General features: G+C 42.5%; 1 pseudogene; it reads left to right on the top strand.

The window, feature by feature from the left end:
• The first annotated feature begins 142,574 nt into the window (after positions 1-142,574).
• On the top strand, positions 142,575-142,680 carry LOC134399828 (U2 spliceosomal RNA; annotated as a pseudogene).
• Positions 142,681-144,179: the final 1,499 nt, after the last annotated feature.

Genomic DNA, 144,179 nt, shown 5'->3' with positions numbered 1-144,179 from the left:
TGGGGAGGGGCCCACACCTGCAATGGCGGATGGGCGAACGAGTGAAGTTTAAGAGGATTCTTTGAACGTTGGCTCACTGCTCATCTCATGCCCAATTCCTGTCCATAATCGTTGATCACTCTGCACAAATGGGAAAGTTGCGCAAATTGAATGCCAGCATATGTTTGGCAATTTGCTAACATTTTCAGCGGACGCATGCTCACGCTCACAATCGCATTCAGGGTTTTAGGCAAGGCATGCGTGCATGTTTTGCGAACAAAAATGAAATCCCCATACGTACATCCCTACCAGCAATTTACATTGCTAAAAAGTGATCCTACCAGTGACCAGCTGCTGAACATCTAGACTGCTCCTATCTGCGTAGCCTTATCTTAGGTTATGTTTCTTGATCACACTACAGTTTGATATCATATCCTGTCAGTTTCATCTCATTTCAGTTTGCATCACATTATTATCCTGGTACCAGTCTCCATATTTTCCAGACGTTTGAGTTTCCTAGTGGGGATCATGAGCTCAGGACTTTTTCTCCCTTCTTAAAATGAATGCACCTATGAACTCTAAGTATCTGGGCCATGAAAGGTCCCTTAATCATCCATTTTAAAGAACTATTAAAAATTATGTCCAAAACTAAATTAATAGAAACAAATAGAAAAGTGCCTATGCTAAACAGGTGTAGACCCGTCAGCGATGAAAGAGGTTGCCAGAGTTTATAGAGTATATAATTGTACAACCAATTCACACTGTCATTATTCTGCATGTTCATATATATTGGAGAGAGTGTGTGAAGAAAGAAAGCATTTGGCTTAAATGTTTTCCAGCCTGATTCTTCATGTGTAAAGAAAAGAAAAAAGAACACTCCAGAGGAAATGTCAGAGCCAATATCAGCAATAACAAAATGGTGCTGATGTGAGTGCATAGTTCTAGATATGGAGATTTCCTAAGCACTGTTCCACAGTGTTCAGCCCCTCCACACAGTCATGATCTCAGTGGGGCAGGGCAGCAGGGGGTGCGGTTAGCATGATTCAGGCTGCGTACAGGGTGAACCAGCTGCCATTCCCATGGTTGAAGCTGTAGGTGGACACGTCAACGTAATGCTAACCATCCCTGCTTGGGTTAGCAGCTATTTCTTTGAAGTGCTGGTCTGACATTATTAATAAAGTATGCTAGGGATACCGAACAAGCTCCTTGCTTGTGACCCAAGAAAGCCGCATTGTCAAATTCAGGAAATGATAAGCTGTTCAGGAAGAGCTCTTGGACTGACAAATTCTTACGAGGAACAGCAGTGACCAAAAAGTAAAAAGACCAAGGAGGCTACAGGATGTGGAGGCATTTCCCTTTGTCTATAGCCTCCTAATTGAACTGGTACTTTATCTTGTTTGTCATGGTGTCCTGTATTCTATCACTCTTTGAAAGCAAGAGTGGTACCTTGACTTCTTTCTGCAAGATCCTTCATGGTAGTTTCCCATTAAATCATGTTTGTGATTAGTCTGCAGCAGCACTAGAGATTTGTTTCCTGGTAGTTAAACTTCATTATTCCTCCTCCACTGCCCCCACCCCACCCCTGAGAAGGCCTCATCGATGGGGCCTCTGTCCAGCACATATGCTGTGACACTCTATTGAAACTGGTGGGACCTGAGTTCACCTAACTATGCACTAGATGTTAGCATAGTTCGTGGGTGAATAATACCTTGGCTTAGGAGTACAGGGTTCTGTCACTGATGGGTGAAGTTCCTGGAGCAATAATCAATTAAACAAGATGAGAGGTAGACAAACTCACCTGTGCTTGTCTCAGCAGGCACTCATCTTGCGGCTGCTGCCACTCACCAGGCTGCATGAGCCTCTTCTGAGTCTTGGGGCTCATCTACACCAAGCAGTATATTCCACTATGAAAGTGGTATGAAAGCAGTATATAAAAGGCAAGAGCCACACTACTGCTTTATAGTGGTATTGAAGTGCACTGCAGGGTCTACACTACTGCTTTATAGTGGTACTGACAACTGTTGGGGCCCATGACACATCTACACAAAGCAGGATATAATAAGGAAGTGGTATGAAAGCGGTATATGGAGAGCTCCGGCTATTGGGTGGTATAGAAATAAATAAATAAATAAATAAATAAATAAATAAATAATCAATGGGCCCCAACAGTTGTCAGTGCACTTCAATACCGCTATAAAGCAGTAGTGTGGCTCCTGCCTTTCATATACCCCTTTTATACCGCTTTCATAGTTGAACATCCTGCTTGGTGTAGATGAGCCCTTGGTTTGGTTTGGGAGCTGCCCACCCTCACACCAAAATCACGCATTTTCCTCCATCAAGGTGACCTTAAAGGCTCCATTGACAGAAGGGTAAAGGCTGCCGAGTGCTTGCCAAGACCTTGCGAGCACTTGCCTGGGGATCCACACTTGTGTTGGGACTGCCCAACTGGATCTGGGGGTGTCTGCCGGACTCCTGGACCCAGTCAGGTACTTGTGACATCCCTAAACATGACAGCCACTGCCCCACAGGCTTACACTGAAAAAGACACGACACACAAGGAAAAAGGAACGGGGAAGGAAGAGGGTTAAACAAGTCTTTCAGAAAGGGCAGAAGGAAGAGTTCCTCTCCTTTAGCACTGCTTTCTGGAATGGCTGCTGGTGGTGACAGCTGAGGGACGAGGAACTTCCACGAGGGAGGCCTTTCAGCCGGCCTGGTTCTCATCAACAGTTGGCACCTAGACAGCAGACTAAGCAGGCCCACAGCTGACATGGTCACAATGGTGAGATCTTTTGTATTTCTACTTCAATAATAATTATTTCTAATTTTTTGCCTATACAAATGCATTTGAATAAGCAAATTCATGCAAATTGCCCCCCCCCCCCCCCGGTGTCATCTTTTCTTGTGATGCGGGACAGATATTCTGTGCACACAATCATCCAGATCTGGCCTCAGCTCAAATATTTCTACTGCAGACAGTTATGGAAAACCATATTCTGGTATGCTTTAAGGTGCCCTACAAAGTAACCATGACATCCTGATGGCACTTTGGGGAGGATGTATTATTTTATTTATAAGACTCCATTGTCAGCTACATCTGGGCCTGTATCAGAGTGAAAGCAATGAGATTTCTGAAGCATCCAGAAAAGGTGGTGGGGTGTAGGAATGAGTTGGATGAACAATGAACATAATGAGTACAAGATAAGATGTCATTGCAAGACACAACTTAAGTAATAATTGCAGCGAGATCTTAGTACATCAGATTGTTGCATATTCCGAGAAACTAGGTGGTGGCAGAAGTAACTTCTTCCAATTACTGGCTTGCTGTTTCCAGATCAATGATCTTAAGGGGATGTGAGGTTAATTAAGCCTTAATTCACTCAAGATAAATTGACAGTTCTTTGTACAGCTGTAATTGCCTGAACATAAAAATTACTAGTAGGTACAGGCAGATAATCATTTTATTTTCCGTATCATTTACTAAACATTTCTTTGCACATTAACATGCATAGATCCTCGTGCAATAATGCCAGATTTTTTAAAAGAAAAAAGAAAAAAAAAAGAAACACCAAATAATTTTGGCTTTTAATTGATGGCCTGCCACTATGCCTGGAAAGTTAATTTCCATTGTTTCATTTGTACACGAGCAGCTTGAAGCCTGTCTTACTCTTTTCATCTCCACAGGAATAGTACCCTTTCCCCTTCCAAGCAACTGTTTTACCAAGATATAGAGCTGTACGGTGTACAGATCGCAGTTAGCAAAACTTCAAATAGTTTTCATGCTGCCAACACCCCTTATAAGCATTTGGTGGGGGGTTAAAATGAAGGCATGGGGAGAAAGGGCGTTTCTGCCGCGCCTGGCAAGGCCTGAACGCAGGGAAGCTTTTGTGGGTGGGGGGGGGGATGAGCACGAGACGTGCCCATCTCTCATTGGATGGACACATCCGGGCCTAGGTGGGAGGGTGTGTTGTGGCTATATGGTTTAGCCTTACCCCTCCCACCTCCTCTTTTGCTGCGTGGCTCCCTCCCTCCCTCCCTGTAAATAGTGTGGGCTTGCCGGTTGCCTTGTTGGGGGCCAAGTAGGAATTTTTTACTCATATACTGAATTGTACGTGAGTTTTTTCGCCTACTTCACACTATAAGACAGTTTGGGAGCTTAAATAGGTTGATTTGCTAATTTGGTCACATTTATTTGGCACTAGGTACGGGCATCCATAGGGATTCTGAATTGGTGAGCATTTACGGTCGCTATTTAAAGCGATTGGTAGGTCCGAGGTTCCCAGTTTTGAGCCCAGCGGCCTAGCTAGGGAGATAAGACCTACCTTTGGGGCCAACCCTACTCACCCACTCTGAACTGGGCAGTCTGAGTTGGGGGTGACAAAGGAAGGCTCCCCTACCCCGACAGGGGAGGCCCGTGGGGAGGCGCATGGCGTAGCGCCTCTCCACGGGTCAGGAATGACTCGCCCGATTGAAGCAGCCTGAAACAGGCTAAAATGGATGCCCGATAGGTTGCAACCCCCTCTTGCAGATCGATCAATAAATAAGTGGCCCTGTTTAAACCCAGCTACATTGTCTGTCTCGTTATTTATCCACCTTCACTCCACAATGGCTCTTTCTCCCATCCACACTGTTTCATTTGAACATCTATAGAGAGACTTCCCGCATGTATACAGCTGTCCTTATGCAGGGGACCTCTCTAAGTGACTAGGAGCACTTTAAGAGCAGAAAACCACAAATATTCACTGCAACCCTCTGTGATGCCACTATTGGAATAAAGAAATGTAGGGGTGCTGCCCTACACGGAGGCACACGATTGGTCCATCTAGACCACTGTTGTTGATAGGGGCTGGCTGTGACTGTCCAGGGTTACAGGCAAGGGTTTTCCAAAGCCCTATCTAGAGATTCTGGGGGTTGAACCTGGCACCTTCTACATGCATACTAAAGCATGTGCTTTGCCAATAAGCCACACACACCCCAACTTGAAATTACAACCACATTATGGCCCCGTTCCGAAGGCACCTTAAACCATGGTTTTAACCATGGTGATTAAGCCAGAAAGCTGGGCTATGTTCAGAAGACACCTTAAACCATGACTTTAACCATGGTGACTAAGGCAAAATAAAAGTAAATGAAACAAAAATAATTTTGTTTTTGATTTTCAGTTTTTAAAACCTTGATAAATTAGCCCAGTATACGTTTTGGTAAGGCCTCTTTTGTTATTTTTGATCTCCAAATATATGAATTACCTGAGTTTATACTGATGAGATTTTAAAATGACAAATTAGATGATGCACCTAAGGGACGGATGGATTCATCCGCGTCCAACTCTGTTGGGTGCCTGGCAGGCTGCTGCCACCAGCCATCCCAGCGAGCACTTTTAATGTTGCATAAATGGTCCCTTTATGGCAGCCATTTTACACAACTTTGGAAATATGCAGTTTACAGAGCCGTTGTTGTTGCATGCAATGGCGGGTCCTAACAAGGGTAGGCAATTGCCAGGCGGTTGCCAAACCACTGGGTGCTTGAAGAGCAGGCTGGTGAACGCACTGCGGCTCAGTGAGCTGGGGCAAGAGGCCGGACAGTCCTCCAGACTCCTGGACCCAGTCGGGCACTCGTGACTTCCCTAAAAGTAGGGCAGGTCTCCAGGGCAACAGTGCCAAATGAAGGCAAAGGCTCACTAACCAAGGAAATATTATGAGTATGATTAGTTCTATGGGCTCCCTTCCTTAATTTCAAGGGCTATACACAGGAGTTGCATGTAGCATCCACAGGTAGAAAAAAATACAAGTAGTTTCCCCTCCCGCTACCTCACCCCTATGACTGGTTAACTGTAAATGTTGCAAAACATTTTCAAGTTACAGCTCTTATTTGAGAAACACACAGCCTGTTCCACAGTGACCATAAATACATTTTGAAACACTCTTAAGGTGGTGTTTCTTTGTTGTCATTTTTTAAGAGTATTATTATGGTCAGGTTGCCCACTTCAGAATCCACTACAAGGCAGGTTATATTTCAAAGGAAACAAATACAGTCTCTAGTTACCCGGTTATTTGATTGTGTCCATGTAACTCCTGTACACTGGTTGGTTTGGTCCTGTAGGGGAACAGTCGTTTAGGGGAGAGCTGGATCGGGGCGGAAGGGGAGTCAGCTTGATCTCATGGGGTGCTGAATAATAATTGTGGGCTCTTATCACCTTGCATAAGGCAAGTTGAATTGATATATATGCATGGCTGATCAGCAAGGGATTAGGAAATCAATTTTTGTACCTCTGGTATTTGTTATAATTGCATTGTAATTGCAAGGCCATAACCTTCAAGCTGCAGTTTGCAAGTTGCCATTTTCTGTTGTTGTCCTGTAGCTTTGGACTTAAAGTGGCCTGCAAAGGAGTGACGGAGATGACCAACCCTTTGGTAAACCAGAGAAACATTTTGACTGGCTGTCTACAAAGCTTTACAAGCAAGAATAGGTATTTCTCTTTGGACTAAGAGGCTTGCATTATTCTTATATTAAATTGACCACTTGTGCCTTTAGCTCTATGTGAGCTATTGCTGTATTGTTTTGTATGGTTAAATATTTGTTGTTGCCATTCCATTCAAATACGTGCAAGTTTTATCCTGATTTAGCCCATAGGGCCCACTTAGGTAGAGGTTGTAAGAGCACAGAGCTGGTGTAAATACACTGTTTGTAAGTGTCTTCTTTGCCTGTATGTCTGAGTGCACTTTCAGACATGCAACTTTGACACTTGAAAGGATCTTTTAACATTGAGCACTTCTCCTTAAGCTAAACACCTTAAGGAGAATTTTAGCGATTGAAGACACAGTTGCTTAACCCAGGAGTAATCTATATATATAAAACACTTAGGTATGTTTCCGTAAAGGCTTCAGCTGATACAGGTTGCTAAGCATCTTCTCTCTATATAAAACGCTTAGCTATGTTTCCGTAAAGGCATCAGCTGATACAGGTTGCTAAGCAACAGTAACAACGTGTAACGTCAGCTGATACAGGTTGCTAAGCCCCTCGCCCAACTCCTCTGGGCTTTCCAAGGTAATCCTACCCCCTTTCTGCCTCTTCACTCCCCCCTCCCCAACGAAGGGGGCAGCGCCACGGTCCGGAGCATGAGCGAGGCACAGCTGGGGCCCCTGCTGCGAGCTGAGGCCCTGGCCTAATCTCATGTGAGCTGGGCGGCCGGCCCAAGGCTGACAGGAACCCCGGGGAGAGGGTCTGGATCATGAGCGAGGCACAGCCAGGGCCCTTGGTGGCTGGGTGGGAGGCCGCTCAGTAGGGGGTTGGTTACCTCTCCATATCTGTGCAGCCTGGGGTGTGATGACGATGGAGGCCGTGGAGTGCCCCTTCAGCAATAAGGAAAGAAAGAAAGAGGTTGAGGGGGTTAGAAGGGGGAATTCCACAAGATTCTTCTTGTGAGAAAGAGTGAGGCTTCTCTTGGTTCAAAGAGACCCCTACTACTTTGGGGGCTGTTCAGGAGCTGGTTATATGCCTCCAAACTGAGTTAAATCTTTAAAACCTAAACAACAGCTATAATCCTTAAACAATGGCTTATCAACATGCTATTTGGAAATCAAACTTTTCCTTCCTCTGAGCTCAGACAAACAGGTAAACATTAACACCTGATGAGTGGATTTCCTGTTGACTCTCTTGGGATGATATTTTGGAGACCTGGGGCGTTACTAGACGAGGCTGTAGCGCGCGTTACCTTCCGCAGCCACGTCGAGGCTTCCAGATGACGTTCACGAGGATCCGCCGTTATCCCGCGGTGAAGCCTCTTTCTCCCGACTTTAAAAAAGTGAGTTGTAGTGCGCCTTTTCCTGCTGTCCCGCGGTAATTCGGAGTACGTGTGGGAGGATGTGAGGTCACTGCGGTCCGCACTGGTCAGGAAAAGGCGTGCTAAGGGGGAGTGGTCAGCGGCTTCGGTCAAGCCGCCTCCGCCATTTGCGCGCAGTCCGCCAGCTGGGGCAGCGCGGCGGAGCGGCTTTTTTTTTTTATTTCCCCAGTGACAGTTTGCGCAGGAACGGAGGACCGCAAAAGTGGCTGGTGACTCCTTGCGGTGGGCAGCTACCGTGGCCGCATAATGGCGGTGCTGTACGCTGCCTGTTAGTGTGGGTACCAGGCTGGCAGAGGGCAGAGCTGTTTGTGGGCTGCTGCCATGGCTACGGCCAGATGTGGGTTGGCTCCTTGGGATGGGGCACAGGGCACAGAGGCGGTCATCGCCGCCGACACCTCAGAGGCATGATGGGAGATGTAGGCACAGAGTGGCCATGCAGACGATTGACCTCGGGTCATATGACACCCGCCACGACCCCCATCAGGAAGTGAGCGCATCAATGTTGACCCTCAACAGCACCAGCAGCACTTCAGCTGGCACTGGCACTGCCGCCGCTGCCGCCGCCAGGGCCGGCGGCGGCATCGCTGACGGCTGCGCAAGTTTGCGGTCTTTCGGACGTGCGCAAACCGTGCAGCGAGCGAAAAAAAAAGCCGCGGCAATCAGGCCGGTGTGGCTGCGCAACCGTGCTCGCGGCGGCAGCAGCACAACCGGCGCAAACTTCCGCCATAAATCGAAGGCAGGTGTGGATCATGAGGCGTCACGGCTGAACGGGAAAAGCCGCTTTCACCGCTCCTCAACGACGGAACACCCGGTACGTCTAGCAACGCCCCTGATATAAATTAAAGATAGGATTAAAGGAGGGTAAGAGGTCAAGGAGTCAAATCCAAAGAGTCATGATCATGCCAGGGGGATTGATGGCTTTGCATCACGTACACCATTCTGCTTTGAGGGTCAGTCCTGGCCCTTAGAATGGTAGATTTATCCTATGCTTTCTCAAGCTGGAATGAAACTGTCCTTTCAAAATCAGCAGAAGATTGGCTTGTCTGGCAACACAGCAGCATCTCTGTTTCCAGTTTCCACCTGTGAAATGTTGAGAGGGAATAGATGACCAGACCTAAGGTGGCAGTTTTGAAGCTGGTTCACACTGTTTCCTTTGGGCGGGCCCTGCTTTCGATTTGGGCCTGACTTGTTGCCTATATCTCCAAGACAACCTCTTCTTGCAAGCAAGATATTACTGGTTCTTCCTGTATCCAATTTACAGCATTTGTGATAGGATGCCTTGTCTCCAGCCTTGAAGAGAGACAAATGGTTTCTTAATTTAACCACTGTGAAATCTGCTGCATAAATTGCATAGCAGGTGGCATTGCAAAGTTACAAGACTTACAGCCTGTTTCTGCAGCTTTGAGACACCCTTTCAGTGCTTAGATACTTACAGGCATAGGAATGTAGTCCCTGGAGCATATTTGCTTTTATATCTCTTACATTTGTACATGACATTTTACCCTTTGAACCAGCCTGTAAGGGGGAAATTAAACACTCAGCACAGGGCTTGAGTAAAAGCTTCTGGATTATTTAGCTTCCTTTAAGTAGCATTTTAAGATTCCAATAGTGTAGAGGTTTTTGATATCTTTATTTTCCGCAGGACATAGTGCCTCTGTGCCACAGACGGGCAAATGCACTCTAAATATGAAGAATAAAGGAAGGTGGAGTGTCCTGGAGATGCATTTTAAGAAGCAGCCCTCAGTTTCTTGCTCCTCTCCAGTGGTATTCCAATGTTTGCAAATACTATGCAGTGGAAGCTGCTGTTGCTGCTGCTGCTGCTGCTGCTTTTAAATGCAGGTTGATGGCTCTAAAAATACATGCAGGCTATGGTTGCTGTTGCTAGACATAGAGCCAGGATTGAGCGCCCTCAGTGTAACGCCTTCTGGAGGGCCCTCTCCTATTTTGGAGTGCTCCCTTGTGAGCCATGGCAGGCTCAACTAGTATGGCAGCAGCAGTATTACTCTGTGTTGGCCTGGAGTTGCCTTTTAAATTTCCCGCAAGGCCCTGGAGTGATGCTACATCAGGGGTATTCTCCAAACTCCGGGGATCCTCAGACTGCTGGAAAAGGGGGCTCTAAGGCAGGCATCAGCAGTTCAGGGGGTGCGTAGGGCCTTGGCAGTAGCCCAACGGTTACTGGGTGCTGACCCCAGTCCTGGCCTGGCATCTAATCCTCTGCCTTCTCCTGTCTCATGTTGTCAGTGCTGGGATCTCCAGGTCTTGAACCAGAAAACTTGCAGCCTGAGGCTGGTGTTGGGGGAGCTCAGGCACCAGAGTTCACTTCAGGCATAGGTATATGCTAAATAATGCCCTGTGATTTTCCTGGCCTGGTATAATTATCATGAAGCTGGTCAAAAGAATGCTGCTTTCTCCCTGCTGTTTTTCTGGCAACCGCTAGGGATGTATGGATTGTATTTAATGAGTTCAGGAGGTGACTCTCTGAAAGCCACAGATGCTCTAACAGACAGGCCTGTAGCAATGCTAGGGATACCGCAAGAGCCCGACTGGGTCCGGGAGTCCGGCAGACCCTCCCCACACATTCGTGCCCCTGGACCCCCTCAGGGGCTCCTGGCACAAGTGTGGACCCCCACCTGAGTGCTCGTGAGGCCCTGGTGAGCACTCAGCAACTGCCTGCTCACGCAATGAAATGGTGAACTTCCTCCTCCTGTGTCAAAGTCAAAAAGTGAATCACTTCCTCAGACTATCTAGAATAGTCTTCTGGAGTTCTGTCACATATCTTTACTTTCATTTCAGCTTTCCCCAAGATAGAATCTCAAGATAAATGAATAACACTAATTACAATTCATTGGTATATTGGAATCCTATTTTCAATCACAGCCAGAGCTTGCTTTAAAACAAGTACCATTAAGAAGATGAGATGGAAAGTACTGTTTAGATCACTCATACAGCCTTGTGGCTTCTCTTTGTCTCTCTTTCTGTGTCTTTAAAGAATTATTTACAGGAAGTCCAAAAGCTAGGCCTCTTCATGGACCTATGATTTGACTGGAGTTCACTTGGAGGAGAGCCTTTGGTGTGGTGGCTCCTTTCCTATGGAAGTCCCTGCTTCTGGAGGTCAGGCAGGCGCCAAAACGGCATTGGTTTTGGCGCCTCCTGAAAACAGCTCTTTTCCAGGAAGCCTTCCTTGGTTGACTAGCCTTGGATTTATTGGTACTCTATTTTTTTTAAAAAAAGAATCATTTTAATATCATGTTTCATTCTTTTTATCTTAAGTTCCTTTTTAACTGTTGTGGTTCGCCACTTGAATCTGTCGAGATGTGGAGCAGTATACAAATGTTGTAAATAAATAAATAAATAATAAATAACAATTGCTTTGGCAAAATTGAAGTTATGATAAGAACAAAGTTAAGGACAATGAAATGTACAAAATTTAATACAAAACATAAATTAAAAATAACAGTGTTTTTTACATAGGACCACTTGTGGTTCCAAATTTTGCATCCAATGAATGACTAAAGAAGTGCTCTCTTTCAAGTGGCCAGATGCGTTTTGACCAGAAAGTCTTCTTCAGTGGCCAAACATCTGGCATATAAAGATATGGAAATACAAACAGTATTCATTACTGCCTTAGAAGAAGAAAGGGAAGGGTTTTTTTTTGTATATACATCACAAAATCTTTACACCTACTTAGGCTTGTATGCACAGGAAAATTTTATCAAATGGGGCTGACTGCTTTATATCATTCTCAAGTAAAATCATCAATATACACACTGAAATACATAATGAAAATCCAATTATAACATTACTATTTTAGTGTGTATACACATATAGATAATTACGTAAAAAATACTTACAGTAACATGTAAGTTATCACATCAGGTTTGTGACATTTTCAAGGTGTTTGTCACCAGGGTATGTAACAGCAGCTATTTATTCCTAAACATTTCCTTTGAGAAGTTCCCTGCCTGAGACCTGATCAGGTAATAGTGGTGTATGTCATGTCCCATGTCAGTTGTGAATCTGTAGCATTGTGATGGACCTACATTCCTTTGTAGGAGACCATTATGAATAGATGAAAAGCTGTAGCACAGTAATTACATAGAAGCTCACTGGCCACCTGAGAGGGGCGGGAATAATTTGAAAACAAAAACTGGGTTTGTTGAAATCAAAGGGGGAAAGTTGGCGAAGGGTAAAAATCACCCTGGATGAGGTGAAAAGCTAATGGCAAACTCTACTATATATTTGTGTTGATGATAGACCATTTTAATAAATGCACATTCAAGTAACCCTTCTTCTTTGCCCAAGAATGAATCACTCCCATTAAAAAGAAAAGAAGAAAGAAATCTAAATATAATATTATTTTGCAGACTGAGCCAGAAAGAGGTGAGATAAAAGTACTAGATTGAACAAGGGCCAAATTTATTTAATCTTAGCACATGGGCTGCAGAAGAAAGCACATGCAGAGGATAATTGATCCAGGTTGCTGCTGGCATCTAGCCTGAGATGTATCCGGCTGTACCCTACCCAGAGTGAAGACTGGGAATTTATTCCTACCCCACCTCTTAGGTCATACCCATCCTGGTGCGGAGACTTACTTGTCTCCCCTGGTTGCCCACAGTTCCAGGTAGATGAGCCAGGTTAGTTTCAAATGCCATCCATATCTCCCCCACAGGTCCCACAGCCCTGAGTGGCATGTCTGAGGAATGGCGCCCTCCATAAAGGAACCCCATAAAGGTGCCTCAGGAGGCTCACTTAATCATTTCCCTTCTTGTCAAGACCCACACATCCCTGCCAGATGTGACTGAACTGACCTACCTACCTGAATACAAGAAATTCCCAGAATCATGAATATCCATGCAGAGGAGATGAACAACAACAAAGCACACAACAAAAACCCACACACACCTGTTGCGGCTGCTAGAGCAGTGTCCCTGATGCTACCCCTTTGCTACCCCTACACTCTCCCAAACTAGTTTTTCTGGGATCACTTCTCCTGAAACATTTCCAGTATATTATCTTCTACAAAATAATCACTATACATCTGACTCTAGCAATGTACAAATGGTTTCCAAATTACATAATGGGATCTCTTTTGTGGAACCCCTTCCTTCCACAAATAATAGATATTGATTTAAACATATCCATCACCTACAACCATTTTTCCCAGCCAGCCAGAAACGTCACCAACTGCTTAATTCTCCATTTCATGCTAATAATGGCTTACCTATGTTAAATAAGTTACCCACGGATATTAATCCTACAAAATATTAGTCTGCGTTCCAAAGGTGACATTCAGCCACTTATTGTTAGTATAACATCTGCAACCTCTCTCCATCATAATACATCATAATACAATATAGTGTATTTCCCCCCTGCAGCTCCATTATATATATTTTCCCTACCGCTGCTCAGGTATGCTGAAGAAGACGTTACATATTGTCCAAACTTAACATTACTCTAAAGATTCTAAAGCAGTCACACAATTGTTCTGAGATTCAGAAGGGGAGGAACATCTTTTTAAAATATATTTGAATACGAGAGAAAATGCAGGGGAATTAAATGACCTACCTTCCATACCTATTTTATTTATTTATTTACAATATTTATAAGAACATAAGAAGTGCCCTGATGCTGGATCAGACCAAGGGTCCATCTAGTCCAGCACTCTGCTCACACAGTGGCCAACCAGCCATCGGCCAGGGATGAACAAGCAGGACATGGTGCAACAGCACCCTCCCACCCATGTTCCCCAGCAACTGGTGCACACAGCCTGAATGGAGATAGCACACAACTATCAGGGCTAGTAGCTATTGAAGGCCTTTGCCTCCAGGAATTTATCCAACCCCCTTTTAAAGTCATCCAAATTGGTGGCCATCACTACAACTTGTGGTAGTGAGTTACATAATTTAACTATGTGCTGTGTGAAGAAGTAACTCTTTTTATCTGTCCTGAATCTCCCACCAATCAGCTTCATGGGATGACCCCGGGTTCTAGTATTTTGAGAGGGGGGGGAATGTCTCCCTGTCCACATTCTCCATACCATGCATAATTTTGTACACCTCTATCATGTCTCCCCTTAGCCTCCTTTTTCCAAGCTAAACAATCCCAGTTGTTGTAACCTTCCATCATAGGGGAGATGCTCCAGCCCCTTAATCATTTTAGTTGCCCTTTTCTGCACTTTTTCCAGCTCTATGATATCCTTTTTTAGGTGTGGTGACCAGAACCATACACAGTATTCTAAGTGTGGTCGCACCATCGATTTGTATAAAGGCAGTATGATACTGGCAGTTTTATTCTCAATTATTTATTTATTTATTACATTTGTATCCCACCTTTTTTCCAACAAGGAACCCAAAGCAGCATACATAATCCTCCTCCTCTCCACGTTATCCTCACAACAACAACCCTGTGAGGTAGGTTGGGCTGAGAGTCTGTGACTGGCCCAAAGTCACCCAGTGGGTTTCCATGGCTGAGTGGGGACTAGAACCCAAATCTCCTGACTCCCAGTCCAACACTTTAGTCATTACACCACACTGGCTCTCAATTTTACTTTCTTTATAATGCCTAACATTTGCCAGATCTACACCAAGCAGGATATAACACTTTGAAAACGATATATGGAATGTATCCTGGGCCCGAACAGTTGTCAAAACCTTTATAAACCATTATAAAGCAGTAGTATAGATCCTGCCATGGAGTTTGCCTTCTTTACAGCAGCCACATACTGGGTGGACATTTCCATCTCAAAGCTTGTCCCGAACTCATCCCCTATCAGATTGTAAACTGTATTTTTTTTTCACATGAGAATCCCTGTGTGATTTTGAATATATTTTTACAAATGTACTCATCAGTTGTATGCCCAAATGTATGTTTTGTGCTCCCACTCACTGAAACATATTTATGTGCATTTTTCAAAAGGATGCATGTTTTTCGTGCACATTTTTCAAATGCACACATGCTGTTGAACACATTTTGCTTTGGTGGGGGGATCTGCAAATCACATTGCAAGCTCAGAAATGTACGGACTTTGACCTAGGCCCAAGTCTGTGTTCAGTTCAGAAGGTGCAAACTTTGTAAATCCTGATCAAATTTAAACTGACACGAATTCCTCATACATCCCTACTAAATTTTGTGTTGTGCAGCAGCTGCTGCAAAAAGGCTACATTTCTGCTGGAAAACAAGGGGTGTGATGATCGTGTACCATGTTTTAAAGGCAAGGCAGAGTCCTGGAAGAACTGGAAGGCAGTGATTCGCTGTAACGGAGGGCAGGTAACCACAGCATGGGTTGTTGGAAAGGGGAAATGCATCGTTTTGCCACGGTGTTGGCACATGGTGGGGTGGCAGGGGGCACAAAACTGGGTTTGGAGTTGCCATGTGGGACATGTGACACCTTTGGTTGGAGAATCTTTGAAAGCTGATCACTATGGAGCCAATGTGGTGTAGTGGCTAGAGTGTTGGAGTGGGAGTCGGGTTCTAGTTCCCACTTGGCCATGGAAGCTCAGTGGGTGACTTTGGGCCAGTCACAGTCTCTCAGCCCAACCTACCTCAGAAGGTTGTTGTTGTGAGGATAAAAATGGAGTGGAGGAGGATTATGTATGCCACTTTGGGTTCCTTAAGGAGGAAAAAAAGTGGGATATTAATTTAATAATAAACAAATTTATTTATTTATTTATTTATTACATTTTTATACTGCCCATCAGCCAAAGCTCTCTGGGCAGTGCACAATTAAAAACCATAAAATACAGAGTATAAATTTAAACATTAAAAAGTTAAAAAGGCAGTAAAACCAGCTACATTAAAGCCTATGCAAAGAGGTATGTCTTCAGGAGACATTTAAAAGATAGTATGTTTTCTGCCTCCTGAACCGCTTGAGGGAGGGTCCTCCAGAGGGTGGGGGCCACCACAGAGAAGGCCTGCCACTGAGGTTCTTCATGGCAGCATTCCGTTCATCTTGGAATGCCAATAGGACCTCCTCTGAGGATCGTAGTTGTTGTCTGAGTACAATCCCAAGAAAGGCAGGCATTTTCAGGGTCCCTGAAATTCAAGGCATTTCCCATGAAAAGAGATAGGACTTGAAAGGGCTTTACTTTGGCAGGATTGCTTTCCATAACAGGGCCAGGATTTTAAAATAAACATTAGCTGAACTTCTTATGAGCCCAGTTTGCACTTGACTAAGGCCGTAGCTAGACCTAAGGTTTATCCCAGGATTGTCCTGGGGCCAAACCTGTTCATCTAAGGCCACAGCTAACCGTAAGGTTTATCCTGGGATCGTCCAGGGTTTGCCCCTGCCTGAGCACTGGATCCCCTGTGTGTCACCTGGGCCACAGCTAGACTTAAGGTTTATCCTGGGATCATCCAGGGTTTGCCCCTGCCTGAGCACTGGATCAGGTGTGTCACCTAGATGAACAGGTTTGACCCCTGGACGATCCAGGGATAAACCTTAGGTCTAGCTGTGGCCCTAGATGAACAGGTTTGACCCCTGGACGATCCAGGGATAAACCTTAGGTCTAGCTATGGCCTAAGTGCCACACAGAGCATCCAGCGCTCAGGCAGGGACGAACCAGGGATGATCCTGGGATAAACCTTAGGTTTAGCTACGGCCTAAGGCTACAATCCTATGCATATTTACAGCAGGAATATAGGATTGTAAAAGAGACCTTGGAGAATATTTGTTAGATGAAAAGACCAGGAGCTAAATTCTAGGTGTCAGGAACACAGCCTGGAGAGGACTCTCACCCGCCCCACCCCAGCTGCACTATTACCGTAAGCTTTGACACTTCAACACATTCAGTAGCCAGTAATTCCCTCCTTGCCCTTTCCAATCCAGTCTCCAACTCTCCGTTCAATAAACGCTATATACTTAACCTGCTGTGAAATAAACATACCCCTTAGCCTCACTACCATTTAACACCTTGCACAGCACCACGGTGTGGGATCATAGTGTTTTAGTGACAAGGTCCGAGGGGGATATCACTTCCGAAGAAATCAAACAGCTGGATTGCCCATTGCCATTTTAAATTATCATGTCCAAGAGCTGCACAGGTAGATGGATGCCTGGGTCTGTATGAGACACAAGAAGCAACATCCCTGAGTGGTTTTGGTTTCTTAAAGGTGATTTTCCCCTTTCGTCACTTTTGCTCCCAGATGACGCTTACAGCATAAAAGATGTGTTACCACGTTTTCCGATTGCATGCACATAAGCCTGATGTAGAATATGTGTTCATTAAAGAATGGACAGTTGGGGAAGAGGGACTGTAGCTCAGTAGTAGACTACATGCCTGGCAGGTTATGTCCGTGGCACCTCCAGTTAAGTGGATCAACTTGTTTGCTGCCAATCAGATTAAATGAAACTGGCCTAGATAGGCAAAGAGCCTGATCTAGTATTAAGCAGCTACCTATGCCTCAATTAGTGCGACCTGCCTGTGCTTTAAGATCTTTCAATGAGACCATATGCTGAGTGCCTTCCTTGCTTGAGAAACAATGGGCCTGTTCAGAAGTCACCTTGAACCCTGCTGGTTAAGGCTTTTGGTTAAGCAACAGGGTTTAAGGTGTCTTGTGCAATGTGTTTTGCTAAACTCTGCTCTAACTGTGGTTTAAAGTGTTGTGTGTGCGACAGCATGGCTTGCAGTTAGTGCCAACCCCAGATAACCACAGTTTCACTAACCACAGAGCCTGAAGTGTCATCTGAGCAGGCTCAATGACATAGGCACTAAGGAAAGGGCCTTACTGTGGTGGTACCCTGACTCTGGAATGCCTCCCAGGCCATTGCTAGACCATGGGTTAGTGCGGTGCAAGGCCTGTGCTCGTCCCTGTGCGTACAGATGATGCACAGGGGATCCCAGCCTCAGCCAGGACTCAAGCCGCCCTGGCACCGTGCTAACCTGAACCGCTTGTAGCGCAGTTCTTCTATTTGCCCTGGCAGGTCTATTTGCCCTGGCAGGTTGGGCTGAGGCTGGGACCGCGGGCATGTGGACCGGTCTGCTGGTTTTTCTGGCTACCACACTTGCGCGTGAGTAGCCAGGAAAAGCAGCGGAGGGAGGGAGATGGGGGCCGGGAGGGAAAGAGCAGACCCGGTGGGAGAGATGGGGGGAAGGAGAAGGGGGACAGGGCAATGAGATCGGAGACGGGGGGGGGGGAAGAATTTTTTTAAAAAAATAAAAAACCCTACTTACTTTTTCTGGCTGCTGCCGCTTTAAAAAAAAAATGGTGGCCGCGACGGCTCTCCTTCAGAGCTCGTCGCGGCTCACGTGTGTATAATGGCAAGATCTTGCTTTAGTCATAACGCGAGTTCTCCCCTCCTCTCCCCCGGATTTCCGACTGGGTCTAGCAAGGCCCCCAGCCTAAGGAGTCTGACTGGTGCTATCATTACAATCATTCCAGTAGCAGGTTAAAGGTCTATTTGCCCTGGCATTTCAAAGGGTTCTGTTGCTTCCGACTTTGTAGCCGTTTTCCACCTTTTAGACTGCAATTCTGATGATCATAAAGACTGATCTCTTCCAGCAGGCCTACCCAGTTGAATGTTAAGATGCCTTTTAATAACGTGCTGCCTTTTAATATTGTATTAATTTTAAATGTTTTAATCAATTATATGTATTTCATGGTGTTTGCATTTGTGTTGTACCCCGCCTTGATCCAGAGGGAGAGGCAGGTAACAAATAAATATATTATTATTTATTATTATTATAGATACTGTTTTGCAGTAGCAGTATTTTGTTTAAATAATGTTCATATATATTACACACCACCCAGGAATCCATTGGATGAAGGGTGATTTAGAAATACATCCATCTATGCCTACATAAGTATCCCGACAACAACTAAATCAAGGCGTTTTCATACATGCACATGCATCAGTTGATTTCTCTGTACTCAGTTACACTACACTTGATGGCTAGCAGCTCAGTGATCCAGCTACGAATACTGACTCTTCTAAAAAACATTGTTATGGGGCGGGGGGCAATACAAAAGGTCTATCCATTCTGTTAGTTCTGCAATAGGTCATTCTCACACATCAATCATCTCTTGATATTGCAGTCACCAGGTGATGAAAATGCATGTGTGAACCAGCTCCAAGGCTATTGCTTAGCCATCCGTCATATGGACATGCTCATGGGAAAAGACCAGGCTAGTCTATCGCCTTTCCTTCCATGGGCAAAAGAAGGAACCTGGCTACTGTGCATTCTTTCCCATTTGAAAGGATGGCACAGTGAACGATAACACCAAAATTATTTTTTTTTTAAAAAAAGTTAGCAAAATAGTTTAAAAAAAACCACATATGTGGAAGTGAACATTTCGGGCTAACATACACATTGAACTAGAATCCTACACATTCATCCTTCTTAATCAACATGACAGATATTTGGTATTGCTGGCATTTGATAGCTGGCTTTGCTAGTTTTGTAGGACACGAAGGTGAAGGCCAAGTAATTTTAACTGCTTAAAAATAATGATTACAATTAGGCCTAAAGCGCACTGCTTGGTAGGACTGTGTGATTAGACCATTATTCATAATCAAAGTTCTTATTTTGAAGTCCAAACAGAGCCTGTGCCCTTTCAGACTTGTCACTTGGCTTTGTGTTTGATAGCTGTGATTTTTGCATTAGGCCTTCTACGTAAAGTGAGAAATCGTCACTACAATTAAGGTTGTGTGGTTTTCTGAGTGCATTCAAAGCTCCCAGAACTTTGCCCTCACACCCCAACATGAACACACTTTGAATTAAAGTTGTGGTTTTATTCTTGGGTGCAGAATGGAAGCTAGGCTTAAAACAACAGCAGCAGCAGCAATAACAACACTGAGTTATCGAGATCTAGATAAGAAAAGGTTACCTTCAAAAATGTCAAGGTGCTCCGTAGTCTTGTACGATCAGCTATCCTATGGGAGTCACACATTACTCAGGCAGCTGACCTCCAGAAGCATCATGTGGGTATCACTTTGGATGTGCTTAGAGGGCTGAGCTGAATAAAGAACATAAAAGCTATATCGTGCCTGGGAGGAGTTCAACAAGCTGCCATTTTGCAAACAATGGTGGCTTGGTGGGGTTTTTTTTGGTAAACAATCTGTTATGTAAATGGTGGCTGTAAAGGGACTGTTTAGGCAAGACTACAGGTATGAATGGCTGCTTTACAAATGGCAGCTTCCTGAGCAGTTGGGTGGCCACATGCCAATCGCCAGGTGCATGCAAACCCACAGCGGCACATCTAGAGAGCTGAACAGGGTCCGGTAGGTGTAGCAGTCCATGGACTGGAGTCCAGGAAGCCAGGTGGTGGTGGGGGGAGTGGAGTACACAAGACTCCGCCCCCTTGGACTCCTCGACATAGCTAGATTAGCTCTGTTCAGATAGGGTCATAATTGGTATATCAGCCTATGCAGGTAAAAGGGGCTCTGTGCAACCAAGTCAATCTGTGCCTCCAGAGACACTACTGGATCTAAGAGCACTCCAAAATTATGAACCTGATCCTTTAGTGGAAGCGCAAGCCTCTTCAGAACATGCTCTATATCACTTAGTCGGGCATACAAACTACCCACTATGAATACCTTCATCTTTGTCGGGATTGAGCCCTCATGTATTGGCCCTTATCCAGACCATTACTGTACCCAGGTACTGATTCTGAACACCCACTGCCTCATCTGGATGTGATGAAAAGGAGAGCTAGAGCTGGGTGTCATTCACATATTGGTGACACCTCAGTCCATATGTCCGGATAACCTCCTCTAGCGGTGTCATGTAGATATTGAACAGCATGGGGGATAAAATAGAGCCCTGTGACTGTAAGGAAGGGGTTAATTCATACATGGAATAGCTGCTTTTAAAAAAGGGAAGAATTGTTAAAGTCTCCTATTGTTATGATTTTAGGTAAGAACTGATAAGCCGCCAGCTAGTCGCCAGCTGTGAGTGGGTGGATGGGTACAGCCCGGAACCGCTTGGGGCCCAGGCTGGCTGGCCTTGGAGAAATTAACATCTCAGAGAAGTGCGAAATACCTCATCCAAGGAGGACCGGAGGGTCGGAGGGAAGTTGGAGGGGAAAAAAGGGTTATAAAAAAGGCCTCTTTGGAATGGGGCTTTTGTCCTGAGCTGGCGGAACCTATGGCTGTGGAAGTATGATACTGTATAGAGTTTTTTAGTTTGCTGGTTGTGGGGTTCAATATATATCTGCATGTGTTGTTTTACTTGCTAATCCTGTTTGCTTGCCTCTTCTCAATAAATTTAAGTTTGCTTAACCCTCACTTCGATGAGCTGTGTGCGTTATTCCTGGGATCTGTGCAAAATCCAGTGGTTAAGCCTGTTGGATAAGTCTGGTCTCCCTTACAGTGACATCCCATGGCATAACTGCCAAGGGATAGGGCAATAATTTGCAGAGCCAACTTCTGTAATTGGCCATCCAATTAGGAGTGGAACCACTGCAGCACAGTACCTCCAACTCCCAGCTCAGATAGTATATCCATGGTCGATGGTGTCAAAAAAGCGCTGAGAGGTGCTAGAGAAACAACAGGGAAGCATACACTCCCCCGTCCCTCTCTCAACAAAGGTCATCCCACAAGGCAGTTTCAGTTCCAAAACCAGGCCTGAAGCCTAACTGAAATGGATCTAGAACATCATTTTCTTTCAAGAGTGGCTGGCATTGGCTCACTCAAGGAAAGGGATATTAGCAATTGGCCTGTAGTTGTTGAAGTCGTCTAGGTCTACACTAGGCTTTTTCAGGTGTGGCCTAATAATTGTCACCTTTAAAGCGGACGGCACCAATCACTCTTTCAAGGAGGAGCAGACAACCTTCTGGATCCAGCTGGACATCCCCGCCCTATGAGATGTAATGAACCATGAAGAACAAGGGTCAAACACACAGGTGGTTGACTGAACTTGGCCAAGCACCTTATCTGCATCCTCAGGCATCAACAACCAAAACTCTTCCAATAAAACTGAACCAGTATTGCTCTGGATACCTCAACTTTACTAACAGAATTCCATTTGAGAGGAAGATGCCAGTGAGGTAATGGGATTCTTTTTTCCATGTTCTTTGCTGCACAGCTGTAGGTACGCTTGAGAAACTTGTGAGTTCCTATATGAAGTTCCTATAAAATAATTTCCTATAAAGTCCCTGTAAAGTAAAATTAAGGAAGTAGGACAAATTTGTTTCAATTCATTCTTACAAGGATTTACCCAGTTTGTACCTCCCGGACCAAACACTGACGTGAACATAATCTGCAGTCAATGTCTATACATTTCCAAGTTTGTTTTGTGGAACTTCCAAAAACGTGTTCAACAGCATACTTAATCAATGGAAGAAGTTTGTGTACCTTTCATCAATATGCATGAAAACACGAGATTTTTCAGATGCATAGGGGGGGAAAAGACTGAGATCTGATACAGACATGAATTAGAATGAACTTCACGGTGGAAATTGGAGAATTTTGCCTGAAGTCTCTGCGAGTAATCAGAACAACTAAGCTATCCACCAGATTTTGTATTTATTTGTTTTATTCATTAAATGTATATCATGCCTTTCTGCCAAAAATGATGCTCAAGGCAACTTTGTCTCTGAATGCTGTGGTGCCGTTTTTCAAAGTTTAAATGTATCAAAATGAGCATTTAAATATTTTGAGAGAAATGCATATTGAAATACCTGTTTTGAAAAGAAATATGCATCTAAATATGAAGTTAAAATTAAATGTCATTTGAGAGGATTTTTTTAAAAACAAAAAAATCACAGATTCCTGTGGGAACAGAATGAAACTGGTGGGGGGATCAGAATGGGGTAAAAACATGTGAAAGTGGCACTGGCCGAAAACAGACAAGTTTGCTCATCCTTACAGAGCTGTCAAAGAAGGAGGTGAAGCTTTAGTTTGAAAAATCTGGGCAAACTTCACAAGGTGTGCACAAAAGGCTTGGGCGGGGTACGATTTTTGCGGGGGGGGAGGGAGACAGAAATAAAGAGAAGACGTGTGGAACAGCCTCATAAGGTGTGGGCGGAGCCAAGGCTCTCCCCACGCAGCTCCGGCCTCTTCGCTCGTATTTGGCCCCACCCTCCCTATAAACCGGTACGGGATTATCTAGTCGTCCACTTTGTAAGTGGGGCTGAGTAGGAATTTTCCATGTCATGCTCAGGTTTCGCCTACTCCATACTGGAGCTAATCTTTAGATGTGGAGGATAAATAGATTAATTCTAAATGGCAGGGTTGTGTGGGGATTTTGGGAGGTCACGATAGGGACGTTGAGCACTCGGGCACCTTTAAGGTGATTGGCAAGCTAGAGGTCCTGCTCCTCGGGGGCTGTGCAGCTTTCGTGTCAGGATATGGTTTGCCTTTGGGGACCTTCTTGTCTCATCTACTCAGCTTTGCAGCCAGAGTGGGGATGATGCGGGTCGATCTCACCAAGCACTTAAGTGTAGTTGGAAAGGGGGCTGGGTCACCTGACCCCTGATTTTCAGCTGAGTGGCTCACCCTGATGGCCAGGCTAGTTGCCTGAGATACCGAACTAGATTCCCACACAGATCCATGGAGGGAAGAATCTCCATGAGTAAATAAAGAGGCCCTAATTTAACCCAAGCTCTGGTGTCTGCTTGTTTATTTCTGGAAACTTCACTCTCCACTCACAAATACATAGCAGGTTGGAGCTCAAATGTTTTCACCAGAATTCTCAAGACAAATGTTGTACATCTGCCTTTCTCCGAGTTCTTGGTTGTCAGTTATCATTTCCCCCCATTGCTGAAAGAATAGAAACTGCTATTCAGTTCGTGCATTTTCAACTACTGCCCACCAAATGGCTGGTTGATGGTCCCTCCCCCAAATCATCTAATATTTATCACGTTTATTTTTGGCCCTTTTTCTAAAGGACTATTGTGGAATACAAGAATGAGGTTATCAAATGTTACTGGTACATTTGGTTTTCATCCTATAATTCTGCAACTGGAAGCGTCACCTCCCACAAATGGCCCACATTTTGATTGTTAAGTGCAAAAATGTCTGATTTCTAGAACTTTTCTAGTAGTCAGCTGATCTTGGACTATGTGTGTGGACATTTCACCTTTGTGGGTGGCCTAGGTGTGTGTAACCATCTGGGGGTACACTTTAACCCTGCCCACACATTCAGTGAATGCATAGGGGGGCAGGGGGACCATGCCTGATAGCCCTGCCTCCAACCTCCATGCATTCAGTGGAAGGTCAGAAAAGGGCTTCTGCACACCTACACATAGAGCTTTACCACACCAGCGTTATACTGTGCAATCACTGCGAATTGCGTGCAAAGGACTCCGAAGTTTTCCAGTTTATAATCTGCTTTGACTGTGAAGTACTCCCATGCATCCTGCTTTAATTGTGCTATAAAGGGAAAAGAATCAAGATATTTAGCTACTAGATTTCAAGCGAATATTTTGTTGTTTTCCGAGTGGCCACTAGGGGTGCAGGACCATGTTTAAAGAAAACAAACAAACAAATGCTTACATCTGTATAAGTTTTAGAGATACAGACATCAAAATTGGCACAGTAATAGCTATTAAAAAGTGCTTTAAGCATACAAAATTTGAATCAGATTGGGTCATCCATTGATTTTTTAATGATTTTTTATATTTCCCTCCTTAAACCCATTTCCTGGTGTGCAAAAGATCTTAGGATCGCTGCCGCCCGGGGTGTGATTTATCTAACAACAACAGCAGCAGCAGCAGCAGCAGCGACAGCTTAGTGCTGTAGGGGATAATTCGAGGGAAACAGGTACGTGGGATGAAGCTAATAGAGGTGTATAAGTGAGTAAGACTCAAGCATTTTCATATATAGAATCACACAACATAACAATCCTCTGTGGCAGGTTGGGTTGAGAATCCCAGTACCTTATCCAGGGTACTGCAGGTTTTGAACCCAAGATGCTGCCCCAGGCCAAGTCCAACACTCTAGCCATTTCACTAAACAAGCTCTTCAGGCAAAACCAGGAGGAAACATCACAGTGAGAAGGTGCTCTTGTGTCCATATATATTATACCCTCTACTGGATTGCTGCAACTGTGTATGGCAGGGATGGGAGACATGCTTCAGGTGGGGGCCAAATTGCCCCCCACAGGGCCCTTCCTGGGCTAAACCCATTTTGCCTTTCTCTTGCTGAGGGATAAAACCAGTGCTAGGAATGGCTCCTCCCAGCACTGGCTGAGACCCCAGCTTCATGGACTATGCAATATTCCCCACCACCCACATTCCCTCCATTATCTCTGATCTGTGATTGGAGCTTAAAGTGTACCAGATCCACCCACCTCCTATGCACACCTCCACATTCATCTTATGGCGTCCCACCTACCTTCCCAAGACCAGGGAGAGTTAGTTTCCCCAGTGCAGCTATGTGGGGTATATGCCCTTGCAGTGCATCCAATTAGCAATATATGTAGAATCAGCAACCAGTATTTGTCATAGCATACGTGCTTGGAGGAGAATTGGGGGGAATGGATGGGGGAAGGTTTAACCTCTCCCAGAGCACCATGGTTCTGATCCAAATTGGGATTGCAGGTCCTTACAGGACAGTAAGAAAAGCTGTCATGCATAGCTCCACTATGTGTGATTAGCCAAACAAGCCATTCACGGTGGGATGATTTGACACCCACACAAGATCTCACTCTCCAAATATTATCAAGTTCCAATTTTCAAAGTTAAATGCACAATAATAAAGTTGTAAAATCCAGTAATCAGTTAATCTTCTGGGTGAGATACAAATTAATTATCCTTACAAATCCTGGCTCCGCTACACTACTGACTATGTTAACAATAAGTACACATGGTTCGTACTGAGGGAATCAGGTACTGAGACTATTTTAAAAGGTAATATTCTGTAGAAAGGAATTTGGTATGCTTTTGTCATTAAGCGCCTCTTTATAGGAAATTGATCTGTGTTTGTATCACCGGCATTTGTGATGATAAACATTCCCATCACTGTGAACCAGTGTCTTGATTCACCCGTGCAACTACCAGTCAGCTTACTGGCTAATCCAACGAACTCTAAATCCATAAGGTAGTTTTAAATTAATGCTAGGAGTTACTGCTTCTGTTTACTCGAACCACCTTTTGAACGTTGTAGAAATAAGCTGTAAATTAGTTTTGTTACACAGTGATGTAAAAATCAATAAGGAATTTCTGAGGCCTTAATTTCAGCTTATATATTCTGGCACTATTCGACACCACTTTTGCCATTGCACACTCAGATAAGATTTGGTTTTTATAAAAGCAACGCAGTGAGAATGGAATTTCTTTAGCTTCCAATTGCCCTTTCATTCATTCCGTGCTTCGGTTATATTATCAACATCATCTACAGCACTGTAATATCCCATCCTCTTTGACATTGCATTTGAATCAGAATGTAAAGAAAGTGAACCTGCGTATACAATATCTCTTAGTAAAACAGACACACAGGATGACAACCCAATACAGGTCAGTAAGATGGCGATAATGATGATTTATTTTTTTATTTATTTATATCGTACCACCAGTATTCATATTGCTGTCCAAAACTGATATAACAAAAGGGAAGAAAAGAAAGGTCCCTGCTGACAGGCGGTTACAGTCTGAGTTTATTTAAGACAAGGTGAAAGAAAAAAATGAACCACCAGGCACTCCATGTGAGAGTTTCACTTACTTAGGTGTTATTTCACTTGGGTTGTAATCAAAGTGCTAACTCAAAGACTTCAAGGATAAGATAGTTTTTGAGGTGGGGCTTGAAGGAAGGGAAAGACGTAGCACCACCCAATGATATCATGTAAAAGATATGGGGAGTGTCCAGTGAGGTTGCAGCTCTAGTGCTAATGATGTTGCACTAGCATAAACTAACACTGGTGCAACAGCATTAGTGCTTGTTAGTGCAAAGGGGGAAAGTGGCAATTTCACACCAGACTTTGGGGGGAAATCGTGACTTTTTCCCCCTTTTGCAGGGTTGATGTTGTAGTGTTGCCATTGGTTCCAGGTCACCCTCTGGCTGCCTACTCCAAGGGAAGCTCAGATGATGGCAACAAGGGTGGTCTTTTCAGTGGTGGTCCCCCAATTATGGAATGATCTCCCTGATGAGGCTCGCCTGGTGCCAACATTGTTATCTTTTCATCGCCAGGTCAAGACTTTTATCTTCTCACAGGTATTTAACAGCATATGTTGAGTTTTTAACTGACCCAGAATAGATGGATAGTGTATGTAATCTGTTTTTATGCTTTTTATGGTTTTAAATTTATATATATATATATATATATATATATATATTAGTGTTCCATGTTTTAACCTTTGTAAACTGCCCAGAGAGCTTCAGCTATGGGTAGTATATAAAAGTAAATAATAATAATAATAATAATAATAATAATAATAATAATAATAATGCAATGTTATTAACACTAGCACTTCAACACCAATGGATGCTACCCTATGTGTCATCACTTAGAATGGATACATTTGACCATGGTTCACAGTCAACAGATTTGATTGTAATAAACATAACCATTAACTATCACATGATGCCCATCATGAGAGAAATGTGTTGAATTCACACAGCACACTAAATCAGAAGTGTGGATATCCTGTGCATAGCATTAGCTATGGTTTTCTATTTGGGCTACATTATAATTGCCCTTCCTGCTTTGCCTCTACCTTGCACAAATTTGCTTGACTCCACAGGGCCCCTTGCTTTTGCCACTGTCACTTTAGAACAATGGTCATTGGAAATGCACTACAGATGTACAGATATTGAAATAGCTACTGTACATAAAATAAAGAGGCATCAAAATGTCATAGTATATCTCTGGTGCCAGAAGTGGAGGTAGTACTAATGACAAAAGTAAGGCATAGGTTTTAGGACTGAAATCCAAGTTGTAAACTGAGCCACCTCAGATCTTATTTGTCTGTAATATTTTTATCTCATCATGCAATTTTGTAAGGCTATCAAGATAGCCCACACAACATTTTAAAAGGCAAATGCATCCACAAATAAACACACAATGACAAAACCATGCATTTCAATTCCAGTCAGCACAAAACAGTTACAATTAATGCAGTAAAAGTTGTTATTGTTTTTTAAATGGCTGGGAAAACCAAATGGTCTTTATATGGCGCCTACAAGTTACCAAATTTGTTGCAACATGAACAGGAAAGAGAAGGGGGTTCCGCTATTGAGGTGTTGCCACCAAGAAGACCTCTCTCTAGTAGTGATCCACCTTCCATCAGAAAGTGGGGGTAACCAGACTCAGACTGGCCTAGGTGATCACAAGATTCAGGCAGATTGATATGCGAGTACAGTCCTTCCAATTCTCTGATCTCAAACCATCTTATGTAAGCCAAGCTATGACATGGCTAAGAAGCCAATATACAGGCAAGTATTATGCACAATAGCCCTCAGAGCACAGACTACTAGGAAAATTTCCTGTGGCTGACTTCCTTGCATAAGCATAAAGCTGCCCAGTGCACTGTCTTGGAACTTCCCAAAGGTGTTCTTCTTTTTAGAGAACAATCCTCCCTTTAAAGGGCTGCCAGAGAGGACTCACCTATATTTGAAGTTGTCCTCTATTTGAAGGCCTGTTGTGGTCATTGCAGGACGTTGAACCATAAGAACAAGTGCCCACTGACAGTTAGCGCATGGACACAGCAGATTGAACTGGCAGGCACGCAGGTCACCTCATTACAGGATTCTACAGTAGGGTGAGATGTACTATATTTCTATCTAAATTATAATAATCATGCCTAAATTTGAATCTATGGCCTCATTCAGAAGACACCTTAAACCACGGCTTTAACCATGGTAGTTAAGCCAGAAAGCCAGGCCGTGTTCAGAAGACACCTTAAACCATGGCTTTAACCATGGTGAATAAGGTTTCTGAATAAGGTGTCTTCTGAATGGGGCCTCTATCTATCTATCTATCTATCTATCTATCTATCTATCTATCTATCTATCTTAGCATATGTAAATATTATACAAACCACTGTCCTCTTCTTTGTTGTGCATTTCTCCTTTTTTTTGGCTATTCATAAGAGGCTACCCTTTCCCAGTATATTAATATTCTGGGTATTAATAAAATTCAATGAACAAAAAACCTACGGTTTATAAAACAACGTTAAGGCCGTACACTTTCCCACCAAGCACCAAAAAGCGGGGAAATTGGGAGTTAAGGCTCGCCAGCCTTAACGCCACATCCTCCCTAAGGAGGCAGAAAGCACCAGTGAAATTCTCATTCTGCCAAAGCAGATAAACCATGAGGACAGGATGGAGAATAGGATATGCAGAGGTGACTGTGGGGTTGTGGAAAACTGATGACGAACAACTTAGAGCCACCTACTTCTTTTTTTGTTTAGAGCAGCCCTTCCCCAACCTGGTGCCCTCCAAAGGTGTTGGACTACGACGATCCATCATTGCAAGTCAGTATGTCCCATGGTCAGGAATGCTGGGACAGCAGGATGGGGAACGTAGGGGGGCGCCTCCAGGCAAGCCCCCCACCCCGCTTACCTGCTCTGTCGTCGTTGGGCCCGGGCTTGAACTGAGCGCCCTGGTGCACCTGGAAGCAAGGCCACACTTGCAGCCTTGCTTCTGGGTGGACCCAGGGGCTCAATTCAAGCCTGGACCAGGTGACGACAGAGCAGGTAAGAACACCCCACACACACACCTGGCCCCTTACCTGGACCTGCTGCCACCGCTGCACAAAGTGCAACAGCTCCAGCCAACCCCCCTCCTGCCTGGCCCCTGTTGCAGTGGCAGCTCCAGGCAAGCCCCCCCCGCACCCCACCACTTGCCTTCTCCGTCATGGCCTGACCCGTGCTTGAATCGAGCCCCTGAGTCCACCCAGAAGCAAGGCTGCAGGTGCGGACTTGCTTCCGGGTGGACCAGGGCACTCGATTCAAGCCGGGGCCCAGCGACAACGGAGCAGGTAAGTGGGGTGGGCTGGGGTGGGGGCTTGCCTGGAGCCGTTGCTGCAGTTTGCACAGCAGTGGCAGTGGGTCTAGGTAAGGGCCCAGGCAGGAGGGGGTTGCTTACCTGCTCCGTCGTCCCCAGGCCCAGGCTTGAATTGAGCTTCCGGATAGACCAGGGTGCTCAGTTCAAGCCCGGGCCCAGTGACGATGGAACACGTAAGTGGGTTGGGGCTTACCTGGCAGCAGGGCCAGGCAAGAGGGGGTGGGGTTTCTTACCTGCTCCGTCGTCGCAGTCCAACACCTTTGGAGGGCACCAGGTTGGGGAAGGGCTGCTCTAAACAAAAAAAGAAGTAGGTGGCTCTAAGTTGTTCGTCATCAGTTTTCCACAACCCCACAGTCACCTCTGCATATCCTATTCTCCATCCTGTCCTCATGGTTTATCTGCTTTGGCAGAATGAGAATTTCACTGGTGCTTTCTGCCTCCTTAGGGAGGATGTGGCGTTAAGGCTGGCGAGCCTTAACTCCCAATTTCCCCGCTTTTTGGTGCTTGGTGGGAAAGTGTACGGCCTTAACGTTGTTTTATAAACCGTAGGTTTTTTGTTCATTGAATTTCATGGCTTTTTGTAAAGGATAACGAGCCCTTCCCTCTTTTAAATGCGGTTACTGTAGTATAGCTCCTGCAGCTTTCACTGTTGTGATGAAAAGGAGATTTCACCAGGTTCTCCATATATACAAATGACACCTGCTGAAATTTATATTTATAAATATAACTGTAAAAAATTTATATTTTTTACTTAATTAACATTAAAGAATGCACCGTTGTGCATTCTTTAATGTTAATTAAGTAAAAAAAATATTTTTCTCCTGCAGCTTTAACTGGTGTGATGAAGAGGGAACTTCACCAGGTTCCCCATATATACAAATGACACCTGCTGAAATTCCCTTTTCTATGCAACTGTTAAAGATACAGGAGCCCTGTGCTCCTTTTCATATGGTCACAGGGGCAGGGGGCTGGTGACTCCGATGTCAGTGGGGCTATGAATCCATGGGTACATAAATCCTACAATCCTATGCAAGGTTAGACATAAAATCCTACAATTCTATGCATATACCCATGGATTCATAGACCCACTGACATCGGAGTCACCAGCCCCACCTTGTGACCATATGCAAAGGAGTACAGGGCTCCTGCATCTTTTACAGTTGCATAGAAGAGGGAATTTCAGCAGGTGTCACTTGCATGTATGCAGCACCTGGTGAAATTCCCTCTTCGTCACAACAGTTAAAGCTGCAGGAGCTATACTAGACTGACCAGACACAAAAGAGGCAAGGCTCCTGTGACTTTAAATGTTGTGATGAATCCCAGGTGGATTCCTGCATTAAGAAGTGGGTTGGACTGGATGCCCTCGTAGGCCCCCTTTTCAACTCTGCTATTCTAGGATTTTCTGAACATGAGCAGAGTGCATTGCCTCTGGCTGATGTGACTCAAACATGCCACGATAACTGGAGGGACAAAGTTTTCCAAAACTGCCAGCTAAATTCCTGCATTAAGAAGGGGGATGGATTCTTTAATGTTAATAAAGTAATAATTATAAATTTTAGTTTTAGATTCATGAGTCTATTAGTGGTAAGTTAGATAGAATACTAATGTATTAGTTAGTGTAAAAGCTGAGTTTGTTGCCGTTTTTGTCACGGACTTTTGTGTTTGGGTGTACTTACTGTATGCAGAAAGTGTTTTTAATAAACAACACCTCCCTCCAAAAAATCTCAACTTGCTTTTTCGCAAAACACAGATGTGACTTTATATACCCATCTATTTTATGGTCACATGTATGTTATATTTATATTTATATTTAATATTTGCCTTGGAGAGCTCCTTTGTAGTTCTGACTGGCTATAACTGAAACCTAGAGCAGATTCACCACCCCACTGACATCAGAGTCACAAGCCACTGCTGGATTTAGCATGTCTCGCTCCTGTAGAGTGACCATTCTCAAAGGAGTACTGGGTTCCTGTACCTTTAACAATTGCATAGAAAAGGGGGTTGGACTGGATGGCCTCATAGGCCCTTTCCAACTCTGCTATTCTATGATTCTATGATTGGGGTAGTTTATGCTCTCTCTCTCACACACACACACACACACACACACACACACACTCAAACCCAAATATGTGGCAGTGTAGTGCAATGGTTAGAGTGTCAGGCAGGTTCTAGTCCCCACTTGATCATGAAGCTCACTGGCTAACTTTGGACCAATCACTGACTCTCAGCCTCACCTACCTCACTGGGTTGTTGTGGCTATTAAATGGACAAGAGGAGAACTATGTGCGCCACTTTGGGTTGCTTGCAAGAGGGAAAAAAGGTTTCTCCCATATACCTTTCCATGTGGCTAGGGTGATGACTTCAAAGGAGTACAGGGCTCTTCTATCTTTTACACTTGTATAGAAAAGGGAATTTCAGCAGGTCTCACTTGTATGCATGCAGCACCTGGTGAAATTCCCTCTGCGTCACAACAGTTAAAGCTGCAGGAACCCTGCCCTCTTGACCAGATACAAAAGAGGGAAGGCTCCTGTGACTTTAATTGCTGTGATGAAGAGAGAATTTCACCAGGTGCTGCATACATACAAGTGACACCTGCTGAAATTCCCTTTTCTATGCAACTGTTAAAGATACAGGAAGCCTGTCCTCCTTTTCATATGGTCACCCTATGTATAGATTGTTCCAAAAGTGACGACAACTATTTTATACATCTGTGTTTCTGTCTAAACTTGCATAGGATTGTAGGTTTTTCTGTCTAAACATGCGTAGGACTGTAGGTTTTTCTGTCTAAACATGCATAGGATTGTAGTGTTTTCTGTCTAAACATGCATAGGATTGGAGGATTTTCTGTCTAAAAATGCATAGGATTGTAGGGTTTTCTGTCTAAACATGCATAGGGTTGTTGGATTTTCTGTCTAAACATGCATAGGATTGGAGGTTTTTCTGTCTAAACATGAATAGGATTGTAGGGTTTTCTGTCTAAACATGCATAGGATTGGAGGATTTTCTGTGTAAACATGCATAGGATTGGAGGAGATTGAGAGCTTCTCTACATTAAGGAAAATGCCATTGTTTACCTGTCACTGCTGTGCTTCCTGTTTCTTTGGCACGATTAGTATGAGCTAGATTACACGGAGGAGGAGGGCGACAAGGCATGGAGGGTGCTGCTGCTGTTGAACTGAGGGAGCGCCTTCCTCCCTGGCATGTATGCAAAAGAGGGGGATCTTGTTGTCTGTTTCATCACAGCCCCCAGGAAAGTCAGGACTTAGTTCTGAATAGAAGTAAGATTTTGCTTTAAGTTTACATAGGGTTACCATATGGAAAGGACTCCTGTACCTTCACCAGTTGCATAGAAAAGGGAATTTCAGCAGGTGTCACTCATAGGCATGCAACACCTGGTGAAATTCCCTCTGCAACACAACAGTTAAAGCTGCAGGAACCCTGCCCTCTTGACCAGATACAAAAGAGGGAGGGCTCCTGTGACTTTAATTGCTGTGATGAAGAGAGAATTTCACCAGGTGCTGCATACATACAAGTGACACCTGCTGAAATTCCCTTTTCTATGCAACTGTTAAAGATACAGGAAGCCTGTTCTCCTTTTCATATGGTCACCCTATGTATAGATTTTTCCAAAAGTGCTGACAACTATTTTATACATCTGTGTTTCTGTCTAAACTTGCATAGGATTGTAGGTTTTTCTGTCTAAAGATGCATAGGATTGTAGGGTTTTCTGTGTAAACATGCATAGGATTGAAGGGTTTTCTGTCTAAACATGCATAGGGTTGTTGGATTTTCTGTCTAAACAAGCATAGGATTGTAGGGTTTTCTGTGTAAACATGCATAGGATTGTAGGATTTTCTGTGTAAACATGCATAGGATTGTAGGATTTTCTGTCTAAACATCCATAGGGTTGTTGGATTTTCTGTCTAAACATGCATAGGGTTGTTGGATTTTCTGTGTAAACATGCATAGGATTGTAGGATTTTCTGTGTAAACATGCATAGGATTGTAGGGTTTTCTGTCTAAACATGCATAGGATTGTAGGGTTTTCTGTCTAAACATGCATAGGATTGTAGGGTTTTCTGTCTAAACATGCATAGGACTGTAAGGTTTTCTGTCTAAACATGCATAGGATTGTAGGTTTTTCTGTCTAAAGATGCATAGGATTGTAGGGTTTTCTGTGTAAACATGCATAGGATTGTAGGGTTTTCTGTCTAAACATGCATAGGGTTGTTGGATTTTCTGTCTAAACATGCATAGGATTGTAGGTTTTTCTGTCTAAAGATGCATAGGATTGTAGGGTTTTCTGTCTAAACATGCATAGGGTTGTTGGATTTTCTGTGTAAACATGCATAGGATTGTAGGGTTTTCTGTCTAAACTACCTCGCAGGGTTGTTGTGGCTATTAAATGGACAAGAGGAGAACTATGTAAGCCACCTATGTAAACCATGTACCAGCCTCTGATACAAAGTCCTGTTGGGTGGGGCTGGGAGAATTTCACTAGGTGCTGTGTGCATACCTATGACACCTGCTGAAATTCCCTTTTCTATGCAATTGTTAAAGATACAGGAGCCCTGTGCGCCTTTCCATGTGGCTACGTTGACCCTATGGAAAGGAGGACAAGGCTCCTGTATCTTTAACAGTTGGATAGAAACGGGAATTTGTAAAGGATTTTGGGGTGGCCTGGACAATTAAGGCCCATTCGCTTTCCAAAAAGCCTGCTCTTAGGAGATGGAAACTAGCAGGACTGGTTTGATATGGATCATACGAACATAAGAAGAACCATGCTGGATCAGACCAAGGGTCCATCTAGTCCTGCAATCTGATCACACAGTGGCTAACCAGCTGTTGACCACGGACCCACAAGCAGGACACAGTGCAAATGCAAGCACCCACCCATGTTCTCCAGCAACTGGTGCACACAGGTATACTGCCTCTGATACTGGAGATAGCACACAACCATCAGGGCTAGTAGCCCTTGATAGCCTTTAAATCCCATTGTTAGTAGTCCATGGAAGTGATTGGTAGAGATTCAGACAAAACGTTGTCCTGTGGTGTATCATTATTTCAGGCAGGATATTTTTCAGTGCCTTCTGTTGTCTGCTGCCAATGTATGTACGTTAATTCAGGGCTGGCATAAATTGAATTCCCCCCTCTATTTAGGCTTTCTGATACTTTCTGTATTGCTGCAGGTCTCCAAGCTGCTGATCTATGGAGAAAATTAAAGTTCTCACTCTTCATGGACAATTTGACCTTCTTTTCCCAGAAGTTTTCTTTTTCTTTTTAGTTACTACATAAAATACAGGAAGGGAATTCTGACCTTTCTAATAAATTCCTAATGTTCTTTCTAATCTAGCTCTGAGATAAAATGCTGTAATGAAATGAAATAAATAAAATGCATTTTTTTTAAAAAAATAAAAGCTCCACATGGCCATATTAAGGACTCTGGCTTTATTTATTAAAACATTTTTATCCTGCCCTATATCACAAGGATCTCAGGGCGGCGTACAGATAAAAGTATACATATAAAATAGAACAATAAACATACAATTCTAAAAGAAATTAAACCATTAATACATTAAAACCAATATGAAATTTTAAAAGAGTAAAATCCAATTAAAACGAAACAGTGGATTTAGCCATCAAAGGCTTTTTTAAAAAGCCATGCTTAACCTGGTGCCGAAATGAAGCCAGGGCTGGCACCAGTTGGGCCTCCAGGGGGAGGGAATTCCACAGCCGGGGTGCCACAACAGAGAAGGCCCTGTCCCATGTTCCACCACAGCATATATCTGGTGTTGGAAGGGCACCGAGAAAGGCTCCTCAGACATGCCTCGGCAGGCAGATATAGGCTTTAAATCTGAAACAACACGTAAGTACATAAGAAGAGCCCTGCTGGATCAGACCATGGGTCCATCCTGTCCAAAGTACAGTTCACACAGGGGCCAGCCAGCTGACCGTGGAGAAACCACAAGCAAGACATGAATGCAACAGCACTCACAACTTTCACACCTTTGTGAGAGGTGTGTGTAGAGACTATTGAAGTACTTTCTTCCTTATTCAGTTGCTTACTGTGAAGACTGAAGTATATAGGAATAAATAAAGGCTTTTCTATGCAACTGTTAAAGATACAGGAGCGCTGTCCTCCTTTCCATAGGGTCACTCTACAGGAGCGAGACATGCTGAATCCAGCAGCGGCTTGTGACTCTGATGTCAGTGGGGTGGTGAATCCGCTCTGGGTTTCAGCCAGAACTCTAAAGGAACTTTTCAAAGTGCTGCACCTATTTTGGGGATGGGGTTCCACACCTTGCAGAGCTCCTTTGGAATTCTGGCTGGCTATAACTGAAACTTGGCACGGATTCATAGCCCCACTGACATCGGAGTCACCAGCCCCACTGTGACCATATGAAAAGGAGGACAGGGCTCCTGTATCTTTATAGAAAAAGGAATTTCAGCAGGTGTCATTTGTATGCATGCAGCACCTGGTGAAATTCCCTCTTCATCCCAACAGTGAAAGCTGCAGGAGCTATACTAGAGTGATCATATACAAAAGAGGGCAGGGCTCCTGCAGCTTTCCTGTTGTGATGAAAAGGAAATTTCACCAGGTGCTGCATGCATACAAATGACACCTGCTGAAATTCCCTTTTCTATACAACTGTTAAAGATACAGGAGCCGTGTCCTCCTTTTCATATGGTCACCCTAGCATACGACGGTTCTGACCCACGGGGCACAATCAACAAGGACATTTTCTTGTGCACGCCCCATTGAATGAATGAAAGCTGCACAAGGGCACTCCCAGTGCTTTTGCACAGCTCCTCATATTCCTTTCAACGGGTCATTTGCAGGACAATGTTCTGGTTAGTTGTGCCTCGTATTAATTAGCAGAAAGAAGAAGTCTACAATTTGGATGTTCTGCTTTGCGTACCAAAATGTCTTAGGCAGATCCTAGTTACTCTGAGCTTAGCCAGAGATCTCTTGTGTTAGATTTAAGTTGTTTCTCTTGGTTTTTACATGCATGCCAGGATGTCCAAAGTCATACAAATATAGCAACGTGGGCAGAAGGAAAACTGGTCCTGCAGTCTAGAGATTGTGATTGTGTGTGTGTGTGACATTCTCTGTACGATTGCTTTGAATCCCACACTGGCCAAGACCTGAGATGAATAGACAGTTACCCTTAATCAGGAGCAGTGGGAGTATTAAAAGCCAGCTGCCAAAATGTGTGGCTGTGGGTTTGCTGCAATAGATCCAGCTACCAACCAGAGAAAGGAAAAGGAAAATTTTAAAAATATGTTGAGGGGGCCTGAGAAAGGGGTACAAGATTGTGAGCAATGTGTGAGTAAACCAGGACCATTTTCTCCTTCTTCCAATGACACTGATTGGCAGTAGATTCAGAACAGACGAAGGGAAGTAATTCATCACACAATACATAATAAATTAACTTATAGAATTCATTACCACAAAATAGAGAGATTCCCTTTAGCTTAGATATTTGTTTCTAAAGTGTAGACAAATTAATGGGAGATAGGTCCAGCCAAGGCAAGCCAAAGAGAGCATCCATGATTAGATGCAGTATACCTCATAGCTAGATGCTGAATGCAAACAGGACATGGCTGTTACATCACACACACTCAGGTCAGGGCTCCTGCGGCTTTCACTGTTGTGATGAAGAGGGAATTTCACCAGGGCTGTGATCAGTACTGGAAGCAGGCTTCTACCTGTAAATCCTCAGCTGGATAGAAGGGAAATTGCAGTGCAGTTTGGGACCGATGCACATGATGGTTCCTCCTCCAATCCAATGGTTGGGACTACATATTATTAAAATGTTACCAATCCACTGGCTAGACCAGAAATGAGGAATCTTCAGCCTGCAGGGCCTGATGTGACACCCTCACCCTGCCTTCCCCATCCACCTGCAAACACCTTCTGCTGTTATTAAATCTCTGATCAGTGATCAGTAATAAGAGTGTCAATTAAACTTTAAATATCCTGCATAGAATTGAACTGTGCTTTGCAGGCATAAGATTTTGCATTGGAGCTTACTCTATAGTAAGCCACCTTGAGGCCCAGGGGATGGCCTTGTTTGCTCCCAGTCGGCATGGATGGCCCCCGTCCTCACCCTCCCTCTTCTCTAATGTAGGGTGACCATATTTTAGAAACCAGTTGGATTGGATAGGAGGAGAACATTCTAGAGTAGAGAGATAGAGCTGGGTGTCATCTTGTGTGTAGATGTGAATAAAAAAATGGAATTTTATGAGGTCCCAACAAAGAGAAAGCAAAGGAATAGCTCTCCATAATCCAAGAGCACTGAAAATGACATTCTTTGGCCAAAGGGGTGAAAGAGTGTAACCAGAGCTGACTTAACGTTATTTAAAAGTTAATATATTAGGAAATATATGTTTAAAACCCAAGTAGGAAAACATTGACTACACTTTAACTTATAAAAACACACATAGAATAGTAGAGTTGGAAGGTGCCTATAAGGCCATCAAGTCCAAACCCCTGCTCAATGCCACACAGTAAATATTTAGATGAAAAACACACACGTGCTACACAGTAAATAATTGACAGAGAAGTGTAAATGCAAAAGAACATCACATGCAGGTAGGAAATGGAGAAAATGTTTTAAAATAGAAAAGGATGTTGAAGTCTGAGCCTCAACAGTAAATAAAATAAAATGGTGAGGAAAAACTGAACCCAGCTGCTCAGGAGCAGAGCATCTAGTCCCAAAAGGCTAGCTCACAAAAGATGGGCCAGCAGCAGCCTTAAAAACTGAAAGAGGGGCATGATCCAAGTAATAAATCCCTTTTTCTTAAAACAACAACAACAACAACCCAGACAAACATACAAACTATGGCTTCAACCAGCAAACAACTGTTAACAAAAACTGGATATATGTAAAAAGGGGAATTATACAACAAAAGCAGAGTCCTTTTCCTAGGGTGCTATCACTATTTTGTAATCCATTGATACCCCTAAATTTTCCTGATTTGCAAAAGGAGTTTTCTAGTTTTAGGCACCTAATGTTACAGAGACCCATGGAGCAGCCAGGTGCAGGGAGTAAAAACACTGTAACTCCCCCCACTTTCTGGTCCATTTTTCTACAATATCAGAGATTTCTTACCCTTTTTGCTGGACCACAGACTAAAGGAAACAAATATTCTCTGCCCTCAACTGAAAGCAAATCAAGCTGGAAAATGGGGATGCTGGACACCCAGGCATTAATATGCCTGGGGAGCAAGCCAAATCAAGCCTCCTGTTGCACATGCTGCAGCTAGTAAAATGGAGAAACCGGAAGCCTGAGAGGATCGAAAACATGCCCAGGCAAGCCCAGCTGAAAACAAACAAACCTCCCCATGTTTTGCTTGATGCGGCTTGGAAAAGGGGGGGGGGGCTGGATGCCCGAGCAGTCAGAAACAAGCCCAGGAACAAAGAGGGGGGCTGCTCTGAAGGCCAGGACAGCCAAATTGCCACCAGTGTGACACGGCCTAAAAAAGAGAGGGGGAATTAATGGCCCAGGCAGGAACAAGGCAAGGTAAGACATTTTAAACACCCCCCCTCTTCAATCTTGCCTCTTTCAATCTTACCTCTTCAATCTTGCCTCTTCAATCTTGCCTCTTACCTCCCCACAGCTTTTCCTTGCCCGGTGACCTGTTCCCCTCCTCTCCTTCTCCGGTCTTCTCTTCCTTCCTTGCAGCCTCTCCTCGCCCGGTGACCTGTTCCCCTCCTCTCCTTCTCCGGTCTTCTCTTCCTTCCTTGAAGCCTCTCCTCGCCCGGTGACCTGTTCCCCTCCTCTCCTTCTCCGGTCTTCTTTTCCTTCCTTGCAGCCTCTCCTCGCCCGGTGACCTGTTCCCCGCCTTTCCTTCTCTTGTCTTCTCTTCCTTCTCTGCAGCCCCATAGAGGAAGGGAGGGGGTGGAGACGCTTCCAGGAAGTCCCAGAACACGTCCCCCAGCCCCCTCCCTCAGCGTCAATGGGGCCTTGTACATGCCCTGCACAATCGCGCAAGCCAAGTACAAGGCCCCATAGAGGCAGGGAAGGGGAGGGACGCTTGGAGGAAGCCTGGGCCCAGCTTAGGCGAACCCCCGGGTGCTGTAGCATTTTTTTAAAAAATTAAAGGCCGGTTCCCAGGGACCGGAGAGGGCTGCGCGGGCGGGGGGAGGGGGCCCCTAGCCGGGGGTGGGGGGGAGAGGAGGTTCTTACCTCCTTCCTTGTTCCAGGCTTGGTGGTAAATGGCGTCCTCACCATAACAGGAAGTGTCGAAAAGGGCTATTGCGACACTTCCTATTACTGTAAGGACTCCATTTCCCGCAGTGCCTGGAAGGAGGTAAGCACGTCCTCTCCTCTCCTTCTCCTCCCCCCTCCGCCCAAGTAGGGTGTGTGTGTGTTTGTTTGATTCCCTAGCCTCCCGCTGCTGCCGCAGTTGGCAGCAGCGGAGACCAGGGAATCTCACACACACACACACACACACACACACACACACCAGCGGCGCAGCGCTTCCCTCGCCTCGCCGCCGCTGCAGTTCGAGCGGCGAGGCTACGGAAGGTACCCCCGCACCCCCACCCCAGTGACGCGGGCCCCCCCTCCTCTCCTTCCCCCCCCCTCCGCCCAAGTCAGCTGCAGTCCGGGGTTTCAACTGAGCGCCCGGCTTGCTTTCGGGTGGAGCCGGGCGCTCAATTGAAACCCGGGACTGCAGCCTACGGAGAAAGTGAAACCGGGGGGTGGGGGGCGACTCCCCCCCCCCGATTTCCCCCCCCCCCGCTACGCCTGGGCCCGCTGCTGCACGAATGCAGCAGCGGCTCCAGGCAAGCTCCCTCACCCCACTTACCTGACCGGTTGGGGATGAGCGGCCGCCGCACTCTCCCTGCTTCTCGGTTTCCCTCTGGGGATTCTGAAGCTCACGCGCATGCGTGAGCTTATCAGATTCCCCATTGAGAAACATGGGATTTTAAAAAATTAATTAAAAATTGATGCAACGGTCTTTTAAAAAAAGAAAGGCCATTCCATCAATCGGATGGATAGGGGAATTTAATCCTGATTATGGATTCCTCCGGGAGGCTTCCCCTTTTGCGCTACGAGTGCGCAAAAAAAAAGTCGCCACCCCCGGAAGAAACAAAGCAGATTGCGACAGACATGCTTTTCCCTGTTTTTTCAACTTTAAACTCCCACCCAGACCTCAATATTTCAGGAATCTCCCTGAAACGCGCAGGGAATGTAAAGCCAGCATTTCTTTCTGGCAGTACCGCGTTTCAGAAAGATTCCTGAAATATTTTTCATTTTAGACTGCGAGGTTTACCACCCCCCTACCAATTGCAAATTACATTGTAGAATCTTCAGATTACTGACGGGCCTTAACATACAGCAGCCACTACCGTGGCTGCTGTAATTTCAAGTAGAACATGGATCAACTAGACTCTGCATGCCGACAAGAAATACCATAGGAGTATCTGTGATGGACTTCACCCTTCTGCCTATGCCATGTACAGTCCCAGTGGATATGATTGCTCTGCTAAATTTCCAATTTCAAAGAAATCAATGCTGCTACTGGAGCTTTTCCTGTCCCAATAGCAATTCCCTGGTACAGGTACCCTCTATTATAGGCAAGGTGCATGGAACGAATAACTACCCAAAACAGTCCAGCCTGATTCATTTCAGGATCTGCTGCTAGTCTACCACAAAAAGAATAATTTTATGCTAGAATAACTTGATGCAAATGCAGCTCATTCCTCAGTGAAAAGGACAGGGAGGTATGGAGAGCTAAAAGGTTTATTTCCAGAGTAGAAATGCACCTGAAAGAGGTGAAAGATATTCACTTCAAATTATACTCAACGAAAAATGCCAGAAGGGCGTGAGGTGAAAATTATAAAAAAACACATGCAAACCAACAGATTTCTAGTAAGTAAGTAGAGCTTGTGTTCTGTTGGGCAATGTGCAAAGTTCACATGGATTAACTCAGGTGTCAGTCAATTTTTGGATGCATCTGTTATGTTTTGTCTTCTGCAGGAGTCAGATGCTAATTACAAGCCTCTTTTTATAAGAAGTTGACCTGTCAGAGTAAAATAAACACTTCCACATAGCCATTGATACTTGTTTTGGTCACTGGCTTCCCATAATACTTTGGGAAGTTTTATTATGATTCTAAATTAGCTGTCTGAGAAATGAAAACAAAGTGCCGTTTATATTTGACCTACCTATCATGTATCATATTTTGCAGTTGCTAATGAGAAGTTCTATTTCCCCCCTCTTCCTTATGTATGTAGAAAATCCCTGTAGGGCCTGTTCAGATGATACTCTAAGCCATAGTTGAGCCACTAACTCTTTCGCAGCAAATGGTTAGTGAGCGTGTTTACACCATGGCTATATAGCCACCATGTTTAGGAATGGTTCACATGACATGCTAAGCCATAATGTTCAGCTCCAAAAGTTTAACCATCATGGCTTAGTGTGTCATCTGAACAGGGTCATAGTTTTCTTATGCTCCATGTCTGTCTTAAACAGGGAGGGTACCAGTTTTCTTGTACCTTTCCCTAGGAAATCATTGTATTATATATCATAGATTTTTCATTGGTTAGGTTTTATGCTGCTTTTTCACGCTATGCCCCAAGTAGCTCACAATAGCCTTGTTTATACACCATTTGCCTTCTGCATGCAATGCTTGTGCTCTGTCACACTGAGCTCATGGGGAGCTCATGAGCTAGCAGGCGGGGGTCCGCACTTGCGTTGTGCATGTCCAACTGAGTCCATGAGAGCTGGGTGCAAGGAGGCTTCTGCTGCCCTCATGGACCCAGTGGGATGTTTGTGACAACCCTACAACCCTCTAGAAGTTAAGTCTTAGCAGGGAGGGGTGTTTTCTCTCCAGTGTACATGAGGTAGGGGCCATAGCACAGTGTGACAGAGCATGTGTGTTGCATGCAGGAGGTCGCAGGTTCGATCCCTGGCTTCCCTAGGTAGAGCGAAGAAAGAATCCTGCCTGAAACTCTGGATTGCCACTGCAACTCAGTGTCAACAATACTGGTCTAGATGGATCCATGTTCTGACTCAGTATGTAGCAGCTTCCTATGTTCCTATGTTGCAATGTCAATGCACACACATTGACACTAAGGCAACATGTAATGCACAGCCTGCAATTTCAAACTCTGCAGGTGGCAAGATGCATTTTCTACTGCTGTCAGTATTGGATAAGTGTGTGTGAGTGTGTGTTCACTCTCAGTATATTTTAAATAAAATAAAACCTTTGCTTTAAACTCAGTGCAGGTCAGGCTATTTCAGAACAAATGTATAACCCCGGCACAAAACAGCCTTCATGGTGGTGGTAGTAGTGGGTTGTGATTCCTGGTGTGAAAAAAGGAGTGTTACAAGTATGTGCTGCTGTGCCTGTTGACATCTGTGAAATGTTGGAGGGTGAGCTTAGTGGTTTTTCTCCCCTCGCTTACTATGCTTATCTTTACTGCATGCATTTTGAGCATCACAAAAATTAAATGTTATCGGCGTCAGTGTTCAAGTTTGTAACATGAGTGACATTTATCTTCCTGTTCTGCCCTGTTCTTTTGTCTGGAAAATAGGACACTTTTTAGGCCGGTAGATAAGGCGGGGGTGATTTTAGAAAATGCTTAGCCTTTGTAGTCAGCATAGGAAAGATAAGGCTTATTAAATGCCTCTAAACCCAAAGCCCATCATTAGTTCTCATGCCATCGGATTTTAGTGGGAGCTTATGGATGTCTTGAGGAAGAGGCAATGAAAAGGTTTTCTTTCAGGAAGGGATGTAGTGAGTGCCCAATTGAGTCCAGGAGTCTGACAGACTCACCACCATCACCACCTGTCTGCCCCCCGGACCCAGGCAAGCGCCAGAGTGCATTCATGGGCCAGCACTCCATGCTCCTGCAAGACCCAGCAAGCACTCAGCAGAGCCGTCTGGTTCCTCGTCCAGAGTCTCAAAATTACAGAATTCCTCCATTGCGTAAAGGCCCTATTTACACAAGAGTAAAGGCATGAATGAGATAGAGTGCGATGAAACAGAAAATTCATTCATTCATTCTCTAATTGTGTTGCTTTCTAGTCAAAGATCTGAAGGTTTGAATGCAATGCAAGTTGCAGTGGTGTAATGGAACCAGTGCTCCCAGAGATGCAGGACTAACATATTTTGATTATGTTCCCTCTGAGATTAACTGCGAGGAGCTGGGAACTGGGCATGTGGCACGGAGCTCCTCAGGAGCTCCGTGCCCATCAGGGGTGGGAGGGGGAGAGGGAGGTGGGTGTTTTTGTTTTTTAACTATCTTTAGCAATTGAGCAATCGTGCACTCATTTTAGATTAAAAAACACACCAAAAGGGCGAGCACGATGTCTTCCTCCTCCTCCTCCTCCTCCTCCTCCTCCTCCTCCTCCTCCTCCTCCCGGGACGTCATGCGCCACGTGTAGACTGAGGGGGAGGATTTCGCGATCTCCAATCCCTAGGTCTAGACATGCCCTCAGATACAATTTACAACATACAACCGCACAGAGAAATTTTTTTCTTTCATTTTATGATTGTTTTTTCAACTACCCAAAGAGTTTTGGCTACTGGGATAAAAAAATGTAATAATAAATAAATAAATAAATACATAAATTTGTGCTAGTTTTCAGAACTAAGTCATCTGTTCAGAACAACATAGAATGACATAGCCCCCCCCCTCAGTATAGACCTAATATTACTTCCATTTAAATCTGGATAACAGAATCAGGATCAGAATCAGAATCAGAATCAGCAACAAAACAGCATGAGTTTATTGTATGGCTCAGTTTTTCTTAGGAAGGGGGGAAAGATTGCTTTCTCGAGTGCACTAACAAAATAAGTGGTTGAACCAAATGTAATGCAGTAGATACACCCACATTTTAGTGAAGCATTAGGTATGGTGCCTCTCGGACTAATTCTGTAAAATCAAATTGATCTGGATATGAACACCATTATATGGCATAAAACTGGCTTGAGTGAGCATAAACAATAGATAATAATGAGTGACAACTGATAAACTGGAGGGATGTGTTTCCAGCTTACCACTGCGACGGGCTTCACCTCTCATCTGATTTAAACATGCTTATCGTTAGTTATCTCTACTGAATAAAAATGACAGATAATATTACACTGTAACTCAATGGTTTCCAGAACTGTGTTTCCAGGGTTCCTTTATAAGTTTATCAGGGGGTCCCAAATCAGAAGATCAGTAATGGCAGGAAAGATTCTCTAAAAGATGGTGTGCCTCCTACGACCTCTCCTCACTTGCAATGTAAAGACATAAGGAAGTTAGGGGTGCGCTTGTTTCACATAGGAGAACTTGGCCAATGCATTATTATTATTATTATTATTATTATTATTATTATTATTATTATTGTTTATTACATTTGAGCTGAGGCTCTCTGGGTGGTTTACATAGGATAAAAACACTTTAAAACAATATACAATTTTAAATCACAAAACCATACAATTTTAAACCACAAAAACATACAAAAACAATCCCAGGCTAATTACATATTGCTAAATGCCTGGGAGAAGAGAAAAGACTTGACGTGGCGATGAAAAGATAACCATGTCGGTGCCAGGCAGGCCTCGTCAGGGAGATTGTCCCACAATTGGGGGGGGGGGCACCACAGAAAATCCCTCTCTCTCTCTTGTTGCTGTCCTCCAAACTTCTCTCGGAGTAGGCACCCAGAGGGGGACCTTGGATGTTGAGCGCAGTGTATGGGAAGGTTCATGTCGGGAGAGGCGTTCCATCGGGTATTGTGGTCCCAAGCAGTGTAAGGCTTTATAGGTTAGAACCAGCACCTTGAATCGACCATGGAAACTTACAGGCAGCCAATGCAAGAGGGCCAGAGTGGGTCTTATATGTTTGAACCTTCTGGTCCCTGTTATCACTCTGGCCACTGCATTTTGCACAAGCTGCAGCTTCCAAACCAACTTCAAAGGCAGCCCCACATAGAATGCATTGCAGTAATCTAACTTGGAGGTTACCAGGGCATAGACAACTGAAGCCAGGTTATCCCTGTCCAGATAGGGGCATGGCTGGGCTACCAACCGAAGCTGGTAGAAGGCACTCCTCAAGGGACAGAGATGGTTCTAGGAGAACCCCCAAGCTATGAACCTGCTCCTTCAGGGGGAGTGCAACCCCATCCACAACAGGTTGAACACCCTCCATCCAGTCAGCAGAACCACCCACTAACAGCATCTCAGTCTTGTCTGGATTGAGTTTCAGTTTATTAGCCCTAATCCAGTCCATTGTCATGGCCAGGCACTGGTTCAGCACATCCACAGCCTCACCTGATGAAGATGAAAAGGAGAAATAGAGCTGTGCGTCATCAGCATTGACTTCCCGTTCTAAGGCATGGTTCCAAATCTTTTGCAACACACATAGGTCCTGTACCCAACACGCAGAGGCCCGTTGGCAATCAAGTCAGGGTGGAATCCCTGAAGATGGTGAGTTTGAAAACCACTGCAATTAAGATTTTAATTCACCGATCTTAGTAAGCATTCCCATTCTTTCAATGATGTCCTATATAATTATTATTCAATGAAACACATTTTTCTCCAAAATAAATTCCCAGTTGTGAAGGGCTGTTGTCTGTTGGGAAAGAGCAATAAAGAGTGGATTGGTCCTTGGCCATGTGAGTGGCCTGGTTTATTATTCATCTGAGAGATATGGCAGAAGAGGGGAAAGATTCCCTTAGCCTACAAATCCAGTGCAAGGGCTGATGAGTTTGGGACACTACTGGTAGTAATAGGTATTCTCACGCCCCACAACTTTGTGGTGGCATATGAGGGAGAAGGCAAGGGAAGAGAGATTCTGACATGCAGCTGCTTCTTATACATTACCACTTGTTTTCCTGATAACTGCGAAGTTCAAGTGGCTACCCACTCACCCTTTACCAATCAGGAGCTGAATATTAGGGGTGTGATCCGCTCCGATTAGGAGCCTAGAAGCAGTAGCGGATTGGCCTGCTCCGCCTTACCCAGAGGCGGAGTAGGAGCGGACCGCGGACCCCCTAGAAGCAAGGCGAAGAGAAGCGCCCATTTTTCGGAGCTCATAGTTCAGGTGGAGCGCTCCGGTCGCCATCTTGAAAACATTTCGCCATAGGATTGCATTGCGGCAAATAATCGCGCATAACTAGGTTGTTTTTGAAGCTATCGTTCTAGAAATTCTTGTGCTCAGAGAGTCGTGGATGGGGGTCATTTTGAGACCACTCTCACCTCTCTGCGTTGTGTGGGTCGCGTGCTATATTTTTTTGAAAATCGGGTCAACCGCGCGGCTCAAACGGCGTTTTCGGCTTTTCGCCCATAGGATTGCATTGAGGGAAAGAATCGGGGATAACTGGGGGGGGTTTAAGCTATCATTCTGAAAATTCTTGTGCACAGAGAGTCATGGATGGGGGTCATTTTGAGACCACTCTCACCTCTCTGCGTTGTCTGGGTCGCGTGCTATATTTTTGTGAAAATCGGGTCAACCGCGCGGCTCAAACGGCGTTTTCGGCTTTTCGCCCATAGGATTGCATTGAGGGAAAGAATCGGGGATAACTGGGGGGGGTTAAGCTATCATTCTGAAAATTCTTGTGCACAGAGAGTCGTGGATGGGGGTCATTTTGAGACTACTCTCAACTTTCTGCATCGTACGGGTCGCGCGCTAGAAGTTTTTAAAAAATCGGCGGGAAAAATACCTTTTTCAAAGGGCTGAGGGGCAGAGTCAGCTCCCGGTCATGATGATCCCAAAGTTGGAGGAGGGCATAGGCAAAACAGGTAACTTGGGATTCTGGGAAACTTCTCTTTCTTCATCTGAACGGGCTTTTCCCCGTGTTTTTTAACACAGTATTTATTTATTTATTTATTTATTTATTACATTTTTATACCGCCCAATAGCCGAAGCTCTCTGGGCGGTTCACAAAAATTAAAACCACAGTAAAACACCCAACAGTTTAAAACACAATTACGAAATACAGTATAAAAAGCGCAACCAGGATAAAACCATACAGCAAAGTTGATATAGGATTAAAATACAGAGTTAAAACAGTAAAATTTAAATTTAAGTTAAAATTAAGTGTTAAAATACTGAGTGAATAAAAAGGTCTTCAGCTGGCGACGAAAGCAGTACAGTGTAGGCGCCAAGCGGACCTCTCTGGGGAGCTCGTTCCACAACCGGGGTGCCACAGCGGAGAAAGCCCTCCTTCTCACAGCGGAGTGAGCCTCCACAGTAGCCTCACCAAATGCACAAACACAACCTGAAATCATATACTAAGCCAAGAATAAGAGATAGAAACACAGCACTGCTCCCCACCCTAACCTTGGTGAACAACTGAATAGATGTGGTGCAAGGGGATGAGCTCCCCTAGGGCATCTCATCGTGGACGTGCCCCCACTCTCTCCTGCACTGGAAGGCCATTAGAGCCTTCCAAAGAGAGTAAAACGGTGGAGCAATGCCTATCATGAGTTGAAGTGAATGGTCACTTTTCAGTGGTGGAGCAATGCCTGTTATGAGTTGAAGTGAGCGTTTTACTTCTTCTCAGAGCTGTTGGTGGCTGTCTTGAACTGGCAGCTACTTCCCCCTCCCCCGGGCATGTCCCCCTATTGCTGGTAAAAGACAGATATAGCCTTTTTAAAAAAATTCTTCTTGCTGTTTATTGAGCAACACTGCTGCTTTTAATTCCACCCCTCCTTTGTTTATTTATTGATTTATTCCATTTTATATGCATTACTGGCTTATCCTTGGCTCACTTCCTTATGCCCCCCAGAAATGCCGGCTGCATGCCTGCCTGCCTTCCCTCCCTCCTCCCCTGCCCACCTCGCAGGGATGTTGTGTGTGGGGTGCCCGATTTTCAAAAATTCCCCAAAAATCAGGGGGTGATGGGATTGCTTTGAAACTTGGCGTGCGTGTGTATATCCCCATGAGGTGTCATGGTGCCAAACATGAGGTTTCTAACTTGAACAGAAAAAAAGTTGTATAATTTTTTAGCTTTCAATGCAAGCCTATGGGGGGGGGGAAATGGAGCTCCGGATCCGGATCCGGAGCTCCGAGCGGAGCGGAGCGGAAGTGGGCGGAGCGGGGGCGGGGCAGAGCGGCCCAATCCGGAAAATGGCGGATCTGCAAGTGAAGCGGAGCGGGGGGTCCATGCACACCCCTACTGAATATGACATACTAGTACATCTCCATATACTGGTTCCAGCTCTAGTTCCAGGGCATCTATCATGCCTGCCCAACAAATGATAATTCTGTGAATTCACACTGTTGATTAGATTTACATTACTTGTAAGGATTAATAATTTTGCAGTATATAGTGCAATGTATGTGTGTATATGTACCTGTCTGCACATTTTTCAAATCCCCATTCTGAAAATGGAAGGATAATGAGAGGCTATAATGACCATTAGGCACTAGTGACTAGTTTTCCGAATTCACATTTAATAACTGGACTAGAAATACCAATAACTATTCTGAGATCACAAGACGTCTTTTTGGTGTTCCTCATCTTTGCTCCACTTATGGAATAAATGGCTGGCCTATGAATAATGTGAAAGTTTACAATATGGGAACCCTATAGGAATCCTCTTTGTTATTAATACCATATGTTTAGAGGTCTAGGCCCTGGCAAGGAAAACTGGTTCACAGGTGGAACCCTTGTGAATCTTGAGTCAAATTATGCCCTGAGTATGATGAGGTAGTGATTGTAATCGTCTTACATGATCCCAATCAGAATAAGCAAACTATATTGAATGTTATTTCCTTCTAATCCATTTTGTCTAGCTATAGATAGAGCTCAATAAGGAACAAGGATGAACTCAGCAGTCACATCAATTGTAGGTATTGTTTGACTAGGGGTGTATGAAAAATTTGGCTCAGTTTGCATCTCCCAGAACCAAACATGGACTCAAACACAATCTGGGGTGAAAGTCTGTACATTTCCAAGCTTGCCATGCAATTTGCAAAACAAATATAAAAACGTGTTCGGAAAAAAATATTTATTTATTTATTTATTTATTTTATTTAAAACATTTATATCCCGCCCTATATCATTAAGATCTCAGGGCAGCATACAGATAAAAGCATACAATATAAAACAGTAAATATACACAGCTAAAAATAAATTAAACCGTGAACCAAGTTAAAACAATATATAATTTAAAAGCAGTAAAACAATTTAAACAGTTAAAACAATTAAAAATACACACAAACACATTTTCATCAATGGGAGAAAAATTCAAGCATTTCGAAAAGGTGCAAAATTGATGCATACATTTGGAAAAAATGTGCATAAAATATGCATGATTCGTATGTGTAAAGAAATAATAATAATAATAATAATAATAATAATAATAATAATAATAATAGCTTGCAATCCAATATGGGCACGGGTGGAACACTCTTGAAGGGGGAATTCAGAGAACGTTGACACACTCGGGGTTTCGTGATTTGCACATTTCTAGGTTTGATCTCCAGACCCATAAAGACTAATTCAGCTAATATCACCAATGGTGTCTCTATGGTTTTAAATAAGTGCTCCGGACCAGCATAAGCAAATACATGACAAACCCACTTAGTTGGGTCTATAAACTTTTACATTTATGTTCCATCTCTTTTAGCACTTCCTAATTGTGTTCATTTCTGCCCTCTAGCAAACATATTTGTTATCAGGGGAGACAGTGAGTTTGACAAGCTGTGTTGCAATGGAGTCCTTTCTGTGAGTTTCCTTCCAGGAGTGCCTTTTCACTTTGCCAAAGCTTTATTTTGCACAAAAGGAAAATGCAGAACATATTGGAGAAAGAGCCTGGCAGCAATGCTAAGACAAACTCTGCTCATCATTAAGGCAATAAAATCAAACAACGCATGAGTCTTATGGGTGCTAAAGTAGCTGTGAAGCGTGACAGCTTGAGCTCATCTTATATTCAGTGAAGTCTGCACAAATGTTGCTAATATCCCAGAAGGATTCAGCTGTTACCTCTTCCCAGGACTTGCATCTTTACAATTCTTGCCATTCTAAACAGAAAAGAGAAAATCATTAGCAGAATACAAGTAAGCGCAGGTGAATGTATTCGTGCCAGAATCTAGAGCCGATTGGAAATAGCAGACATGGGCCTAATCTACACCAACTACGATACTGCAGTATGAAAGTGGTATATAAGAGGCAGGAGCCACACCAAGCAGGATATAGCACTATGTAGGGTGACCATATGAAAAGGAGGACAGGGCTCCTGTATCTTTAACAGTTGCATAGAAAAGGGAATTTCAGCAGGTGTCATTTGTATATATGGAGAACCTGCTGAAATTCCCGCTTCATGACAACACTTAAAGCTGCAGGAGCTATACTAGAGTGACCAGATTTAAAAGAGGGCAAGGCACCTGCAGCTTTAACTGTTGTGATGAAGAGGAAATTTCACCAGGTTCCCCATACATACAAATGACACCTGCTGAAATTGCCTTTTCAATACAACTGTTAAAGAGCCCCGTCCTCTTTTTCATATGGTCACCCCAACTATGAAACTGTTATCAAAGCGGTTTTTGGTATGTGTCAATGGGCCCCAACAGTTGTCAGTACACTTCAATACTGCTATAAAGCAGTAATATGGCTCCTGCCTTTTATATACTGCTTTCATACCAGTTTCATAGTGCAATATCGTGCTTGGTGTAGCTTAGGCCTAAGATGCCAAAGTTGCAAACTGCACCAATGTAGCTACAGGCTTCAATGAGACCTTTAGGGGATATTGATCAGAAGCAGTGGCGACAGTCAAACCAATCCCATACAAAGTCATTTTAATAGCTGTGATACAAACGAGGGGTTGTGGCCTTGCCTTTTCAGTTTGTCAAGATGGTTCCCATTTGCCTTTAATATGTCTTGATATAAAAGACATAAAAGCATTTTCTAAACCCAAGAAAAATGCCGGTATCAACAATTTCATTCCATGGATGCTCAACAAGTAAAGTCATGGAAGCAGTCCTACGAAACGGGATAAAGCTCAGCAGGGGACCCAAACTGCTGCTGTGAATGGATGGAACCACTTTCAGCACAAGTGTAGTTAGTATTGCCTCTGGACCAGGCTTGGGGAACATTCTGGCAATACAAATGATGATGCACATGATTGGACGTATAGACCATGTACCTCACCGTAGGAGAGATACAGAATTTCCTTCTGTGAGCATTACCCTGGCAGTCTGAAGAGCAAATGCACAAATCATTTACACATGAGCTTTTGCTGATACTGTGTTCTGTAAACCCTCAATGCAGCTTGGACTGATGCCAAAGTGAAGCTCTCCATAGAGATTACAAATGATGCAGACATTTAAAAATGCTTTCTTCTTCCATTGTAAACATTTTTGCAATGTTTTTTTTAAAAAAGTCTTTATATTTTTACTTGAAGGTATTTCCCCCCGACATGGTTCTTCCACCCCTGCACCCCTGCTTAAATTCCCTTTCCTACATTGGACATTCTCCGGAAAATTCAAAAGAAATATACTTTTTCCCAGCAACAACTACTCTCACCAATGTCATTAGCAGACCTGTGGGCAGGGAGGGGATTACCTTTCTTACTGAAACCCCCGGGAAATGCACACCTTTCTTTCCGTCCTGACCACAGGGATTTACCTTCCTATTCATCTCACTTCCAAGCACAATTTGAGGGAAAGTTAGAGAGTTCTTCAGCTCAGTTGAGACATCTGCAGGCATTCTGAGGGAATATAAACATTTTTTTAAAAAAAAAATCATGAAAATTCTGCAGGGATGGGGTGGGACTTCACACATTACATCACTGGAGATGAAAAGAAAGGAAATACCCTGAGATGTATCATAATTAAAACATGAATTAGCTGTTTTCTTTTTACTGCAACCCCCTCACCACAAATGTTATATTCTCATAGCAACACAATTATTAGAGTGTGAGGCTGTAAGAAAATATAAATACTGAAATGGCTGCTTTCTACAGTCTTTAGTCACAGGAACACCACTCTCATAGCCATTCCCATGCCATGCCTAAAATTGTAGTGTTGGAAGGATTTCTGACCTGTGTATAGATATTTGCCTTACAGATAATTTAGTCTCTTTTCAGTCATCCAAAACATTAGTCAGGCAAATATCCATGCACAGGTCAGAAATCCTTCCATCACTGAAACAGTGAATTTCCTCCATTGGCAAAGGGTTGTATTTAAGGATGTGTGAATCAGCAAAACTCAAGCTCACCAAAAATTCTCCAAATTAGGGTGACCATATGAAAAGCAGGACAGGGCTCCTGCATCTTTAACAGTGGCATAGAAAATGGAATTTCAGCTGGTGTCATTTGTATATATGGAGAACCTGGTGAAATTTCCTCTTCATCACCCTGCTCTCTTTTAAGTATGGTCACACTAGTATAGCTCCTGCAGCTTTAACTGTTGTGATGAAGAGGGAATTTCATGAGGTTCTCCATATATACAAATGACAACTGCTGAAATTCCCTTTTCTATGCAACCGTTAAAGACACAGGAGCCTGGTCTTCCTTTTCATATGGTCACCCTACTCCAAATTCCATCTCGAAAATTGTTCCTACTCAAGTCCAAATCAGGTTGCAAGTTTTGTTTTGTTTCCATGTGTGTTTTTGTGCATATTTTCCCAAAAGTATGCATCAATTGTGCCCATCTTTGAAATGTATGCATTTGTGCACATTTTTAAAATAACACTTTTTTACTGTGCATTTTTCAAATGTACACATGCTGTCAATCCCACCCACTTTTTTTTTTTTTGGTCTTCAAATCACATTGCAAGCTGAAAAATGTAAATCACATTGCAAGCTCAGACTTCAACGGCAGATTGTATCCAAGTTGATGTTTACAGGAATGCGCTAACTGGATAAATCCTGATAAAAAATGAACTGAAGCAAATTTCTTATATATCCCTAGTTGTACTAGAATGGCCTTTAAGGTCCCTTCTAACTCTATTATTCTATATCCATTTGGTATGTAATAAACATACAGAGAGAAAGAGAGGAAGAAAAAAGGGTTTCCCCAGAAGAGGGGGGGGGAAGGAACTAAGATGCATACTCAAGATCACTTAGTGCAGGTTTGTTAACTTTATCAGACATATCATATTTCCAGTCACAATGCTTAAAGATGCCATTGCAGACTTATGGACAAAGTGGGGATTCTAATATCAACGTTGTAGTCTTGGAGCTGCTGCATTGGCTGTCCTTCTCATGGCAGTCAGTGAAGACAGAACGGTAAGACCACGTGGGAATATCTTGCAGTGCTGCACTTCCCTACACCAGTTTTGTGTTAAGGAAGGATGCTTTGCGTTCAGGGAACATCAGCAGGAAGCCTTAGTGGTTGTTATTCTAGAGTAGTTCTTTAAAAAGTATAAAAACATGATTTATGTCTGAGGCATAAAAAGATGGAGGACTGGTAGATTATGGTTGGAAAATGTTTTCTAATGTGCATTAGAAAAAACGTTACTTGCCATTGTACCATTTTATGTCTTTTATGTCATAAGGAGCAACTAAATGGAGTGTGCATCATTTGACATTGAATAAAAGCCAGTAAACAGATCTACTAGCATACAATGAATAATGTGAACATGCATTGTGCATAAGAAATTGTGTAGGAAAATGTTATAGAAGGGAGGATCTGCAGTTATTTAAGAGAACAACTAGCAGCATTTTGCTTCTTTGAAAGATCTATTTTGAGGAGTTTTATTCTGTTTTTATTTTATTGGATCTTGTACACCACTCCAAAATTTTGAACGTGGAGCAGTATATAAATATTGTAAATAAATAAATAAATAAATAAATACATAAATAAAACCTATTCAGCTGCATAGCCAATCCTTTTGCGTATGAAGCTCATATGAGGTTATGGTTTTGTCATATACCTGACTATATATACACCGACCATACTTTCAATTAAACATGACTGCTACAATGACATTACTTGTACAATTTTGTCTGTAAATTTGTGCTTACTGTTTCTGTGATTTTGGACACTTGTGAACACATCCATATTAATCTGATCCATCCATTCTTTATCGCCTTCACAACCCACAGTATCATTTGATCACAATGCCATTTAATCTTAATTGGTGGTTGTGACACATATGATGTTTGTTGATGACATCACAATGCAAAATTGAATGTAATGATGGTGCGCATGCAGCAGTCCTTGTTTGGGCTGCTCTGCACATGCCCCGTCGCGCCAGCCCAGGTCGGCATATGGCCACGATAAAGCGCTCCTGGGGATAAGCCCCGACACACGCACAAATGCTGGTTTCTGGAAGGGGGTTGACCTGCCCTTTCCAGAAATCAGCATTTTCATGTGCCCCTGGAAGTGCTTTATCACAGCCATATGCAGTAGAGGCCGCACATGGCGTGAGGCTGGTGGAGCTGGCCGCATGCACACTGCCCATGTTAGATACTGCCCAGTGTCACAGACATTCAAAAAATACCCCACACACACACACACAGTGGATTGCCACAGCCAAAATGATTAAATGGCAGTGTGGGGAAAATGGGTGGGGACTGTCGGAGCATAGAAGAGGAGGGAAAATAGAGTCCAGAAGCCCAAGCTAGGGGGATGAAAGAGCACTGAACAGCAGTGAAATGATACAAAGTTTGATTACATCAGTATTTATTAGGTAATCTGTTCTACAGCATCAAACATGCGATTTTCAAAGTGAAACACCAGGGTATTCAGTGCAGCCCTGTGGAGAACGTAGTGAAGTAAAGGTGTTTTTTATGATTATAGAATTTATCTGAGGGCCTTTCTACACTTAAGGATTATCCCAGGAAAATGGAAGGATTGCCCTGCTTGCTCCCGGGATCCCCTGTGTGTCATTTGGATGCACAGGGATGATCCCTGGGGGGTGGGGGAGGCAGGTGTAGAAATGGCTTAGGAGAGGTGGAAAGGTTACCTCTAGCTGAGACTAGTTACTTTTTGACTCAGGCCTGCTGTTACTGTTGTTATCAAAGACACTGTTATGACCTTAATAGTTCACAGTTAGGCCTGTCATCTTACGTATTAGAATGACAGTTCAAAAGGTCCGGTTTTGATAGGACATTTACAAACATTCTATTGGCTCTCATTGGCTTATGAGCTGGCAGATATTGAGGAATTGTGAGTCATTGGTCAGACTGAAACTGTATCCTGACTGAAACCATATTCAGTTAACAAAACAAAACAAAACTCCTTTCACTTTAACATGTTACGTGTTTTCCATGTCCACTCAGGCTCTAGAATGCTGGGAAATAATAGTTGTTAAGGCCACACCTTTAACAAATGCATTATTTTGACAGTATGTATCCGGTATCATATTTATGATGTCGTTAATTCCAGCTTCACTACTGTTTTGGAGTTGGTGGTTGTCGGTGACAGAATGGTTGACCTAAGTCCCAGATATGTCTGTTTGATGGAGTCTATGCAACTGAAGCTATTGTGCAAATGAATCTACCATTACATGTTACAAGTACCCAAATCCAGAGTTTTAATGGAAAAGCACTCAAAGTTCTCGATCTGAATGGATGGATTTGCAATCCCAAGTTCTTTCGTCTGGAATATAAAGAACATTGCAAATTTTGGCAAATTATTATGGTTGATGGACTGTAGTTGCCTTGGTGAGTCATCAGTTGGATAATCCTTCTTCATGGTATTACAACTGTGTAGATATCATGGAACAGCACAGCGATGCTCATACTTAACCCTTTCTCCCCAAAGATGCTTCTAATCCTATAGTCTGAAACCACTAGCGAAAGGTATCTTTTGTCAAGCTTGAAGCTCCTGCTTACTCTGCAAGTTGTGCCAATGAAGCAAAAATTTGCCTGCAAAACCATTTTTGAGGTTTGCCTGATGATGACCAGTAAATCATACCACAGTCCCTTTCCCAACTTGCTCAAAGACTGCAAAAGTTAGAGACAATGAATAAACAAATAAATAGCCGGTTTCCTTGGTTACGGTTAACAAGAAAGTAATTATCATTGTAACGTGGGATAATGCTGTGAACACATGTTGAAATCTGCATGAGTCTTTGGGTATAGCTGCTCTATATCAAGTTCTCAAATGGCAAGAGCTAATCTCTCTAGCCATCCCATTAAAACAAGTGGGAAATTCCTCAGAAACAACAATATGGGACATTAATGGAAATACAGCCAGAGGGCAATTTTTAATTGACAATCAGCCAAAGCAGCTGTGGAAGTCTGTAATTTGATTCCATTCTGGGGTGAGTTTGCTCCCTCCTGTGGATGCAGTTATGAAGTTTAAGTAGCTATTCAGAGCCACAGTAGTATAGGTTGTGTATGCTGCTTCCCTGGCAAATGAAGATATCTGCACCAGAGTGTTTTATGCTTTGTCTACCCAGTCAACTCATCACATTAATCAGATAGATGTCTTATTTGAGAAGTTGCTTTTTTCCCCTCCCCTCCCCAGCTGTTGGCTTCTTTTGTTTAATTTTTATTTATTTATCCCTATTTCCAATTGGTGTTTGCTACCTTAAGAGGGATGCATTTAAGCATATTGAAGGTTATTCCACCTTTGGGGCTATATGCGGCTATATTCAAACCATATGGAAACTGGCTTTTCTCTCTCAGTATTTTGACCGTTCCCTTTCAAAATCATTGGGACGTGCTGAAGCTGTTGTGAGGGATTAGCAACAGGTGAATAAGAGATGGTTATTTCAACCATTCATAGGTTACTTTAGGGACAAATAACAAAAGGAATGACATAGACAGAGGAAGTGAGAGGGATTCATGGAAAACCCAAACTTGTTCATATATACATTCCCACAAACATGCCCCATTGTGCTAAATTGGGCTTACATTTAAGTAACTCCACAAAGGATTGTGGCCTGAGAACATGAGTGGTGCCAAATTAGGAAGTACAGGGAAATGGCTGTACACTGGGGAGTCCCATCAAGTTAAAAGAAGTGAGCTGAGGAATCTGGAACAAGAGCACAAAATGAGATGAGATGAAGTAAATTCTGAATGGCAGGCAGGTCAGATGGATATGAACAGGCAGCAGGACTAGACTGGAGATAGTTGAAACCTGGCTAAGCTTGAAAGGCCAAGAATGAAACTGGAAACTAGGAATGTATGAAAATTGCATTTCGGTTTACAAATCACTCAAAAATGCCCCCATTGTACCCACAAATGCAAACGGGAAAGTATGTTCTCTGAAAAAGTTTACAAATTCCCAAACCTGTGTTCACAAAATGTGTGCTTGAAAAATGCACGACTTTCTCAAAATGCACAAATTTTCCATTTGAGAAAACCAAAAAACAGGTTGCAAATGAGAATGAGATCATGTCAAACCAAGCTTTGAAGAAAGAGTTGGAGAATTTCAGTGAGCTTGAACATCCCTGCTTCTCCCATCCCTGGAATCAAGCAAAAGAAGAAAGGACAATCGGAGGAATCTCAAATTAATTGTACACCCATATATAGTTTTTAGAGCAGACAAGGAATTACAAGTTAATGTAAGGACATTTTTATACAGAGTAGGTATGAAGAAGAATTTTGTTTGGCCTATGTTTTAGAGTGAACTGACCTAATTCACACTTCCTAGATTAACTGGCATATTGGAACACAATTATCCTTTGGACCATGCATGTTTATGAATGTTGCAATCTCAGGTCAAAAAGTTCATACTAAAATGTGTATATGCGGAAAATTGTGTACAAAAATATGTATATTAGGGAAAGTTGCATACAAAACTGCATATATTAAGGAAAATGTGTACAAAATGCATATGTTAGGGAATTGCATGCAAAATGTTCATGCATTTTTTTAAAAAATTCAGACTAATGTGGAAATTGGATGGGGCAGGCATATGGCTGAATATAAAACTGACATGGGACTGGTAATGGATTAATTCATCCATCTCTAATGTAGAGATGCTACTTTAAGTTTGACCACTTGTCTGTAATCTCTGACATATCTCTGGATGAGATTTACAAATATATTGTAACAATGCTTTCCCAAGACAGGAATCCAAACCAAGGTATAAATAGACTCTGAGAGCTAAACTAAACGTGATGGGTGTCTGTTTCATTCACATATAAAGTGTGTGTGTGTGTGTGTGTGTTGGAAGGGGTGGTCACCAACAGTAACTGGAGTGCAAAAAAAAAAAAAGTGCTCCTAGCTCCCGCAGTAGGTTGCTTTAGTTTAAGAAGTATAATATACATAGGAATGTCAAGTGGGAATCTTAAGGAAGCAGAGAACCTTAAAGAGTTGCTTAGGGGGTCCAGGACATGGCAATACTAAATTAAAAAAATAAAGAGAAAAAAGAGAGGGACTAGATATATTTTCTGGTGCCACTGACTCTATTGCAAGTATAAATCACTTACATTCACTCACAATGCTAAATTAAACATTAAGAACTGTTTATATACATACAAAGTGGCATGCATGGACCAAATGTCTAATTACGTATCAGGGTGAAGCTGTTAGTGGTAATATGTGCATTTCAATATGGCAAGAAGCATTAAGTAACAAAGAGCAGAGACATGCACGTCCTTCCTTGCAGCACAAGTTTCTATGAAGAAAATGTGAATTAAGACAACATTGACTATGGATGGTGTGATCCAAAGGATATTAGGCTACAATCCCATACTTACTAAATTGGGAGTAAACCAACTGATCTCAATGAGACTTACTTCTGAATAAGTAAGTATAGGATCACACTGAACAGAGAAGTATAGGATTACATTTTCAAAAGAAATAGATTTGCATGGCTTTTTCTTGCTGTAGTAAATAGATACGAAGTCTGAAGATTTCTGAGGAAGAAGACATGCCAGGACTGCATCATACAGGATCCACTAAGTGAAATGCAGCCCATGGTGCATATATAGTAGTTCATCTAGACATAAATACAGTTCTGTTTTGCTGACTGCCTAGGACAGCAAAAGTGATAGCAGGCTGATAGGCCTGGGCTTTGCAGATCCAGATTTCAAGAAAAATAATACATTGTATATATGCATTGCAGGCACACCTTCGTTTGCCATATAGGGGAGTTTCTAGAAGCAGTTCTTCTTTTAAAACAACAATTTTCAGATATTGGGCTCCATCACATGTGGGAAAACACGCTCCCTACCGTTTCTTTTCTGCTCCTGGTTTCATTGCTCAGTTACTTCCTGTTTCCAAACAGGAAGTAAAAAACAAACATGAGGCACATTCAGTCAGGCGTTCTAATCACACTGCTTCACCCACACACAGCAGGAGAGAGCAGCAATTTCTGGTTTTAAAAATATTTTGGACTTTATGTGTTTTTTCTTGTGGCACAAGGAAGGCCAGATGGGGCGGAAGGTGCACAGGAGGCAGACGACATCATGCAAGGGACCTGCAAAAAATCCGTGAGTGACCAGTAACGAGCATACAATAAAACGCTCGTTGGTTGGAGCCCATTATCTGCCAGAAAATGCTGTCATGGTAGAACTAGACATTACTGAAATCACCTGAAAATAGCATGTCAAGTTCCCCCTTCACAATGTCTAGTAGAACATATCTTTTGTCCTGTATTTATTATTTTTTAATATCAAAAATATTTTATCTATATTGTCCAGTTGGCCATGTGAAGTAGGGCAGGAATATTTAAGCATAAGGGTATAGGATGTGAGATACTTACTATGTGTTATGGAGAGGGCTTGTATGAGGCCAGAAGTTGACATTACAAAAATTATAGTCATAGATAGACTACCATTACAACAACAATGAAACATCCAATTCTGAAGTTGTAGAAGCCCCATTGAAATGTTTTTGCTCAGCTCTCATTCACTCCACTTGGGAAGGAGAATTCCCTAGTGGACTGTGACCTTCGAGTTCTATCAAAATGTTTACATAAATGAAGTAGTAGCTAATGGATGCCGTTATCAGTTTCTGTTATCAGTTTTTCCTTCTGACTAATAACATTTGTCCCAAGTGCTCTACTTGTCAAAAACCCATTAATTTCATTGGGACTTATGACAGTTTTGAAGACTAGCCTTAAATTCTCAGTAATCTCATAACCTCATCATGTTATCTTGCAATAATAGTTCTGAGTTGTATTTGTTTAGTGTGGAGTCAAACTGGCAACACATGGTTTTCTTCCAGAATGCGTAGGGGCCCACCCTGAGATTTCCAGAGATCCAGGACAAAGATAACCCAGAGGCCCCATAATTGTGTATTTGAACCTTGCTCACTCTGGAAGTCTACATGGAGCCCTTTGGCAGAAAAAGAATGAAGAAATTTGCCTAGTCTGTATCCCCTGCTTTTGTGTTGCAGGGTCAGAACCTTACATCATGATCCCAGAGCTCCATACATGCTTCTCCAGGTGGTCCCCTTGACAGCATCCAACACTAGTTCAAACTAGGGGGTTCACCCATCCCTACTCCACATCATCTTGTTCTATCACATCAGCACTTCCTATAGAAGCAACATCCTTCCATCAGGATGCAGATACATGTGTAGGAAGTACTCATACAATGAAGAAATTCAGAGATGGCTAGTCATGTTTGTTGCGCTTAAAGCATATGCCATAACAAATTGGTTAGAAACACAGAGGTTTCTGTATTGGGAGTGGTAACCACATTCTGAGGGAAATGAGTCAATTACACCTTTACCAATGTTTAACCAGTATTGGACTCTGACATAATTGCACACTGATTGTATGGGAAGGGAAAGCAGAATTTTCAACCACTCATTATATTCTAAATATCCTTGGGGTTTACTCTTCCTATAAGCAACAGAAAATGGCTGTCCAATGGTGGTCTAAGAGCATGTATCTATTAATGATTTTATATTTTCTTTATGTATCATCATCACACCACTAGGAGTATAGTCAGTACTGTACCTGTTCAATCAGGATTGGAAGCAAGTGCTGAAAGAACACCAGTATTAACATGCTCTATATTAATTCTGGTGGATTCCAGAAATCACAGTTAAGGCCAGATCTACACCTTGTGTCAAATCATTACGAATGTGGAATAAAAACCAGGAAATCACACTATGAAAGTGATATATGGAATCTGTAATATGCCCCAACAGTTATTGGTGCACTTCAATACTGCTATAAAGCAGTAGTGTAGATTTAGCCTAAAAAACAACAGGTGGTTTTATAGGATGATTGAACCAGGGACACTGTGGAATGAGTCATATAATAACTGAATTCAAAATGTAAATGTCTTTAAGTAGGCATCTGTGGTTGCCATTTTCGGCAATAGAACTACACAATGTATCAGGGCCTTCTGTTCCAGGGCTTCCCAGCACAGCTAGTTGGTATAACAATACCAAAGCTACCTTTGGCTGAAATCTGCTAGTAATGATTTTGCATTTGAGCTCAGCATCCTCCTCACAGAACTGCTGCCAGCCTTTCCCTCAGTCTCAGACTGCATTTCTCTCCTTTTTCTAGCCTGGGGAAGGGCACTTCCAAGTACCACTCAAGAAGTAGGCACTATTAGAAAATTATAATTATTTACAATACTTATATACTGCTCAATTATCTAACGTAGGCCTCATCTACACCAAACAGGATATTGCAATATGAAAGTGGTATGAAAGCAGTATATAAAAGACAGGAGCCACACCAAGCAGGATACAGCGGTATGAAAGTGTTATATGGTATGTGTCAATGGGCCCCAACAGTTGTCAGTACACTTCAATACTGCTATAAAGCATTAGTGTGGCTCCTGCCTTTTATGTACCACTTTCACATTGCAATATCCTGCTTGGTGTAGATGAGGCCATAGATTCCACAGCAGTGAACATAGGTATAAACAGTAAAATAAATAAGATTTAAAAAAAGCAAATTAGAACTGTTCAATTTAAAAACAAAGGGACCAGAGAAACAGTGGCTAGTCAGTTGAGGAAGGCCCCTCAAAACAGAGTTGTTTTCAGGAGGCGCCGGAAGCAGCCTAGTGTTGATGCCTGCCTGACTTCCAGGGGCAGAGAGTTCCACAGAGAAGGGGCCACTACACTAAAGGCTGTTCTCCTGGTGGATTCCAATAGATCCATGTGGAACCAACAGGAGCATGCTCTCTGACAACCTCAGTGATCTGGCAGGATGGTAAGAGAGAAGGCGCTGTCTCAGGTATCCTGGTCCCAAGTTGTTTAGGGCTTTAGTGTCTAGATCCTAAACAGCCCAACTACAACTCCCCTGTGGCTTGGTTTACACATTAAATTTGCCATAAGATTCAGTGAGTTCTCAGCCACCTGTCATCACCATATTGAGAGTTTCTCTAGGCCTATGGCAACTGCTGGCAGGGTTTGGATGTTAGTGTATTATATGGTGAGTATTTGTAATCTTTCCAGAGGTATGCTGATCCACATACCAGCCATAACATGGAATCTGACTCTCAAACAGACCTATAAAGATGGAGCTTCTCAGTGAAGGGGGAAAATGGCTTTTCTGTTGAATCTAGTTCAGTTGAGTAAAACAAATTATCACAAAGAGTGACAGATTTATTATCCTTGACCTGCACACTCCCCCACTTTTTTCGCTTTTTTTGGGACAGGCTATTTACTAAGCCATTTCTTCATTTTTCTGGGTATCAGCAGATGGATTCCAAAGAAGGTAGATAAAGTTATTTTGTGCATGATAAACATAACTTGTCTTTGGGCTTTTAAAAACAGTATCTGCTCTGATTATTATAAACTTTTATCAGACTAAACCACTTGGTATCTTTCTTCCACTCTCCCAAATATCTCATATAAGTTTAAATTCATGTTTGAAATACAAATCATTACAATTTAGCTAATTCATTCTCAAAATTGAAAGTCAGAACTGGCTAACATTTGCAGTGGAAATTAGGGGAGAGTTAGAAGGGAGAGGAGTTATTTCAGAACGAAAGAACCTGATGGCTTCTTTTGAAGGGCAGGTTCACAGAACAAGTCTTGCAAACCTTACATGACCTATTGTGCTGTGAACACCACAAGCCAAAATAAAGCATCCAACTCTAGAGATGGCTGAAAGTTTGCAAAATTCTGCATATTCAGGGCAACTTGCAATTAAAATAATTCGAAGGTGGGAGAAATCGAAACTTGCATGTTTGTCCTTCTGGAATCCAGGGTTTTGAGTGGTTAGCTCTTAAATGTTTGGGCTTGAGTCCCTGTGTTGGAGCTTTTACATGTAGGGAAAACATGAAAAAGTTATGGATGTGGTAAAAGTTTTGAAAATTCTCCCTAGAATGGCATGGGAAGACTTCAAACTTGGAGTGAGCAACTGCAGGAGGTTGACGGGCCATTTTTGCAGGCCTGCAGGCTACACACCCACATAGAAATGTTGAAGGAATCCACTTGGGGGGTGGAGGTCAATGAGTTTTCATCACTTCAACTCCCCTAGACTTCAATTTATTTTCTGCAAATTGGTCTAACTCAGCATGCAGTGAGTTAGGCCAGCTAGTGGAAGTTTTGGTGTGTGTTTTTAAGTTGCACAAATCATGGCAGCAATTTGCACAAAGTTGTGTAAGTTGCACAAAGTACAGCCACAATTTGTGGAAATTATGCAAATTACAGCCATACTCTGTGATATTTGTGATCACAATTTGTGCAAATCTTTATTTATGCAAATTATAGCCAACAAATAACAACAATGTAAAACATCCCCAGAATTCAGGGGAAATGCATGGCAAATGCAAGCTGAGTTGGGCACACTGTGGATATTTGGTAAAGCTCAAAAGGGCCAGAATCCCTGGTGATGGGCATCCTTGCACAGGTGCCAAAAATTAAAAGAATTTTAAAACAATTTAAAAAAAATGGTGTCCATAACAGCTAAACACCAAAAAGCTCAAAATTAGTTTGTTTGCAAGCTAATTTTGATTCTTTTTGTGCTCCATAGCTGCTATGGACACCAGTTTTAAAAACAAAACAAACCAATATTTTAAACCAAATTTGGGGAACAACAAGGGCTGAACATGGCCAATAGATCACACGTTGCCCACCCCTTATCAGAAAGAATTATAATTCACTTTCAAAAAACTTGATCTCAGGGTAATTTGTTAAACTGGTGGCATATTCAGGACAAGCAGTGGAATTACTTCTTGCAATGCTGAATGGTCTTATGAAATGAATTCCACAAGATGCTGTGAGGGTTACTGGACAAACTCATGGAGGATAGGACTATCAATAGCTATTAGCCATAAAAATAAAAAATAGAATTCCTAAATTCAGTATGTCTACGAAAAACAACTGGTGTGTGTGTGTGTGTGTGTGTGTGTGTGTGTGTGTGTGTGACTGGCTATTATCAACCATGCTTTGTTTTTTCCCCAAGGATAGCTGGATACTAACTACTGTATTTTTCCTAGATGGGTCTTTAGAATAGTCTAGGAAATGAATTTGATGGTGTTCACTGGGAAGTGATATCATCTGGATAACAAAGACCATGGCTAGGCCTACCTGGTCTAGCATGGTGGAGGGGTGAGGATCTTACAATGTGGTTATCATGAGATCTTCCCTTATCTACATGCGGCGGACAACGTTCTGGGAGGAACAGGACGTCACACCCACCATTTTGTTTTTTATTTTTAAAACAAGTGCTTGTGCGGAAAACGTGAGGGTTTTTTAAAATAAAAATTAATTTCCCCGCTTCCCCCACCTCACCCCCTATGGGCACAGAGCTCCTGAGGAGCTCTGTGCCCCATGTCCAGCTTCTTGCAGTTACTCACTAGGAGCTAGGACAAACTGCAATGGTGGGCCATACTTTTTGTGGTCTCGGGATCATCTTGAGACCATGGGGAAAAAGTGAAAAAAGGGTAGGGTGATATTCCGGGGAAAGGGAGGGGGTCATCCCTCCCTGCTCCCGGGATCCCCTGTGCATCATGTGGATGCATAGAGACGATCCCGGGACAATCCCCAGGATATCACCCCGTCTAGCTATGCCCAAAGTAGGCACACTATCTGCTTAATAGCAATCAGGTATAGATGTTTGTTGCTATGAATTATGGGCTGGATCCAAACTTAATCACACTTAGAGAAGACTCCTTGAAATCAATGGGAGTTACTTCAGAATAAACTTGGATCCAACTAGGAACTATACCTGGATTCTATCCCATGACTGTAGCCAGGTCTGTTTTCTCCAGGAAAAGGTGTATCGGACTTACTGATCAAAGCTGATAAAAGGCACTCATTCCCAATCACCTTTTCCACTTGAGCATCGAAAGCAGTGCTGGATCAAAGAGCACCACCAAGTTCGATTTCAACTCCAGATTTCAAAAGCTCACATTTCCATTTGATAGTTCAATTAAATAGATCATCCTAACTATCTCCAATCATAAAATTGACACCAGCTTTGTAACAGACATTAGGAGGACAAAAGCTCAAGTGTACACTAAAATGATTACAGTTCTCAAACTATATTTCCAGTGATAATGAACATAATGGCACAATTTTAGGTGGCACTGTATAAACTCTCAACAACAAAGTGTTACACAAAGTGTTACAAAGTGTTTCATCAGTTCACATAGCCTCTCAAGATCAAGGTCATTTGGAAGTCAGTGAACAAAATTTGCTTCGCTAACTAGCCTTAAAAGAAGATGCTCTTTGACTCCATGGTGTCAGCAAAAGGGGTGGTTGGGTGGGCTAAAATGGACTTCCAGATTTGTTGCCACCTTCATCCCCATGTAGTCTTCCAGTAAAAGTGGCTTTTTAAAGAATAATTGAAATAAGGGCCCAAAGGTTTTCTCTAAGCCAATAGGCCATCATATTCAATCATGTTTGGCCATCATATTCAATCCCTACTTCTCCTATATGCTTTCCATAAATATTAATGAAAATGTGATTAATAAAACTGAGAAGAAGGTAGCATATTTTTATTAGATGGGACCTGGACAGAGAAATCTGAAAAGATAAAGAGGACAAACGGAATGTACCATAAGCAGAAGGATCTATTGCATGGATGGCAAGAGAAAAGCTGACTAATAACCTGGGATTGGTTTACTGGGAAGTTGGTAAGGTAAAATAGGGACAACTATCCATGGCAAATGCTAAGAGCTCCTTAGGTTCAGGAGGATAATGGCCAAACAGAAATCGACTATATTGCATTTAGGAATAGAGATAAAATACAATCTGACTAGAAGTCAGTCCAGAAGGCTGAATGGTCACAGACTGATTTCTTGACTCCAGGACATACTACAGCCCTATACTGGCATTCAACCTGCTCACATGAAGGCTATGTTGAATGGGGAGTTGAGATGGAGACTTCTACTTATTAGGATTTATGATCATGCAGGGGCTTCTACTCATGTTCAAGTGAATCCAAATAGCAGCTCCCTTCAGATCTTTCCCCTCAACAAGGCAGCATCAAGGACTGAGTGGGAAGGGGCAGGGATATCTCAGGTGGGACATCCATTCATTTAGTCGTTATGTGAACCCTACATAAGGCTTGCATTACGGTTGATTCTGGTCAAGTCTGATCATAAGAAGCTTGAAGGTCTTGGATCTGTTTATTTATGAAATGTATTTATAGATTGCCTTCCTGCCCATCAGGGACCTCAAAGTGATGTACAATTTAAAGCAGTAATATAATAATAGCAACCCTAAAGCGTTTGTCTGTTCAAAGCCTGCCTTGGAAATGAACAACTGTGTATTTCTTTCTTGGTAGTACCAACTTCCTTTTATTAGATAAACCTTTATTTCCAAACCTTTATTACTCTCTCTCTCTCTCTCTCTCTCTCTCTCTCTCTCTCTCTCTCTCTCACACACACACACACACACACACACACACACACACACACACACTGGAGATTCACTCATGCCTTTTTAGGGAACAATTTTATCACTTCCTCTAGCAATGATTTAATGACATAGAAAATGCACTTAATCCTGTACTAGCAAAGGCTTTTTAAAAACCATCTCACTTGGCCAATCATTCAAGGGAGAATTTCCTTCCTGAACACTTTACGTAATCATGTACCTTTCAGACAATTTTAACTTGCATAATCACATATTACCTAAGATATTACTTTATGTCATGGAAGTATGCGTTTTCATTATGAAATTACACTTTCTGGCATAAGGAACAGAATGTTTTGTGAAATGAAACAAAATAAAGACGAATAAAAATACAGGGCTAATAAGATTAAAAAAAAAGGAATTAGAATAGTTCTCCATAGACTACCATTGAACAGTTAATCATGATTATTACTTTACAACAATGCCACCCTTCAACCAAAGGTTAAATCCTTTAGAGTTAGCCTTAAGGGAAGCAGTTGAAGAACAATTCTTAAATCAGCTAACACAGGAAAATGAGAAGGTTTAAGAAAGCGCTGAAAGGCTTCATAGTAGGGTTGTGCTCCACTTTTCTTCAGTTCGGAGAAGTAGTAGCAAGGTGGCCTGATCCGCCTCTGGAAAAGGCGAAGGTGAAGAGAGTCGAGAGGGGGCTGCGGATCTAGGTGAAGAGGATTGCCTCAATCCGGAGCTCCTGCTGCAGGTAAGTAGGGGGGAGGGGGACTCATCTGGTGCTGGGCGACGGCGATGGAGCCAGGTAAGGAGGCAGGTAGGAGGGAGGCTTACCCGCATCTGTTGTGGGCTTCAATTGAGGCCATGGTTGAAGCTGGAAGTGAAGGCTGAGGCCTCTTCCGGCTTCAAGCTGGGGCCTCAATAGAAGCCCACGACGGATGCAGATAAGGGGGCGGGGGGTGTCTACCTGGTGCCGCCAGTGCCGCTGTCCATGCGGCGATGGCGATGGTGGAGCCAGGTAAGGGGGCAGGGAGGAGGGAGGCTTATCTGCATCGGTCACGGGCTTCAATTGAGGCCAAGGTTGAAGCCGGAAGTGAAGGCCGAGGCCTCTTCCAGCTTCAAGCCAGGGCCTCAATTAAAGCCCATGACGATGGACACAGGCAAGGGGGTGGGGGATGGCTTACCTGGTGCCACCACCACCGCCATCCAGGCGGCAATGGCGGCGAAGCCAGATCTTGCTCCGCAGAGCGGAGTGGGGGACGGGCAGATCAGCCCGAAGAGGATCGGGCTCAATCCGGATTTTCCAGATCGGGCCACGAAGCGAATCGGGGGGTCCGTGCACAGCCCTACTTCATAGGCAGGATCTACACTACTGCTTTAAAGCACTTTAACATGCTTTATAACAGTTTGGGGCCCAGGACACACTCCATATACAGTGGTCAAAACTGTTATAAAGCACTTTAAAGCAATAGTGTAGATCCAGCAGGATCACAAGATATTTTTAAAACTGTGTTTGAATCACAGACATCATATGCATGCCTACTTGAGAGTAAATTCTGTAGTGTTCCATGAAGCTCACTCCCTAGTGTGTTTAGGATTGCATCGATCCATTGCATTTGGGATTAATTTATCAAAATGAAAGGAAGCGAAGCAGAATATCTCTCCTTTATGATTTGATTCATAATTTCTTTTTCTCACTTACCCATAACAAAGAGGCAAGACATGTATCACTGGGTTAAGTTAGGCCCACAACTTTACTAGCCCTTAACAAAGGACATTTGCAATGATTCGAGAAACTATAGGGACAGCAACCACAAAGCCTAAGGTAGGAGCCACCAACTAGTGTAGCTAATAAGACAAGCTTTATTCCAGCTTGAGGTTTAAAAGCAGCTTATTACCTGCTTCTGACTCTTCCTGGCCATATATGGTTGTCAAGATAGACCTCCCTTTTTCACATATACATCCAAGGCCTGAAGCTGTGGGTGTACAAGGAGTTGTTTCCTTCCACTCAAAGTTCTGAAGCTGAGTTCACCTTCTCAGTGCTCTAGCTCCTTACCAATGACTGTTCACCCATTTCCCCTCCTACTTGACCCACACTGCCTTGCCTGTCTTGACCAGGTATGTCTAACCTTCTCCCTGGCACTGCCATCTACCGTTAACTTCCTCACCCAGGTAGGCCGTGTAGATTAGACAACCTTTGACCTCAGGGCTGGTCCAAGACATTTGACTGAAACAAAGGACAAAGAAGATGATGATGATGATGATGATGATGATGATTTATTACATTTTTATACCACCCAATAGCCGAAGCTCTTTGGACGGTTCACAAAGATAGCCCCCCTCCCATTCCACATTCACAAGGGAACTGGATTGGCATTGGTGACTGACAAGACAATTTCGTTCAACACGGACACGTTTAAGAGCTCCTTGATAGGCTGTTTGGCACCCACAGCAGAGGGGAATGGCTGGGGGGCTCAGGACCAATAGCCTAGGGGCAGTCACTACTGCACCTCTGTCTCTGAAGTCTGAGGTAGCTCCGTCACTCCGCCTATTGTTAGGTTTCAACTCCATCACCCCAATCCCCACTCAGTCAGAGGTTGGGGGAAGGAACAATATTACTAGCAATAATTTGATTGTCATATTTGTCTTTTGTTTTTTCAGGGCTTTTGTTCTTTTAACGGATGCATGACAGACACAAATCCATTGATGAAGCTGTTCCCAGCAGGGCAGTGAAGTGATGCAAATTACTTAAAGTTCTCCTGTGGCTCCTCTTCTTAGCTTCTCTGCTTAAGATCTTCAGCAACTTCCGTCAGTTAACCCTGTCATATTTTATTTATTATTTTTATTAAAATATTGATATCTACATTTTTCAAGGGAAACACATCCAAAACAGCTTACAAAATAATCAGAACAAAAAATGCATTTAAAACAGTAAAGAAAAAAGCAATCCAATAGTAATAATTAAGAAAAGGAAAAAAATAGTGCAAAAATCCCACCCAATTAATCAAAGGGAAACTAAAACCAGCAAACAAATCCTCAGCCCAAAGAATACAAGAATAGGCAAGCCTTCACTTGATGACAAAACACCATCAAGTGAAGGTGCCAAAAAGAGAATAGGCCGATCAGATTTTTCATTTCAAGCAAAGGAGTTTTAGAGATTTGATGATACAATGGAAAAGGTTCTCTCTCTAGACATCACTCACCTCAATTCACAAGATGGAGGAGACCTGAGGAAGGGTCAACACTAAGAGCACCAATGTTTTTAATCAAGGAGCTCATGGACCAAAGAGTTAACAGAGCATCAGTTATTTATTCTGTCTTGCTCCAAGGAGCACTCTATGTCCTGATCTACACTTTGCGTCAAATCATTATGAATGTGGAATAAAAAGCAGGATATTATTATTATTATTATTATTATTATTATTATTATTATTATTATTTAGCACCATCAGTGCACATGATGCTGTACATAGTAAAACATATGTTCAGTAAAACAATAAAATAGTAAGACCTGCCACATAGGCTTACATTCTAATAAAATTGTAATAAAACAATAAGAAGGGAAGGGAATGCGCCAAACAGGCACAGGGGACAATAACACTAACAGTGTAAAATTAAAATCAAAATCTAGTTCTAAAAGTTTTAGAGACAGAAAAAAAGAAAAGTTTTCAGCTGAGCTTTAAAAACTGTAATTGAACTTGTGGTCTGCAAATGTTCTGGAAGAAAATTCCAGGCATAAGGGGCAGTGATAGAAAATGGACGGAGCCAAGCAAGAGAAGTGGAGACCCTTGGGCGGGAAAGAAACATGGCATTTGAAGAGCGAAGAGCACGAGCGGGGCAATAGTGGGAGATGAGAGAGGAAAGATAGGAAGGAGCTAGACCATGACAGGCTTTGAAGGTCAACAGGAGAAGTTTATATTGGATTCTGAAGTGAATTGGAATCTAACACTACGAGGTGAATTGGAATCTATCACAATGAAAGAGGTATGTGGAATGTAGACAGTGCCCCAACTGTTATCAATGCACTTCCAAAACCACTATAAAGCAGTAGTGTAGATTAAGCCTATGAGTAGTCCAACCAGACAAAACCACCTGCTGATTCTCTAAGACCATCACATCAGAGTATACCTGGTTCAAATTACTATATTTCAAACTCTGCTGCATTTGCATCAGTAGACGGCAATGAGAGATGCTCACCTTTCTATGTAAATGGAATTCAATGTGATTTTAAACCATTTTGAAAATGAAATTCAGTTGCAGCAGGGTAAAAAAAGCTGCTAATGGAACTGAACAAATGGAATAAAAAAGGTGGCAGTCTGGCAGTTCCCTTTCAGTCTATAACAATAGATGACACTCAAAGCACAGAGAAAACTTGCAGCTTCAACAAAACACTACTTCCTATGTTTATTGCCATTTTTCCTACAGAAAGATGGCTCCTGACACTCTCCAGTAAAGTGGTAGCTAGCAGTATTCTCATTCTTGCTCGGTTGGGTTTGTGCAGAAAACAAAGCAGGTAACACTTTGGTCTAAATCTTAATCACGACAGAAAGAATGTATAGCATCTTGCAGAGTCCTCCCCTTCATTAACTCAACAATTACTGAAAATTTATCCAGCATATTTTTATTCTACTCGCATCACATCCTATCACATATACATGTCTTCACATGATTAATGTCAAAGTAACGAAGTGAAAATGCAGTACCCTTCTTTCTTTGCAAAACACACAAAAATAACGGATGCTGTATTGGGTTTTGGTTTTCTTTTACACAGAACAAACTTAAGGTTTATACATTTAATAGCTTAATGACCTGTCTAACGGAAGAAGCTGTAGATCATTAGAGTATTGAAGAGGAAGGGTATTTAACTGGGCATGAGATGCAGAAATATGGGTGAGAAACAGGGGGGGGGGGGTAGGTGAATCATATTATCCATTAACCTGGTATTTCCAGTGTATATATGAAGCTGAGAACAATAATGAGGTATCCAAGCCACAGATATTCATTATGTGTCCATATACGTTGCTGTGAGAGAGTACTGCATTCCAGAAATATCTGGAGGTGGAATGTCAGGGACAAGCAGTGACTCCAAGCCACAGGGGCTCCGATTTAAATTGGCATGGGAGGGATAGACAAGAAAGAGGCAGGGAGAAGCAAGAGCTGGAAGTCCAGGTTATGGGGACTGTTCAAGGCAATCATGTTTTCCTGGGGTTTGATAGAGCTTACAGTGCTAGGAGATTGCTTTACTGAGTTGGTGAGGAGGTATCATAAAATCATTGATCACTGAGATAAGTTAGCCTTGCCTAGGCCAAGGTTGAAGCTTGGAGATACTTAGCTCTCTCAAGGATTGCAGAGATATTAAATTGGCTCCGGGGGTGGGTGGGGTGTTTTATCAGTAAGGGAGCCATTCCATAGTTGCCCATAACTGTCATAATCATCTTCATGGGGTTCTTTCCCCCATGACATGGTCTAAAGGCACATGAGGCAGCCACTTTGCTGAAGCTAAGCAGGACTGGGTCTAGGTAGTGCTTGGAGGGAAGTCCACCTGGGAACCACCTGCAGCCACCTTGAGTTCTACAATGGAAGAAAGGTTGGATATAAACATAATAAATAAATAAATAAATAAATAAATAAATAAATAAATAAATACATGATGAATTCTGTCAAAGTAACTTCTGACAGCCCCTCTTGCCACTGCTCCATGGACTGTGAAGATGTGGACGTTCTGAAGGCTAATGTTTTTGCCTATTTAAGGCAAATGAATAAGGTATTATTTGCCTAAAATCACATACAGGTTTTAGGTGAATCTTTGGGTACTTTGTAATGTTTGGCATTGCGTCAAGTGGCTGGGAACACTTTTTTGCCACATCTGTTCCAACACTGCTCCATCTCACTTAGTATTGTTGAACCACTTCAGAGTAGCTGTCCAAAATCCCATGATGAGGCCTTTCCCAGACCTGCACCCTGAGATCCTTTTAACTGGAAATGCCAGGGATTTTGATTGTGAGTACTTTCTGCATTCAAAGCTTGTGCATTGCTACAACTATGGCTCTTCCCATGACATTTTGAAACTTACATCTCTACATTCCACCTCCCAAAAATGCAATGCTCTCTGTTGCACACATCACTACATATTAACTTGAAACTGTATCTTGGTCTATGCTTTTTATTTTGAAATTGTAGAAGAAATCCTTTGAATTGTGTTAATGTGGAAACATTTGGCGATATCAAATATCTGCTTGTTAACGCTAAGCACTTAAGCAATATTGGAAACACAGTTTTGGCTGTGGGCATGGGGAAAAATATACCTTGGATTTCCTAAAATGATTACCCATAGACCAGTATCATGTGACTGCCCCTTTCTAAACATACAAGATACAAAAATGAGCTATAAGACAGTACTCACTGCATGCTAAAAGGGCCAACAGCAGGAATTACTGCACACAAGAGCAGAAATTGTTGTTGTTGTTTATTCGTTCAGTCGTTTCCGACTCTTCGTGACTTCATGGACCAGCCCACGCCAGAGCTTTCTGTCGGCCGTTGCCACCCTTAGCTCCCCCAAGGTCAAGTCTGTCACCTCCAGAATATCATCCATCCATCTTGCCCTTGGTCGGCCCCTCTTCCTTTTGCCATCCACTTTCCATAGCATCAGCCTCTTCTCCAGGGTATCCTGTCTTCTCATTATGTGGCCAAAGTACTTCAGTTTTGCCTTTAATACCATTCCCTCAAGTGAGCAGTCTGGCTTTATTTCCTGGAGTCTGGACTGGTTTGATCTTCTTGCAGTCCGAGGCACTCTCAGAATTTAACTCCAACACCACAGTTCAAAAGCCTCTATCTTCCTTCGCTCAGCTTTCCTTATGGTCCAAGCTCTCGCAGCCATAGGTTACTACGGGGAATACCATTGCTTTAACTATGCGGACCTTTGTTGTCAGTGTGGTGTCTCTGCTCTTAACTATTTTATCAAGATTTGTCATTGCTCTCCTCCCAAGAAGTAAACGTCTTCTGATTTCCTGGCTGCAGTCAGCGTCTGCAGTAATCTTTGCGCCCAGAAATACAAAGTCCGTCACTGCCTCCACGTTTTCTCCCTCTATTTGCCAGTTATCAATCAAGCTGGTTGCCATAATCCTGGTTTTTTTGAGGTTTAACTGCAACCCAGCTTTTGCACTTTCTTCTTTCACCTTTGTCATAAGGCTCCTCAGCTCTTCCTCGCTTTCAGCCATCAAAGTGGTGTCATCTGCATATCTGAGATTGTTAATGTTTCTTCCTGCGATTTTAACTCCAGCCTTGGATTCGGCAAGCCCAGCACATCGCATGATGTGTTCTGCATACAAGTTGAATAGGTAAGGTGAAAGTATACAACCCTGCCATACTCCTTTCCCAATCTTAAACCAGTCCGTTGTTCCATGGTCTGTTCTTACCGTTGCTACTTGTTCGTTATACAGATTCCTCAGGAGGCAGACAAGATGACTTGGTATCCCCATATCACCAAGAACTTGCCACAGTTTGTTATGATCCACACAGTCAAAGGCTTTAGAATAGTCAATAAAACAGAAATAGATGTTTTTCTGGAACTCCCTGGCTTTCTCCATTATCCAGTGGATATTGGCAATTTGGTCTCTAGTTCCTCTGCCTTTTCTAAACCCAGCTTGTACATCTGGCAATTCTCGCTGATGGGATGCAACTGAGAGCAGGTTTATCATCTTTTGACCAGAGGTTTCTACAGCCAGCTTCCAAACATGGCATGGTTAGATACAGGAGGAGAAATAGATAATGCTTAGATTATTTCACACTAACGTGGATTTGCAACATTCTGGTGCTCCCATCAGAAGAACCCAGTCCACTGAGTTTATAGAGAAAAGATGCTTATATTTGAGAAATACAAAACCATTTAACATGTCATCCCCTACCTTCACCATTCCACAGTGCAATCAATAAACTGTCCAGTTTCAGGGTTGTTTCTAGAATTTATGTTTTTGGGAAGGCATTCTTTATAGGACATCATGCCAGTGGTGAAATTTGTCATTTCAAAAGGACGTATACTTGTGTCTTCTCACAAGTGAGATACAATACACTGATAGACTAAAAAAAAAAGGGGGGGAGGGAACAATTCTAAAATAAAGTTCCAGATATTCCATTGCAATAAAATAAATAAATAAATAAATATGGTATCCGAATTATTTAGTGTCAAATCAGTAAAATCAGGTCTGCAGGTAACTAACCAGTGTCAGAGTCTGAAAAGCAAGGAGATGGCAGAACTAGATAGATTTGCTTGAATTGTTAGGAGTATGGGGACAGTTCTGAGAAAGTTCTGTTGGATGCGGACCTGTCCCTAGCACTGGGTGCATCCGTCTAGGCCTGTGAGGGCCAGATGCATGGGCGTCTGTTGCCCTCATGGGCCCAGGCAGATTTTCACCCCAACTCTACTCCCACCTGCCCTGGAATTTGCATGTTGCCCTAACAGCTTGGAAGGGGAGATTCTGCATCATTCCCTATGCTCTGGATGTTTTAGCCTACTACATCCAACAGCCCTAGTCAGCAAAGCCAATGGGAAGAGATCATGGGAGTTGTGGGCCAAAACATCTGGAGGCCCACAAGTTGCCCATCCCTAATGGAGTGTATGAGTAAGAAAGAGCCCTGTGGGATGGGAGATGAAACCTGAGGTGGCCCAAGCAAGGGCAATGTGTTAAACTAGCAGACTCCATGAAGATGCATTAACAGATTCATAAGCAGCAGTCCTGGCAAGGCTAAATTCCCTGGAGCTGTAAAGTAGGACTTACCTTGCTACTCTATTATATCCCTCTTATCTCTCCCCCACCACCCTCCTCCTCCTCCTCCTCCTCCCTTCTTAGCATGACTTCAGCGCAGTTCTTAGTTGCAGTGGCTGCTGCGCTCCGCTCTCCCACAGGGAGAGGTGTTCATTCAAGATTTTAGAGAACAAGAGCCTTTTCATAACCTCAATTACCACAAGGTCAATCTGCAACAGAGTACTTGAGAGTGGCGAGATTGCCTGGTCGGCAGCTGCGGCCCATGAGCTGAGCTGAAACCAAGCTGGACTGTCACTCGTGTCTATCCACTAATGACTGCCACTGGAGGGAATCTTTGCTGATAATTGGCTTTTTGAGGGGGCCAGGGAAGGGATTTGTTGTAAACAAATAAAACCTGCTGCCAGGATTATACCTTCATTTGTAATTCATAAGATATATTTCACCCGTTCCTTCCTTTCCAGAGAACACAGAGCTGGAATAAAAACAATCGCAAGAATTTGCTGAGCAATCGGCGTCTGCTCTGTCATCATGACTTAAAGCATTAAATCACCTGTTTTGCTAGCAATAAATATATTTATGCTTCATCCTGAGACCCATGCATAAGAATTGAAAATTACTGTGAAGCCTCTGGCAATTGATTGAGAAGTCTTCCATCCTTTCCATTTTTTATTTATTCAGTAAGGTCTGCCAATAGGTCAAAATTACTGCATATAAAAAAGTAGCATTACTATATCTCAATTCAAGGATGGCTAGCTAGAAACGAGCTTGGGAAGATTTAGCCCCCCAAAGAAATGTGATCTGGTCCTACAATTTTTAATGAAGAATTTTCACTCAGTTTCAACTTTCACTCATAAAAAGAAGACATTTGGTTTCAAAACACTCAAACTTAGAGGAATCCCATACTTTACTGTACACCTCTCAGGGGTTTGTATTATGCAGTGATCCAACTGATAGTTTATCTCCTGCATTGTTATGTTTTACATAATATTGCATTTTGTAGTGGGCTTTTTGCCACAGACAAATCAATTCAATCCAATACCATTTCAATCCTACACCAATCCAATTCAACCCAATAGCTATTTGGTGACTTTATTATAGGAAGCAGACTTTTACCTGAATAAATTATTGGTCCACTTAGCTTAGTATTGTCCACTCTGACTGGCAGCAAGCTCTTCAAGATCCCAGTCAGAGGTCTTCCCCATCACCTACTACTGAATCCCTCCCCCCTCTTTTAAGCCAGAGGTGTCAGTGGGACCCTTGGCTTTGTAAAGCATGTGCTCTACCATTGAACTATGGTTTTTCCTGAGTATTACAGAGCCTAAGCAGTTCTGAGGGACCAAGGTGTGGAGCAAAGTACACATTCTGGAGCAGAGAAGGTTGTCTGTCCCCTGCAGGCCAGATGCATCTCCCTCAGCATTTTTTTTCTGGCTCCAGGTGGCTCTTCCCCAAAGTGTTTTCAAATGAAAGCAACAGGGATTCCACATTGAATGTTCCATCTAGGAATGGGGGAAAATTCCTTCAGTTTGCATTTCAATGTTTTGAAACACTATGCAAAAAAGAACTCAGTTATCCTTTGGAATTTGCACTTCTCTAAATTCCCCTATCAAATGCACTTCCCCAACCCAAACATACATACAAAAATGTGTACACTTGGGGGAGATGATGTTCAAAAATGCATGGTATTGGAGGAAAAAAAGTGTATTAAAAAAGTGCCCCCAAATGTTCATGGATTTTCCTGCAAGCTTTTAAAAAAATGTTCCAAGTTTGGGACAAACCAAATTTAAGACTGCAGAAATTCTCAATGTTCAAGAAGAACTGAATGTATGAAAGGAAAATGAGAAACTAGGAGAAACCAACCTTGACAGGTTCATCTATCCCTACTTGCAACTCTCTATCAACTTTTGTATGCAATATGTGAATGCATATTTTCATATTAATCTGCAGTTCTTGAGTCTATGTGTTCCACATTTGAAGTCTCCTTCCTGCTATATGATGCCAAAAAAATTATTGAGCTCTCTACTCCTTGTCCCCAAGCCACTTTCTGAAGTATAGAGTCATGTCTGAAAATCTAGGATCTGGCCTTAGCTAGACCAGGCTTTATCCCAGGGTGAACTCCAGGATCATCCCTGTGCATCCACATGACACACAGGGAATCCCGGGATCAGGGAGGGATCATCCCTCCCTTACCCCGAGATAGAGCCCTCACCTTTTGGCCCACTTTTTCCATGGTCTCGGGCTCAGCCCGAGACCGTGGAACGTGTGGCCTGTTTCCGCGGCTTGACCCCACTCCGCATGATTACTCGTGTGGAGCCGGGAGCCGCGCATGGGGTGCAGCACTCCTCAAGAGCGCTGTGCCCATCGGGGGTAGGGTGGGGGGAGCAGGGAAATTAATTTAAATTTTAAAAAACACTTACCTTTGCGCACGACCATTCGTGCGCTGCCGTTGCTTTAAGAAAATTTTAAAAATGGCAGGCGGAACAAAAGGTAGGTCTAGCTAAGGCCTCAGTCTTAAATGAAGGGATCCACTTAAGCTGGAAACTATTTTCCTTCTGCCAATACTGATGCCTGACTGTTCCGAATCAGACTCCTAAACTAAGCCCGGTGGTTTAATTTAGGAGCTACTACATATCTGCAGCTTAGAGCAAAATGTGTTGTAGTCACAACTGTTTGGATTGTTTGTGATGTCTTATAAACATGTCTGCTTTATGCATTATGCAGGCTCACTTTGATCTTCCCCTTGGAATCATAAGCCCTTGCTGACAATTACTTAAGTCTGACAGGCTTCTGGAGGAAAGCCATTAGGAAAAAAAGCAGGCTATCATTATTCAATAATTTATTCTGAAAAGGAACCTTCAACCCTAGTAGTAGCTCAATTTTCTGAAATTCAACTGTAAATCCTTTCTGCTAGTGACAAATCCACATATACGGCAACATGATGAGTTGCTAAAGAGGAGAAGCTTTCCAGCCAACTGTGGATCAATCCAGCCTCATCGTGTGGCCTTTACTCCAACCAGACGCCCAATGACATCAAAGGGATTCTTGTTACTTAACTACCATGTGATCTGGCCTGTAAGCCTGTAATTTCAAACTATTACTTTGATTCCTGAACTTCAGTGGTGAAACCTGCAAACCGTTCTGTACCTGCTTAGCCTTAAGGATATAATCAGACCTACTAAATCAGTGAGATCCTTATTGCTGAAGGTAGATGTCCTTCATTACATGGTTTGCACCTGGGCCGACATCACAGACTGTTGTGGCAAAAACATTTAAAGCTAGGTAACTGTGACCAGAATAGGGATGAATGCACAAGTGATTTTTGCAAACCCTGAGATTCTCTGAACATGACCTTGAAGTAGTCCTGGGCCAAATCCTGCCCCTATTTTCAGAAACTTTCTCCTTGCAAAAAAACCTTTCTCTCTCCTCTGCCTCTTTCACAGGGTGGGAAAAAAAATTCAGAGTATTTTCTACTTGGGGAGAGGGCCAGGGTTTCCACATACCTTTTTAAAGTGTAGCTGATTGCTGAGGGGGCTTCTTTTTTTTTAGGTTTTAATAGCCGCTTAACTCGGCTATTGAATGCTATTGGAGACTATGTGACCTCACCCTCTCCAATAAGCACTCAGGAAGAAATCCTGGGCTCCTGCAAGTGCTGGGGGTGTTTTGAAAAAGAAAAAAGAAAGAAAGAAGACCCCTCAACAACTGGCTACATTTAAAAAGGTATGTGGAAACCCTGGGCTCATCTATACCAAGCAGGAAAGTGGTATGAAAGCAGTATATAAAAGGCAGGAGACACACTACTGCTTTATAGTAGTATTGAAGTGCACTGACAACTGTTGGGGCCCATTGACATATACCATATACCACTTTCATATCACTATATCCTGCTTGGTGTGGCTCCTGTCTTTTACATACCGCTTTCATACCACTTTCATAGTGCAATATCCTGCATGATGTAGATGAGCCCCTAGTTCTTCCCCAAGGAGAAACTTCTCTGAAATTCTCACCTCTCCCAGCCTCTTTTGCCTGAGTTTTTGTGTCCCCACCCCATGAAATGCCAAAAATGCAATGGCTTAAATTTTCAGCCCAGCACTACCTTGAAGTTCACCTCGTCTTGTTGCCCATGTTTGAGTCTGATCTTATTTTGTTTTGTTTGAACAGGAAAAATACACATTCGCTTAAAAAGAGAGCACCCAAATGCGTATCTTTCCCCCCACTGAGTAAAGTGTGAAAATGTGTACTTTAAAAGTGTGCATTTTTCAGGTGCATGTTTGGGAATTTACGAACATTTTCAGAGAATATGTGCTTCTGTTCATGTTCAGGATTGTGAATGAGACAACATTTGCATGATTTGCCAGCATAACCAAAAATTCTCATACATTGTTAGTCTGGGATCAGGATAACTATGTACGAATGCACTGTATGACAATCAAGCAGTTACACAGAAGTAATGGCTCCAACTTAACTGGATAAGATAGATTTTTATTAGGGGCTTTAATGCTATTGCCATTCAATCAAACTGCAATTGGCTTCATGCTAAAGCTCAATGCAAAATTGTTTCCTGTCTTTAAGACAAAAGGAATCATCATTACCAGGTTGATCTTTACATCTGGTTTTCTCATTATTTCTTACAGATGGGGGTAGGGAGGGACAAAAATAAGTGAATGGGCCTCTGCGGAGCAGAACAGAAATAACTTTCTTTATAGCAAACCTACTTGTATTACATAGATTTGGAGAAGACAACTCAATGGCAAATGTCTCTGAGGTGTTCAGTAAATGAGAAATTCAGACATTATAAAGCCCCATAACTCAATTTCAGAGAGTAACCTTGGGTGACTATTCCCCAGTCCCTTGGCAATTGAGCTATGGGCTCTTCAGGGTACCATTCTTGTCCCCAGTGTTGTTCAACATCTATATGAAGCTGCTAGGAATGGTCATTAGGGGATTTGGAGCCAAATGCCATCAGTATGCTGATGACACACAGCTCTATCTCCCTGTGACAACTGAATCAGGTGAAACTGTGCAAACCCTGGATCAGTGCCTAGACACAGTGATGTGCTGGATGAGTACCAATAAAGTGAAACTGAATTCTGGCAAAATAGAAGCCCTGTGAGTGATTGGTTCCTGAGTCTGGGAGATAGGCTCATTTCCTGTTCTAGATGGCATTGTGCTCCCTTTGAAAGACCAGGTTCATAGCCTTGGGTACTCAATCACTGTCACTAGAGGCCACTACCCTGAATGCAGTCTTTGCAAATCCAAGTTAAATAGGTGTGGTTTCTGAATGTGGAATTTCTTCCTTGAAACAATGCAGGGTAGCAATTGCTCAGAGACCCTATGTAGGTGGAGGCCAGTAGGTAGGTAGATCTTGCTCCTTACTCCACGATATCCATGGCACTTGCCTTAAATGGCTTCGGATCCAAATATCGGAAGGAGTATCTCCTGCCATACTAACCTGCCCATGCATTAAGATAATCAGAAGAAGCACATCTCCACGTTCCATCTGTAGTAAAGGTGCGTCACCCATTCATGAAATAGAGGGCCTTTTACATGGTGGCACCCCGACTCTAGAATGCCCTCCCAAGAGAGGCATGTCTGGCAACAAACCTGTATATTTTCTGAAGCCAGGTTGAAAAGTTTTTTATTTGCCCAGGCATTAAAAAAAAAGTTAGTTGAATAATTTTGTTTATCATCTTTCAATTTCTGTGTAATTTTTATTGCTGTTTTAATATTGTATTGGGCAGTATAAAAATGCAATAAATAAAATAAATTTCATTTTTTTGTTTCTTGGATTAAGGTGTGGTTTAGACATGTATTAAAAATAAATAAATATCCATCTGCATGGGACTTCTGAGTTCTGACCCTTTTGCAGCAGAGTCCCAAGATCTTACAAAAATAAAGCTGTGATTTGCAGGCAAATTATTTTGGTAAGGCCAACAAATCCAAAGGGCTGTCAAAGTACCACTGCAATAATTGTCAGGGATAATTATGTGACTACTAAGACAAAGACAGAGTGCTTTTCACTTGCTAAAATATGGGCAAAACTTCAGAATATGTACCCCACTGTAATGGCTAGGTCTACATCTAATTTGATAAGAGAAAGGTTATGGATTTAGTTGTGTGTGTGTTTTCTTGTTTTTGTTCTTGGAAGGGGGTTGGCTTGACATAGAAATATGGTATCATTAACAGAAGGCAGGAGGGCAGTTCCACCCCCATGACTTCATCTTGCTTATACTTATTTTTCAGCAGTACTTACTATCACTACCTATTATGAGCTATAAAATATATCTACAGTCTTGAAATGTACTCTTTGGCCATTTAATAGTTAATGCCCCAACTTTTAAACTTTGCCATGAAACTTGGTTTACACGCACACACACACACACTTGACCCTCCCCAAATTCTGAAATTGAAAGTCTGCTTTAAAAACAAAAAACACCCAACAACTTAGAACCCCTCCCGTATCAACCTGCTTATTAAGATTGTCAGATGAGGCTATGATTTCATTGTCCTGTCTTAACTGGCATTTTTTAAAGGAGAATGAATAGCTATGGAAAATATATGATACTCCAATACACATAGAACAAGAGGTTACTGTTAAAATTGTGCTGATGACCACAAAGAATTTAAGTTTCACTTCTGTGGTGTAAAGGCATCAGCAAAGCACTATAAATGAATTCTGGCCCATATTTGAAAACCTGAGTCATTTATCTTCTACCCTTTCAGATCCACTTTTGTAACTGATCCGTTGTTACTTTGCCACTTATCTTCCTTGACATATGAAGATCACAGTGACTAGCAGGAGTCCCCGTGGTGTTGTTCTTATGTGCTTTAAATTTTAAGATATTCTGAACAAGGGAGTACTAAAATAGCTCTAAATGAAGGCATCAGAAATTCAGGCATAATTTAGCTCCTGCTTGCTTTTTCTTTCAGAGATGTTTGATTTGACTAATAGCAAAAGAAGATGGGGGAAAAGGAAGAGATTTGGCTAACAAATTTTGTCCCGGAAGGCAGATTATACAGATGATAATTATTACACTGGCATCTCGACTGCAAATTCAATAAAATGCTTAGCGCAGACTGTCTGTGTACCAAGAGTACGACAAAACAAATGGAACCCATGGGCATGTGTTATAATACAGAAGGAGACCTGATTTCAATCATTTGTAATTAATCTCCTTGAATATCTAAACTTTGTGAGAATGGGTTAGGTGGGGTGGAGGTGGAAGACAAAAAGAAAGCCAAATACAAAACCAATCATCATCAAGGGTGAACATGTACCTCAATGGCATGGGGCATGCAGGATTTGTTGCACAGTTCCTTTCATTCCATAGCTCACTGTTCCACATAGCCAGTGTGGTGTAGTGCTTAGGGTGTTGGACTGAGAGTCAGGGGATCTGGGTTCTAGTTTCCACTCGGCATTGAAGTTCACTGGGAAACTTTGGGCCTGTCACAGACTCTCAAAACAACCTACCTCAGAGGGTTGTTGTTTTGGAGAAAAAATTGAGAGGGGGAGGATTACGTCAGCTGCCTCGGGTTCCATAAGGAGGAAAAAAGGCAGGATAGAAATAGTGATTAGAGAACTGGCGGGGCACTCGCCCCGTGAGTTTGCCAAGCCCTGCTCAATCGGCCCTGTTCTGAGAGCCAGCCTGGATGAGCACCCAGTGAACGGCACTTTCCAGATTCTCAGGAAAGTGCTTTGTCTCCCCACCCCACGCCAATTGTGACCTTAATGGCCCTCGTCAAACCTTGGATTAAGAGGCCCTTTAAAGCCACTATTGACTTTCCTGGGCCTCTGGAAAGTGTGCAATCCCCCCCCACACACTAATGGTGATCAGTTCACCCAAATTCTGATATTCCAACCCCACTCCGATTTTTGTTGGCAGTCTGTCTCTCTGCACTGCCAGATTACTCATTGGAAAACTGCTCCATTTTCGAAGAACCACACTATTATTGTCAATGGGAATTAACAAAAATCCATACATCTCTGTCATTTTTAGAGATAAAATGATGAAACTTGGCACCTTGGCAGCTCTTAGGAAGGGCTTTAGCCTTGCCAAGTTTAAAGCAGAATGCTTCATCCCCTGATTTTTAGGAATTTTTTTTTAAAAAACCCTCCAAACATTCCCCCCATATATACACACACACACACAAAACTGTGCAGAACCTTTTATTCTTTACTTTGCTGATGCACACTTGTGCATCTTCAGTTTCTAAAAATAGAGATCTGCTGCGTTCCCTGACCGTTTGCTCTAATGGGGTGAAAGGTGTGTGTGTGTGCTCTCCCTATAAGAGGTCAGACAAGAACAAACATAAATATAATACATTTAAGCACATAAACTTGAGACTGGTCCTCAAAACAGGATAGACTGGTACTAGCAAACTTTTCTCTTGCCGCCCCTTGTCCTCTTGACTTTACACCTGGCCGAGTTGCATCCAAACTTGCGGTACACAGATCAGCCTTTGGCACAAGATTCTTTTCCGTAGCCTAATATTGGCTTGTGAGACTGTATGGATCTACACTGCCTGCCAGTCTTCATCTCTTCCTGGGACAACTCATTTACATGGAATGGTTTTCATTATATTCATAATGTGAGCCTTTCCCCCCTCTAAATCCTTCCTTTCATCCAACATCATTTTTTGAAGAAGTGAAGAAAAGTTCAGACACAGCTCCCATAATTTAAACATATGGTACCAAGGCAACACACATGGGGGACTTCGATTTTTGTACGAGGTTAGTTTCTGAAAGTTCTGCAAGCTCTCTTGAGAGAAGATGAAGTGCACATGGGGAGCGGAACTTGGACTCTTTCTCTCCTGCTTCCTTCCTACCACTCCACAAGCAAATGAATGTGTTTCAGGGTGGGGGGAAATGGGTTATATAATTTGCAATTCCTCCCCCTAAGCACTGTGATTGGAGGGGGCAGGGAGGAGACTGTGGCTATTGGTTAGCCACAGATGTCAGTCTCAAAACTACCCCTTCTTCACCCCTCAGCGACAGCATCTTCCTAATATGGAAGTGTTCAGTTAGGCCGTTTCTACCCCTGCCTTTTTCCCCCAGGGATCGTCCCTGGATCATCCCTGTGCTCGCAAATGACACACAGGGGATCCAAGGAGCAAGCAGGGACGATCCCTCCATTTTCCTGGGATAATCCTTAGGTGAAGAAAGGGCCTTAGTTGTCTATCAATGTGACACAAGCCCTCACATCACCTAAAAAACCCCTTCAGATACCTACAGATCCATTTAGAGCTCCAAATGATCTAACCACACCACAGGTTTCCAACAGTTTTAAAACCACCCTCTAACTGCACTGCAATTTTGGAAGTCTTTCGGACCCCCGGATTTTCAGTGCAGAGCACACATCCCTACTGTCCAACCTGTATCAGTGTATGTGTCTATCTTTAAGGCTGTGTGTTCATTATGGGACTTATTTCTAAGTAGGCATGTATATGATCTTGTTGTTAATGTATAGAAAGAAAAGTCATTATGGAGTAAAATTAGTATTAGTACTATTGGCTTTAAGTTGTAGTGTGTTTTGGGTTTGATAATGAAAAGCAGGTTATGTATGATCAATAAATACAGTATTATTATTAGAAGTAGCAGTAATAATAGTAGTAGTATACAAGGCCTATGATATGGTTGTAAAATCCCCCCTGCCCCCCTAGGCTGTTTTTTACTTCACTTTCTTGATGTTCCTGTGAGTTACTGCGCCTGATAGATGCAGTGCAGCACTAACCATTTTAGGTAGTAAAATGGTAGTAGTAGAGCAGGGGCGTCGAACCCCTTTCAGCTCCAAGCACCAAATTCAATTTCACAGAAGCTATGGGGGGGGGGGTGCATTCCAGTGGTGGGTAGGGATTATGCAAAAGGGGATGGGCCAAAGGCAAATGGAGCAGACCCAAAATATTTTGTTTAAATGCCATCATATTGCAGCTTAAAGCGCTCACTGCCAGTAACTAAAGCTTGTGGGGAGGGGCATTTTAATCTTTGGTAGTTTCATGCAGGCCAGATTTGGCCCACAGCCCTGAGGTAGTAGAGTACCCCTGAGGTAGACCCCCTTGTAGTAGAGTGTTATTAGGTGTTCAGTGCCAAGTGTGTGTGTGTGTGTGTTGAGCACAGCCCATAAGAAGTTGTGTCAGAACTCGACCCAGATGTTTTCCTGCTGAACTGAAGGAGAAGATGGTGCTGGCTGGACAGGGAATTGAGTGTTACTTCAACACTGGTCACAGAACAGCATTGCCAAAGAAGGCAACAGGCCATCTTTGGGGAATATAGGGTAGGCCATGTGGCACACACAGCTTTATCCTCCAACACTTCACTGCCACTCCCTGCTCTTTAGCATCTGCCACAATGGGAAGGCCAGCTCTGAGCTGTTTTATAATGTGCCAAAGCATTGGTATACCTAGCACAGTGCTGGCTTCTCTGACTGGAACAGTTCTACAGGGGGTCTTTTCTGGCCCTAACTGACATCAGGTACCAGGCTGGAACCTTGGGATAGAAAGCATGTCTTCTTCCCCTGAGTGATGCCCCCTCCCTAAATTATTCTATTCATCCTTACAATGACTTGTAATGCAAGTCTGCTTTTTGACCTTCATAATGCAGATAGAGAACAGAAGTTGTGAATTAGGTACTGGGAGCTGCCTTGTACAATGTCTATTTCTCTGTATAGCCCCAGAGTTGTTTACTCTTATAGAATAGTAGAGTTGGAAGGGGCCTATAAGGCCATCGAGTCCAACCCTCTGCTCGATGCAGGAATCCACCTTAAAGCATACCTGAAAGATGGCTGTCCAGCTGCTTCTTGAAGGCCTCTAATGTGGGAGAGCCTATGACTTCCCTAGGTAACTGGTTCTATTGTCATACTGCTCTAACAGTCAGGACATTTTTCCTGGTTGGGAGTGGCTCCCCAGGGTCTCTTGCAGTGGGTTTTCACAACATCACTTTTTTCCTGAGATCCTTTAACTGGAGGTGCCAGGGACTGAACCTGGGGCTTTCTATATGCAAAGAATATGTTGTATCACTAAGTTATGATAACCCTTCCTTTAGCTTGCCAAAGATTAGTCTATGGTTGAGGTGAAATTTGAACCAGGGTCTTCACCACACACCTGGTTTTTACGCACAGCTAAACCAGTACTTTATATCCAATCCAGCTGTCCAAAGAAATGTTCTCCAATGCAAGAAAAATGCATTGACCTTATCGCGACTTTGCACACTTACTGGAATGATATTCCTAAATAATTTATAAAATCTAATGCCAAAACAGAATTGTTTCCCTTAGTAGAGGATTGTAATAAATTGGGTTGTTGTTGTTGTTGTTGTTGTTGTTGTTGTTGTTGTTGTTGTTGTTATTATTGCAAATGAAACATTTCACTTTATCAGGAAGAAGGCACAGCAGATTTTGCTCATTTTGAGGCAGTTTTATCACATCTTGCTGTGTTTTACATTGCATTAGAAAAGTATTTGACATTTCCAGCTGCTTCTCAACTTGGGTTTCAGTCCTAACTTGCCCGTTTTCTTGTTGTTTTTTATCCCTTATGAACTACAATTATCAATAGCAATCAGAATTACTCAGTGAGAGCCTGGTCATGTAAAAAAAAAAAAAAAAGATAGAAAAAATGAATGCAATTGAAAAGGAAAAAGGTCTTATGGTTTTTCAGCTTAGGGCCCAGTCCACTACTCGATTAAATGGATATGCTTCCATGTAGACTGGTTGAGCTCTGTTGATGTCAGTGGTTGAAGTTCATGGGTGTTTGTCTAACATGAACTAAGAAGGCATGAACTTTCTATAAACCTTACACAGATTTTTTTTTATTATTATATTATTGTATTTATATCCCATCTTTTTCCTCTTAAGGAACCCAAGGCAGCGTACGTAATCCTCCTCCTCTCCATTTTATCCTCACAACAACAACCCTGTGAGGTGGGCTGGGTTTAGAGTCTGCGACTCGCCCAAAATCACCCAGTGGGTTTCCATGGCCGAGTGGAGGCTAGAACCCGGATCTCCCAACTTCCAGTCTGACACTTCAGATGCTATACCACACTGTCTGGTGGTGGTGGTGTGTGGCCAAACTGGAACAATTTTCCCCAACACCACCACCTGCCTTCCTCACCTAAAGGCAGCTGTCAAATGGCTGTTATGGTCAGATTAAAAGCCATATTGATAACTAAAGTGGACACCCAATGATGAGAAGGTGGGGAAGGAAATAGTGCTTGGTCAATCCATCTATTTCTGATGTGTGTCACTTTCATATGTCTTTTATCCATGTTCTTTTCCTTATTCACATTAATCTTTGGATTTTTAAAAAAATCCTCCCCCCTACCCCTACCCCTCCCTCTCAATAGTATTTTAATGTGTCTTTTTCTCATAATTCAGTGTATTTTGATACATTAAAACTGCTGAGAAGAATTGTCTCAGAACTTTCAGAGAAGTGTGAAATCTGGTAGATAGCTAAGAGAGTGGCTCCTGATTCAAAAAGTTTCTCAGCCGGGGGAGTTTGCTTTTCAAGCTTTCACCCCGTCAACTTTGAAATCTCAGCCCATGCCTAATTCTCACTAGGGAACATTCTCTCATCCTCAAATCCTTTTCTGTAATATTGGGATAATAATCCTTGTCTGCCTTATATGGCTGCACAGGATTAGCATACTGAGGTAGTGTGTGTGAAGTGCTTTGAATACTTTTACACATACATTCTATTGCAAGGCAACCATGGCGCTAAACTGCCCATTTCTCATCTGCTCCCATCTGTCTTGGAGAAGGTCTCCTGTAAACACGCCTTCTGTACTCATTAAAAAATAAACAGGAAATAACTGTAGATTTAAGATAATTGCATCATTTTGCCCCTCCTCTAATGTCCTTTTCCCCAAGGAATGTGAAACAAGCCTATAGCAATAGGAAGCCAAGGAGGAAACAATCTAGAAGTATGATGACAGATGGGATGAACAGGTGTGAAGAAACAGCTGCTATCCTCAGCCTACTCTAAACTCAGCTAAAAGATGTGTTGGTCTTTCTAGTGACACCTGCAAAATATTGACCCAGTCTTTTTGACTCTATATATTTGATGACTCCAAAAACTATATTTCTGTTACTCTTCTTTCCAATGTCTAGAGTGTTTGACCTCTGGAACACCACTGCGTTCTCGCCATATGAAGCCATATGTAAACAAAATGGCATGCCATGAGAGGAAGGAGCAGAGGCCTTGTAAAAACTGGCTTGTAAGTGTGATGTTGTAATGATTGGGCTTGAAAAGAAGCAGGAGACCCAAGATGGAGAGCTCAGATTGCTTCTCTGTCATGCCACTGCCATCTTCCACATGGTTACAACTACTTCTGGTCTTGTCCCAAACCATCTTCATTCCCACATGAGAAGGTCATCCGTGAGCCAACGTCCTTCCATTTCTACTTACCTGCTCCACAATCACAATGCAAAGACCTGAATTCCATCCTGAGTCATGGGGCCTGGACAGAAAAGGATCTGAAGCCATGCAGTAGTCCAGGAAGAAGGAGGAAGCTTTGAGTTGGTCTGATTCTGTTGCCTGGTGGCTGGGTCTCTGTAGAATATAGTGGGGGTGGATTAAGGGAGATAGGGAATGAAGGGGAAACATGCAGAGGAGGAAGAGGAAAAATAGGTGGAAGCAAGAGAGGGAGAAAGAAAAACACACCAAAACGTAAAAAGAAGCTACCAAACAAAAATAATAAGGAGGAGAGGCAGGAGGAGCTGAAGGGCTGAGAGCCAAAGGGGATTGTTACTTTTGCCAGGGTTTCCTCCAATAGTACTCTTTAAGTGGACCTTCTCTTTTTCACATGTTCACTGAATGCATGGTCAGGATCAGGCCCACTGTCCCCACTTCTGCAGTGGAGAAGAGAAATCTGGAATCTTTTTGCACACTTTTATGGACACAATTCTCCTTCTGGAGGATATGTATTCAAGTGATGCATATGCACATCATTCTCAAAATGTCCTAGAGTATGCCTATCAAGAGAGTTCTGTGATGCCATCCCCCTCCCCCTTGGTCTTCCTTTATTTCTCCTATAAAATCAAAGGATCCCAACTATGGGATGGATCATCAGAATGCTGCACCCTGACTCTGTGACTCACTGACCCTTTCTGGCCTATCCATGTACAAACTGCTTATGCACATACCCTGTAAGTGCAATTGGAGACCCAGCCTCAGCACTGATCATGTGTACGATGCTGATGCACACACAGTTTACACATCCGGAGGCTCTTCCCAACATGGTGCTTAACAGCAAGGGCAATCCCACTCTCCCCTCTGTGCACATTTATCAAGCCCAGTCCCTTATTGTAACTCTTTAAGCTGTTTGAATTAGTCTAAATTTGGTATGTTAGAGATTTTGTGCTATGTTTTATTATTATTATTACCTTGTATCGTGGTGTGTATTTTTGTGAACTGCCTGGAGAGCTATTGTATGTTATTGAAATGATGCTGATGCTGTGGATAAGAGGGCCACGTGTGCCCCACGGGCCATATGTGGGCTGCCTACCCCTGATTTAGAATGATGTCTGAAAAGTGCTACTGTTGGCCTCAGTTCATGAGAATGTGATGAACAAAGGAAAGGATTATCACACAGCCATAGAGCTTCTGTTACTTTGAAATTCAGTGACAGGTATCTCCAGTTAACAGGATCAGGTAAGAAGTGATTGGAAAGACGTGTTGTCTGTCAGAATAGACAATACTGGACTAGGATATCTTCTTAGCCAGGCAGAAAGCTGCAACATTCAGTAGGGCTTAAGATGATTCACAGACTCATTCTCCAAAGAAGTATTTTTGTGTGTACATCCTGGGAGACCCTCGAGGTTCTTTAGATGTTTATCTGAGGTCTTCAATGGAAAGATCAGTAAGGGTGGTCAAATGTCCCTGCAAATAGTTTGCCCACTGCTACTGCTCTTCCCCTGCAATGTGTAAACACAGGGCAGCACTGGGTGTGTTCTATCATGATCATTTGCAACACACCATTTGCAGCACACCCTATGTGTGTTGCAAATGGTGTAACACAGCAAATCCTTAGGGGGTCCTCACACATGTTAAGGTGAAAACGTGTTCCCTGAAGGCACAGAGTCAGAGAACGACTGACCTTGAACTCCTCTAGGACGCTGAAGACAAATCTGATGCTGCTTTCACTCTGCGAACAAAACCAGACTGATTGGTGGCTGTAGCTGCTTGTTGCAGTTTAATGTTCACCTTCTCCCTGGTACCCTTTCTTTTGATCTTGCCAGGTGGCTGGGAAGCACTAACACAGCCTGCGTGTTATTAATAATCGCTTTGGCCCAATGTCTGTGCCTGCCCTTGGGGATATTGCACACAACTCCTGCTGTAGATCAATGGGCTGCATATGCATATCAGAATGTAGCCCAAGGAGATAAACAGCATGCTTTCCTTGTTAGCACTTTCCCAGCATAATGAAAGATCAAAAGTAGACATTTGCTTATATATATATATCTAAAACAGTATGTAAAAGACCAATCCTCAAACAAACAGTCCTTGATTACCATGCAGTTGCTGCTTCTGTTTTTGACGAATGCAGCATCGAAAATGCACAGAGATTCTTGCAAGCGAAAGGGGAAGCTGAGTCTTAACTATGACATATTGCTCAATGAGACCCTAATGTACAATATGCAAACTGCTTGGAGATCCCACTAAGATGAAAAGCATGATAAAAATGTAATATGCTAACCATTCCGCGTAATTAATAACATCAGCTGCGCATCGAGAGCTGCACATTCTCTGCATGGGCTATTAAATGCCAAATCCATACCAGAATTATTTCATGCGCTTGAAACCTATGAAACAATTACGGTAATCATTTTTTATGCATGTGCCGTCTGAAAGCATCTGTTTGAATCGCACGCCATCCTCCTGGCTTGGACTGCTGTCACAGAAATCAAGGCATTACACTCCAGATATAAAGGCTGTTGACGTAGGAGCCATTTTCTTAATCATGAGGAAGGAGAGGAGGGTGGTAAGGGTGGTTCCCACCTGCAGAGAAGGAAGAAATAGAAGTGCTGTCATCCCAGATTGTTTAAATATGTTGCTGATACAGCATCACGGCTGAACAGGCAACATCTGTGGAGGAAGGTTCTGGTTCTTCCTGTCTCTTCACTTGCAAACAAGCCTTTAAGGCAGTGTCGGGATTTGTTAAAACTAAGAATATTCATTGCAAGAGAGAGAGAAGCATCCAGATTAGTCCAACTATGATATGACTGCTATACCTAACATTTGTTGTTTCCAAAACATTGGTAGTATTTAAAAAAAGAAATCCCATCCTTCCATCATCATCATCGTCGTCATCATCCAATTGAAAACAGAGGAACATAAGAAAAGCCATGCAGGACTAGATCAAAGGTACATCTCATAAAGCATTCCATTCATGCAGTGGCCAATCAGCTGCCTGTGGGAAATTCTGAAGTAGGACATGAGTGCATTAGCACTGTCCCAGTTGGGTTCCCCAACAACTGGTGCACATAGGCATATTTCCACTGAAATTGGAGGTAGCAGGTAGCCATTAGGATTAGAAGCCATTGATAGCCTTCTCCTCCATTAATGCGTCTAATCCCCTTTCTCTGCTGTAGCACCCCGCTTGTGGAATGAGCTCCCCAGAGAGGTCCGCCTGGCGCCTACACTGTACTCCTTTCGTCGCCAGCTGAAGACCTCTTTATTCTCTCAGTTATTTTAACACTTAATTTTAACTTAAATTTAAATTTTACTGTTCTCTGTATTTTAATCTTATATCAATTTTGTTGCGTGGTTTTATCCTGGTTATGCTTTTTATACTGTATTTTGTAATTGTGCTTTTAACATGTTAACATGTTGGTTGTTTTATTATGGTTTTAATTTTTGTGAACCGCCCAGAGAGCTTCGGCTATTGGGCGGTATAGAAATGTAATAAATAAATAAATTTTAAAGCCATCCAAATCAGTGGCCATCACTACATCTTGTGGTAGCCATAGTTTAATGATGTGTTATCTGAAGAAGTCCTTCCCTTTATCTGTCCTGAATCTTCCACCAATCAGCTTCATGGGATACCCGGGTTCTAGTATTTTGAGAGAGGGAGAAAAATGTCTCTGTATCCATGTTCTCCATACCATGCATAATTTTGTACAGCTTTATCATGTCTTCCCTTACTCATCTTTTTTCTAAGCAAAACAATCCCAATTGTTGTAACCTTCCCTCATAGGGGAGTTGCTCTAGCTGCTTGATAATTTTAATAGCCTTTTTCTGCACTTTTTGTAACTATACCATATCTTTTTTTCAGTAGGATGACCAGAACTGTACACAGTATTCTAAATAAGGGCAGTATGACTCTGGCACTAAATTTTCAATTTGTTTCCTAATTATACCTAACATGAAATTTGAATTTTTTATAGTAGCCGCACACAAGGGTCTACATTTTAATCATGCTGTCCACCACAAAATACCTTTCATGTCAGTCATCACTAACTCAGATAACATCAGTGTTTCTGTGAAGATCTTTTCTCTCTCTCCCCCAAACATGCATCACTTTACACTTGCTTACATTAAATCGCATTTGCCATTTTGATGCCCAGTTTGGAGAGATCCCTTTGAGCTCTTCACAATCCCATTTTGTTTTAACCCCACCCCAATAATTTGGTGTCATCAGCCAACTTGGCCACCTCACTTGTCACTCCTAATTCCAGAACACTTTTGCACAAGTTAAAACGCATTGGTTCCAGTATAAATCCCTGTGTGAAACTACTGTTTACATGCTTCCATTGGGAGAATTTATCATTTATTGGGGATGTTGTTGGAATCCATCCAGGGGTTGAAGTTCTCCTAGCTTTCAGCAGCTCAGGCCCCCTGACTCGGGCTCGCTTATCCATGAGCTGTCCTGATTTGGGCAGGATCTACACTACTGCTTTATAGTGGTATTAAAGTGCACTGGAAACAGTTGTGGCCCATTAAACATCTACACCAAGCAGGATATAACACTATGAAAGCGGTATATGGTATGTGTCAATGGGCTCCAACGGTTGTCGGTGCACTTCAATACCGTTATAAAGCAGTAGTGTGGCTCCTGCCTTTTATATACCGCTTTCATAGTGCAATATCCTGCCTGGTGTAGATTTGGCCTCAGATATGCTGAATGTCTCACTTGTTCTTTATTCCAATGATTTTAACATTAAGATGTCATGTAGAACAGGTTTGTCTTAATTGTGTGCTGTGAAATCAGACATGTGACTAAGGCCATGTTTGGGTGGGCACGCCCCCTTGGGGGCTGGACATGTTGGTGGGCACACACCCTTGGGGCAGCCATGTTGTCCTCCTTTTTGGATTCCAAAATATGGTCACCCTATATGAATGCTTCTGGGAAGGTTACTTGTCCTTAGTGACTAACCATACCACACATGGCAGCAATGTTATGGCTGTGCTCAGGACAGTTCCTCGAATTTCCAACTATGCCCATAGGCCCCTGATATGGGCTCTTTTCATATAGTCACTTTCCTAGATTAAATCTGACATTTCAACCATGCAATCTGGGGGTTGCAAGCAGCAGCAGTAGAAGATAGTCTGGAGGGAAAGGAGCACTTAACCCTTGCACTGTAGTCAGGCTTTTTTCTCAAAGGTACACTTCCCCATCCACTTTCCACCCACAGTCAAAAATATATAGGTTCTCTGCTTCTGACTTTACATTCTAGTGGATGCTTTAAGAAAGGAAGGAAGAAGAAAACACTGAAAGAGAGAGAAAGAGTATTTCACTGAACATGGAGTTTGGCATTGCACTCTTGACCACTATAGCTACTTTGAGGGAGACCAGGAGCCATGCACGGATGTGTCCTCAATACATACGGCTACGTGCCACAAGACCTAAGCAAATAGTTTTTTGGGATAAAATTAACAAACAACCATAGCTTTCCTGTGTCTAGGCAAAGGCCTTTGCAACCGCTCATTCCATGCATTACATAAATATCAAGCGGTATAAGATATCTTAACAATATTCATAAAATTGATCATGGTTAAAATCAAGCCTAATAATTCATAATTAAAAATCCATGTCAGCCACAACTGCTACCCATGTGAATCAATTCAGTTCACTCAATAAGATAATTTCTTTAAAACAAAACAAAATCTATCAAATTTCTGTAGAACCAAAAATCAAGAGCAAGAGGAAAATTAACATAGTGTTTTGTATGCCGTTCTATCCTAGCTGAGGTGTTTTCTCTAGGACTTCTCTTAAATTACTCTTTTATCCTCTTCTTTTAATATATCGAGCGATGTCCAGATATGCTCACACTGGGAGCCAGAAACCCCTTGAAAAGTAGAACAAGATTAGCATGACTAGGAAACTTAAATCGGGAGATGTGGAAATAAAGGTGGAATGGAATTCAACAATATTCCAAAGAAGGCAAACAAACAAATTTTGATAAGAGACCAAGAACGGAAACTCCATAGAGAAAGGCCTTCCTCAAGCTTTGCCTTCTGCTCACTCAAGATTACACCTGAGAAGAATGGGGAGCTGCTCCTTCCTCGTCTCATGGAACAGGAGAAGTGCAGGCAGGCTGCCTTCTCAGGAAATGTTTTTGTGGACTCGGGCAGCTTGATTAACTTCCTGGCAGCAACTCGTAATTTGTTGGCTTTCTTTGCTTTTTGCACCCAGCGACATCTTCTCCCACCCGCCTTCCGCACCCTGGGGGAGCTTATCCCGCTGAGGCCGCAGCAAATCCATTGCTCATCTGTGCTTTGCTGATTCTTCTCCCTCATTTGTGTAAGTGAATGATGGTTTCAGTGGGAAGAAAACAGAAGCCTCTGCTCAATTCACCCTTCTGCAACAGATTGTGGCCAGTTCTCAAATCTTATCTACAGTCTTCTCTCTTTAAATTAAAATCGTGGTAAAATGAAAAGAATTTTTTAAAATTAATTGATCCATTTTTGGCCACAGAAATAAAGTGTTGTTTTTGTTTAAGTCACCTAGTGACCAATTAAATCCATTGAAAATAAACACATAAATAATGACACAAGTAGCAAAGCACAAATTGCACAAGTTATCATTTTTAGCCCCATTCAGTAATAGTGCTTATCGGTTCTTATAGCTAGAATATAAAGTATGACATTTCTGAATTGGAAGTTGATGTTTACAATATTATTGTACACTCTAACTGACCCTACTTTTCAGTCCCCATCCCTGGTAAACCACTGTTCCTATGTTTGCCTTTGGGGGACATCTTATTAAAATGTTGTTAGTATGAATTGCTAGAATTGTCATTCTTCAGGGCTCCCTTCTCAGAGTCTCTGTAAGATAAAACTCAGAGTGGAGAGTGGATGCAGTGTCTCTGGTGTGAATGTATGTGCATGAACATGAAAACACCATACAGCCCATAGCTTGCTATTCCACATATTGCAGCTGTTATCTTGTGAAGTCTTGATAACCTAATGTCAGAAGTAGGGATGTGAAGGCTTAGGGGGGATGGGGGGAAATTGGAAAAATCTGGGGAGGGTGGGCAGTTTCCCCCTCCAGTTTTTCCACACACAAAAAAAGCATTGCTGACACTTTTTAAATCCATTTTTTCTCTCCCCTGTCTTGCCCCTAGGCAAGGTGAACTGCTTTCACACCCCACCCCACAGTACCCCCCACCATCCCAGGTAGGCGGAGACAGGTGGGGATGAGGCCACGTTACCTATCCCTCACCTGAAGTCCTCTTGGCTTGGTGGGACACTGCGGTGGGGTGGGTGGGTAGGTGGCTCCACATTCTGACTTCCAGCGTGCCCGGAAGTCAGAACGTGGAGCCGTCCGTTCACACACACACACCCCAGCATCCTGGCTTGGCTTTGGCTGGGAGCGCCCAGCAGAAGCCAAGCCAGGAAGCTGGGGGAGGGCAGTCAGACGGCTCCATGTTCTGACGTCCGGCGCGCACCATAAGTCAGAACATGGAGCTGTTCGCCCACCCTCGCCCCCCAATGTCCCGGATTGGCTTCGGCTGCTGGGCAGGTGCCCAGCTGAAGCCAAGCCAGGGACGCTGGGGGGGGGGGGGGCAGAAGGCTTCGGAACGGCGTGCCCGGAAGCTGCCTTCACTCGGCCAGAGCGGCTCTGGGAGTGTGAGGGTGACTTCCGGGCGCGCCATTCAGTGCCCCCTTACCTTGGCGCTCTAGGCAGCCGCCTAACTGGCCTCTATGGCAGCGCCAGCCCTGATCACCACCATCACCGTTTTACCTGTGAGGCAAGGAGTTCCCCGGTTCTGGTCTCATTCAGCAATAATGCCTACTGTTACTGAAGGTTCCTACCGGGGGTTAAAGGAAACAGGTTTTGAGAAGGTACCATTCTTGGGGTTTCTGCTTTGGTCTCTCCACTTCTTTCTACCCTTGCTGACCTTAGAAGACTTGACAACAATCCTGCTGCTTTCTACCATAATATACTAATGCAGATTATACAAATACACAGCAAGAGGTCACATTCAGATTCCTTTAAATGGAGAATAATAAATTGGCCTTACATTGATGTTTTAATTCCAGATCTATAAACCTCAAAGTAAAGAGCTCAGTTTGTCTCATGGGCTCTGGGTAGTTAACATCAAGGGCAGTGCAATATCAGGAGAAACTTGTTGGCTTAAAATACTGCTTTTAATTAAAATAAGGACATAGCATGGAATGGATGCTGAGCGATAGCTTCAATGAAATTTGGCAATGGAAATGATATTTTTAAATGGTTTATTCCAAGATGTTTTTATTTCAGTACATATTCTCAGATTGCCTTGGAATCCACCACAGTGCATTTAGAAGTCACAGTTCAAATATTGTGGGTTGAATATCCATATCAAAATCCCAATAGAATTGTAGGGGACAGTATCCCATGGGGCCGCTCTGCCTCTGCTGGCACCTGCAGGATCCACTGCTTGCGCAGCAGGGCTTTGGTGTTCTAAAATGAACCCTGGAAATGAGTGGAAGCCCTCATTTCCGGATCAGTGGAGCTCTTTTCCGTGAGTTCCGCTGACCTAGCCTACCTTGGAAATGAGGATTTCTGCTCATTTCAGGTTATTTTTAGTAATGCCAATACCCCATTGCATGATCAGTCATTCCCGTAAGCACACAGGCAAATCAGATACTACCCTAGGAATGGGGTTGTGGCTCAGTTTTGGATATTCAAATCAAAGTCTATGAAATCACTTTTGTTGCAGAGGATTGATGAAAGCCAACCATAGCTTGTCCAACGCTGAATGTTCCACCAAACATAACTGATATCAAACGTTCTAATTCTGACGTCACCATTTATGTTTCAAAAGCTGCAGTAAAAAAATATCGAAACTCATTTTAGCATGTCTCTTTACTCTTTTCCTTTCTGCATAGCAAATATTTCCTTCAACTATCAGCCTCGGCCATAAGCAATGAGTTTTGCCTTGAGACTAGTTGGGCAGCGAAGGCAAATTTGATCCATTTAAAATTGCAAAGTGTTGATTGACATTTCACAGCCCGACTTACATAAGAGAGTTCTGTGGAGTTAAAAGAGTTCACCGATGAGAGAAATTTTGCCTCAAGTCAAAGCGACACTGCTACATTTCAGATGTGAACTTGCAAGGACAGGATAATGCATTTCAAGTTGAATGTGTCAACCATGCCATGGATGAAATGCACAGTGACTTCAATAGGAATTGCATGTTCTGGGTGGGCATGGTGTTAGGTTTCTAAAGCTTGAATCCATACCCATTTACCTGGGAGTAAGCTCCAGTGAATTCAGTATGACTTACTCCTGAACAGACTTGTACTGAATAGTATAGTTAATCCTTTTTTGAACCCGGTACATATAGCAATTTTAGCAAAGCCGTTACTGACTGAGTAGAGTTGCCAGATTGCCGAGATAGAGGCCGACTGCATGCACTGAAGATGGAACATGCTGAATGCCACAAGTTTGTAGTCTCTCTCAACATTTTTAGAGATTTTCTTTATATTAAGAACAATTGTGTGCACAGTTATTTCCAGATTTCTGCTGGCATAGCTGCATCCTGCAGAGAGATATTTATTTAATGCTACACTGAGCAGATGAAAAACACACAATGCTAGCTTCTGGGGGGAAATAATGTATAAGTGGAGCATGCTCTGGAGAAACTTCTTTCCATCCACAGAAAATATGTAGCAGGTTTTTTTGGGTTGTTTTTTTAAAAACAACACTCATGACTAAGTGGATTAGCTTGGCTGCTTTGCATATGCATGCAAACCGCATGCAAAACACAACATGGAACATATTTTCAATCAAGGAAAGTATTTGTGTGTTGGGGGGGTAGGGTAGAAACAAGATCCTCTACTGTTGAAAGGAGTTACAAATGAAAGAGGGAAATCTTGTACACCCATTCTTCTAGTCACCAGCTCAAGAGAAGGATTTAACGTATCACAGCTTCAAGAACTAGACAAATGTACAATGTCGATCAAAGCTGACTTATTTTTAGGCTGCTAAAAAAATCCCAGCATTCATATCACTTAAAAGCAATAAGAATGTCCAATGGTGTCTGGCAGGTCAACATTTCAAAAGTCAGGACTTATATAAGATGTGATGGAACATTTGCCATACATTTAAACATTAAATAGTAACCTCAAATGTCTTCCCAGACAGAGATGTAGTCTTCTAAAACATGCTTTATACTCCCACAATAAAACAGTAAATTCCAGATTTGTTCACAAACGTCAATCCCTACTACCTATGCCATTTAGTATAGCAATTCCCTAGGTATATAGATTCTGGCTTTGCTAGCCAGACATCTCAAGACAATTTACCTCTTTACACATTGGGTGTCTGTGTTTCAGGGCCAGCCTCAAGGGTAGGCCAAACACCCATAGTCCAACCCATAGTCCCACTGACTAGAGTCCCGTGAACTTCCTTTTCCTCTTCATCACTGAGACATGCTTGTTTAACTACCTCTTGCTCTGGCCCAGACAATGGTGGTGGTGAGAAGCAACAGCAGTTCTACTGTCTACTTGCTCATGGGCTCCCTGCCTGTCAAGCAAACAAGTAGGAGCAATTATAAGAAAGAGGATGAGGAGAGACAGCAGCTGGTGACAATGGTGGTGGGAAGGTAGAGCGCCTGAAGGTGTCTTGCCAAAGGCCCTCAGAAACCTGCCACTGCCGCTGCTGTGTTTATTTCCTTGTATCAGTTGGGCAAGTTTACTTCCACTTTACTTGGGTGCATACACAATTTGCTGCATATCTCTGTTTACTATTTTTAATGGGGATCACTAGACCTTAGAGAGCAATCCTACACTATTCCCTGTATGAAAGCTCCATAGAAAACAATGAGATTTGCTTGATTGCATTATGAGATGGACAAAAAGATGATAGTATAGAAAGGAGGACAGGGCTCCTGTAACTTTAATTGTTGTGATGAAGAGGGAATTTCAGGTGTTGTATGCATACAAATAAGGAAAGAAAGGAAAGGAACCTCTCGTGCAAGCACTTGAGTCATTGCTGACTCCTAGAGGATGCCTGCTTTCGCTGACGTTTTCTTGGCAGGCCTTATAGTGGGGTGGTTTGCCATTGCCTTCCCTGGTCGCAGTTACCTTTCCCCCAGCTAGCTGAGTACTCATTTTACTGACCTCGGGAGGATGGGAGGCTGAGGCGACCTGAGCCGGCTGCCTGAGAACCAGTTTCCGTTGGGATCGAACTCAGGCCGTGGGGAGAGTTCGGCTGTAGTAACTGCCGCTTACCACTCTGCGCCACACGAGGCTCTATGCATACAAATAACCCCTGCTGAAATCTCCTTTCCTATACAACTGTTAAAGATAAAGGAGCCCTGTCCTCCTTTCCATATGGTCACCCTAATAATAGGCAGATAGTCTTGTGTGGGGCTGCACCTATCATGAGCAAATTGGGAGATTTCTTGAAATTAGCCAGTTTGAAAAGAATCCAGGGGAACAAATGTTTGCATTTGAGGGTATTTTAGCTAGGCAGAATAAGGGTGTTGGGATCTCTCTGAAGTCCTGAATACTTTTTGAGAACTGCTTAGCACAGTCAGCCTCCAAGGAAATTGATTTGAGAGCTCAGTGCTTCCTACCTCTAGAAGTACCATGACAGCAACAAGATGCTATTTTCCCCCAGAGGCTTCACAGCTGTTTTCTTTGTGCACACATTCAGCTAACTTCATTTTTGCATAAAGAGAGCAAACCATAGTTTCATTTAAAATGCCAAGCAGAAGGGAAAACTTCTCATGGAGTGTGCATAAATGCAATGGCATTGCCTCCCTCACAAATAATACCTTTTCTTTCTCCAACTGAAGTCACAATTTCTCCTATGAAGTACAGGTTGATGGAAGTTGTGGAGTGCAAAGGTCCACATAAAGAGCTTTTTCATACAAGTAGGGTGACCAACTGTCAGGATTTCCCTGGATTTGTCCTGGTTTTTGTTCTTTCCATGGTGTCAGGGGAGATTTTCTATAATTTTCAATAATGTCCTGGAATAACACACCTTCCTCTTTAAGGCTGCCATTAGCATGGCAGGAGGGAATGACATGCTTTCTTGAGGCACATCATTCCCCCACCCCGAGCTCCAATTGAGGTCTTAAAGGGGAAAGTGGGTCATTCATGGACATTATAGAAAAAGCCCCAATTGGAGTGGATGGTGGTGGTGCAGAATGAAATCCTTTCCCCTCCTCCACTCCAATCGGGTTCTTTAAGGTGGGGGGGGGAATAACATACTTTCTGTAGGACTCAGAATGCTGCTTCCCTCCCACACACACACACTAGGTGTCCTCTTTTTTGGTTTCCCAAATATGGTTACCCTAATACAAGCAAAAGAAAGCACACTCGTGGCTGGCCACTCTTGGAAGTTCATGTGTCCTTTTGATGATGTTGGCATCAGCCAGGACACCTCCCATGGCTTTCCCCCTTTTTCCGCTAGGAAATAGTTCAAAGAAAAGCTGGAATAAACCCCAATGGTGCCAAATCCAACTAAGTGTGCTGAGGGTCTTATATCTACTCAGAAGCAAGTCCCATTGTCTTCAATGGGGCTTACTCTCAAGTAAGTGTGCTGATGGTCTTACTGGGTGCTGCAAGGAAACAGTACAGCTGACTTCCCCTACCCTCCTTTGCTCACATGCCAAACTTTTAAAGGAGCAGGATCTTCTACCTTGCCACCAGGAAGAACCAGGAAGCAGTCCCGGGTAAACAACTCAATTTCCCATAGTGTAGAGATGATCCAAGGATGCTTCCAAACCAGTGACACCTTCCATGACTACTACAGATGTTTTGCATTGACTAACACTTACCTCCTGCCACACAGAGAGCTTTGGCTATGGGGCAGTATACAAACGTAATAAATAAATAAATAAATAAATAAATAAATAAATAATAACAAAAGGAAACAAAATAACTATTGCTGCTGGGAAGGGGTTTTGGAGATCCAAGCTTTTCGAAATGACTAGGTTGACCATATGAAAAGGAGGAGAGGGCTCCTGTATCTTTAAAAGTTGTATTGAAAAGGGAACGTGAACAGGTGTCCTTTGTATGCATGCAGCACCCGGTGAAATTCCCTCTTCATCACAACAGTTAAGGCTGCAGGAGCCCTGCCCTATTTTTGTACCTGGTCATGCTAGGCAGGGCTCCTGCAGCTTTAAATGTTGTGCTAAAGAGGGAATTTCACCAGGTGCTACATGCATACAAAGGACACCTGCTGAAATTCCCTTTTCTGTGCAACTGTTAAAGATACAGGAGCCCTGTCCTCCTTTTCATAGGGTGACCCTACCTTAGACAAGGAAGAGAGAGATTAATGAGATGCCTAAGGAGCTGTCTTGACAAGGGCCCATTCAGCTTGCTGGCACACTTCCTCCTCCCTGTCCGTACAGATGGTGACCCATCAGGGGCCATCATCTGCCCAAACACACCTCCAACACAACTATGGAGCAAGGTGTCAGACAGACGACATCGTCGCCTCACATCAAGAGAAAAAAGTTGGGTTAAGTCCCCGACTTTTAAACTCTGAGCTTCAGGGGAAAACCCTGGCTGCTGCATCATATAAATGACCCAGCACCACTGCGGAGGCAGCCTGTGGCTTTCCCGTTGTCAAGTCAAGGCCTAAGAATAATGCTCCATTCATGCCATCTGAGAAAGGGAATGGTGGCACACTCACAGCCACCACTCCCATGGCAAAGGCTACAAATTGTCTCACTTGCTAGCTTAAAACTGGGTGTTTCCATGTAAATTTAGAAAATCACTGCCATTGTTCAAAATCAATGGGGTTGGGTCAAGGCTTAGGCAGAATCTACACTACTTCTTTAAAACAATTTACAACAGTAGAGACAAACTGTTGGGGACCAGGCCACACTCTATGTTCAGTTTTCAAACCGTTTTCAAAGTGTCATATCCTGCTTGGTGTAAATCTGGCCTTAGTCATACTTAGAATAGACCAGGGGGTGGTGGGAACTTCTGTTGGTTTGCACTTCAATATGAATTTATCAGCTTAAATTAATATTGTGTTCAACACTATTGACACAGATGGAGTAGAAGCAATGATTGTACTAGTAGTTCAAAAACAGTTTAGACTAGAGGGGGGAAAAGATCAAGATTCAAATGACTTGCTTAAGAAGCTAAATAATATGTGCTTTATATCAATATTTTGTCCATTAATTCTAATTTGGGTATTAGTAGGTATCATACCCAAATTTCTGCAAATCTGCTTCCTTAGCAGTTCTATAGTTCAGCTCATCAAAATTTATTCTAGCTACCTAAAATGTTTAAAGCATATATACACATCCATATTTTAACCATGGAAGTAATGTTCCATAGATGCCTTCAATGTGGTAGCTTTTATTTATTGTAATTAGCACACTTCTATTTTCACAGCAAATCTTTTACTGCTTTCAAGTATAACTCCTAGAAGAAGCATATCTAATTAAATTATCCTTTCCTTCGGTGTGTTTCAAAGAATTCTTCACTATATCAACTAAAGTCAGTGGGAGAGGATTTCCTGTTCACCACAAGAGAATTCCTAAATAAGTTTTAATATTTTCCAGAGCTCCTAACCTTACCATATGCCATGCCTTAGCCTAAGTTAGAACATATCTAACAAAAGGTATTTTGCATTTAAACTTCAGCTGCTAACTTTAATAGGGGAGTACATGGTTTCTGAAATGGGGACCGCACAACAAACCACATATGCTTTAGCTGCTATGATGATTAAAAGTGGCCAAATACTTACATCCTGAATATGACTGACATCCTGATCCATTGGGGTTGATTGGTGAGGCAAACCAGGCTTCCATCCGTAGATTCTCTGTAGAACTGGGAACTGTATGCATGAAGGTTTCCTCAGTTGGATCATACTGAATTCCTAGGACTGTATGTCTAGTGATTGTTTATAATTTAGAGACATTCCTTTATTTGGAACATAACCAACCCTTTCTTAAAAGCTGGCAATTTGTGGACATTCCCTATGGTCACTGCCAGCTATTGGAAGAGTGAAAAGCCCATGGTACAAACTGTTGACTTCCTCTACAGATTAAAGTTGTGCTCAATGACATTTCCACATTCTGTGATTCCGTGGACCCAAAACCAGAGACAGAGAAAGACACTCATGCACACAGCATGTCAGAGCTCAACATTTTGGAAAGGTTAAAGAGCAGTGAGACAACAAGACACTGTGATTATTATCATGAATATCTGTGCTTGACTTGTTTAGCTTAAAGAATAAGCTATCCATTGTTCAGGGAACCTGGCGACCTCGAAGGTCTGGTCTGAAATATCAGCAAAACCCAAGCTCCACATTCCATCTCAAAGCTCATTATTACTTGAGTCCAAATTTTCTTTTTGCGTGAAAATCCATGCATGTTTTTGCACGCATTTTTCCAAATCTACTCATCGATTGTGCACATCTTTGAAATGAATGCATTCTTCTCCCATTAATTTAAGCAATTTGTACACATTTTTCAAAAGGATGCATTTTTAATGCACATTTTTCAAAAGTATGTAATTTTTAATGCACATTTTTCAAATGTAGGCTTACTGTCAAACATATTTTTCTTGATATGCAAATGATATTGCAGCGTCGCAAACATTAGTACTTTGATTGCAGATGGCATCTGAGCTCACGTTCAGTCTGGAAGATGCAGACTGGGTAAAATCCTGATCAAAAACAAACTGAAGCAAATTTCTCATACATCCCTATACAGCATTCAGTGTTGTAGATGGATGTAATTTTCATTCAGTAGAAATGCCATAACAATCCATACACATGGATGTCTGCAACAGAATTTGTATTTCTGATGGGTCAGGCCATCACCCTGAGTTGTCATCTGACCCAGTAAAGCTGTAAGTGTTCCTCTGGACTGACATGTTTTCATAAAACTAGGTATGAAGCCTCCTGGCATGGACCAATGACATAATTTTCCAGTGTCTAGAAACTTTATGGGAGGAGCAGGTAGGAAATGGGCTTATGATGATGATGATGATGCAGCAGCAAATAGGCCAAAGCCTGATCTGAATTGAGACCCCAGAGCTTGAGATGTACTAGCATAGTAGTAGGCAACCTTTGGGCCCATGGGCGCATTTGGAAATTTTCAAAACTGTCCTGGGACCAACGATAAAATGGCTGCCAGATTGATAAGTAAATTGCCCTGGACAAGTAACCTGCTGGTAAGCATTCATGGAAAATTAATATGGCAGCAGCTACAGGCTTCCATTCATTTTGAAACAATCTCAGGTTCCAGTAAAAAAAAATTAAAAATATTTTTAAATAAAAATTGAGTAGAGTGTGGTGTCTTGATGAGCACCAAAAAAGGAGTCTTTGTTTCTGTGGGCACCACATTGCTAGCTCTGTACTAGCATATTACAAACTCCAACTTCTTTCTGGAGCAATGGAGGAAGTCCTAATTTTTGGAATAGGATTTCAATTGAACTGATTTTTTACTAATGATATTACTTATCCTTGTAAATCAATTACCTGGTTCAGAATACGAATGTGATGGTCTCATAATTCGTATCTGTGTTCTGAACCACTCTTTCCTGCAATATAAGAATGTGGGGTCATCCAGTGAACCAATTGGCAACTGGTGATTGAGGACAGACAAAAGAAACTACTTTTCTCATGTAATTCATGGATTTAGGCAGGGTGTTCCTTGCTTTTATACTGGGTCGGGGCCATGCAACCAGCTCCACTTCTAAAAAAAGGGTGACCGTGACGTCCCTCTTCCCTTCTGGGATGTCTTGTGGGCATATAGGAGTTAACTGCTTCCATAATCCTCCCCCCTCCCTCCAGATACATCTTTAGGTATAGATGAGCCCCAAGTCTCTCTTACCTTGGGAAATGTAGTTGCCAGGTGCCAGGCAGGGAGAAGGGGGGGGGGGGGAAGAGAGAAATCCTCAGAAAATGACATTTTCCAGGGTCTCTCACACTTGGACTAGAGCTCTACCAGTATTCCAAGTGCCAAGAAGGGAGGGAGAAGGGAATCCTCAGGGGTCCTTCTCCACGAGCCCCTGCCAAAGGCAGGTGACTACCAGGAGGAAGGCCTTCTTTGCTGTGGCACCCCAGCTGTGGAATGAGCTCCCTAAGGGGGTTCGCCTGGCACCTACACTACATTCTATCAGATGCCAAGTGAAGCCCTTTTTATTCGCTCAGCATTTTAACAGCCTATGAATTTAATTTTAACTTTGCTGTTTTAAATTTGTATTTTAAATTTGTATTTCTGCACCGCTGCTGATTTTATCCTGGTTGTGCTTTCATGTTGTATTTTATATCATGTTTTTATACTGTTTGTTTTATACTTTGAATGGTTTTAATTTTTGTGAACCACCCAGGGAGCTTCGGCTATTGGGCGGTATAAAAATGCAATAAATAAATAAATGATGGAAAAGATGGAGGAAGGTAAAAGCAGATGAGGAAGAAAGAGCTGCCTTCCCCTTCCTCTACTGTCATCACAGCCCAGTAGGTAGCCAAAACTGCCAAGTAAGGAGCTCAAAAGGCAGGTGAAACACCACAGGAAGAGTTCAGAGCTCAAGAGAGGGGCAGCGACTACAAGAACATTTAGAATTCTCAGCAAAAAAATTAGAACTTTTAATGAGCATTTTCTAGTGTCATTTACAATTGCCGGACCGAATCCAAACCAAGCCCAGAGGAGGTTCTCCATCACTACTGTTGTTTATTACATTATTGATTCTAAATTAATATGGTGTAGGCTAAAATACAGTGGATTTTCTCTGCTACTTTAAATAAGTCTTGCTTAATACGAATGGGATATTCAGGCCAGATTTATAGCTGAAATGCTCAGTTTAATTGCTGGGCAGTGTTTCAGCTGAACTCTCAACTCTCCTACTGGGAAAATCATGGGAGAAAATAAATTAGTCTATGAGCCCATATACATCTTTTAGCCAGAGACTTAGTGAGTTATATTACTTTCCCTAATTGTTTTCAGAACCGCTTTATTTTGATTTTATATTTGATTTGACATACCATACACACTATCCCCTTTGACAATGAAAAATGTATTTTCTTCACTGATATCTTATTTCTTTTTTGCTTATCAGTCTGGGGCCTCCAGTGTATTATTCCTGGCTGGAGCTATCTACATACTTCCCCTCCCTATTCCTGCAGTTACGGAACAATGTTTTCATACTGAATATTATGCTTGCCATAATTGTCTCCCACTTTCACAAGGGATATTCCATCACCACATATGTTGTCATGTTTAATCACAATGATTTGCTTGGAGTTGCTTCTGGGATAGGATTTGGGGCCAATTACCACCTTATACACTTTATACATGCATACCCACAAGTGTACATAAGATTATTATCTGTCTACATAAAATCCAGGGAAGGTTCTTGCCACAAACCATCATCATGGTGCTAATAAACTTCCAGCTTGATATCATGGCAGTGATCAAGTATAAAAAAGGATAGTCTGGTGGAATGTGAGAGCCCCTGGTCAAATGTGTAGCAAAGTGTATAAGAGGCACTGGATGCCATTTTGTTTCTTTTACAAATATTCTTAAGTGCAGTAAGAACGCCAGGGCAGTAAGATGTCTAGGTGTAGTGATATGAAGTATGAGATCCCTTTGAATGAATCAGCACTGGATATTTTTTGTAATATTTGTTTTATTTATAAATGCAGAGCATAGTGGAAGCAAGCAGTTTATGATAAGCATGCAGTAAAGCTTCTGTTCCTGCATCAGATTTCCAAACAGAGCCCTTTTACCGAGGATATTTCACCTCCAGCCAACTCACATCTTTTTCTGCCTCAAAGACGAGCTCCATAACTGGTTTCAAATTGCTCCTCTGCCCTCTCTCAAACCCTGATGGAAAGAGATTCCTGGCCATTGAGGAATATCAAGGTGCTTTTGATAAGCTCATCATAGCAATAGCTCCATTCACTGTCATTAAGACATAGAGAAGTGTTTCCCAAATTTCTGATAGCCATGATACACTTATTTCTAAGTTAAAACTGAAGGTAAATGCTAACCTGCCACGCCCGGCACAGCCTGGGCGTGGGGAAGCTAATTGCAGGTGGGGGCAGAAAAGAGGACGCACGGATGCCAGCGATTGGCTGGCGACACGTGCCTTTCGGAGGGGGGAAGGGGAAACGAGCCTATTTAAGGGCTCGTCCCCCTCCTCCCCTCCTCTTTCCCAAAGCGGCTCCCTCCCTCCCTCCCTGTAGACAGTATGGGTTCGCTGGTTGCCTATTTTAGGAGCCAAGTAGGAATTTTTTGCTCATAATCTGAATTGGTTATGAGTTTTTTCGCCTACTTCATACTGTAAGACAGCCCAGGGAGTATTAAATAGGTTAATTTGTTCAGATTCGGTCACATTTATGGTGGGTAGGCGGGCATCTGCGGTTCGTTAAGGTCGGTGAGGATTCCATGGCACCGAATGGTGAAGGATAACGCCTGAGGTTCAGCAGCTCCAAGCCCTGCGGTCCAGCGGCTGAAATAAGGCTTATCCTTGAGGCCAACCTTTCTCACCCACTCACAGCCTGGCGGCAGGAGGAGGGGTGACACCGGAAGGCCTACCACCCCAAAAGGGGGAGCCAAGGGGTGGTGACGGTTACACGCCGCCTCTGGGGCTCGGAATCTCTCGCCCTGATTATTAACGGCTTACACCGTGATAGGTAGATGCCCGCTTAGGTTTCCCTTTGCAGATCCATCAAATAGATGTTGGCCCTTGTTTAAACCCAGCTATGATGTGTCGCCTCTTTATTTCTGCACTACACTTTCCCGCAAAAGTCCCTCTTCCTCCTCCTATGTTAGAGTGCATGAGGATATGAATTATTTTATTTATTTATTTATTTATTTAGAGTATTTTTATCCCGCCCCTCAGCCAAAAGGCTCTCGGAGCGGCTTACAATGTATCAATAAAGAAGACAGTCCCTACCCTCAGGCTTACATTCTAAAAAAAAAGAAAAGAAAAAAAGACATGACACACAAGGAAAAGTGTATGGGGAGGGAAGAGGGAGAAAATAAAAAGAAATTAAGGAGACTGCTTAGGCTGGTGGGAAGGCCCTGCTCCGTCCTCTCATCTCCCAATGGAGGGGCAAACCAACAGCTCCTTCTTCCCCACACGGTGAAGATGTTAGCCCTGGGCGGGGGGGGGGGGGTTTCCAACTGAAGCAGGCTGTGATGGTGCCTGCCTGCTCCAGTCTCCCTCACATCTTCTTCCCCACAGGGTGAAGATGGCAGTTAGCCCTGGGGGGGGGGGGGCGGTTTCCAACTGAAGCAGGCTGTGATGGTGCCTGCCTGCTCCAGTCTACCTCGCATCTTCTTCCCCACAGGGTGAAGATGGCAGTTAGCCCTGGGGGGGGGGGGGTCCAACTGAAGCAGGCTGTGATGGTGCCATAAAATGACATAGTAAATTACCTACCTAGCTCACTTTTTGTGAATGCCTAGGTGTGTTCTTTGATCAGAAGCACTCATGGAGAGATGCAACATGAAGACTTCTCTGTAGGTGGGTATTCTGGGCTCACAGCATCCCTTAATTAATGACTTAATCGATTCCTTGTGGCACAGTTTGGGAATTCTGGCCACATAGAGGAGTAAGCTTGTCTGATACTTTCAGTCTTGCTTTTGAAAATACTGTTTACTCAATTCCTACAACTGCACTGGATTGTAAGAAGATGCAGACCACATTCTGTCTGTCTGGAGATATATATATATATATATATATATATATATATATATATATATATAATGTCATCTTGGCTTGTTTGAGTTAGTTCACTTCATAAACAAAGAAATACATGATTAGAGATAGCTAGCAAGGTAATTGTACTGTAGATTTTTGTAAGGAGCAAGCAGGAAAGGAAGGAGTGTATCAGGTTTTGACATCTGGTTCCTTGCTATTTTGACAGGCAACTGCACATTTTTAAATGAATCACTTTTAACAATTCTGCAGATTTGTTTGTGAAAACATGGAGACATTCTGATTTGTTCCAATTCAGCAAGACTGAATCTGAAGTTTGCTTAGAGAGCTGCTGTGGTCTAGCGGCTAAAAGATTGATCTATGATATGAACTAAGAAATCACTAGTTTGATTCTTGTCTCTACCATGAATCCACCAGGTGGACTTAGACAAGCCATTCTTAAAGCCCCATCACATCTAGGTTGAAATGCGCGGCTCCCGTCGCTTCTCTGTCATCGCTCCAACGTCGCTTCCTGAAAACAGGAAGTAATAGGTCCATTCAGTCCGGTAGAAGAGAACAGCAACTGGACTTTCTTTGTGGGTGTGGGTGTTGTGGTACAACAAAGGCCAGAAGGGGTGGAAGATGTGCGAGAGGCAGACAACATTATGTGAGCAATCTGTGAGTGCCCAGTAATGAGCATGCAGTAAAACGCTTGTCGGATGGAGCTCTGAGGACACAGCTAGACCTAAGGTTTATCCTGGGATCATCCAGGGTTCGCCCCTGCCTGAGCACTGGATCCCCTGTGTGTCACCTAGGTGAACAGGTTTGACCCCTGGACGATCCAGGGATAAACCTTAGGCCTAGCTATGGCCTTAGGCTCAGTCTGCCCTTCTGCAATATGGGGGAAATAGAAAACTTATTTGCCTTATAGGTTAAATCAAGGTGGGGCCGTAGGTCAGTTGCAGAGCACTTGCTTTGAATGCAGAAGGTCCCAGATTCAATCTCTGTCTTCTCCAGGTAGAGGCAGATCTGTTGCCAGTCAGGGTCAACCATACAGGGCTAGATGGACCATTACTGTGGCTTGATATAGGGCAGCTTCCCTTGTCCTTATGACTGTTGAAAGGATTCTAGCTAGATCAGTGCCTTGAACACTTGAAAGCATGATTCACACATTAGGCATAATTACAGAGCAATTTGGGCATTGGGTATGCAATGGATGCTATGGTATTGGATGTGGCAACCAGTGATGGCTTTTTGCTAGTAGAAAGCTCTTCCAAGGCAGGGCATCCAAGTTTGCTGCATTCCAGTACCTAGAAAAGCTGTTCTTGAGCAACAAGGGACCCTCCAGAAAAGTATAGGATTTGGCAGGGAGGGTTCTATTATTTATTTATTTATTTATTTATTTATTTATTTATTTATATAGCACCAACAATGTACTTGGTGCTGTACAAAATATACAAATAAAACAGCGATACCCTGCCTAGAGGCTTACAATCTAAAATCACATTAAAACATATGAAGGGGGGAAGGGGTTCACAAAGCAGAAATAAGAGAATAATCATAGTAATAAGAACAGTAAATCAAGCTAAAATACCAAAAGCTATTGAAAACAAATGAGTTTTCAAACGCATTTTAAAATCTACAATGGAACTCGTTTTAGTAGGTGGAGGTGGAGGTGGGGTGGAAGTTGGGAACTTTGCAATGGATGGATGGATTTGATTTGATTTGTATCCCACCTTTCTACCAAAAATGGCACTCAAGATGGCTTAGAAAACCAATTTCAAATAAAATTTAGAATAAAACAATAAAACACATTAAATACAATAACAGTTACAGAATAGAAACAGTATGCCTAGCTTGAGGGAAAGTGGTTTCCACCACTACAAAGCCGTCTTTGGGTACAACCCCCATTATATTGATGCTTCTGTGGCTGCACACTTCTGTGGCTGCACACTGCACACTTACTGAACTCTTCTTTTTTAAAAAGTCAACACACACACACACACTGTATCATATTGCAACAGGACACTGAGAGGTCCTGGCAATACACTATTTTTGTCCATGTCAATTTCTCATGTTTTCAGTAAGACATCCGTTTCATCCCATTTTCACATCCATTTGCAAATGTTTTCTTTCAAAGGTCAAACAAAAATTACACGTTTATTTTTGTGCGTGTTTCTCCTAATATATAAAATTTTTGTATGTAATTTCCCATAATATTTACATTGTGGAATGCCAGTTTCCCTAATGTACACATTTTTCTATGCCATTTTCCCCAATGCATGCATTCCTGTACGTTTCTTTTTATTAGACAACTGCATCACAAAATGTTGATATATTTTTTTAAAAAAAAAACCCAAGGAGAACTGTGTTCTGTTTCGGGCATTAGTTCAGTAACTGCAAGCTAGGACAGGACAATTTGTTGTAAAATGTGAATGACAAAATTCTCTCCCACCTCTATTCCTCTGTCCCTCCCATGGCATGCACTTCACAAGATTCTTGTGAGCTATGTTCAGTCCATGTAGTGGCAAAACTTGCTGCACTGTTGCAATGTCTTCATCAAGGATCTCCTTACACTAGCTGTCACTGTGTGATCATGTCCCATTCCCATTGACAATAGGATTAGGTGCTCATAGAGTGTGACCCCTTGAACTTTAGGACAGTGTGTGTGTGTGTGTGTGTGTGTGTGTGTATGGTGGTGAGGTTCATACTCAGCTCTAGCTACCGTAACACACCTTGTTTGTTATTGATCTCAATATACTGAGAGCTGATCTCATCTTCTCATCTTCCTTATTTGACTAAATTGCACAGCTGGTCAAAGGCTTCGATGTTGTTGACAATACTGAGGTTGTTATTTGTGCTATGTCTCTCCATTTTCCCTTTAAAAAATGTTTTCCTCTTTGAAAATTAACATCTTTAGTAGTAGACGTTGGTGCCAGAAAGAGTCCCATGAGAGGTGATACGTTTGGTGTTTTCAATACCTAGCAAGGACATAGACAAGCGACATCTACCAGAATAAACAATGTTTCCTACCCAATTTTCTTGAGCAGTTTCTCGGAAAGTTTCAGACTTCAGACAATCTTGCCATATGTTCAGAGGGCCGACTGCAGCACCATAACCACAACATTCCCAGTGGATGGAACAGTATGTTGAACTGCTTGTCTTCCTTGCACACTGTAACATGTGGTTTGCTAGCAGAGTCTGGGGCTTTCTCTCTCCTGTTCACTGTATCTCCAAAGCCCCTGGAAAAAAAAAGATGTAGGTAATTCCAGACTACACAATTTACTGAGGAGGTTCAGCACTTTACTTGATCATTCATTCTTGCCAGGAAGGGGGTGAATGAGACACAATCCAGAATGTGATCTTGGCTGGCAACTATGTAGACATGGTTTGCTTCAGGGTTTTTCCCCCTCTGCAGATGGTGCCTGTCCATCTACTACAAACATATTTAAAAAATCAGTTTTGAGGTTTATCTGGATTTATGATGGTGACATATATATTGCTCCAGTCCTCACGTATTAACAATCTTCTGTCTGGCTGAAAGCTTAAGTAAAAACCAAAAGAGGGGAAATCACCAAAGCAGGATACAAATAATAGTATAAAAATGATATATAATGACGCAAGATCTCTGTTAGTAAAACAACAACAACAAACAACAACCCTCCATTGTAGCAATGTTTGTGTAACTTCAGCAAAATACCAGAACTGAAAAAGCAAATTTTGACACAAAAATCTACCAGTTCCCACAAGAGTTTGGTCATCACAAGATGTTAAAAATGAAGAAAAATCAAAACAGCTGGCCTTCGGAGAAGTTAGGAAGTAAAAACAAAAACAAAACCCTGTTACGGCACTAACTTTACATGTGCTAGGAAAGCTGAACTGGAATAATTAGCAAGATGATATTTCCTGATGAGATATGATGCTAAATGATTGTACCCGTGTGGACCCCTTTCTGATTCCCAAGGAAAAGCTGAAACACTTGACGCTTTAAAATATATTTAATATTCCTGCCATAAAATCTAATTGGCTGTATTTGGGGGCTTTTTTCCTTTCTTCCAAAAGCCAGAAACATGTTCAAAATGCTCAGGATCACAGGATTGCTATCTCAGGGAGTTCCTAGTTGCAGAAATATCATGATTCGAATCGGTGCTGCTGTAAACATAACATACGTGATAACATTTCTTTAATTTTTGAAGGACATGCAGGGAGGCTGATAAAAGGGAGTCATGAGTTTACAGTAGCAATGTAAAGGTCACCTCTTTTCCTTTGCTCTGTTCAGGCATTCTAGTCCTCACACTATTAAAATTGCATGATGGGAGTATGCTTATTCAGTCAGTACATTTCCTCTGCAGAAGTTGTGTGCTATGGATTTACTACATAAAATGGTTATAATGAAATAAATATATGGGCTTATACTTCATCAGAAAGCAGCTGACAAGTAAATGATATATTAGAAGGGGAAAGGCAAGATTGTATAGGGATGTAGATGGATTTTGTTCGGGTTTGTTTTTTCTTTGAATTTGCCCCTCACCCTAACCACAAACATGAACATGAATGGTTGCATTTATTTATTTATTTTAAAAAGTGCCTTTTATTTAAAGTGCTTTTTCTTTTCTTTTTTAAAAGTGCACTTTTAAAATGTACACTTTCACACTTTAGTCTACAGAGAGAAAATGTCTATTTTGGATGAGCACTTAAAAAAAGGGGTACCAAAATGTACATTTATTTATTTTAGTTCAAAGCAAACAAAAGAAAAGCTCACATTTGGCAACAGGAATAAAGCAAACCAACTCAGATGTACAAAAAGAAAAAAAGAAAAAAAGAAAAAAAGAAAAGAAAAGAAAAAAGGATGAGCTCAAATCTCATTGAGTCTCCCATCCCTAAGATTGCATCAATTGACTGAACAAAGTCAAGGATTATAGCTGGAAGCTGTCCTTTGAATGGGAAAAAATGTGCAATTTCTGTGTTACTGTCATATCAGGTGATAAAAAATTATATAGTCTCACCAGTGTCATTTTGGCTTCCCATAAACATACATCAATAGGGGTGAGCTAAGGTAAATATCTTACTCAGCAGCAACTTGAGAAACTCAATAACCATTCAACAGAAAGGAGAAAAAGGGAGTGGGGAGAGAAGGCTTGTCCTGTTCATCCACCATGGAATTCATTTCATGTATCCATGCATTTCAATAACATTATTTCAATAAGATTTGCTTCTTTTCTGACAGACATATCCCTTTAATAGTAACACATTTTGTCCTCAGTTTTAAATGGTATAATGCCAAAAACCTCTCCTAGGAGAAGTTTCCATTAGGGCTGTGCTCCGCTTTGCTTCAGAGCGTAGAAGCAATAGCGAGGTGGCCTGATTCACCTCCAACAAAGGCAGAGACGAAGCGGGTCAGGGGGGCTGTGGAATGAGGCGAAGAGGATCAAGACCAAGCGGATCCTTCGCCTCGATCCGGAGCTAAAAAAAAAAGGTAAGTGGGGGCTTACCTGGCGCTGCCACAGTCCATGTGGTGATGGCGGCAGAGTCATGTAAGGGGGCAGAGGGGAGGGAGGCTTACCTGCCTCTGTCGCGGTCCGCTGGTGGCTTCAACTGAGGCTCAAATCGGAAGACCAGGCCGCAACCGCGATGGACGCAGGTAAGGGGGGAGGAGGGAGGGGGCCTTACCTGCCGCCGCCACTGCCACCGCAGTCTGTGCGGCGATGGCAGCAGAGTCAGGTAAGAGGGCAGGGGGGAAGGGTCTTACCTGAGTCTATCGTGTTCCAGCAGCGGCTTCACCTGAGCCCAAGGACTCAAACTGGAAGACCAGGCCACGGCTGCGACCTGGTCTGTTTGAGTTCTCGGGCTCAGCTGAAGCAGCTGCCGGACCGCAATGGATGCAGGTAAGGAGGGAGGGGGGCCTTACCTGCCACCACTGCCACTGCAGAGCTTTTTTATCCCTACTTTGTATTGTTTTATATAATGGTGTATCTTCTTGCTTTATATTGGTCTGTTGACTGTAAATAAAGAAATACAATGCAGAGCTCCAATTCAAATCCGGAGCACTGCAGCAGAGCGGAGCAGACCATAGGCGGATCGACGCAGGGCAGAGCGGACCCAATCTGGAATTTGCGGATCGGGTGCAGAGCGGATCAGGGGGGCTGTTCACAGCCCTTGTTTTCATACTGTTTGACGATCGGTTGTTGAAATACACAAATAAAATTTTGTTCCTTTGCTATATATGCTGGATATCATACTCATTCGTGGCTGAGATAGTTAAACATTCCCCTTTTGAGTATCTTCACTCTTTCCCCTAAACACAGAACAATATACTACCAATGGGCTGGATCTGGACTTAGTCATACTAGAGCTGAACCACTGGGACCAAAATTAGTCATGATGACTAATTTGTCCCATTAATTTTAATGGGTCTACACTAGGTACGACCAGGTCTAGATCCAACCCAATGTGAACTACTGTCACAACTAGAGTTATTTAATATCCTTTCCTTCAAATAAGATCAAAGGTAGATTAATACTGATTGGAGTTATCTGTAGGCCACCCTGAGATCCTAGTGATGTAGGGCAGGATATACATGTTTTAATAAATAATAATTAAATAAATAAATAAACCTGTTGAAGACTTCAGATTCATTTACATTCTACTTCAGCCCTCTCATCTTTGCATTATTATAACGGGTTTTTCAACTGAAAAGTCAGTGATAGTGATCTGTCTATCTATATATTAAAAAAACAAGGAAGTAATTTCAGGTTTTTTTTAAAAAAAACTTATCCCCTTTTATTTCAAGGACGTTATCCAGAATCAAGTGCAGTTTTATTTGTTTTCTTTTTTGTGTGTTTTTTACAGATGCTTGGTGAAGAGGAGTTCCTGGTTAGTGCAGCTTTATACAAAGCCCCCTTTTATGTATATGCCAAATCAATTTTACAGAAGGCTTTTCATCTCTTTCACTTGGCAAATAGAAATATGTATGTTAAAACTAAACTATCTGTTAAGGAAATGAAAAAGATACCCAGGGGGCTTCATGGTCTTTGAGAATTAGCAAATAAAAATTTGCAGATGTCATTTATTCTTCTTTTTTTTAAAAGAAAATAATACAATAAATGTAAACAGAAGGATGAAATTTCTTAAATGTATGCAGTCACCCTCTAACTGTGTAGACATCTGAAGCTTCATATTTGCAAACTAACATACTGTTTGGATGTACCGCATAAGGTATGGCATTTGTATGGTCATAAAATATCTCTAGCTCTTTTGTCCTGTTCCTTTCCTTCTGCTTGCCATTTGTCGGAAGGAAAATGTCAGCAAAAGGGAGCAGTAGCTTCAAACTTGCTTGGAGATTAATCATGCACATTCCAGTGCAATGCTAAATTCACTGACACATACATAAAGGCGCCTTTTCTTTCTGCAAGAACCTGGTCAATCTATAATATCCACAGGACAAAGTGACAGTGCAGCATCAGGCAATGCAGTCATTAAAGAACAAAAGCCAAACATGGCAGAAACATTATTTATTGTAGGCTTGACTAAGCATCATAGAAATATCAATAGCTTTTGAAATATATAAATCCCAGTTAAAGGAAGAAAAAGCTTGGTGTCAGATACCTGTGCCTAGTGCAAAGAGTTTGCTGTTCTTCTGATTGTCAGAGTAATCCTCCTTGTAATGCTCATGGACATCCAATCTTGATCCACAACCATCTGTATATTAGACGAAGGAAGTTATCATGGCAGCTGGGTAAAGTAGTTATTAGGTGCCCTCAAGTGCTACAGTTCTTAGAGGACTCAACTTATACTGTGGGAACTGCTTTACATATTCCTCCAGCAACATTTTATTTTTGAACCTAAATCATCCCTCTCAAATACGCCAGACTAAGAGATAGCAGCTAGCCAAAGGTCACCAGTGAACTTTCTGGCCAAGAAAGACGTTGACCCTGGGCCACCAATTTGGACAGCTTTAAAAGGGAGTTAGACAAATCCCTGGAGGAGAAGGCTATCAATGGCTACCAATCCTGATGGCTCTTTGCTACCTCCAATATCAGAGACAGTATGCCTATGTACACCAGTTGTTGGGGGACGTGGGCGGGAAGGTGCAGTTGTATCCATTTCTGCCTGTGGGTTTCCTATGGGCAGCTGGTTGGCCACTGTGTGAACAGAATGCTGGACTAGATGGGCCCTTGGTCTGATCCAGCATAGCTCTTCTTATGTTCTTATGTACCTATGTTCTTCCCTATTATGTCCAGTATGCTGCACACTGCACCATGAGGCAGCAGTATAAGATAAAGCAAGATTAGGTAATGGTTTGTTTCAGTGTACACATATGTATAAACAGGGCTGAAGGTAATTTAGCGCTGTGGGTACTTTACTCAACAAGTGATGTGCTGCTAGTAGTTGCAGGAGAGAGGGGCTTTTAGGTGGTGACACCTCTCCTGGCATCTCCTTTGATTTCCTTTTAGCACCAGGCAAAGGCCTGTTTTATTTTCTCATTCCTTTAAATCTGTTTTAGCCCTAGGTTGAACCTTTCACACTATGGTTTGTGTTTTTATGCTGTACTTATTGTAATTGAGTTTTTCATTGTTTCATTTCTTGCTGTGAGCTGCCCTGAAAACGTTGTCATAAAGTGGCCTGTAAGTCAGGGCTGTGCATTTCTCCTCAAGCTAGCCATATAAGGGAAACAGTGGGGTAGGAAGAAGGGGGAGGGGAGAAAGAGGGATAGTTTTGTGGCTTGCAGCACTGTGAATGCTTTTTCCAGGGCTCTCCAGTTCCGGTGTTTTGTAGGAGGGATGTTAAAACAATATATTGCAGGACTGATGCCGTGTTCAGTGCTCTTTGCTACTTCTCTCTCAATCAGGAGCAGGAATATTTAATGAAGTTTGGTGGAGAGGGGGACCAGGGAGGATATAGCATTGGGTGCTTGCTTGGAAAATATTGGATTTTCAAGTCCTTCTGCGTCTGACATTTATTATTATTATTATTATTATTATTATTATTATTTATTTATTTATTTATATAGCACCATCAATGTACATGGTGCTGTACAGAGTAAAACAGTAAATAGCAATGTGAGATTGTAAGCCGCATAGGCTTACAATCTCACATCCATCGTCCACCCCTGTCCCGTTGCACTTCAGGTGACTTTGGTGCTTATTGATCAGAAAACTAAAACAAGTCTTAACCTCCTAAGCCCTGCACCTACCCTTCTGAAATTTTGCAGGTTTCTTGCCTTCGGACACCTCTGTAAAATATGCCACCTGCATAAAAACTGGGGGGGGGTAGGGTTAGGGTTAGGGGTAGGGTTGGGGTTATTCCACCATGGAATATGTTTCGCTCAAATCACCCCCCTCAGATTTGAACACATCCTCTTCCAGAAAAATATCCTTCTGAATTTTTGCAGGTTTCTTAGCAAAAGCCACCTCTATGTTTTACACAATATTTAGAACCATTTCTCACAAAAAATATATATGGGATAAGTGCATCCCTTTTTGAAAAACCTCAAATTTCATCCCCTCAGAAGAGGCAACTGTTCCTGCAAACTTCATCCAATACTATCAAGAAATTTAAAAAAAAGTTATTGGCAGTTCACTTAAAAAGAAAAGAAGAAAGAAAAGTGTGTGTGTGTGTGCACGTGTGTGCACACACACACACACACACACAGAACTGCACCTATTTGTATGACATTTGGCAGGCATCAGGATTACTATGCCTAAAAGTCCAATTCTGTCAAATAGGAAAAACATAGACATTTGTTGATTTCCAATTACAGTTAATGGGAGGCATCGAGATTTGAATTTCTGAACTGAGATTTGTATTCAATGCTGAGTTGGAACATGCCTCCAATTTGACCTGAATCTGGCTATTTTCTGAATTGCTGAATTATAGCTTCATCCCACGTACCTGCTTCCCTCGGATTATCGCCATAGCATTTCGCTTTTGCGGTTGTTGTTGTTGTTTTTGCTACTGGACGACAGCGACCCTTTGCATACCAGGAAGTGAGTTTAAGGGGGAAAATGTAAAAAAAACATTAAAAAATCAACAGATGACCCAATTCAGTTCAAATTTGGTATGCTTAAAGCTCTCCCAAATATCTATTACTGTGCCAATTTTTGTGTCTTTATCTTTAAAGCTTACGCAGATGTAAGCATTTCTTTAAAATCCTGCTCCTGCGCCCCAGCAGCGGTTCGGAAGATACGCTCAAAAAGTAGGGGCTAAATACTGCGAATCTTTTGGCTTTATAGCACAATTAAAGCAGGATGCATGGGAGTACTTCACAATCAAAGCAGATTATAAGGAGGAAAACTTCTGAGTCCTTTGCATGCAGTTCCCAGTGATTGCACAGTATAATGCTGGTGTGATAAAGCTCTTAGGCCACAGCTAGACCTAAGGTTTATCCTGGGATCCTCCAGGGTTCGCCCCTGCCTGAGCACTGGATCCCCTGTGCGTCACCTAGATGAACAGGTTTGACCCCTGGACGATCCAGGGATAAACCTTAGGTCTAGCTATGGCCCTAGTCTCAGAACAAGATCTTCTGGTTAGTGCACACCACTATTATAAATACTGAGTTGGAGCCAGACTTAGTCATACTTAGAGCAGACCCATTGAAATCAATGAAACTTTGTTTAGTTAAATTCCATTGATTCCAATGGGTCTGTCTAAGTATGAATAAATCTGGATCCAACATACTATAAGTAATAATGAAATTATAAGTAGGTTGAATTCTGGCATGCTGTTAGTTTTGTTGTTGTATTTTATGCTTTTGGCTTTATGATTTCATATTCTATTTTATATCGATTTTTTTAAAAAATTGTTTAGTATAAGTGTGTTATGGGGTGGCAAAGAAATGCCATAAATAATAATTTATTAATAACTAAATACATAATATTTTTGCATCCAAGCTATCCAAATTCTGTGCCAAGAGAAGATGGATTTTGCAACCTGTGGGAATTTTGCAAATTGAACATATCTGGTTGGTTTCTTTTATGTACATAATATATCCTGCGATCCTTTTATTTATTTTTGCATGACTTGTTTTCATTTTGCTAATCAGGGGAAAGGGGGGCGGGCTATGCAAGGCAATGAAGACTCCACACACACACACCAATCAGAAATCTTACTCAGCCATGCCTCTACCATTGGACAATACATTTAAGCATATCTTTACAGCCGTCCAGAAACATTATGTAGCAGGATATTGCAGGATACACCAAGCAGAATATTGCACTACGGAAGTGGTATCTAAAAGGCAGGAGCCACACTACTGCTTTATAGCAGTATTGAAGTGCACTGACAACTGTTGGGGCCTATTGACACACACCATATAACATTTTGATATCCTGCTTAGTGTGGTTCCTGCCTTTTATATACCGCTTTCATAGTGCAATATCCTGCATGGTGTAGATTAGGCCTGAGACATTGAGGAAACTGAATTCTGGCCAGTACCATATTATGCACTTTTCCTGTCCTTTTATAGAATTATTATTATTATTATTATTATTATTATTATTATTATTATTATTATTATTATTATTATTATTTATTCATAATAAGCAAACAACAGGGATTGAAGTGATGGTTTAGTTTCAGAGAATGGTCCTTTTCAGCATAACTGTTGAGCTACTAAAAAAACCTCCATGCTGTGGCTCTCACTTAAGATATGAATGATGCTGTTTATTTGGAGCCAACTATCTGTTGGTCAATGAAGTGAAAACACACAAACTACCCCTGATGGAGCACAGTCCGCATTTGTTGCAAATAGTAATTATGTTATTGCAATACACTGATCTGTATTTACAGTCTAGAGTTTTCCAAATACAGTATCTAGAGAGTTAGTGGTACGAATTCTATTAATGTCAATTGCAAACATATGGGCATTGTGCTCTGAAAAGATATCCTTCTGTTTGCATTGTATTTCAGTTGAAATTACACGGCAAATACGCCATGATGGTAAACAGTTATGCCTAAAGTTTATGTGAAAGGGATTTGTCATGGTGTCATTGATAAAAGCATGTTGGGTTGGGAGGCTTGGAAGCCATCCATTTCTGTGGGGTTTTCCTAATGCACTGTTTAGGGCTTCGTGTAAAGGACAGCTTGCTGAATATTTACTGCAATGGATCATATTCCTCATTTAATTAAAATAATTATATCCAGACTGTGCTTGAGCATCCTGTAATTGCACTCATGCCATCAGCCAATTCTGTGCTATTGAAGTTTGAAGGTGCTTCCGGGTCACAATTTCTTGTGGGTGATCATCAGCCAGTTTCCCTACTGGTCATTCCATGCCATTTTTGTGGGAATTACCACGAAACACTTCATTCCCTTACAGTAGCAATGTAATTACCTATCAGCTTCAGCTCTTGGGCAGTACAGAAATATAAAATAATAATAATAATAAATTAGGAATAAATCTGTGAGACACCTCCCTTCTACCCAGTTCCTATCTATTGCTGTGACCGTGGCAACTGGAGATGGCTGAAATATTTTCTGCACTGATATTTTGTTTTGTTTTGAAGGATTTAGCCAATTCACATCTCCTGAGACTTTCAGCGATCCGAGACAGAGTTGTGTTCCATAATCCATTTTGGGGTGAGCTTTCCAATGCAGCTCATCCCAGGGGAAATGTGCACACCAAAATGTGCACTTTAGGGAAACCTTGGTGATATAATGCTTGCTTTCAGCCTGAGGCAAGCAATGCATTAACTGTATATAGCTGGTAATCCAAGCTGGAGAAAGACTCCTTTCTGCCTAATAGCAGTAACTGTGACAGTGGTAGGGAGTTCTTACTTCCATGAATGGAATTATGGGTGCTGCTATGGCACTGTTCCTGAGGTCCTATCACTTTCCTAGAGCATCAGAGCTCTGTATTTTGATACAAGGTGTGATGCTGAGTTGTCTCTCAGCATCTATTTCCCCTTAACTGAGGTGGTATTCTTTGGCAAGGGCAACAGCTTTTTCTTAAGTTCTGGAAGGATGCATAAGCTCTTAGAGCAGGTGAGGCTGGTGGCCCAGTTTCAGTAGGGGTGGAGATGATGATGATGATTACATTTATATACTACATTTTTTCCCTCCAAGGAACCCAAGGTGGTGATCATAATCCTCCTCTCCATTTTATTCTCACAACAACAACCCTGTGGGGTAGGTTGGGCGGAGAGTCTATGACTGATCCAAAGTCACCCAGTGGGTTTCCATGGCTGAGTGGGGATTTCCCAACTCTGTATGTTTTAAACTTTGTAAGGCTGCCTTGAGGCCCAGCATTGGGCAAAAGGCGGGGTACAAATAAATATAATAATAATAATAATAATAATAATAATAATAATAATAACAACTCCCAGTCCAATACTTTAGCTACTACACCACACTGGCTCCATTCTGGGTTTTAGTTCCAACCAGTGAGAAGTCTAAAAGACCTATCCAATGTACTGAACCCTATCCCCAAAATGGATGCAGACTTAGACACATTTAGGCCTTAGTTAGACCTAAGGTTTATCCTGGGATCGCCCCAGGTTCATCCCTGTTCATGTAAATGACACACAGGATATCCCGGGAGCAGGTAGGGATGACCTCGGGACGATCCCGGGATAAACCTGAGGTCTAGCTAAGGCCTTAGAGTACATCTATTAAAATCAGTGGGAATTCAGTTAGTTCTGAGTAATTTGCATCATATCAACTTCAATGGCTTTTCTCGAATTCTGACTAAATGGTCATCTTATTGTCTTAGATCCAAATGTGGATCTAAGACAATGAGATGACCTTTTCTTTCTTTTCATGGAGAAACATGTGCTTAATTCCCAATTTGAATGGAGGTAAACCAAAAAAAAATAACTGTCAGATTTCATGGAAGTTTGTATAGCTCCCTGCTCGCCACAAAACATGTAATACTATGAAGAACAATCTTTTAAAAGTTTTAATACAGTTAACAAAAAGTTTAGTGCTTTGTGATTTAAAGTATTTCCTGCCACTTACATTTAAATACAATATAAATTCTGGTTTTCTAATATGTTTTACTTGTTTCGTATTTATTGTGCTGTTTTGGGTCGCCATCTGCCTTCCCATGCCATGATGGCTTTTACATTACTGGGTTATTTCTTAGAAAATATTAGGTACTTTTATTTTCCTTACTATGAGAATGTTAAGGCAAGTGGGGGATGGGGCCGGGGCAGGGGGGAACTGGTCCCATTGAGGTTCTGTCAATGGATGGGCAGGTATGGCAGGAAGCAGTGGAGGCTGGTGCATCCGCTGTCAGCGGGGTGGTGAATCTGCTCTGGATTTCAATCAGAACTCTAAAGGAGCTATCCAGAACTACCAGCCTCCTCTGGCAGGAAGTCAAACAATAACTCTTGGAATCCTGGTTTGCTACAATAACCCCCAGTAGATCACTTAGGGAAGGCAGATGACTGCTCTTTGTCCGTTGGACTTCTACCAGCCTGCTTGCCTCCCTCTCTTCTGCCCTCTTTTGCTCACTTGTGGATTGGTTTCTCCTGGTTGCCTCAGACCATGCTACCCATGTCAGTTCCCACCCCCCCCCACCCCGCCGACACTGTTACTGCTCATGTGCATGGCCGCCTATAGGCAACTATTTTCAGGTTTAGACGCAGTCTACTGAATCATTTAGGGTAATTGTTCCTTGTCCCAAGCCCTGTGGTCACTTTTATGTGTTCTACCTATGAATATAACTCTGCTTCGTTCAAAAACATATTCCAAAATGGTTTCAACTCTAACTCTGAATTATAGCAACAGACTCCGAAAACAAATCCCCACTGTGATCAATAAGATGAATAATGCATTTTCGGATTATTTTTATTTGTTAATTGTACCTAGTCCCAGTTCTTTATACGTCTCATGTAGGAACAGGAGGGGGGTTTCTTCTCCTTTTTTCGTTATGAATATGATGAATAAATTGGGCAGCTGTCTTGCGTAAAATAAACAATGTGCCACTGCTAAAAATTCCTGCTGTGATACTAACACGAAAAGGTCTCTTAAGGAAAAAATTCAAAACAAGTTCCCTTCCCGTCAAGCATGTTAATCGGTCTGTGGTGAAACATAGCTACAATGGCATGACATAATTAGAAAATCATATATTTATTATGTTCAGTGATGTCGTACATATTATTTCAAATGGCACCATACGCCTACAAAGAACTGTGGGAAGCCTTGATGCTTAAACCAGTATAGGTTGTCTAGTGTAAGTAGGCCATGACGATGGTTCATACACATTCACAACATAGGGGGGGTGCTTGTGAGGTGTGTGTTGTAGAAGCAACAGTTTCTTTTTTAAAAATTGAATGACTATTGTGGGGCTCGTGTGCCTAAATACACATCAGCTGAGTTCTCACAGAGGTTTTAGACTTCCCCCAGGGGCTCATATTACTCAATGTTTCTCTAGATCCAATAAATAAATAAACACATCTCCACATAGAAAACTGCATATAAAAATATAAAGAGTTCTAGCCTAGCTTTCTCCTGGACCACTAGTTTTCAGATTTTTAAAACATTCAAATGTGGGAGAAAGCAACATTGTGGTTCACCCATCCCTAGATATTACAGAGGTATGAGTAGGGGTGGCCAGAGGAATGCAGACTTTGGTGGGCACAGTTCCATTCACCTCCCCACATTTGTGGTATATGTGTGGTGAGATACAGTCCTCTTGTGTCTCACAACGGGGACTGTAACAGGCTTACCCAGTGTCAAAGGTAAAGGTCAGATATTCATGCTAATTCCAACAGTATCCCCAAATGTGCTAGGAGGTGGGCTAAACTTGCACCCTGTTCCTATTGATTCCAGTTGCAGGCAGATTTGCTCTTCCTCCACCAGTCTTGCTGCATCTAGGCTTTTAGCATTGTCTTAATCAGCATTGAAGCTTATGAGGTTCCACTGAGAAGCCCTGCTCTTTGACTTGCATAGTTCTGCTCTAGGTAGCATTTCATGGATACCCTATGGTGTGATGCTGGCCCCAGATAAGGAATCTAACACCTTTTCTGGTGTTTCCTCAAGTGCCACTTTTAGTGGAAAGAAAGGATATAAACATAAAGAAGGGCCATTCTGCCATGCCCGGCACAGCCTGGGCATGGGGAAGCATTTGTGAGTGGGGGAAGAATAGAGACGAGCCCTTCCACTATTGGCTGTGAGCAGGTGGTGCCACCAAGCGTGGAGGGGTATAATGCTGGCCTATAAAGAGGCACTTACCCCTCCCACTTTCCTTCTTGTTCATGTGGTTCCTTCCCTCCCTCCCTGTATGCAGTGTGAGTTTTCTGGTCGCCATTCGGGGCCGAGTAGGACATTTTTGCTCATGTTCTAAATTGTTCATGGGTTTTTTCACCTACTTTGGCATTGTTTATTAATTTGGTCACATTTGATGATAGGCAGGAAGGAATTGGCATCCAGAGGGATTTTGTAATGGTGAGCATTCATAGGCACTGTTGGGGTGACTAGTAATTCCTGAGGGGCCCCAGCGTTGAGCCATATGGCCAGGCTGGGAGATAAGGGTTACCTCTGAGGCCAACCTTTCTCACCCACCTTGAGCCTTGTGGCCTGGGTTGAGGGTGACACTGGAAGGTCTCCCTACCCCAAAAGTGGTGTCCTGTGGGAGGGCAAATTGTACAGCGCCAACCCATGGGGCATGAATGGCTCGCCCTACTCAGAAAGGTCTGAAAACCAGGCCAGACTGGATGCCCCTTTAGGTTCCCCCTTTGCAGATCTTTAATAAAATGTGGCCCTGTTTAAACCAATGTTCTGTGTGTTGTCTCTTTATTTACTGACCTCCGTCTCACAAATAAACTCCCATAGTGACTTAGCTTTGCCCAGGCTGGCTCAGGCTGAGGGGACTGGCCTTTTTATAAATGATAATGTTGTCTGTAAGTATTTGGATTATTCATAGAAATGTCAAATATTTAAAAGAAATGGGGTTGGGTGGGGTGGGGAGGGAAACAAGCCAAGTCCTTGGCTTCAATGACATCCTAGTAAAAACTCTAAAAGCTTGTTCTTATCATTTGTATATTTGTCGTTTTAATCCGGTAATGCCTCTTTGTCCTTGTAATGCACAAAAAGGGTATGGAGCCTTGATACCTTCCTGGTATCATATTTTTTAAAAATGCATCAATCTTGTTAGGTCTGTCTCCGTCTATTTTATAAACTGAGTAGGTACATTATTTTCAACCTGTCTTTGTATCAGAGTATTTATCAGCCGCCTCCTGAGGTGCTAATAAGTTCCCATAAACTTCTGCAAAAGGTGAAAGAACAGAGCTTCACAATAGTTATGCATGGATCGAATCTACAATTTAAAGCATCGCAAACAGATGAGAAAGTGAACAACAGTAGATTTATTTTAATCCACACAAAGGTTTCTACTTGTGCTCTGCCAAAATGCTATGTACTATTTTTTCTCAGATGCCAGCAAACACGATGATATCTGTATTGCCTCAGTCGCAAAAAAGGTCAACAGCTCTATCACACATCTTAAGTTTTAAACCATCTCACTATTTTCACTAGTTATGTATCAATTTTTAGACAGCACCAAATACATTTTTTGTGACAAGAGGCTTTATCCCTGTCAGTGAGTGATGTGCTTTTTGAGCTGTACATCAAAATGAAATACATTCGCTATAATTCTTCCTTCGGAGCTGCTTGGACAGGAGAACATATTTTCACTAAATGTCAAGTGTTTACCTCAGAAAAGTTTGAAGAAATGCAAAAGGTGGAAGGAATAATGTCATAAAATGTTAATAAGACTCAATATTGCTTATTTTAAAGTGAAAAAAAAAATACTTTGAAGAACATTTGACTGTTATTCAGTAATAAAATTCAATAAAGGCCAGCACAGCTGTATCATTACCTTGTGGCATAATCATGGTTATGAGATCATTGTGGTTATGTGATCATTGTGGTTATGAGATCAGGGGCCCTGTGTGCCCCTCCTTCCTCCCTCTCATGTACTAATTTTCCCTCCCTTCCTTTTCAAAGCTAATCATCATTAGTATTATGTCAACACTTATATTTTTGCTAACCATGGCTTGTTCCAGCCAGTTTTCTAGTCTGCTTCTAACCATGGTTGTCATCTCTGGCATAACCACAGTTATGATTGCCATCACAACCATGATGGGCTCTAAAACTTACAGGGAATGTGGCAAAAGTGAAGGGATAATGAGGGAAGGGTCCATGGGAGCACTCCCAGGCCTTTTACCATGGTTAGTTTAACCAACATTACATCCTGGGTTGTTGTTGTTTTTTAAAAGGCTATTAATCTGTAGTTTTTGGTAGCCTTCGTTTAAACTTTTCTCCCCATTGACATGGAATAAACAACAACAGCAACAACAACAACAACAACAACAAGCATTAAATCCTCATTCTATTATATGAAGTTGCTGCAGAGTATAATGGGGAAATCATTCACTTACAACTTCTCTTTTTAAACAATGTTGGGGGGGGGGGCGAGTACTTTGGGATTCTTCAAAGAATTAATTTATAGATTCCCATTCAGGCTTTGGTTGAATTTTATGACTAATGTAGGGGAAGGAATGAAACTTTATAAAGCAGAGTGAAAAATATTCCAGTGCAGCACCAAGAATGATTTCACATGCACATGTTTAAATAAGTCTTCAGCCAAACTGCATTTCAACGTAATATACAGCCATTTGACAGACTACTTTTCCTGAAATTGAGAGTATTGGGAAATATCTAAATGAGAAGTGTACCCGGATCTTGTGTAAAGCGTAACAGCTCAATCCTGTGCATATCCACTCAGAAATAAGTCCTAAATGGGGCTTACCCCTAGATAATGTGTAAAATGGTTGCAGCCTATGTTACTTTTTGCCATGTAGACACTAATCAGGAAAATACGGTATTATTGGCTTTTCCATATTTGTAAATGCAATCCATAAAGTAGTCCATATAATTTTGACCACAAAGAAACCAAGGCAGTAGAAACATTTCCAGTTGGGTAAAGGATGGTATTTTGCTACTGTCTTTGTACTCCCGCCCCACCCTGATTGCCATTAACTACTTTACTCCATGTTTGTCTTATAGCTTCATCACACCAGGGTTATACTGTGAAATCACTGTGAATTGCGTACAAAGGACTCTGCAGTTTTCCAGTTTATAATCTGCTTTGACTGTGAAGTGCTCCCATGCATCCTGCTTTAATTGTGCTATAAAGCCAAAAGACCCATCCTATTTTGATACCCCTTTGAGAGCGAATCATTTGTTGTTTTCTGAGTGGCCACTGGGGCACAAGAGGAGGATTTGATAGGTTTTACGTAACTACCAATTAAACAAATACTTACATCTGTGTAAGTTTTAAAGATAAAGACATCAAAATTGGCACAGTAATAGAGAGTAAGGAGAGTTTTAAGCATACCAAATTTGAATAGGATTGGGTCATCCATTGATTTTTTAATGATTTTTTACATTTCTCCCCCTTAACCCCTTTCCTGGTATGCAAAGGATCTTAGGAGTGCTGCCGCTCGGAGTGTGATTTAGCAAGCAACAACAACAACAACAATGACAGCATCACATTGTATGGGATAATTTGAGGGAAACAGGTATGTGGGATGACGCTAAATTTCCTTCCAGCTGTCCAAATGGGCAGGGGATGCGCATAGCCTTCAGAGAATTGGTGGGGATAAAAACTTCACCCCAATGTTTTCTACTCAACTCATTAGGAATATGAGCTCAAAGTCTTGAGAGGCTGTGATTTTGCCACACTGTAAACACAGGAATTAGCAGTGGCATAGTGGTAAATTGTGGATTTACCTTGAGTTAATTCATTATTTACTCGGAAAGTAATGTATTTGTCCATGTGTGCTCAGATAAGAGTTCTTTAATATGGAATCTTGTTCCATGTATGCAAGATTTTGCACATGCACAAAATCAAGGTGCATCTTGGGAGCTATAGTTTGGAATCATGTAATGTGGCATGACATCACACACCACCATGTTATGGCCTCTTTCTGATTGATAATTTCCATGTGGCTGCCTGACGATGTCAAGTGATGTTTTCTCACTGTCAGATTACCAGTATGAAGATGGACCTCACAGAGTCCTCTTCCTTCTCGCAGAGCCAAAAGTGCAGCAGTGGCAGCAAAAATGACCATGAGAGAAGTAGTTAAGGAAGCTGCTACAAGTAAGGGGTTTTTTTTGTGGGGGGGTTGTTTCTAAGTGGTGGGATGACGGAAAATATAGGGAGGGAAAAATCTGTATACTACTTAACTGTGCTCACAATCAATTCCACACTTAATAGCAAATTCATAATACATCGATCCAGCCTACTACAAAGGTAAGCATTAGAAGTGAATGACTTTTGACCAATGAACCAACTAATTGCTAAATTTGGTGGCACCACTAGTAAATTTTGATGTGCAGGTGTTCATTATGACAGTTCCCACAGCCACACTCTCAAGGAGAGTCAAAAAATTGAGGCAGCTGTATCCATACCAGCAAACCAGTTCTAGCAGTTTTCATCTCCAGGAGAAGAGCTTTTGTAAAGTGAATGGGTGATTATTGCCCACTCAAGACCAAATACTTTCCATTACAGCAGAAAACAATTTAATGTTGCTTGGAAAATTCATTTCCCTCCATCTACTGTGATGGTTGCAACTAAGCTCAGAAGGAACAGGGAACTCAGGATCCCTGCTAATAATATTTTTTTAAAAAAACTGCCAGGCTGGCATCCCTATGAACCCTGGCTCCATTACACCACTGGGAATTAGAGAAGAAGCATCTGTAAGGGACAAAAGACAATAGAGGGCAGAATGGAGGTGGAATAATAAGGAAGAAAAATTTAAGTATATGTCCACACATATACTTAAATTATACATCTTACACTATTCTTCTCTCTGTGTCTCTGTCTCTGTCTCTGTCTCTGTCTCTGTCTCTCTCTGTGTGTGTGTGTGTGTGTGTGTGTGTGTGTGTGTGTGTGTGTGTGTGTCCTTCTTCTGTTGTTCCCCTGTTGTCTATTTTGGATTGTAGGCTGCCAAGGCCAGGGACCTGTTTATTTCTGCCTATGTCTGGGCTAAATTAGACATAACAAGAAAGGTCCAAGATTGGAACATCTTTCTTTGCTTAAAGGCAACTAATAGGGAGCCTGAATTGGATCATGGCCACAGTGCTAGAAAAGCAGGGATTTAACTGTTGAAGTCTTGTCTCCTGAACTATTTCCCCCATTGAATTATTCCCCCCACTACTGGAAGGGGAAAAAGACAGATACATACAGGGACAGTTCCATGTTTGTCCCCTGGCACCCCCACCCCCACCCCCACCCCATCCTCTGATAGTGGGCCCTAGTGGCTTACCTGGGTGGCTGAGTGTGGCCACCCTTTATATTTCCCACAATGTCCCAGAGCAATGTTATGTCAGAAGACCCATGGGAAATTTAGAGGCTGGCTAGATCCAGCTGCCTGACAACTGCCTGGTGCGCTGGGCCAGAAAATAGTGGTGGGGCAGGTATTAGGGGTGTGCACGGACCCCCCCGCTCCGCTTCACTTCCAGATCCGCGATTTGCGGATCAGGCCGCTCCACCTCGCCCCCGCTCTGCCTATGTCCACTCCGCTCCGCTCGGTGCTCCGTTCCCCCCCATAGGCTTGCATTAAGCTAAAAAAGTATACAACTTTTTTTTCTGTTAAAGTTAGAAAGCTCAAGTTTGGCACCATGACACCTCATGAAGGTATACACACGCACGCCAAGACTCAAGGCAATCCCATCATCCCCTGATTTTTGGGGAATTTATGAAAACCGGGCACCCCATTCACATCCGTTTCCATAGCTCTGTCAATTTGCACATTAAAAATCTCAAACTCACCACCATGAAAGCTTGTCCAGGGATACATACGCACGCCGAGACTGAAGGCAGTCCCATCATCCCCTGATTTTTGGGGAATTTATGAAAATCGGGCACCCCATTCACACCCCTTTCCATAGCTCCATCAATTTGCACTTTAGAAACCTCAAACTTGCCACCATGATAGCTTGTCCAGGGATACATATGCACGCCAAGACTCAAGGCAGTCCCAGCGGCAGAGCCCGGTAAAGGACCAAGGGAGAGGGGGACCTTACCTGCCTCCGTCCGTGGTCCGTCGGCGTCTTCAATTGAGCCCGCGGTAACACCAGGAAGCCGAGGAGGGCGGGGAGGGGGGTTACTGGGCCCTGCCGCCGTCGCCGCATGGGCGACGGCGACAGCGGCAGGGCCCGGTAAACCCCACTTACCTTTCCGGCAGAGCTCCGGATCGAGGTGAAGGATCCGCCTTCACCTCGATCCTCTTCGCCACGCTCCGCCGGCCCCCCAATCCTCTTCGCCTCCGCCTTAAGGGCAGGCGAAGGCCCCCGCTCCGCTCCTGCTTCTCCGGTCCGATTAGAAGCAGAGCACATCCCTAGCAGGTATCAGCAGGAGGCCCTGCCAGGGTCCAGGGGCTTTGGCACATGCCCAAGAAAGCCAGGTACTGACACCAGCCTTGGTTCCATGTCGCTGGAGTTCCACTTGACCACATCGTGGGTCTGAAGATTTTTTTGGGGGGTGGGTTCTTAAGTTTCAGCTTGCTAGATTGGAATGAATCACCTATAAATCCATTCTAGAGAGTACATGGAGTAGAAGCAGAGGGAGGGGGATCTAAAAAACAAAAGGAGAGGAAATACTAATTTGATCTGCAGGAGCACTTTCTATTTTTTCCTTAATTATTCCACATTTCAGTCCACTTGGCAAATGGAAGGAACATCAACTTTCATAAAAACGTAAAGAGAGCCCTGCTGCATCACACCAAAGGGTAAACTTGGTAAACTTCAGCATTCTGTTCCCAAAGTAGCCAACTAGATGCCTCTGGGATGTCCATAAGCAGAACAAGAGGACAACAGCTTTCACAGTTACTATTCCTTCCCTGCATAGATGCAGCCCAACTATTATTTCAGATGACATATAGCCTTTCATTTGGATAGCAATAACAGAGGAATCCATAACATCATAGATAGCTGTCTCTGAACGTGACAAATGTGTCCGGCAAGATAGTCTTTCCTTTAATTAAAAATTAAATAAAGGCAGTGACGTACACTGTCATGTTTTTGGTGAATGTGCAATATTCCCTTAATCCATCTTGCAATGTTTACTGTGCTGATGTTGTTTTAAAAGACATATATCTTTACGTCATACAACCTTTACACTATTGCTTTCAATTATTTCCTGGTATGGTGCCATTCTCTATTATGGTTCTATGCTGCCAATTTGATGAGTGTTTATATACAGTCTGAATGGAGGGCTGGGACTACTCTACTTGACCACACCAGAAGAGGAAAGCTAGTGCACATTATTATTATTATTATTATTATTATTATTATTATTATTATTATTGTTATTATATTTAGCTCCTGCCTTTTTTCCTCTTGAGGTAGATTAGGCTGAGAGTCAGTGACTGTCCCAAAGTCACCCAGTGAGTTTCATAACCAAGTGGGGACTAGAACCCAGATCTCCTGAGTTCCAGTCCAACACTATACCACATTGGTTCTCTACACCACTATCACACAGAGCAGGTTCAGGATCTCTTCTTGATCATACAGAGTGCAGGGCACAGACTAGTGGGCTCAAGTTACAGGAAGCCAGATTCCTTGTGGACATCAGGAAAAACTTCCTGACTGTTAGAACAGTATGACAATGAAAGCAATTACCTAGGGAGGTAGTGGACTCTCCCACACTAGAGGCATTCAAGAGGCAGCTAGACAACCATCTGTCAGGGATGCTTTAAGGTGGATTCCTGCACTGAGCAGGGAGTTGGACTCAATGGCCTTATAGGCCCCTTCCAACTCTACTATTCTTTGGCTGTAGCTAGACCTAAGGTTTATCCCTGGATTGTCCTGGGGTCAAACCTGTTCACCTAAGTGCCACACAGGGTATCCACTGCTCAGGCAGGGACGAACCTGGGATGATCCTCAGATAAACCTTAGATCTAGCTACGGCCTATGATTCTATGAGTCTATCACCAAATTTGATCTACATTGCCAGTCCTGTATCAAGTCACCTTTTCAGCCAAAACAGAGATCTTCAATCATGGTGCCAGGAAGACATTTTAAAATGGCTGCAGGTTTTGCTGTCCTTGGTAATAGCTAAGCCAAAATTTAAGTGCATTGCACATACATTTTTCAGTGCCATTGGATGGGATCACCCATGTGACTTGTCCAGGAACCATGCTCACACTTTTTCTATCGTTTTTATTTTCTCTCAGTAACAGGAAGTCAAATCTGATCAGTAGTTTAATATCACTATCTATTCATTGCATGTTCCTTATCGGCTTGGGATCACTCTAATGGGGAGAAAGGAATCCATTCGTGAACAAAAAGAAATGCTGTCAATACAAGTGAAGAGAGGAGAAAAGAACAGCAGTGAACAAGGTCAGAAAAGGTGACCACTATGAGAGTTTGGGGAAAGATTTCGTGTTTCCCCCTGTCCCCCAAAAAGCTGTATTTTGGCTCCAGAAATGGCTGTGGTTGAAGCATTCTTTGCAATCCTGCTTGTGTCTTTCCCTTTTTTGAAAATCAGGAGAGATTTGTGCTGCAATGTTAGAGAAGAAGCATGCAGAAAAGAACTAATGAAGGAAGAAAGGCAAGAAGTTAACAAAATTCTGACACCAAGCACCTGGACAGGAATATACTTGTGTTTGTCTGCTTCAGTGATGGAGCACTCAGCCTCTACAGATTTATTCATTTATTTTTAAGATTTTGTTTTAAAAACTATAGAAATTTTTAAAAACATTAATGTAGTGGTATAGCCATAGCTCTATCACTTGTCACTGCAATATCCTAATGCGATGCAATCATCAGATGCTGTCTCATAGATGCTCAGGTCGCTCACGCTACAACAAACTATAGTCCATTTACTATCACAATGAGCTATCTACTTCGAATGGGTATTGTGTTTTCCAGACAGTACAATACTGTGATTTGAGTACTGGGAAAATGTGATTTCCTGTACAACGTAAGTATTATCTTGAGGAAAGACATCTGGATCCTGTTCAAAAATTGAATACCAGCTGTTCAATTACCACCATCACCCCAAAATCCAACTTTCTCCTCTGGAATGGCTTCTAGGGTCAAGGTTTTTCTTTTAGCCATTTTCTGGGTCTGAGGTTCCACATCTGGACTGAAAAACAAACAAACAATGCATACACATTAGCTTGTACACAGCTAGACTGTTCAAACTATTCACAGTCATAAATGTTTTAAAGCGATCATATAAACTTTATAGTTGCATAGTTTCTTCTGTGTGTGTTTATGTGTTTGAGTAAGTATATATATATATATATATATATATATATATGGACAATAGAGACAAGTGTTATCTCTTAACATAATAGATTCAAAAGACCAAGGGCCATATCATATATTACATTTTGTACTTGGAAATGTCTTCTCAAGTACAAAATATTACATGAGCACCATTGTGAATTGCACTCCCAGATATAAATTCTGTCTTTCCTTGGCAACATATATGCTACCAGTAGACCACTTCTTATTGGGCCTTCTGCTTGTGTCATGAACACTCTAATTTGCATATATGCACACCATTCACAAATGTCACTAGCCTTGTGTAGATATTGTATTTGAGTTTGTGTCTGGTCTAAGAGATGAAAATTGGGTAAATGCTGACCCAGAGCAAACTAAAACAAATTTCTTATGCAGCCCTATGAAGAATATGTGCAGAGGAGGTAGCATATATAGGTGGGAATTGTATGAGCAGTGCACTGGAGAAATAGGATTTACCAATCATGTAATTCATAAAAACATAAGAAGAGTCAGGATGGATCAGACCAAGGGTCCATTCTAGTTCACCACTCTGTTCACACAGTGGCCAACCAGCTGTCAACCAGGGACCCACAAGCAAGACACAGTGCAATAGCACCCTCCCACCCATGTTCCCCAGCAGCTGGTGCACACAGGCTTACTGCCATTGATAGTGGAGGTAGCACCTAGCCATCAGGACTAGAAGCAATTGATAGCCTTCTCCTCCAGGAATTGATCTAACACACTTTGAAAGCCATCCAAATTGGTGGCCATCACTACATCTTATGGTAGCAAATCCCATAGTTTAACTATGCTCTGTGTGAATAAGTACCTCTTTTAATCTGTCCTGAATCTCCCACCAATCAGCTTCATGGGATGACCCCAGATTCTAGTATTATGGGAGAGGGAGAAAAATGTCTCCCTATCCACATTTTCCACACCATGCATAATTTTGTACAACTCTATTATGTCTCCTCTTATCCTCCTTTATTTCCAAGCTGGACATTCCCAGCTGTTGTAACCTTCTCTCTTAGGGGAGATGTTCCAGCCCTTTAATCATTTCAGTTGCCTTAATATTAAATTATTATTATTATTATTTATTCTGCACTTTTCTGCAATTTTTCCATCTCTATAATATCTTTTTTTTTAGGTTTGGTGACCAGAACTCTAAGTGTGATTGCACCATAGATTTGTATAAAGGCTGTATGATACTGGCTGTTTTATTTTCAATTCCTTTTCTTATAATGCCTAACATGTTTGCCTTCTTTACAGCGGCTGCACACTGGGTGGACATTTTCATCGATTTGCCCAGCAAAACCCCAAGATCTCAATTCACATGCTGTGCACCAGTTCCAACCAATGCATGCGGGCTGGGCACATGGAGGATTCAGAGCAACCCCCCCCCCCCCCGCATCTATAGGACTATATTCATATACCATTTGTATGTGTTTTGTTGTTCCAGATGATCCAAAAAAAGAGAGCATACCAAATACTTTTAAATCAAACTGAAATTATCGGGAAACTCTTTCTTTGGTCGTGTTGAGTCCCTGCCTGCAGAGTACCACATAGCATGCTAATGCAAGCAATTAAAGCCACTTTTTACTAATTTGGCTTATTTCTTCTGAACAGACATCTACAAAAAGGGCAGGGCTCATTGACTGCAACATCACTCACGCGAAGGTCAATTCCGGATGCAGAAAATGGGCCATAATGGTCAGAAATGCTTCAAAGGAACCATTGAGACAATCAGGGAGCAACAGGGGACTTAATTGATGCTGCCCGAAAAAATGGGAAACACCTGAGCAAATACCTCATAGATCAAATGGAAGAAAAATCAGCCATGGCATGCCGGAGTGAATGAGAAGGGGAAACACATTGTAAGAGCTAGAGGAACTCTGCTTGTAGCAACTGCTGCAATATATGGGGATATGGATTTACACAGAAAATATCCGCACCACCTACAGATTTAACAGAATCTAGGTCCAGGTCCAGAATAGGTCCAATGCATGCTATGGACACATAGATGAATGAATTGCATATTATGGATAGAGAACAGAAAGGAAAAGTCACAATTTTAACTCAAGCACACCTGCATTGTTGATCAAGTAAAATATATGAGTGAACAGAATAACCCTTACTGAATGCATTTGTCTGTGCTAAGTTGATTTCTAGCAGTGACTTCCAAGATTTCCATCTGGTGTAATGTAAAACAGCCTTAGCTTTGCTTCATCCGCTTGCATTTTGTTTTGTTCTGTTGCCTGTTGCAAGCATTTTTTACACTCCGGTGCTTGCACAATCACTCAACACAGGAGTTGGTCCAGGTCGTATTTTGTATGATATAATTCTGCTGCTTAACACTGCAGTGTGGGTGAGAGAAGATCATCGTGATTCAGCGATCCAGGAATGATTCACTCACATTGTCATATGCCATGAAGATGAATGTGTTTCCCTCTCATCACACAATGTATCCTCCTTCATATTGATTTTTAGGCTGCAATCCTAGACCCTCTTACGTGGGAGTAAGCCCCCATTGATCTCTCTGGGACTTTCTTCTAAGTAGACATGCATATCATTCCACTGCAACTAATTTAAGGCAATATCTGAATAAGTTATGAACTTGGTGGAAGTTCTTCCATTGGGGAGATGGTATTAATGGGGCACAATATGACCAAAAAAATAGGGCCAATGAGGAAGCGACTACTGCTGCCATGACAGTCTCCCATGTTCAGCTGGACATATTACTATTTGCCTGATTCAGACCAGAAATGCATTACATTTTCAGCCATTTCCATATTCCAAAATCAGCCTAAATCTCCATGCGAACCGATCCTGTTCACTCAAGCAAGTTTGCCTGGGAAAGTGTACTGAGTGTAGTGAGATTACATGTTTGCACTGTAAGGATGTCACAGGAGCCCGACTGAGTCTGCCCCACTGTACCCAGCTGGGCACCCATGGCACATTCACAGGCCTGCGGGTTGAGCACCTGTATAGCCCAATGAGCACCCAGAAGCCATCCACCCACATCCAGATCCTCCATTGTGTGCAACAATGGAGACTCCAGAAATTACGTATTTTTCCCTGTTGCGGAAATGGTGACCATAAAGGCCCCATATATGCAAGAGTAAAGGTGTGAATGGAGCATCCAGACCTTTACTCTTGAGTAAATGGGGCCTTTATGGCCATTTCCACAATGGGGGAAATGCACAGTTTCTGGAGCTTCCATTGTGCGCAACACCTAATAAAGTCTTCTGCAGGTGTTCACATTCTCCCAGATTCTCCAAGCACCAACTTGATAATCTTCTTGAGCTTTATCACACCAGGGCCGGATCTACACCACTGCTTTAAAGCGCTTTATAACAGTTATAAAGCGCTTTAACTGCTTTAAAGCGCTATAAAACTGTTATAAAGCACTTTAAAGCAATAGTGTAGATCCGGCCCAGCAATCACTGCAAATTGCGTGCAAAAGACTAGGAAGTTTTCCAGCTTATAATCTGCTTTTATTGTGAAGTACTCCCATGCATCCTGCTTTAATTGTACTTCAAAGGCAAAAGCCTCGCTGTATTTTGCTAGTTTTCAAGCGTATCATTTGTTGTTTTCCGAGTGGCCACTGGGGCACAGGAGCAGGATTTGAAGAAAAATTAAACAAATGCTTACATCTGCATAAGATTTAAAGATAAAGACATCAAAATTGGCACAGTAATAGATATTAGGGAGAGCTTGGGTCATCCATTGATTTTTTATGATTTTTTTTACATTTCCCCCCTTAAACCCATTTCCTGGTATGCAAAGGATCTAGCTGCCTGGTAGCAACAACAACAACAATGGCGACAGCTTAGCACTGTAGGGGATAATTCGAGGGAAACAGGTACGTGGGATGAAGCTACTTGTCTCATTTACTGCAGTCATTTGGGATCTCTGTTCAATTTGCACAAATGTTGAAATTGTGCAAATCAATCAAATGAGAACACTGCACTCCCAAATTGCGGATTTTCTGAAGCTGTGCAATTTCCCCCATAGGCTCAAGCCTTAAATTGCACACTAGCAAACTTCTTGTTTGATAAAAAGTTGTGACCACATGCTCAAAAATTTGCAGGCATTTTCGGACATCATGTGTTCGTGTTCGTGTGCTCGTGTTCATGTTCGGGCTTGCAGATGGGGCATTACTACTATTTTGAAAACGCAATCAAAATCCTCATTCGTCCCCACATCATCTCCCTTCCTCTTTCTTAAGAGAGTCACACATGGCCTGTAGGGTGGTGGTCCTAGTGGTGGCACCACTGCTGTGCTGGGCCATGTCTTGCCTCATGCAGAGAGAGAGAGAGAGAGAGAGAGAGAGAGAGAGGAGGTGTCACAACCGGAGAAAGTGTGCAGTTTCTCCATGGCGTGGATCATTAAATTGCAGGCAATACCTTCTAAGTGAAGAACCTTCTGGACTACCCACTCAGACTGACAGTTGGATCCCGCGGTATGAAAGCAGTTTATAAAAGGCAGGAGCCGCAATACTGCTTTATAGCGGCATTGAAGTGTACTGACAACAGTTGGGGCCCATTGACACATACCCTATACTGCTTTCATACTGCTTGGTGTGGCTCCTGCCTTTTATATACTGCTTTCATACCGCTTTCATAGTGCAATATCCTGCTTGATGTAGATTATGCCAAGGTCTCCCAAAGCTCTGATGTATTTCTGTGTCTGTGGTTATTCTTTGGTCCTAACTTACGGTTTGCTCCTCATTCCAGCCTCCTGGTTTGCTTTCAGTTCTGTCCCACTCTTTGATCCTGATTTCCGATTTTCTCCTCAACCCTGCCTCTTGCATGGCCCTCCTGTCCTGGTTTCTAGTTTTCTCACACTTCATATTGAGAATGGCTAGCTCATACTCCCTTGCAAGAAGGACTAGTCAGCAATTGCTCGAGGCTTTATGGAATCTTGCCTAAGATCAGAGCATCATATGATGTCGACATGACACCAGAAACTCCCAAACTGTATGCTAGCCAAGTTATGCAAGTGAGCTATGAAAGAGAACTGTTGCTGTGCCATGAGAAATAAAGTAATTAAACAATGAATGCAACTGATGAGCCTGAAGTATCTACCTACAGATGAAATTGCCTGCAGTATCTGCATGAGCGTTGTGCTTTGGCTGATTGTCTTTCAGTCAGGAGGCACGCTGGAAACAGGAGCTCCTGCAGAAACCAAGGCAGGAGCCACACTGCTGCTTTATAGCAGTATTGAAGTACACTGACAACTGTTGGGGCCCATGACACGTACCATAGACTGCTTTCATACCACTTTCACGGCGTTATATCCTGCTTGGTATAGATGTATCATGCGTCCCAAAAGTTGTCAGTGCACTTCAATATCACCATAAAGCAGTAGTGCAGCTCCTGCCTTTTATATACCACTTTCATACCGCTTTCATAGTGGAATATTTTGCTTGGTGTAGATGAGCCCCAAGAGGCAAGCCCCACTGCGGTTGGATCATTGTTATTTAAGTCTAATTGGACATCTTTGAGTGTAAATACAAAGTACGCCTCCAGAAAATGTGCTTTTTTCAGCTATCAGATCTTTGGGAAGTGCTGGTGGTTTGCCAGAGCTTGCAGGGATGCAGGACTGGCAATTTTTGGTTAGCACATTTATTTATTTTATTTATTTATTACATTTATATACCGCCCCATAGCCAAAGCTCTCTGGGCGGTTTACAAAAGTTAAGAACAGTAAACATTTAAAATATACAAAATTTAAATATGGGTGCTGATGTCAACAGCCACCCCATCTGACTTCCCTGCTCCTCTGAGCTTACCTGCAATCCTCACAGGAGATGGGAGGGAATGAATTTTCTCAGCAGCAATATATTGTTCGCTGCTGAAATGGAAAGCTTGGTCTTGAATAGGCAATTAAGATCCATTCATTTTTAAACAACAACCACCTTGCAATGTGTTTAATTTCGGCCATAATTTGCACACATTAAGCAAATTCTGGCTGAAATTTGCACAAATGATGCAAATCACAGCTGCAATTTGTACAGATTTCTGTTCCATGCACCCCCCCCCAAAAAAAAAGACCCAGAGAAAAGTTGTCATATTTTGGGGAAAACCTGCAGCTCAGCTAGCGAATGCAAACCAGGTGGGCAGCAGAGATCTGTCAAGCCCCCAAAGGACTATATTTTCAGACATCGAACATCCCTAGGATCAAGACAGATGCTAATTTTTTGGACTCTCCTTTTGGGGCATGGCTAGGAGGACTGTCTTGATGAGCAACTGCACTTAAAGTTTGCCACTACATCACAGTTGGTATATTGACATGGAATACACAATTCTGAAGTTTTTCAGGCATTGATTTGTATAGAATTGCAGGCTCCGCCTCCTGTCCTATACACATTCACATGAGGACGCCCTACCAGATTTGTTGATGTGAGAGATGGAGCCCCCCCCATTTCATTGCATTACAAAATGCAATCAATTCATTCTATAATGTTTTTTTTAATAATTTTTATTTATTTTCTACCTATATAAACATACATAAAACATTACCATAATAATAATGATAACAGAAAAAAAAACAGAAAAACATCAAACAACTGCTGCATACATATTGAATAAATGTTGAGTACATATGTTAAATAACTATTACATATACCTTACTACATACTACAACATCATCATTCTTAACATAAAAGTGCACCCCCCACCTCGGGATCATTCCTGAGTCCAAAATCTAATCGTTTCTTCTGCTGGCGGTTTCCCACTTCCCTTAATAAACACAAATATTAGGAACTGTTTCCAGATTCCTTCAAACTCGTTTATTTTAGTTACGCCTTTTCTCCATTTAATATTACATGTCAATTTATCATTCATGGCTATATCCCATACTTCTTTATACCATTCTTCTATAGAATATTCCCCTTGAACCTTCCAGTTCCTAGCTACCATCAATCGTGCTGCAACCAGCAAACTCGATATCAGCTCTATAGTTCCTTTTCCACACTTTATATCTTCAAATAGTGACAGCAATGCAATCTTTGGTGTTTGTTCTATTTTCATTCCCACTATTTCTTCAGTTTCTGAAAACATCATCTTCCATAATCTTTGTACATATTTGCATTGCCACCACATATGTAAATACGTTCCTTTTTCCCCACAACCTCTCCAACAATTTGCTGAATGCTGATCGTTTATCTTATTCAATCTAACCGGGGTTAGGTACCACCTCCATAAAATTTTAAAATAATTCTCCTTTATTCTCACTGATAAACTTCTCAACACTCTTTGTTTCTCGGCCTTTTGGCTAAGATCAAGTGTAGTATCTGTTCTTATCAGTTTAATTCATTCTATAATGTAAGACTCTTGGCTAATCTACACCTGCAACCCTATCGCTACAGAAGAGGGATGCTTCTGAATGCTCCCCGCTTCTGTGATCACCACTCACAGGGCACACACAACTGATATTTCCTGCAATGACAGGAGTGCCATTGTGAGAGCATATGTGCCCTGTTACAGTGCTTCCACATGTGTATCAGTACAAGTGGGGCACAGGGTTTTTTTAATGACTTGTGAGGGATGTGCATGAGTACAGACCTGCAGCAACACATGGGGGATAGGAACTCCATCAAATATGCACTCCTGTGCAGAGATATGTTTGTATTAGAAACACACACACACACAACGGGTGGTAAAATATGTCAATACCCATCCAAAACATGTGGCAAAAATGGCGGACAGGTCCGCTCCCACAAGTCTCCGATACCCATGCATATGCCCCTCACAACTGATTGGCTGTTCACTGAGCCTGGAAATCGCGGGAAACAGCAATGACCTCGCAAAGGGGCGGGCACACGGTAAACATTCTTCAGAATGGAAGCGAGAGAGCTGGAAAAACCACAGCAAAAGCAGTCAGGGATATTCAGGGAAAACTGAGAGGGGGAGCCAATATCACCATGGGAGAACACCCCGTAAGTGACGACTGATACGATCCTGCAATAAACGGCTGGTGTAGACTCCCCCTCTGTTTGTATTGCATAGTAAGATCTTAAAAATTTTAAAAATCTAGCTGTTCAAGAAGAAAGTCATAGGTCAATGTCTCTAGCCTGAAAAATGCTTGTGCTCCCTTTATGTTTCACATTTCATAGTAGCTGCAACATATTTCAGATTTAGGCTGCAATTTTATGCACATTTACTTGGGAGTAAGCTCCACTGAATTCAATTGGACTTACTTCTGAGAGGACATGCACAGGATTGTGCTGCCAGTCACTGGAAATTCTGGGCACAAACAAGTATGAAATCAAGGGCATCTCCTCTTGCAAGCGATACAACAAAGAGACACATTTCAAAAGCAAATTACAATTATTCTTTCTTTATGAACTAGACTGTTGTACTGCAGAAACAACAGGGCTTTTAAAGTGGAATCTAAATTAAGCTTTATTAATCCTCATTATCATGATTGTATAATGTCTGGATTTGAATGTGTGGTCTTCCGTTTCTTGTCTCCTTTGGCAATGAAAAGTGAGAAAATGAATCTTTCACTTAAAAAGAAACACTTGGGCTTGAAGAAGAAGAAGAAGAAGAAGAAGAAGAAGAAGAAGAAGAAGAAGAAGAAGAAGAAGAAGAAGAAGAAGAAGAAGAAGAAATAATCGTCTTTACAGATCTGTTGGTTGTTGTTGTTTTTCTTTTTTTAAATGCTTTTTCCTCACACAAGATTAAATATACAGCATGTCAGGATTTCAGATGTGCTATTTTATGTTAAAATATGCACTGCTACATGTCAAGGCTGTGAAAATAGGAGGAAAAATAAGAAGGCAATGGGCCAAATAGGTATAGAGGGATTTTTTATCCCATTAGCATCTTTTTGAGAATTCCACTCTCATCACTTAATT

The sequence above is a fragment of the Elgaria multicarinata genome, chromosome 5 (assembly GCF_023053635.1).
Source record: "Elgaria multicarinata webbii isolate HBS135686 ecotype San Diego chromosome 5, rElgMul1.1.pri, whole genome shotgun sequence".
NCBI classification, from domain to species: domain Eukaryota; kingdom Metazoa; phylum Chordata; class Lepidosauria; order Squamata; family Anguidae; genus Elgaria; species Elgaria multicarinata.
Note: the sequence above shows the minus strand (reverse complement) of the source record. Positions and strands in the feature narration are given on the sequence as shown.